General features: G+C 42.1%; 5 protein-coding genes across 5 annotated transcripts; 2 read left to right on the top strand and 3 right to left on the bottom strand.

Annotated features, from left to right (window-relative positions):
* The first annotated feature begins 607 nt into the window (after nt 1-607).
* Nucleotides 608-11584, top strand: LOC124253577 (putative amine oxidase [copper-containing]). Its single transcript, XM_046687382.1, has 4 exons — nt 608-828; nt 2135-4011; nt 6149-6356; nt 9643-11584. The coding sequence occupies exons 1-4, from the start codon at nt 724-726 to the stop codon at nt 9916-9918; spliced, it is 2466 nt and encodes an 821-aa protein (XP_046543338.1). The 5' UTR covers nt 608-723; the 3' UTR covers nt 9919-11584.
* Nucleotides 11585-14167: 2583 nt separating this feature from the next.
* Nucleotides 14168-85746, bottom strand: LOC124253639 (fibrocystin-L-like). The gene is given in 60 exon segments (XM_046687450.1): nt 14168-14394; nt 15086-15215; nt 16185-16369; nt 17917-18292; nt 18935-19312; nt 20352-21175; nt 22653-22898; nt 23544-23776; nt 24136-24301; nt 25690-26403; nt 27304-27489; nt 27492-27533; nt 29247-29417; nt 30502-30750; nt 31829-31912; nt 31915-32079; nt 33238-33468; nt 34894-35053; nt 35611-35759; nt 35762-37111; nt 37465-37833; nt 39178-39307; nt 39770-39849; nt 40790-40946; nt 41705-41858; nt 42876-43049; nt 44048-44189; nt 45013-46491; nt 47173-47343; nt 48044-48232; nt 48935-49152; nt 49973-50168; nt 51085-51223; nt 52243-52364; nt 53695-53961; nt 54924-55029; nt 55664-55786; nt 57291-57445; nt 58434-58590; nt 59960-60117; nt 61459-61622; nt 62215-62339; nt 62849-63079; nt 63574-63645; nt 64047-64210; nt 64606-64749; nt 65788-65902; nt 66385-66544; nt 66757-66845; nt 67931-68190; nt 69417-69527; nt 70718-70788; nt 71446-71488; nt 72328-72404; nt 73440-73493; nt 74554-74647; nt 75670-75727; nt 76591-76693; nt 81890-82031; nt 85662-85746. Coding segments are annotated over 60 exon segments (13314 nt in total).
* A 21599-nt stretch (nt 85747-107345) lies between these two features.
* Nucleotides 107346-111388, bottom strand: LOC124253648 (hepatocyte growth factor-like protein). The gene is made up of 4 exons (XM_046687461.1): nt 111292-111388; nt 110372-110428; nt 109654-109851; nt 107346-107770 (listed from the first exon to the last, which is right to left on the bottom strand). Exons 1-4 carry the CDS (start codon nt 111386-111388, stop codon nt 107502-107504), a joined length of 621 nt encoding a protein of 206 aa, XP_046543417.1. The 3' UTR covers nt 107346-107501.
* Nucleotides 111389-118982: 7594 nt separating this feature from the next.
* LOC124253655 lies at nt 118983-124333 on the bottom strand. The gene is made up of 5 exons (XM_046687472.1): nt 124238-124333; nt 123271-123348; nt 122151-122219; nt 120720-120935; nt 118983-119239 (listed from the first exon to the last, which is right to left on the bottom strand). Exons 1-5 carry the CDS (start codon nt 124331-124333, stop codon nt 119102-119104), a joined length of 597 nt encoding a protein of 198 aa, XP_046543428.1. The 3' UTR covers nt 118983-119101.
* A 6620-nt stretch (nt 124334-130953) lies between these two features.
* On the top strand, nt 130954-132448 carry LOC124253666. Its single transcript, XM_046687483.1, has 2 exons — nt 130954-131059; nt 131592-132448. Exons 1-2 carry the CDS (start codon nt 130954-130956, stop codon nt 132446-132448), a joined length of 963 nt encoding a protein of 320 aa, XP_046543439.1.
* Nucleotides 132449-135444: the final 2996 nt, after the last annotated feature.

Raw genomic sequence — 135444 nt, forward strand, 5'->3', positions numbered from 1 at the left:
CACATACACACACTCGCACATACATGCACACACTCTCGCACATATTAACACTATTACACAGATATACACACATGCACTTACACACAGATATGCACACACTCCCTCACACACATATGCACACTCTCACACACATACTAACACTCTTACACAGATATACACACACTCTTACATACACGTATACGCACCCTCTCACACACACATACTGATACACAAACTTGTTCCCTGGCTTCGAATCCCCAATTCCCCCGGTAATGTGTGTAGGTTGGTCTGCACTGTAGTGTCATCGTGGGTATAAAAAGGGCACGCATCGCCTCCTGTTTTCCTCTCAACCCGCTGGGGTACGATGACATTCTGGAACCCTCGTCACCGACCCAACACACCCAATCCACACTGTCTCCGAGTAACTGGACACCAGCGTCAACCCTGAATACCTCAGGGACTCTTTTGACGAAATTGCTGTTCACAACGCACATCCCTGGTTCATCAACTACCATCATGGCCCAACACTATGCTATAATCACTGCTCCTTCTCTCACACATATGTTATTCTGCTGCGGCGGCTGCTGCTATTTTTACCTACACACAGAACTAGGTTGGTGAACGATGGCGGACCCAGCTCATCTTAACACGTGCATCTGACATAGCGTTCACCTACCCACCGCTTCCGTGTGTACATTGGCGTACAGAGGGGTACAGTGGCGTTCAGTGGCGGGGTCATGGCTGATGGTCTGTGAATGTACGTGCGATGGGGTTGCCGAACGCAGGGATTGTATAATAACTGGATCGCTTGTAATTCCAACTGCAAGGACGAGTTTGGGACCTCAGAAGGTAGATATGACACCAGTTTACAAGATTGTTATGATAAATAACCTGACATTGTTCTATCAACCATGTGTCGTAAATGCGCGGAAGTTCCTCAATGGCAGTGTGAGACAATACCCCCACATCAGTGTTACATGTACTCCCTGCTGTTTTCGAATAGATTCTTTATGTATTTGTATATCGCGTTATAACGAAAAGCTTCCATTTCGAAGAAGCTGTGGAGACGGGGGTCGTCTCATTAACTCTGGAGAACAAATATCACCAAGTACAGCGTTGAACTGTGGTACCTCATGCTGATGATTGTATCCCCAAATGCCAGTGTATAAGCAGATTTCCATAATTACACAATATAGCTAATTACTACTTACTAATTACTGTCGTTTTTGAATAAGTGAGGTCGAAAAAGCATTATGTTTGTATATCGTTGCAACAAATATTTCAGCTGGACCAGTAGATATTTGAATCTTCATAACCTTACTTCCCTTTAATTGTTGTCAGGTTGTTGGAAAGTAAAACTGTTTACATCAATATCCAAACTGTTTATTGTATATTCTCTTTAAGTAATGACTTAAATGACACGCGTTTCAGTTCTAGCTGGGAATGACTGCAGTGGCAATATAATTGTTATGGTTTTGAAAAATATAGAATCATAATTAGGGCAAATCTTTGATTCAATCCCACAACTAGAGGATCCTGGCGATATAAGGGACGCAACTCTGATGCCTGGAGGTTCAAGGTCTATATTTCATCTTGAAGGGTTGATGCATGTCATCGTAACACAATTGGATGTATGGGGCCAAACTAGATTACATACAGACGGCAACTGACATATTGCTGAGTGAGGTGTTAAACAATAAACAAAACGTACAATAACTACTGTGGTTACTTTTATACATAAATTAAAACAACTTAAAGGAACACTTAAACATAAATTGATAGACTGAAACTACGGTTATAACGACTGACTGACTGACTGAGTTTGGTTTTACGCCGCTTTTAGCAATATTCCAGCAACATCACAGCGGGGGACACCAGAAATGGGCTTCACACAGTGTACCCATGTGGGGATTCGAACCCGGGTCTTCGGCGTGACGAGCCAACGCTTTGACCACTAGGCTACCCCACCGCCCCGGTTATAACGAACTCGTTGGAACAATGTAGTTTGGTTCGTTATAACTGTAGGTCGTAATACGCCAATTGACTAAACCATTCTGCGAGTGGTTGGGACAAACAGAACATTTAGTTGTATCAGTCAGTTCGTTATACTCTTTTTGTTATAACCATAGTTTACTGTGTGTGATCTTTCATCCAGGTGCTGACAATGGCAGTGAGGAAAAGCAACAGCTGGAGATTTATGGCTGGCGTGTTGATCCTGGTGTGCGTGGGGCTCATCGTCATCATTGTGTCCTTCGTCGTCAAAGTCGACCTCCTCCACGAGCGAGGAGAACATATCAAGTGTGGGTCGGGAAGCATTAACAAAATAGATCCATCGGAGGCAGAAACACCCAGTCTCCATGACGACTTGACTTTCAAGGAACTAAAGGCCATTCAGAAATATATATACAGCATTCCTGAACTGAATATTGTTGCGGCATCGCAAGCAACAGTCAACAGCAGCTACATCTACGCCTCCGACCTGCATCCACCGAAAAAGTCTGAGGTTCTCGAATATCTCTCTGGGACTGGAGCAGAGCCCGAACGAAATGCTTTACTTATGATCTTTCGAGGTGACGCAGACCCCCCAGTTGTGGAGGAATATGTTGTTGGTCCTTTACCGGAACCAAGTCGACATTCTCTCTATGTTAACCCAGTTCGCAAAAATCCAGTTCCTTTCGCCTTCAGACCAATAGGGTTTGTGGAATTCGGTTCTCTGTTTGTGTCTCTGTATCCAAAGATTGACCGAAAAATTGGGTTTATCTTGATGGAGAGTTATGGAGCCACGTTTACAAACTGCGGAAGCGAGTGTCTGAGTTTCTATCCCGACCCAGTGTCTAGTGGTCTCATGAAACAAAAGGTCAGGAAATTCTGGTTGATAACTCTTCACGAGCTTCCTTACAGAAGCCTGCACTGTCTCGACCTTTTGCTGCTCGCTAATCTCAACTCTACAGATCCAAGTGAATACTTTGTAGAGAAGTTGGTATATGCAGGGAAGGAATACTCCAGTTTGGATGACCTTGCTGAGCGATACAACATGTCCTCCACTCCTAAAACCAATGTACCATTCCCTAAATTGGACAAAGACTTGTTTTCAACCATGAACAGAAGAGGCACTCCTGTACCCACGGAACCTCTGCGTGCTCCAAGAATGTTTGAGCCCGACGGTAAAAGGTATACTGTCAAACATCGGAGTGTTGAGTACATGCAGTGGCAGTTTGATTTCAGAATGTCCACATTACACGGGCCGCAACTCCAGAACATCAGATTTAACAACGAAACCATCGCATACGAAATCGGACTTCAAGAAATTGGCGTGTTCTACTCCTCAAAGAACAGGGCAACTACCAGCGCTAACCTTCTTGACAGCATGGCTCTAATAGGTTCCACTTCACATGATCTCGTTCCAGCGGTTGACTGTCCCGAAACAAGCACTTTCTTCAACACGACTTATATAGGCGAGGGGACGAATGACGATCCTATAATTCTTAAAAATGCATTTTGCTTGTTCGAGCATAACAAACACACGCCGTTGAGAAGACATATGGAGTATTCTCTTTATGGCGTCTATTCGGGGATGCCTGACAGCGTTCTCACACTAAGGAGCATTTTAAAAGTGGGAAACTACGACTATGTGTTGGATTATATTTTCCATCAGAGCGGAGCGCTCGAGGTTAGTGTACTGTCGACAGGGTATATTTTATCAACCTTCCACACGCCAAGTGAAAAGCTTCATGGATTCAAACTCCAAGATTACATTACAGGTCCTCTTCATCATCACGTCGTTCTGTTCAAGGCGGACATTGACATCCATGGTACAGATAATAGATACGAGACTCTCGACATCTCAACGGAAGAGGTCCAAAATTACCTTAGCAGCGATCCGAGCGACACTTATTTCCAGATCCGGTTTGACCGGAAGTTAAAGCGAACTGAACTTGAAGCTGCGTACAAGTGTCAATTCGACAAACCTAAGTATCATGTCATACATAACAACGAATATCAAACAAGATACGACGAACTTAAAGCGTACAGGTAAGATCCTTATTTTGGAAGAGTTGTTGAAAACAAGATCGTAAGATCCGAGAGACCCAACCGTTAACCGTCCTGAGACATGGGCCAAGGGGTGTTGCATATGGCTTCAGTTAAGTTTTGGTACAAAGGACCCAAATAGGTCTACCCGATTACATTACTCATCAGAGGATCTACTATGTCAGGGGAAGGTTTATTCTGAACATATTAAGAATCCATTTTGTTTCCACATTATTGGAAGCATATTGTGAACAAATGGCAAGAACCTTGACTTGCTTGATGGCGATCAATAAGTATCTGTTATGGTTTTGTAGACTTGACAGCTGCCGATATTTACAGTTGCTGATAAAACCGTGAATGAGTGAGGTATATAAATTGAACAGTATATAAATCACGGCTTGTCAACTTCGAAGTCGAAGTGATGCAGTCCCAGACCTTATCTTTTTCATGAATATCTCTTCGGTACTATAGGGGCGGTGGGGTAGCCTAGTGGTTAAAGCGTTGGCTCGTCACGCCGAAGACCCGGGTTCGAATCCCCACATGGGCACAATGTGTGAAGCCCATTTGTGGTGTCCCCCGCCGTGATGTTGTTTGAATATTGCTAAAAGCGGCGTAAAACCAAACTCAGTCAGTCAGTCAGTCGTTATAACCGTAGTTTCAGTCTATCAATTTATGTTTAAGTGTTCCTTTAAGTTGTTTTAATTTATGTATAAAAGTAACCACAGTAGTTGTTGTACGTTTTGTTTATTGTTTAACACCTCACTCAACAATATGTCAGTTGCCGTCTGTCAGTCAATCAGTCTTCGGTACTATTTTGTTTGTGGTTCACACCGCACCCAGCAATATCCCAGCTATATGATGGCGATCCGTAAATAATGAGCTCTAGACTGACATCATGAATCGATCTACGCTTCGATCTGCACGCAATTAGAGAACCTCACCACCCAATGCGGTCGACATGTATCCATGGCCATAACTGAAGAGAACCTCACCACCCAATCCAGTCGGGCCAAGGGTAGCCTCTAGGGGTGGAGACAAGCACGTCCGATAGTGTTTTTTTTGTCTGAAGACCAATCACACTCACCGGTGTCATCATCACTAATGTTGTTTATTTTAAAAATCCAGCTCGGGTCCATAGTAGAAAACTTATCAGGGCAATGATTTTACTGTAAGTCCGCATAGCAATTTTAAAGTTATCCACCCCTGATCTACCTTCAGTCCCCAATATGGATCTATCTATGGCGTCTATGTTTTATATCGTATTTTTCTCTTTTAAAATATACTTTTTATGATAACGTGGTAGTTATACTTTAATATCTGTGATACACTGGTAGTTTTACTGTTCCTAGTCAACAGGCTTTTAATTTCTAATTTTATTGATCTATAATACAATAATCGTTCTCGTCACGAATATGGCTGAAATATTGCCGATGTGGCGATAAATATTCACTCTCACTCGCCCTCTCACTCACTCACTCACTCACTATTGGTTTGGTGGTGATACACCTAGCAGCGTAGTTGAGGCGGACCGGGATTCGAGCTCTGATTTCAGTCATACCCAAGGGAAGCAAAACAACGGCAAAGCAATCGTGAATCGATAGAAAACATTACCTTATGAGGACCATAACGTAGGAACATTTTCACTAGATTATACAAAGTGAGGGGGGGCGGCTCATCGTTTATGTTTATAAATCAGTTTAACAATCATTATCTTTTCTAAATGTTTTTTCTCCTTCAAATAAATGTCTGCATATATTTGCTAGTGGCCAGACAATTCTGTACAACATCTATTACATCAGTGGCCGTGTCACAAAATACGTTGCGTCCATTGACCATGTTTGAAACCTTTAAATATATGGTTCACAAGGATTTCAGGCTTGCCAGCACTACTATGTGGCTTTCACCAGGTAGTAACCGTCAGGAGACTACACCATGCTGGGCTTTCCTCCTTTATTATCAAAAACACTCCTTGAAATAGCTGTTAGTACTGTAAGTACTGTTTAGTGTGGCTTGGCATGAAACTCCATCTCTCAAGTTACTACACACTTTTATTCATCTGTTTATCTCGATCCAACCTTATTCCGTAAAACAAATATTAAATTTAATACAAAAATGTTGTCGATTGCCACATTTCATTCAGACTCCAACTGGACGGGATGTCCAAGCAGCTGTTGCCGGAGAACACGGGGAACGAGCCGTCCATCCCCTGGGCCCGCCACCAGATGGCGGTTACCAAGTTCAAGGAGGAGGAGCGGTATGCCAGTTCCTGCTACGCCGTCTTCGACAGCTTCGACACCACTGTCAACTTCACGTCATTTCTTGCTGATGATGAAAATGTTGTAGACGAGGTGAGTCCATGCTGATGTTGGTGTTTTGGGTGTTTGAGAAAACACATCTCCACGTTATGGTTGATCATTTAAAACCTAAGTGGAAGGGTTGTTTCAACGCGGAAGGTTTGCTATTTTAAAACCAAACAGAGGTGGTTTCTGAGGCGTATTCACCGTAGAAACAACATTGATTATTTACTGAGGGAAACAAATAAGGGACGCATGAAAGCACAAGTGTTCCTTTATTGTTATCCAGGTTTCTTCACGAGCCTTGTATCGCACTGTAGGTGAAAATCTTAGAATATATAGAGGAACACTGCGATGAAATGGTGTTCCCTAATTTGTTTCCGTCAGTATATGTGTAATATTAATGACAGTGCGCTACCTCTTCCCAAATAAGCTCGAAGTATACACCTTACAAGGCAGTAAACATGGTATCTTCAAGTGAACCAGTCTTTTTCAAGGATAGCCAGATACCGTAGTGTCAAAGTGGAATTGAGCTTCTTAAATACTTCGAGTTATCTGAGGTCCGACACAGCCGTAAACTGATGACTAACCAAGGAATACGTGGAGGCCAAGGTTTTACTTCGAGACAACCGTTTCTTCGAGATATCAAAGGTCGACAGAACAGTATTTGGCTGGTCGATGGTCCAGTGTTTAGGTGTTCGACTACTCAGGAGGTTGTGGGTCCTAATCTGGTCCTATATAAGGAGGTTCCGCTGATCGTCAACAAATGGCCTTTGAAACATTTCCGGAACAGTTCAAACTCCATCTGTTTTAAACTCATCAGCATATCATAAACAACCCAAGATGTTATTATGAAGAAGCAGTTACCGCCAAAACAATGGACAATATCCGTTTTAGCTTTATAGATTATATATATACAGTAGCCGTTTCATCATTTCTCCCATCTTTTGAACTTTAGTGTTTCAACATTCTGTGGATGACAAGACGTCCTGAAATTTGTAAATATTAGGGAGAGGGCAATCTCAGAAATTTTCCCCAAATACCGTTCAGTTCTTGATAAAATATGTTTTGAAGAAAAGAACCTCACCATTTGCACACTAATCACTTACTGTCATAGACCTTTGCTCTAGTGACGTACAGTTTTCCCAGAAATTATTGAGAAAATCTTTGTTTCCTAATACTGTTAATTGAATTTCAAAATAGGCGTTACATTATGTAGTAAGGTGCTCAGTATGGGAGGCAACTCTTTTACGCTCAAGAATGAACCTTACTACATCAAGAGTTATCTCCCCTGGTGTAGCAGACGGCTTCCTTTGTTGACAGGGCAGATTTGACAGCAGAAGAGAAAAGAAAGCTGGTTCTAGATTGTAATTATGGGAAAATTGAAAAGCGTTGAGAATATAAGAAATGTGATTATTAATAGACGAAGTCCTCAGGTATGTAATGAAACCCTTAGACAAGAATTACAAAGACTTAACTGGGTAAAAAGGCGCGGAATTCCCTCACCATTGATGAAAGATGCACACAAAGGAAGACGTTTAAACTGGTGTAGGGCTTACGAAAATCAAGATAATGTTTTCTTTCTGATGAAAGTTCTGTCTGTCTTTTCTCAAACTGTGTGGAAATTTGGACAACAGATACCGTGAAAGCTACTAACGGCCAAAACATAGTCCGAAATTTCACATGGGGTGGTGTGACGCCGTTGTGTATTGTGTGAATGGAAATTGACAAAGAACGATATGTTGACATCCTAAATGATCACCTTCTTTCAACGGCCCGAACACTGTAGGAAGATAGTTGGATGTTCCAGCATGATAACGACCCAAAACACACGGGATACACAAAACAATGGTTGCCGGACGAAAATGTTTAAGGTTTAGACTGGCCTAGATACAGGACAGATCTTAACCCTATTGAGAACATATTTTAGTATGACAGTGTACGATACACTGACCTTCCGCTGCCCGGAGAGACACCCTATCCACTGGACCAATGATGCGTTTTATATCGCCCAAAGTGCCGTTGTACAAAGTCATCTTTGCGCTAAGGCGATCGTAACTCCCATACCTTAACACAGACTTACGACTGGCGTAGCGCTAAGATGATCTTAACTCCCATACCTTAACACAGACTTACGACTGGCGTAGCGTGATGGTGATCGTAACTCCCATACCTTAACACAGACTTACGACTGGCGTAGCGCTAAGGTGATCGTAACTCCCATACCTTAACACAGACTTACGACTGGCGTAGCGCTCAGGTGATCGTAACTCCCATACCTTAACACAGACTTACGACTGGCGTAGCGCTAAGGTGATCGTAACTCCCATACCTTAACACAGACTTACGATTGGCGTAGAGCTGAGGTGATCGTAACTCCCATACCTTAACACAGACTTACGACTGGCGTAGCGCTCAGGTGATCGTAACTCCCATACCTTAACAGACTTACGACGTAGCGCTAGCGTAGCTGGTGATCGTAACTCCCATACCTTAACACAGACTTACGACTGGCGTAGCGCTAAGATGATCGTAACTCCACTTACACAGACTTACGACTTAGCGCTGAGGTGATCGTAACATACCTTAACACTTACGACTGGCGTAGCGCGATCGTAACTCCCATATAGACTTACGACTGGCGTAGCGCTAAGGTGATCCCATACCTTACCTTAACACAGACTTACGACTGGCGTAGCGCTAAGATGATCGTAACTCCCATACCTTAACACAGACTTACGACTGGCGTAGCGCTGGAGGGATCGATCTTACACAGACTTACGACTGGCGTAACGCCGATAACTCCTATAACACAGACTTACGACTGGCGTAGCGCTAACAGGTGATCGTAACTCCCATACCTTAACACAGACTTACGACTGGCGTAGCGCTAAGATGATCGTAACTCCCATACCTTAACACAGACTTACGACTGGCGTAGCGCTAAGGTGATCGTAACTCCCATACCTTAACACAGACTTACGACTGGCGTAGCGCTAAGGCGATCGTAACTCCCATACCTTAACACAGACTAACGACTGGCGTAGCGCTAAGGTGATCGTAACTCCCATACCTTAACACAGACTTACGACTGGCGTAGCGCTATGGTGATCGTAACTCCCATACCTTAACACAGACTTACGACAGGCGTAGCGCTGAGGCTACTTTGTGCCACGGCACCCTGGTTCTCGGTTTTCTTATACTGGTTCTATTTACTATTCGTCCTGATATGTTTACCAAGTGAGACTTAAACCATCATTCCGTCACTCGTCGGATAACTTTCAGTAATCATGGGATTCACCTCATTGTATAACGTTCAATATTTATTTCCTCTATACAGGACCTGGTGTTCTGGATCCCCATGGGAACACACCACATCCCCCACACTGAGGACCTGCCTGTTGTTGCTACTTCCGGTACGGTGATGTCTTTCTCGTTGTATCCGTACAACTACTTCCCAGAGTGTCCATCATCCCAGTCACGTGACTCAATCAGAGTCGAGCTCAAAGACAAAAGCCACCCTAAAGATGGTTTCACGGTGGAAAGATATGGCAATCAACCGAATATTACGTGTCTCGCGCATGCGCCAAATCTCGAACAGCACGAGCCAAACTGAAACGAGTCACCGAGGTTCTGTGTTCAATACTTGTGCTACAGGGATCAGTCTAAAGCCCCGTATTTCGATGTGAAGAGTTGCGTCCCTTGGCCCGCCGAGGATAAACTGGTTGTGGGCACGAAGAAAAGACTGTGAAATCAATGACACAAAGATTCACTTGCTGAGAGGATACCTTAAATCCTAGGATGTTTCCTGGAGAACAAGGTTTGGATAATACCAATAAGGGTAGAATGATCACGTGCAATGACGTTACGATATTTTCAAATTTGCATTTTAGCGATTCTCAGCGCTGTTTGGTCAGTTGAAGCCTTTTACGTAACAATGGTTGAGAGTAAGCTGGGCCCCGTCTCTCATAACGCGATATACGGCGTACGTTGACGTGGCGCAAAGGGAGCTTGAAACCAGTTTGGACTGGGATACATGCAATAGATACAACTATTGTTTATGACGTCACAAATTGATCTGAACAAGAGGGTGTTAATGAGGGTGAAATTTCACGCGGAGTTTTCTTCATGACCATTAAAATGACAATAATATAAGCGTATTAACACAATCAAATTACTCGGGATGGAGAGTACGCCTTTTAGTAATCCTCAAGAATTCTCGTCAATAATTGAATTGTTATGGGATCTTTTACGAGAGAACCCTTTTTTCTCCATGTCGCTCTAAGTGGTTGTTGTTCAAGCTTGACCATCCGATACACATTGTCGCCTCTTACGATTTTTAAGTCATTTCTTAAGCAATGTTATCACATTTCTATGTGGTTGGCAAAGTGCGCTGGTGTCCTTGCACCAATGGTATTACCGGATAAAGAGATTTTCATGAGATTAGGTGTCATCGTATCCAGACGAGGTAGGATTTGCTCATGCTAACAATCACTGGATCATCTGCTCCATATCGGGTTATTTACTGACCACCATTATATAGCTGAATAGTTTGCTGACAGGGACAAACACAATCCTGGCTAGCTTTAAGAGGTATTTGGAGGGAATTTGTACCGCGTTTTTGAATTTGGAAAAGTCAATGTTTCATGGTGAAATAGTTTGATTTCAGGATTATTTCATTCATATAACAGCTCGTTTGTGTAGTCAGTAAAAATTAAACTTTGGGTGGCTGGTTGGTTCAACGAAGGGGACGGATTGTGTTTACACCGGGAGACAATTTAAGCATCAGTATATTCTCATGATCCGGGTAGTGTAAAGTTCCCTAGTTACGAGGAACAAAATTGAATGTCTTATGGACAGACAGCTTATTTAACACAATAGAAGCGACGTTACTGTGCAGATGGTAACACCGGTATCAAGGAAGCGAAAGATCCTGTGCTGATATAAAGGAGTTTTGGCAAGAAGAAATATCTGAGCTGATATTATATATATCTAGATATATCTATCGGTGTTAGTATCTATTTCGAGACGTAGCATCTATTGCGATATAAAAAGAAGTATCGCTATCAATATCCTCCTCCCCCCCTCTCTCTCTCTCTCTCTCTTCATCATACCGGTTTCTAAACGCCACTCAAAGAAGTTCCCCAGTTAATATCATCATTTGATAAGTGTTTTAAATACCAGCAATGCCTGATGAAAAGATGAGAGGATATGAGTAATCTCCCCTTAGTTTTAGGGCAGTGTCCCTATCATTGAGTACAAACAAATCATATGATAATCTATGTGCGAGTTTGTTTTTATTTCAATCAAACAATCAAGTGGAAATCGTTGGAGTATCACAATCACATTTTTGTAAATACTTTCTTGAACAATGAAGCCCCGTTAAAACGAACTATCCGAACTAACAGGCCGACAAAAAGGATCATTAGTCAAATTGAGCTATTCAAATCGGGCGCATCAGCGAATTATGTTTGGAGAGGGTTGGAGAAGCACGAGTAATATTGTTCAAGTTGTCCTTAATATAGGGAAGCATATTTTGTATACTTAACATAAAATGCTTGATGGCTGACGGGTATCAGAGAAGCATCTTCAGTGTGAGGCAAGGGGGTGTCATTCTTAGTGGAAGCACACGAGAAAATGTTGCTCTCATTGTCAATAAAAATAATATTTATGAGAAAACACACGGAGTTTTGTCCCGCGTATGATAGCAAAGCCACCATGACCCTTAGTTTGAACACAGATGTTCCCAAAGTAAATCTCAGCACGGTCCAAACTGGCCCTGGCTACGGGGTTTCATTGTACAGGAGCGTAAACGATAGAATCATGCATCACAGGCTCTCTTCGGGTATATATAGTAATAAACAGGATAAAAACGTGATAATATAAAATATTTAATATAACAAAGCAAAACCTCAGTGTCATTATTATTAGAAAAATAATTCATATTTACATAATTCTTTTTCTTAAGATCAGTTGCAACCACATGGACACATTGAATTACAACATTCAAGGCAAGCCTACAACATATATAGCTGGTCACCTATGTTGAGTGGGTATGGAAGGGCATATGTATCAGGTAAATCGGGCAGGGTTGATATTAGTAGTAGTGGCTACTGCAAATAATTGCCACACGACCATAAATACTTTACTCGACACTGTAAGTGGTCACGTGAGAATTGATTAAAATACGCGTTATATAATAACGGGAAGAGATTTATGACGACGTACATTTCTAGTATTCATTAGGTTTAATACGAACATAATATCGATAAGTTATAACGATGAAATACCTTATTCTAATACGCTAGTACTTAAGGCTTATAAACATATGGTAATATCTTTAACAGAGGCTAAATTACAATATGTACATGCCTCAAGGGGCTATCTACATTTTTACATCCTAGTAGACAGTAGATATTGTATATACACATCTTTTAGTGAAAATATGGAAGATATAATTATAGCACTGAACGCGACATTGTTTTACGGCTAAAACAGTAATAACCGTGAGGTGATTGTTATTTAGAACGGGTTGTCAAAGTAATACACATTTTACGTATATCAGGCCTAACAGAAAAGCAGCCGAATCAAGAAAACAAGTGGTTGATGTTATGAACACAGTCTTGAGCCTTCCGCCTGTGGATTTGCAACGAATCAGGGCCCTTATTCTCGAAACGTTCATAGCTCTAAGAATTCTTGACTTTGATCGTAGCCAATGTGTTAAGAATGGGCTTAAGAAGTTCGTCGGGCTACGAACGTTTCGAGAATAGCTAGCCAGACCAGTAATCTGGTGAGGTTATCATATTACTGACAACAACATAACCTGTGACAGGCATGTGTCGATAACAACTCATATAAGTCGATATACATTACATATATATGGTGCAAGTTCGGTTAATAGGCCGATTCATGGACATTATTTGAGCGCGTATACATTTTACAAAGGTGAGATGACACACTGTGTATTAATATACGGAGACACTTTTCACTGCGGAAACAATATGTACATAGCGTAATGGGTATTATCTTACCTCACACATAAATGTCGCTTTCTGATTGGCTGAGCGCTCTTCTATTATTTTCAATGTAACCCGCTTACAAGCGAGTAACATTTCAATGTATCCCGCTGTCAATGGCAACTCATCTGGTACTTCGTGGTAGTAATTCTTTATCTCGAATAACATTGAATCACGTATGATGTACGGAAATTTCCGATGATTTGCGAATGCAAATCGATGGAAGGGAGATAACTCCAAATCTGTTTTTCTTGTCAGCAAAATCTAGCGATGGCTAAAAAAGGATTTGTACCCGTGCTTCAAACAATTCAAAATTAACATTAATGTGTTCGTTAAGATAAATACGTTGTTCACTGGTCCCTCGGGGCCGATGGGTTGATGTACCCTCGATGTTTGTTTATGTTCGGGCTCAGGGAACATAAACAAACATCGAGGGTACATCAACCCATGCCCCCCTCGTGACCAGTGAACAACTTATAATATATGCTTGTATCTTGAGTGAGTGAGTTTAGTTTTACGCCGCTTTTAGCAATATTCAAGCAATATCACGGCGGGGAACACCAGAAATGGGCTTCACATATACTACCCATGTGGGGAATCGGAACCAGGTCTTCGGCGTAAAGAGCGAACGCTTTAACCACTAGGCTACCCTACCGCCCCCTTGTTCATTAGGGAATCAATTTTTCCACATCAGAAGAATACGTTTCCATTTTTTTGTACATTGAAACGGGTTGTTGAGGTCCGTCTGGCCATATTTGAAGATAATTCCAGATGATCCTGTTGGTTGGAATGTCGTAAAATGTGTCAAAGACCACGTTCCCATTTCGGTATGTACAGCACGGGGAGGGTTTATTCTGCTGGGAGGGGCATAGAGATCCGCGAGTGTGACACTGGGCTGTCTGTGTACATGTCGAACTTGTTGGCGGGGCTGAGGGCGCTGGTGGAGAGGGTGTCGGCGGGGGCGGTGGGGGTGGTCACCTCCCTCTTGAGGCCCAGGATGCTGGGGTCACGGAAGAGGAAATCTTCAGCCTGCCATGGTGTGTTCACGTGACCCAGGTATTTCATGTTATTGGTGTCTGGAAAACAATAAAGCAGAAACAGTGAATAATGTTGTACAGGCAACGAAACGGTGTGAATTCCACCAAGATCTTTGGCATAGCAAGGAGACTCTTAGGAGGGAATGAGTTTGCTCCAAAATGCCGCACTCAACTGACGGCGCTCTGAGTGAGTGAGTAAGTGAGTGTAGTTTTACGCCGCTTTTAGCAATATTCCAGCAACATTACGGCGGGGGATACCACAAATCGGCTTCACACATTGTACCCATGTGGGAATCAAACCCGGACCTTCGGCGTGACGAGCGAACGCTTTAACCACTAGGCTACCCTACCGCCCCAATCGAGTCTGAACCAGACAATGCAGTGACTGACATCATGAGTATCGATCTACGCGATTGAGAGTTAGTCAGTTTAATTTTACGCCGCTTTTTTGCAATATTCCAGCAATATTCCACGGCGGGGGGCACCAGAAATGGGCTTCACACATTGTAGCCATGTGGGGAATCTAACTCGGGTCTTCGGCTTGACGAGCGAACGCTTTAACCTCTAGGCTATCCCAGATCAAATTATTCTCGTCTATATTCTCGCAGTGTTAAAATATTCTACCTGTAATCCCCAACGTGTGGGGGAAAACACTGATGTCAAGGATGAAATATAATTTCAAGAAACTGACAACCTGCCAGGAATAGAAAACATGAATTATTCAACTTACGGAATGACGTCTTTGTTTTCGGTACGACCTTGACCTTCCACACCACGAATATCACGACGAGGATGACGATGGTGATGCTGAGGAGAATGATGGCGGCCAGAACACCCGGATGTAGACTGTTAGAGGTCTTCTGCGATATATAAAAGACGCTGAATTAATGTGATGCCTTCATGCATTCCTACCTGCCTCGGTGGACAGGCTGCCGGTTGGGAAACCACACAATATTGAGTTTGAATCCCGGTCGCCCTGAGACATGGACCACTTTGGGTGTTCTTCACACATCAAGCTGAACATCAGTGATGTAATACTGTTTAAAGCGGTTTTTGAATCGAAATCACGAAATGAAGAAGGACGAATGAGGAAAACATTCCTAAAGATAGTGAGTGAGTGTTTGGATCTACGCCTTAAACATCATTATTAAAGCAAAATAATAGAGTCTGGGTCAGAGTGAGTGAGTTTAGTTTTACGCCGCACTCAGCAATATTCCAGCTATATGGCGGCGGTCTGTACATAATAGTGCCAGACAATCCTGTGATCAACAGCATGAACATCGATCTACGCAACTGGGATACGATGCATGTGTCAAACAAGTTAGCGAGCCTGACCACCGATCCCGTTTGTCGCCGCTTACGACAAGCATGGGTTACTGAAGACCAATTCTAAACCGGAGCTTCACGGGTGAGTCTGGGTCAGAAGCATGCTGGGACCATGTTTTGCATGAGCAAACATCAGCCGTAGTTGCCAACCGATCCACATAAGCTTGATTTTGTGGTGGACGAGGGATATACTTATAATGACGATTTTTTAACGTGTTAAGACAACCTCTGGTGTCGCCCGCCATGATATTGCTGGAAGATTGCTAAAGGTGGTGTATAACCATGCTTACTCACTCACTTTACAGCTCAGATATAAGTGAGTGAGGAAATTTAAATTTAACAATATTCCAGCAATATCACAGCAGGGGACACCAGAAATGGGCTTCACACATTGTACCCATGTAAGGAATCGAAACCGGGTCTTCGGCGTGACAAGCGAACGCCTTCACCACACCATGCAGCCTTCAATAATAAATATATGGTGGTTCCGGTCATGTATTCACCTTAGCGCCACACCCGTTTCCATAGTACGACTGCCCGTCAACCATCATGTACGGCGACATGGCGATACTCTGACCTCCGAAGCTGTATTTGGTGGACCTCGACTCGACCTCCGCACACAGGTCGGAGATCATGCCCGTCACGTTGACGGTCTTACCCCCAAAGGTCAAGGTCACTATGACGCTACCTGCAAGGTCAACATGATGTGTTAAACTATACTAGAAGTATTCAATATGTTGTGCAAGATTATTTATGGACTAAGATCTAGTCTCTGAAGTGAGCAGAAAAAAACTCCAAACTTATAATCATGAAATAAAATGAAAAGGAGACCAGAGACTTTCTTCATTTTCAGAAACTGAAACTGTGGTAATCTGGACTTGCCACATATTCTAGACTTGCGCGGACTTTCTTGGGTATATTTGTTTCAGGGTCTGAATGACAGACTGGCCTATATAATACTCTGTCTAAAACCTTACAAAACCAAAAGATCGGTGGTTGGAATGAAAAGGTAAATAATATACGATTATATAGCTTTGTTGTGGGGTTGTTTTTGGGGCGGTGGGGTAGCCGAGTGGTTAAAGCGTTTGCTCATCACGCCAAAGGTCCGGGTTCGATTCCCAAAATGGGTATGTGAAGCCCATTTCTTGTGTTCCCCGCCGTGATATTGCTGGAATATTGCTAAAAGCGGCGTAAAACCCAACTCACTCACTCACTCATGATCACTTGTGGGTTTGTGAGTGAGTGAGTTTAGTTTTACGCCGCACTCAGCAATATTCCAGCTATATGGCGGCGGTCTGTAAATAATCGAGTCTGGACCAGACAATCCAGTGATCAACATGATCAGCATCGATCTACACAATTGGGAACCGATGACATGTGTAAACCAAGTCAGCCAGCCTGACCACCCGATCCCGTTAGTCGCCCCTTACGACAAGCATGGGTTACTGAAGATCAATATTCTAACCCGGACCTTCACGGGTTTGTGGGTTTGTGGGTTTGTGAGTAGGGTAGGGCTGGGTGGTATTGAAACAGGTGTTCATAAACACATGTTACATTCGGATCTGTTCTTGGAAGGGTTTGTTATCATTCCAAAACTGCTTTACGGAACTGGCGAAAAACGAAACTGCTTTTTCTAACATCTAAATTATTTTCTGTCGACAAAAACAAAATGGATCTGAAATACTACGCACTAAAGCTGTAGTGGAGAAATGAAACTCAATAGCGGTAAAATGTCAGCCATCTAATTAAGTTGATCATCGTGCCTGCCCTAGCAAAGTGACGTATACTATAAATTAATTACCTGTTTTGACTTAACCTATCGATGACCGAATTGTCAGTGGGTTTTTACCAGTAATCCGGTTGGTACAAAGCGATGATGCATGAGCATCGATCTACGCAATTGGGATACGATGACATGTGTCAATAAGTCGGCGAGCCTGTCCATCCGATCCCATTAGTAGCCTCTTACGAGGAAAGGGTTATTGAAGTCAATTTTACCGGACCTTCAACGGTTACACCAAGAAGCGTAATGTTTCAAACAAAGTCACTGTGTTTAAAAAGAAACTAAACACCTGTACACACTTTTTTAGTTATGTTCCAGCGAGCGCCAAAATACTTTTAAACTGTTTTGCTTGTATTAACCTCCGACAAATTCATATCCGGTTTATATATTTGATTTTGCGTATATTCCAAACAAGGCGTTTATATGGAGGTTGAGTATATGTGCTGACGTACCAGGGGAAGCGCTGACGCCGGTCACCCTGATTGCGTTGTTCTTGTTCCTGATAGCCCACGTGTTTGCAAACACCGCCGCATCCTTCGGGGACTGAACAGTGTCATAAGTGACGTCAAACTTGAACTGACAAGCGCTGGACTTCTCGATGACAAGATTCCGAAGTGACGCCGTTGTTACGTCCACGTACGTTTCGACGGTGAAGTTGTACTCTGACGGTGTTGACCACACGTTGAAGGACAGGTAGTAGATTCCGATTTCTGGGATAGAGAGGTCAGTGAAGTCCACTCTACCGGTCGAGGGGTTGAAGACGCCGTCCAGCGTGCCGTTCAGGATGGAGCCGCTTGCCAAAGAGGCCGTCACATTCCACGTGTGGCCCTAAAATTACATATAAAAATGAATTTTAAATAATAAAATGTTTCAGACCTTTTTGTGTTTCAGTTTCTTTATATGTGAGTAAAAGTATTTTGACGTCAATATTAACATAATTCAAACATTATCACATCAATACACAACTACTTTGCTTCAGGAATTAATCTTTCGACTTCTCGTGCGGAACCGATCGATTAGTATGTTCACATTTTTCTTAAAACCTGAGTAACAATAACAATGTCCAGTATTATACCGAGCGCAGTATGTTCCTGGACCCAAAATGAAATAATAATAATAATAATAATGCTAATTTTTGCGCCTAGAATCCAACGCGATGCTGTTCTCTGGCGTTACATTATTACCCTGACGGAATTGTACTTTCAAAGCTGCTATAAAGCGCTAAGCGCGACCGTATAGGTCCGTACATCCGCTTTTCAGGTACCCATTTTAAACAGCTGGGTGGACTGAGTGCAATGTGGACGAAGTGCCTTGCCCAGGGACACAACACAGTATGAGACCCAGGTCACAAATTTTGGTGTTCCACCGGGATTCGAACCCGGGCCTTTGGCGTGAGAGGCCAGCATGCTAACCACTACACCACTGTGCTCCACAAATGGTCGGTCTGTAGAAACTAAAATGGTTGCTCACCCTCCATGCAATATCGGACAAGGCTGAACCAGTGTCCTGGTCTCGCAACTCCAACGTGAGCGAGATGAGTTCGCCCTCTAGCGGATCAGTCGTCGTGGACACCATTTCTGCAGTGATACGTCTCGCCGGGACTGTCAGTGAAGACACGGTTGTCGTAAAGTTACCGGCCTCAGCAGGGGAGGCAACTGTGAAGGTGATTGAGTAATCCGACCCAGGACGAGAAATGGCGAGATCTGTGAAATTCGCCCAGCCGTTACTGAAGGTCACTGTAGTCGTGCCTTGTAACACGGCAGAGGGATCACTGCCAGCTCCCAAAGTCAGATTCGCCGTCACCTGCCAGGGCTCGCTGTTTGAGCCTACCAGACTGAGCGGCTCGGCCTGGAAAAAAATGATAACATTACGAAAACAGAAACATCGATATTTCGTGAATATATCGTTAGCCAGGAGAGCGGAAGGCCGCGTCAGTCACAAAGGTACTTGTTGTTCCCACGCCTCGTCGGCTTAGAGTGAATGTGTCGTATCTATGGTGGTTTATTTCAGAAAAGTAATATAGGCCATAGGCCCAGGTTACACTTTGAGAATTACAGAGTGAGAAAATATGTTATAATGAGGACTGTCTCAGTAACATAGCTTGATATATATATGCCGATAAATGTTTTAAGATGCTTGCATTTGATGATTGCAGAAGCGTATCAAATTTTTGGATTGTTGGATATTCAGAAATGTGTAAAGGGGATATACAGTCGCCGCAATGCTTGATATTTATTACAAATAAGTAAGAAGTGATATTCATCTTCTATATATGGCAATTTACAGATATTACATAATCTGTCTAAATGAGATAGTTCTGTGACTGAGTTTAGGTTAACGCCGCTTTCAGCAATACTACGGCGACGGACACCAGAAATGGGCTTCATACATTGCGCCCATGTGTGGAATCGAACCCGGCCCTTCGTCGTGACGGGGAACGCTTTAACCACAAAGCTACTTAACGCTCCGGAAACATCTTAACGTGACACTGATCTCTGTTGAAAGAACATCATATTGTTGTTTTGTTTGTCCGCTCATGGTTTCGGGGCACACTATTTAGTCAAAATGTACCTGTATTGTTTTTGTACTTTCTACCGTTTATACCAACTTTACAAGAATTAAGAACATACAGTCAAAGACCTTAGAAGTGACAGCATGGCAGAGTGCTGAGTTTACAGGATTGTTAGGACCATGACAAGGCTCAGGTGTTTCTTAACGATAGACAACGCTGCGTTACACAGCAAATAAGAAAACAAACAAACAACAGTTAAGTCGAAGAACTATTTTCGCTTTCCCCACACAATTAGGAGACCCTGTATGTTGTTTAAGGAAATACTTTTCAAAGCGGAGGTAAAACAACGTGCGAACTAGCCCATACAACACGTACCGAATCATCATATACTCTGAGGCTGACGGGAGTTTCAAACACCTTCTCCTCCCTGCCAGGTACTGGTGTCTCGTGTACAGCCATTCTTCCAGCCTTGTTGAGGACATACGGCTGGTCGTCAACAGTGACGCCTTGCCATGCAGCGCTGTCGACGGGAGGGGTGGCAGTGATCAGACCAACGGATACAGCCACGGTGCCGTTTGGAAGCACGTTCATCGTCCCCAGCGCCACGCCATTGGATATTGAGGTCTCGAGTTGCTGGATGTCGGAATAGGCTAGTGGCGATGAATCACCAGGTTCGTCACCAATCTCCACGTTGACTGTCGGGCCTGTTGTGGACCTCTTCTTCCTGCCGACGGACTGTTCGTTGACCACGTTCACAATCCGGACCTTCCGGGGGTCGACGTTGAGGAAGGCGGCGATGTTGCTCACAAGGTTCTCTCCAAAGAAGTCGTCGACTGTCATGGCGGGAAGCGTGTAGGAAACGATGATCACTGAGGCAGTTCTGACCTCAACAAACGCGGCTCCCGTGACTACAAAGAACAACATCTTCTCTTCTCTGCTGATGTAGTTGGTGCCAATGACGTCAGTTGCCGGATCCGGCATATACTGGGTTGGCGTCATGTCGGTTCTCAAGTAGAAGCGACCGTTTCTCGTCTCGCCGTTCTTCGGCATGACATGGGCATTGTTGACGTAGACGTCAAGTCGGTTTGGTCTGCCGTACCAGACACCAAGTCTAACGCTCTGCGTGGAGTCCGCGTTGAGGAGATGATAACGACTTGTTTGTGGTGTGGTGCTTGTAAAGTAGATGTCGAAGGTCTTATCTGGGAATAGATAAGACATATATTAGTGTCGCTAATATATATTAAGACCATTGCACTTATACTCTTAAAAAAGTATGGGAACTTCATTTTACGATTGAAAAAATTGGGAGATATATCGGAGTCAATCAATGTTGATATGATAATAATGAATGTTTTGAGAGTGCATCACCACTTGCACTTCCTTATGACCATAGTTGTTCGTACAGTAATCGCTCATTGAAAGACGATTGAAGTATGACGTAAAATTTGCATGTGTACGATTATCTTTTTCAAATAAAGAAAATGGCTAGAAACAAGCACTAACAACTGTGTGATGCAAGAGGAGTGTCCAAATAAATGGTCTACAATGATTTATCGACCTCCTTGAAAACCGTCCAAATCAAGAATGACACCCCATGCACGTGTATTGGGCTACTGCGTAGTGCACGTGCATCCCATGCTTTGTGTTTAGTGGTGGTGATAAAGAGAAATGGTGGTGCGTTCATAAGATGTCTGTCTTTGAAAAGTTTGTGAACGCTTATACTTCCTATACAAATTGAAATTTCAGGTTCCCCAACTTTTTTAAGAGTATATATAATTGCTGAAATGAATATCGGCTACATACTGATATTATTGGTGTTTTTCCTATTTTTCGTAACAAAGCAGGGAAACGGAGATATTACAGAGCTCATAATAAGCTGTCCATTTGCGTTTAATATGCAAATGAAATCCCCATTGCCGAAATGATTTGAAGATCTAGATGCAATTGCTTTAAACTTAGTTACTAAAACAACTGAAATGACTTAAACAACCTACCTAAATGCACAATGTTTCACTTTTAACCTACGTACATGTTTTTCTAAACGGATCGCAATTTACTGATTAAATAACCATGACAGAAACAAACATTGAAAATTAACGTAGAAATGTGACTCGAAAAGTGTCACGGAGTCACACTGGAACAAACCCGTGACATTTTTCATTTTGAAAAAAATGACATTTATCAGTGATATCATTTGTATTAACTCTTTGAGGATGTTGCCCTCATGGGTCTCCTTTTAATAAAACTTAGAGACAGTCATTCGTCACCACTCGGTCTTTTCAGTAACAAATTCTGCAAGTCCGGGATTAACACGAGTTTTGTCGAATTGGAAACCGTTACTAAGGAAGAGGCTCGTGAAAAACCCTTACAAGCTCGACAGCATGGCGTATAGGGCCCGTAAGTAGGTCACGGCACCTCGCGAGACCTTTTTTCAGTACTTCCTGTGACAAACAACGCACACTTGTCAAGCAAAGTCATATTTGGCGGTCGCGCAATTTGGAACCAGAACTGGTTCTTGAATACACGATTGTCACAGGAAATTTGGTACCGGAAGTAAGCTGGGCCCCGTCTCACATATCGCAAGTCGGCGCGCGCAACCGGGAACCAGCTTAATTCCCGAAGTGACGTCTCGCGAGACTTACAGGCCCTATTCTGATAGATAAAACTACTTCTTACTGGTTGCGACAATGGCCTGGAAGGTGGACAGTCTCTTCCTGCACGTGTAGCCGCTGCACCAGCCGTGGTCCTGGGGGCCGTTCATGAGGTCAAGGTAACCCTCGCCCAAAATGGCGACCGGAGACAGTCTTCGGGTTTCAGTGTCTGGGTCCATGCTTTCAATGACCAGCATCTCATAGTCCAGGTCGTGACACTCGTAGGCTCGCCAGTCGTCGTGGTAGACGCAGTTGGTGTTCCTGTACACGCCTGGAACAATGGACAGTGTAGGGATGTTGGGAATTAGATACAGAAGGCAGGACGTATCTGGCTTTGTGGGTTGATTGAGAATGGTTTTGACATTTAGACAACTAGTCTCTGAAATGAACATATTTTATCGAAAAAAAGTTCATAATAAAAAAAATATATATAATGAAGAAGAGCCCTTTGACTTTCTTCACATTCAGACCTGAAACTGGAAATCTTCATATTCTAGACTTGCATGGGCTTTCTCTGATATGTTTGTTTCAGGGTCTGTGTGACAGACGAGCAATAATGCAGCATTTCACGGTGGGGGACAAGAGAAATGGCCTTCACATGTTGTACCAGCGGGGGAGGCGAACGCTGTAACCTCTAGACTATTCTATTGCCCCATTGCGGTAAACCAGTGGTTGACAGCGTGAGCGCCATGAATGATTATATAATTCTGAACGATCATCGCTTCATTCGCCTTTCACATTTGTCAAAACGACACACACCAGAAATGGGCTTCACGCATTGTACCCACGTGGGGAATCGAACATGGGTCTTCGGCGTAACGAGCGAACGCTTTAACCACTAGGCTACCCCACCGTCCCTTCAGGCATTCGGAACAATTTCCTTCTAGAACGATATACAGGCAGTGTATGATGTTACCTTTATTCGGAGCCAAAGAGTCCAGAGGTATCCTGGTTCCATCCAAGGCCGTCTGCATGACTTTGGGCACCCGGTAGTCTCCCAGCCCTCTCCTAGAGTCGCCATTCCACTCGAACTCCGACAGCGGTATTGCTGCCCCCGGCGTCCCGAGGAGGGATCCGTCCATATCCTTAATGAAGGCCTTCTTAAGGCCATCACAGTCCATATCAACGCAGTCAGCAGAGTTGATTTTACTGTAAAGGAACATATGTAAGTATCAATGAGAAGTACGTAGAAAAACAGTACTCTTTGGGTGAGTGAGTGAGTTTAGTTTTACGCCGCACTCAGCAATATTCCAACTTTATGGCGGCGGTCTGTTAATAATCGAGTCTGGACCAGACAATCCAGTGATCAACAGCATGAGCATCGATCTACACATTTAGGATTTGATGACGTGTCAACCAAGTCAGCGAGCCTGACCACCCGATCCCGTTAGTCGCCTCTTACGACAAGCATGGGTTACTGAAGATCAATTCTAACCCGGATCTTCACGGCTACAGTGCATGTGCAGGGTATGTAGCTAGTGCAGAAGAGCATAAGGTAACTAACTCACCCGACTTTAGGTATGTGGATAAAGAGCTCCCTGCCAGACTGTACGTTGAGGAAGCTTAGAGACTGGGACTCGATGGGGTGAATGCAGTCATCGTTTTTGGGGTTGGTGGTGATAGCGTAGTCGTTGCTGGACGTGCATGACGTGCCGAAATTGGCGAACGTCACATCTGTTATGTACAGACAATACGTTAAGAACACACAGAACGCGAAAAACAGATTAATCTCACGTAACGGAATCATTTCATCTGAACAGAGCACAATAGGCGTCACGAACCTTCGAGGTCTGATGGTGATACGTATTGAGGACACGTTTCAACATTACGTGAACGTATGGACAGGTACGTTAGGGGCAGATGACCGATTCGTTCTGAATCTATTCGAATTCAATTTTTTGGTAGTTCATACAATGCCTGTTCATTTTGACATAATACTCGTGACGCCCCTTTTAAACATTCACGAATACGGGACAAAGAGTGAGTGAGTTTGGTTTTGCGCCGCTTTTAGCAATATTCCAGCAATATCACGGCGGGGGACACCAGAAATGGGCTTCACACATTGTACCCATGTAGGGAAACGAACCCGGGATCTCAGGCGTGACGAGCGAATGCTTTAACCATCAGGCGACCCCACCGCCCGTGTCAGCTTGTAATAAAGTCAAAAGTGATAGATATATTTCTTATGACTTTACCACTCTGTTGAAAGCCATGAACACTGCTGATACACCTGGGCCCTAAGAATTCGTAATTTTGATCGTAGCCAATGTGTTAAGAATGGGCTTAAGAAGTTCGGAGGGCTACGAACGTTTCGGGAATAGCTAGCCAGGATCCCACCCAACTATCACATGTTTCTGACACATGAAGACAACCCGAGAGGAATAGTATAGATGAACCAACATATACGCTTCTTTTTATATCTACACGCTTTAAACTCATTATCTCACTGCAATTTAAGAATTCAAACATTCCGGCATTTTGTTTTAAATTTCTCAATAATTCTAACAATCTTCAATTGGTAAGTAACTGTACTAACCAGATAAATGCAAACCATGTGCAAATACAAACCGTAACTAAAAAATATATTTTCCTGACAGTTCAGCTTAAAGTATTCATATTTTACATTCTGATTCTTCTGTATCACTTCTTTAAGTGCCATATAGAATCTGGTATGATGAAGAAGAGGAACCAATTTTTATGGATAGACAACTTCTTTACTGCAATAGATGCGGCGTTTCGGTGTAGATGCAAACACAGCCGTCAAGCAAGTGATACAGATCTGTCTATCCATAAACATCGTTCCTCTTCGACATCTGCATCGACTATAACTTCTGGCCTCCTGGCTAGTTATTCTCGAAACGTTCGTAGCCCTACGAACTTAATAAGACCATTCTTAACACATTGGCTGCGATCAAAGTTAAGAATTCTTAGGGCTACGAACATTTCGAAAATAAAGGCCCTGATTGGTCAATCATTGACTTAACTGATCGATAGCGATTGGTCAGTCTTTGGTTTAGTTGACCGGTAGGTTAGTTATAGTGGTGAGAAAAAAGTCCACTTACTGTTGAGATGCATGATTCCACTGATCGCCTGATAAGCCATAATCCCAGCAAACGGCTTCTCAGGGGCGTTGTTCGGACCCTCACTGAAATTTGGCCACGAGACGCCGACCTTGCCATGTGTGCCATTGCCCCAGCTTCTGCCGCTACCGCTCAGTTGGATGTTGACGTCAGTACTGTCCATGACGTCATTGGTGCAGTCGAATGCTGACGTCTTGCCAACAAAAAAGGACTCTTTAACAGTGACGTATTTATCAGAAGTCTGATGACCGACGGCGCTCGGTCCGATAACAAAGGGGAACACACCAACTCCATTTTCCACCGACACGAGCCCCTCGCCGATGAAGCTCCCTGCGTTTTGGTAATAAAAACCAAAGTCTACGTTCTTCCACGCCAGGAAGTTGGCATATCGGACGCATGTTTCACTAACGCCTTTATCTGCCGGGAACATCCCAACACCCATGAGGTTTGAGTGAGCCTCGTTTCCACTCCATAGAGAACTTCCGGTGCATCCTTCGCCAGGTGTGTGGAATCCCATTCTCTCACTTCCGGAGACTACGTTGTTTCTCAGGACGAGATTAGTTGCGGTGATAGCCTCGATGCCACCTTCATATTCTATGTTGAAAGGTTCCTGCCTGTCCTGGTAGGCACCGGGCCAAATGGACAGAACCACAAGGTTTCTGATCAGTGTACTGTTTTCAGAATTCGTGACAATGCCTGAAAGAACACATCAATAGATATTTAAAGCAAACATTAATGCCTAAAATGACTTTTCACAACGATGAGTTTAATGATTGGACATTAAAAGTTAAAATGGCAATATTTCATCGGGATGGCGAGTAGAACAAATTATGGTTATTTTAGCATGGCTAAAAATGAAATAATCAAGATACGAGAGAGAGAGAGGGGTGTGTGTGTGTGAGTGTGAGAAGAGTGGCAGAGAGAGAGAGAGTGAGAGAGAGAGACAGGAGAGGAGAGAGAAGAAGAGGAGCGAGAGAGAGAGGAAGAGGGAGGGAGAATGAGGGAGGGAGAGAGTGTGTGTGTGTGTGTGTGTGCAAGTGAGGAGAATATCTCTAGGTAGACAAGTCTGAACACAGGTGTTGTGATGTGCACCCTCAACACTCAACACCTCTAGGTATTGACAAGTGAGGTGTCTGAACACAAGTGTCTGACCGCAGGTGGTGGGATGTGCTCTTTAACACCTCTAGGTATAATCCACCATGGATGAAGAGCTAACATACATTAAGGGAAAGGTATCAAATTAATCTCATCACACACCTACAACCCTGCCCTTCTTTCAACCTCCCCTCCCTATTCTCTCATCACACACCTACAACCCTGCCCTTCTTTCAACCTCCCCAATCCAGCCACACACCTACAACCCTGCCCTTCTTTCGCCCATCTTTGCACCTTTCCCGACAGCCATTACATTCCTAGCCCACACCTTTCCCGACAACATCACATTGTTCTGTGGGTCAGAGAGAGGGTCTTGGTATTAGCTAATAATAAGCTCGATTCGGAATGTCCAGCGGAACCTGACATTACAAAGGGAGACAACTTTGGCTACGCACTATTTTGAAAGCTTGGCAACTATTGTTACAATATACATATACATACCTGGTCCCACGGTGTGATGCACGATGTTGTCCTCTATCACAAGGTTGCTGATGCCAAATGCGCCGATAGCTCGGGAGAAGCCGTTGTGGAAGGCGTTGCGACGGACGTAGGAGGAGCGGTCACCGGCGTTACTGACGTCCACGAATGCGACGGAGAAGCGAGGGTCGTATGACGTCGTGTACCCTCTTGACCCGTGTGGAAAAACTCCACGTTCTGAATCTTTGCAAATCCTGGGCAAGGGAAGAAGTAGGGATCATGGATCATGATGAGGATCATGATTATACGTTTAGGATACTTTTAGATTGTTTGTTTGTGTGTCGCTTAACGCAATAACAGCAATTTCAGCAATATTCCAGATATATGACGGCGGTTTTGAAATAATCAAGTCTGGAACAGACAATCAACCAAAGCAGCGAGCCTGACCAGCCAGAATGAGTGAGTGAGTGAGTGAGTGAGGCTTATTCGGGAGAAATTAAAAATTAAGAGAATCGAACCCGGGACTTGGGCGTGACTAACAAACGCTTTCACCACAACACTACACCACTCACTCACTCACTAGAGGCTTCAGTACGATATTGCTTAAAATATCCCTATCATTGATATGGGACCATGTCGTAGCCTCGTGCTTAAAGCGTTCACTCCTCGCGCCAAAGGCCCGGGTTCGATTCCCCACATGGGTGCAATGTGTGAAGCCCATTTCTGTTTTCTCCCGCCGTGATATTGCTGGAATGTTGCTAAAAACGACGAAAATCATGCTTAATCACTTTAAACCTCTTCACAATCTACCCGAATCGGTAATTCGCTTTTTACGACCAGATCAGTTTGCTTGGGACGGCTTCTTACCTGAATCACCAGTTGTAATGATTAATATCAACGCATATTTTGTAGGGTAAACAGTGTTTACATTTGATTATATTTCTATTTGCGTAATATGAACGCGAGTCGTTGCACTAAAATGTTAGGACCGCCTCCGTGGTGTAGTGGTTAGAGTGTCCGCCCGGAGAGCGGCAGGTCGCGGGCTCGATCCCCGGCCACGACATACCAAAGGACGTTAAAATATGGTACTTGTTGGTCCCTGCCTGGCGTTCGGCATTAATGGGTACAACAAGGACTGGTCGGCTCGGAGTCAGTATAATGTGTCTGAGTGGGGTATTCATGCTTCATTGCGGCATGGTATCTCAGTGGGCTAGCACTATAAAACCAGCTTCAGTCTGGGCTAGTACAAGCAGCCACACATACACATACACACGCACGTCGTCATATGAGTGAAATATTTGTAAATGCGTCGTTAAACCTCATTTTACCTCACCTCACCTCTAGCTAAACCTGCAATAACTAAATAACTAAGCAACATTTTAGGTGGTGGTGAGGTGAAATTGGGTTTTACGTCGTGCTTGAGAATATTTCGCTCATATGACGACGTGCATGCGTGTGTATGTGTATGTGCGGCTGCTTGTACTAGCCCAGACTTAAGCTGGGTTTTATAGTGCTAGCCCACTGAGATACCATGCCGCAGTGAAGCATGAATACCCCACTCAGACAGATTATACTGACGCTCTAACCACTACACCACGGAGGCGGCCGTTTAGCTCGATATTCAGTTGATACTTAATACATACACTCTGGGCTGACTGCGCGTGTTTAAGAATTACACAATGGCACCATGCAGTTAACAAAACACGAAGTATCATCACAGAAACATTCATATTTGACATAAACAATGCTTGTCGTAAAATGGGAAAGAATTAAGTATTTTTTTTAAACACTTCTTTTACAGTTTGACATTGAAGTCTTTGAATCGTGATTCCTTCAGTTCTAATGGCCAGAGAATGCAAATGTCGTAAACGCGCGACGAAGGACGACAGTTCGAGTTGCGCAGTCAGTGCAAACTGAACTGTTGCTTACGATCTAGAAGACCTGTTGTCATGGTAATCAGTACTTACCGCTGTATGACATCGTGGAATCTGCCGTCCGAGCGACCAATAACCGGGTACCGAACGACTGACTGAACAGCTGCGAGTAATCCTCGCCTATGATCCTGATATTGCGGGTCAGCAGGCCGACCTTGGCAGCAAGATTGTAACTGTGACCGTTGGAAACTGTCTCACTGACGGCTGGAAGTGAAACACGTGTTGGAAATTAGCAGTGTCGTAACAGTTTCAAGAGGTCAACGAATGCACAAGACACAAATCCTACTGAAATTATCAGCATCGGTCCACGTTTGTGCGAGAACCAGCAAGCAAACTCACGGAACCTGATCACTCCTATATATTCGTCTTTTACGACAACCGTTGGTTGATAGTGATCACTGGATTGTCTGGTCCAAACTCGATTGGTAGGTGTAGTGTGAGCTACTTACACTTACGTTCGTGCAAGTTGTATGAATGGAAGCTACCGATAGAGCAGGTCGTGCTTATCTTATAGCGAGCACCTGGTGTCATCACGGATTTACAGTGATCCGTTTTTTTATCACTTTTGGTTTTCTTTTACGCCAATTGGAACTTGTTTCAGCAGCCACTCGAGACTGACTCTGACAGACTGAGTTTCCGGGGACCTGTTCCTCGCCGGTTTCCCCATAGGAGCGAGTAGTGTTTGATCGCATGAACAGCTGTCCAGGGAGCCAGGATCCGGTGTGATTACCAGCTAACACGTATTGCAACAGAATGGTCGTCCTTAATAGGTTCTTGAGAACTAAGTAACAGCGGAAGTTAACGGTAATATGCACCTCAAACTCTATAAAACCGTTACGCTGTTGAAGGCAGTGTCCATCTTAGATCAAAAACACACGATACTCGTAACAAATCTAGCGCCATCTTGTAGTCATTTCATTTGACCCACCATTGAATGTAAATGTATATTTATTTAGCACGGGAACTCCAACTTATACGTTGGACAAAACAAATGAACGTGATGTAACAACCTCTATGGAGTTAAAACATCTGTTTTGTTTGTTGTTTAACACTCAAAAATATTTCAGTAATGTGGCGGCGGTCCGTAAATGATCGAGTCTGGGCCAGACAATCCGGTGATCAACAGCATGAGCATCGATCTACGCAACTGGGAAACGATGACATGTGTCAAACAAGTCAGCGAGCCTGACCACCCGATACCGTTACTCGCCTCTTACGACATGCATGGGTTACTGAAGATCAATTCTAACCCGGGTCATGACGGGAACGCAACATTTGAAGTTTGTACCTATATGTGAGTGAGCCAAGCTTCCGTTCAGCGTGAGGGTGAGGTTGTTTGCTGACACGGCGGTAATCTTGAAGGTCTCTGTCTCCCATGCACTGTAGGAAGTCGGTGTGATGACTATCTCAGAATCCACCGCCCACGAGACCGGTTCGGAAAGCGTGATAGAGTTACTTCCCGCTGCGGCCGTGACTCCAAGACTTGTCCACGTGACGCCGGGGTCAAGGCCATGCATATCCAGCCCGCCATACACAGCTATTGGAATAGTGAAAGGGATATACATGTATAAAGGATGCGTCTGGTGATAAAAACAACACAACAGATTTAAAACAGACGAGTGAGTGAGTTTAGTTTCACGCCGCTTTAATAAGCAAATTCACGGCGGCGAATACAAGAAATGGGCTTTACACATTGGACCCCTGTGGGGAATCGAGCCGGAGTGACGAACAAAAGCTATAGCCACTAGGCTACCCCATAGCCCCCAAAAGGAAGCATAATATAACAATAATAATATCGAAATATTTTTCTGAGTAGATGCATAATCGCGATTACCTGTATTACTACTCATCCTCAAACCTATCGTCCCCGTCGCGATATTGCTGGGATATTGCTGGGATATTGCTGAGAGCGGCGTAAAACTAAACTCACTCACTCAACCTTTCGAAAGGACAGCGACATGGAGATACATCGTTCATTATACCGGAACGAAGTACTATGACGTCTTTGTAATGTGACGTCACGTTGTAAACAGCGATTAATATTAAAACAATGTTTCAAATTATAGAACACGAGTTGTGTATTTATGAAATGTACGTGTTGTAATGAAATAGACAAATATTACTACGGTACCAATATAAATGGTGTATAACCTGTACGGACAGCGCCTTGACGTATGCTCATACTACTACTGCACAGCCACGGTGAAAGTAACAGCAGCAGCAGCAGCAGGAGTAGTAGTAGTAGTAGTAGTAGTAGTAGTAGCAGTAGTAGTAGTAGTAGCAGTAACAGGTAATTCCTTATCAAGTAGTCGTGTTCACTTGCAAGCAGTTGCATCAGCCGGTATATCTCTTGCACCCTATAGCTATCTTCATCGCTTCCCGGTTCTCAGTTACGTCCCTTGGGCGGGACAGGAAACTATAATCGTGATCGCGCTAAGATCGTCAGTATCATGTTCGTTGGCGTCAACAAAGCGGTAGAAATCTCAGCCCTGTTTCAAGTCGGTCGTTCACTTCACATTACACTGCCACAAAATACCTAAAATACTGTTCACATCGGAGTCAAACCACTCACTCACTAACCTTATGAATACGGCGTGGTATAACGAGGCACTCACCTATGACCTTTGACCCGAGCGTGGGGCCGTCATTAACAGGGAAGACAGGGCTTGAGTGTGACCCAGACAGAATTATGTTGGCAACCCCGGGAAGGGATCATGTGCCCACCCTATAACCAACCGGCCATAAATGATGATATACTTGGCCCGGAGATTGAATATCTGCGAGGCATTGTTCTCAAACTCCAGACCTCCGTGAATGATCAGCGTGTCAATCAGAGGAAACTCTTCGTCGGCCAGGATCCAGTAATCTAATTGAAAAAAAACCCACATTGACATTATAGAACCAGGAGCTAAGCTGAAGCACAAAACAAATTACACACCAGATTTTTCGCACAAATGTTTGTGATTTGTAATCACAACCAAAACACTTTTTAAAATATTTTTACATTTTTTTAGAAAACAAAAATCCTAAAACACCTGTGTCAACTTTCTTTTGGACATAAGTTTAGTTGCATTACTGATTTTGCGATGTTAAATGTGAGGTGTCTGATTTTATTACGCATGAAAAATCTAATCTAATCGCATATATTTCAGGTGACAAACAGCGCCGTGGCTCCACAGAAACTGTTCCGAAACAGATGACGTCTCACGCTGTTGTGCTGATTCAGCTAGTTTCATTATGGGGTGTCCAGTAAGGAATGTACCGATTCCACAAAGGTTACTTCAGAGACAATTTACTATCTTACATGAACCATGTGTTTTCAATCTAGATCTAGATGACGTACACGGCAGGAGATTCTGAGACCATCAAGCATGTCAAGTGAAAAAAATTTGTGAAGAGGTTACAAGCTTTACAAAGCACCTTTTCCCGGTTGGTTGATACTTATATCTTTATGTCTTCTCTGTTTAACGCTGCACTAAGCAGTTTTCTAGCTATATGACTACGATTTGTAAGTATTGATTCTGGATCAGACAATCCAGTAATTCATCTTCTTCGCTTGTTTTGAACTTTAAGATGAAAGTAAGTACAGGGGAATCACCCTAAACAGCTGCTTTTCAAAACTCTTTACCTCGGTATCTTGAAGATATTGAAGTAGCACTACAGGAAAATATTGACGGGGGATTGCTTCTTGACTATATTAACCTTTTTATACTACTGTTTGCGGACGACATGGTGCTCATATCCGAATCACCTGGAGGTTTACAGCTATCACTTAATCGACATCGTGAATAGTGATCTACGCAATTGGGTTACGATGGCAGCAAGCCTGACCACCCGAGCCTGCTAGTTGCCTCTTACAAGAACGGCTTGCTTAAAACCAATTCTAACCCAGATTTTCACTGGTTTCTTCAGCGTATGCTGGACAAAGAGGCGACTAGCGGGTGTACAGATCGCTGGCGTGGTTAATTCGTCCATATTGCTGTGGGCGACGTTATTCGACAAAACAAGCAACCAACTAACACACCTCTGTGTATTGTGACGTTGTCGTTGTCGACGGGTTTGCCGCCGGTTCGGAACTCCCAGGAAGAATTGAGGGACCACGGCGTGATATGACCGGGGCGCGACAGCACGGTTTCTGGCGCTGGGGGAGGCTCGCAGTTTCTATAGTAACAGCGGAACGATTGCATTTCGAAGGTCCTGTCAGAGGAATATGAGATGGCGCCACGCTTCTTCCTTGACCCGCTGTTGCCGGAAACTGAAAAAAAAATCCACACAATTGTTACGTCCTGGGTGGATATTGTTTTTTGCCGCAGACTGCAATACCGTGACTACATCACTGCATTCTGTTATCAAACGTCTGAGAATCAATGCCTCCTTGGAATGATCTGCAATCACTGTTTCATTCGATCCAGTTTGACCTCATGAGTCTCTCGGAACCCATTATGGCCGTCATACAGACGTGAAGAATCTGGTGTTAAATAAGTGTCTGTAGGTAATTACGAGGCCCAGCAGATACTCGTTCTACTTCTTTAAATTATTACGCTTTTTACAGAGTATGGCAGATCATGTATTATATCTCACATCTGTTACAAACATCTTCATCTCTTTAGTGAGTGAATATTGCTTAAGACCGCATCAGCAACACTGCAGCTATTCGCGGCGATCCACCTCTCTAGTAAATCACATAGTACACAATGTCTTTCTAATGATATAATTAAGGCTACATAATATTCAACTGAGGGGTTTTGTTTTATACGCTACGATATGCCACTGTAACATCTCTGGGAGTGAGTGAGTGAGTGAGTTTAGTTTTACGCCGCACTCAGCAATATTCCAGCTATATGGCGGCAGTCTGTAAATAATCGAGTCTGGACCAGACAATCCACTATATACAGCATGAGCATCGATCTACGCAATTGGGAGCCTGACCACCCGATCCCGTTAGTCTGTAACACCCCTGGACCTAGTATGGTGATCTACCTTCCACTGCTGGCGATCTTTAGTCTGTTTTCATATTGTATCTTCTGTGTAATGGTATCCTTTTGGGTCAAAATCTGTCATACTCTAGTTGTTCACTCCCCATTGTCGACAGATTTTATAGCCTAAATGTATTCCTGTATATACTAGTGGTGGTCCGATTAATTGAAATAATCGAAGATTGGTCGCAGTGACTAAACGACCAAGCAATCGATCATGTTTTCTCATAATCGAACACAAACAATTCTAGAACACTTGTTTTCATTTACAGTATTTTTCACTAGGTTGGTTTTGTCTGTTACATTTCATAAGCACTACAAGCTCGTTCCAAGTCATGATTGAATTTATCTTAAAGACTCTAAGAAATTTTGTTCTTCCATACTAGTCATCCTTTAAAAATGTGAAATTTTGCCAAAAAAAGCCGAAAAAACTACAAAAAATTCCTTATTTTTTTTGTGCATTAACACATTTCATAAATGACGTTAACCGATTATTTTCGATGATTGATCGGTTGTAATTAACCAATCATCAATTATATGGCTAAACTATTGCCTGTTTGAACTAAAGAATTAACTCATACACAATGCCACAATGACGATAGCTGTCGAAAACAAGGAGTATAACGTTATCAAACCACAATGCCATGACGTATTCAGTGTCGACTACAAGCTTAGAGGTAATTCAGTTGGCCAGTTTCACTCACCGAGGTACTGGATCCTTCCGTTTCCTTCATCATATGCCCAGCTTCCGGTGACGTCAGAAGCTGTGTTGAATCCCCCAACAGTCTCGTTGATGGTGACCCCGTCGACCTTGAAGCGGTCGGGCTTTTCAGCCTGTTGGGACATGGTGATGTACTGCCCGGACTGAAGAGAAGGAGAGGTTGCATTAAGACATGTTCAACATCAGAAGAGCTGTTTACCGTCGTGCGTCAAAAATATGGACTTTTTATATTATCTATTTTTTGTTGTTTAAACGCAACACTATTCCAGGTGAAGGCGCTATCGACGGTTGAGTAGTCCGTGCATGCTGGTGTCTAGACCACTAAATCCAGTGATTGACATCATGAGCATCGATCTACGCAACTGGTATACGAAAACAAGCGTCAGCCACGACAGCGAGCCTGACCACTCGATCCGGTTAGTTAGCCTATTTTCTCGGATCTTACCCAGGTAATGATGGGGAAAGGAAGGGGACCACGTTTATCAACGATGTATGTTTCAAGCACGTTTTTCATAAACCCCAGGAGACAAAGATATATATTGTTGCCGTACATGCTTGTTTGCTGATCACGGGATTGTCTGGTCCAAACTCGATTATTTACAGACAGGCACCATGTAGCTGGAATATTGCTGAACACGGTGTTAAACACCAAGCAACCCAATCCTATCCTCATCCCCCCAAAAGCCTGTGATATACTTACCGAGAAAGAGTAGAACTGCCCGTTGAAGCTGATGTTAGTCAAATGTTCAGCATTAACAAACGTCAGAGTATAATCCTCGCCTTCAGGCAGCACCACCGACCAGCCAGGTTTGTGTGAGATCCGTTTAATTCTGAACTCCCTATACTTGAACCGTGGGTGTTAGTCAAGGAGATGTTCTTGCCCTTCAGTGAGGCAGGATCAATGTCGTTGAAGGCGAATCTGTGGAACCGTACAGTTTCGTCACAGACACTGCCAGGAATGCCCACACTGAAGGCTACTGTTTGAGTACACTTGGACGGCGGGAGGATGCCAGTTGTGGCAACTATAGACCCCCCTACTGTGCCTGTCAATGTTCCATCTTGGTCTTCAATGACGCCCTCATGTTCCCATCCATACGACGCTTTGTTTGGCGAGCTTGCGAACTGGAGTTGGGAAGATTTATACAGGAAGCCCCCGCATTGATCCGAGCAGGTTCCGGTGATTCGTGTCCAGGAAAACGCGGAACAGACGCTTTGGTCAAAGTTTACAAAAGTAACATTTTTTATTAGGAATCCATTATTGTAAGGGAGGACAATTCCACCTCTTGTACAGCCGTGTTCAGTTGCTAGATCAGGATGGTGACCAACAATAAGTCCGCCTTTGACCATCGGTCCGTTGTCCTCGTCGAATTGAGGAACACGACCTAGCAGCTTGCCTTCGTAGCCAGCAAGCTTGTTGTTGACGAGGATGAAGTCTATGAACTGGAGTGAACCGCCCTGAACCGCTTCAGCGCCCTTTTCGCAGTTCCAGGCAGTGAAGGTCTCAAACTTTGCTGCCAAGTCCGCTGCCGATGATGAACAGCTGCCATCTACTTTGGGGAAATAAAATTCAAAGATCCAAAGACCGAACCAACCAAATGAATGAGCTGTGTTGTTTCTGAACTCTCCCAGGGGGACATGCTGGCAACAGACGCTGGTTGTAAAGGACGGGCCTTCTGGGTGCTTGTGCATTCGGTACCAGAATCCAAAATGGCTTCCGCCGGCTGCTGCATTGTGGGCCACGGTGTTGTTGGGGTTGGTGAGCCAGAACGTTGCAGGGGTGATGTCGTCGTTGAGAAGACTCGTACTCGCTCGAACAAACACGCCTAAGTTGTACCGGAAGTAGTTTCCAGTCTCGATGCCATCTTCCAGGAAGAAGGCGCCCCCTCTGACGTCATATAAGACGTTGTGTTCCACGAATGTGTTGTGGGTGCCGTGCACGTTGACGGCTCTGTTGAAGGTGTGGTGGATGGAGCAGCCACGGACATACGACGACGACATGTCACCGTTGAGATGGAAGTGGATCGGGTATCGACCGAGTCTAAACGCCTGGCCAGCATGGGTCACCTCGATGTGGCTGATTCGCGCTATAGCGAGGTTCTCGTCTGCACGTGGAGCGTGGATCATGATGCTGGACCCAAATTCATCGCTTCCCATCTCGGCACCGAATCGTCCAAGGAAACATGTTTGAGTAGCGAACTCACCTGAAATAAAAACACCGTACAAATAGTAAAAATATACAGAAACATTACATTTAACTGACCAAAATAGTGTATGGTTTTACGACTGGGAGGCTTTTGGCGAAATTCCAGCAGTACCACTGGGGCAAACAGTGAGTGAGTGAGTTGAGTTTTACGCCGCTTTTAGCAATATTTCAGCAATATCACGGCGGGGGACACCAGAAATGGGCTTTACCCATTGTACCCATGTGGGGAATCGAACCCGGTCTTCAGCGTGACGAGCTAACGCTTTAACCACCAGGCTACCACACCGTACAACAAGGGACCCATCACTGATAGTTGTCATTGGCGAAATGTAGACTGATGAAGACAATTACCTGTGTTGAATCCTGCGGGACACGCCTCTATCTTCTCGTCCCACTGAACATCACGTGACCCCTTGACGACCACGTTGTGTGTTAACAAACCAACCTCCGCCCGGAAGTCGACATCAAAACCACTGAACGTTCTGCTGATTCCAATATGTGTGTAGTTCAAGGCTGAATCTAAGGTCAAGGTCACGTTGTCAGAAGCAATGGCGGCGATGGATCGTATTTCACTCTCCTTTTGACTGTGGTGACCTCCAGTTGTTGCTATGACGATCTCGTCGCCGACCTCCCAGTTTACAGGATGCTGCAGGACGATGGTGGTGGCTCCAGCTGTTGCTGTTGACGCGAGACGTGTCCAGGTTACGGGAGTGATTTTGCCTGGAATCAGAAGCGTTATCAGACATTAAGACAATCAAACTGTTTCGCTAAATATACTGCGTCACCAAGAATCACCTCAGCAAGGAGTCCATGGGTTGGGTTTAACGCCGATTTGTGTGTGAGTGAGTATAGTTTTACGTCGCTTTTAGCAATATTCCGCAACATATGTTATATTTGGGATAACATTTTGTTTGGTTGAGTCCCATGCGGGATTCGAACCCACACCCTCAGAGTCAGGCACTTTAATCGCCAGCACACAAAGTCAGCCTTCTAACACACCTGCATCTGCAGGCGATTAGGTGCCTGACTCTGAGGGTGTGGGTTCGAATCCCGCAAAGGACTCAACCCAACAAAAGGACTAGAATCTGTACTTTACTAAGAAAGTGTTATCCCAAACATAACATGCTACACTTGACCACTTTCTAGATAGCATTATCTAACAATGTTTCGCAACTATCAAAGCGGGGGACAACAGAAATGTGACTCACGCAGTGCACTCCTTTGGAATCGAACCCGGTTAAATCCGGTGTTAGTTTGATATTTATTGGAAACCAAGAGTGGCACAAGACTCTGATAATCAGGCGTAACCAAGGGTTAAGGGTTTGGTTTTGTCAAATCAGGATACATATTCACTGTTGATCTCGGAATCGAACCTACGATCAAAGCATTCTTGCACAAAAGTCGCAACTCTGCATAGCAAATTGCAATGTCCTTGACATTTTGTATATCCGTGTCTCCATTCGATATAAAAATTGCCAACAAAAACATTTTTCTTTTAACGGTTACCCGTACAATCTGAGGTCGTCACGTGCAACGAACGCAAGACGAAACGAAACATAAAGAATATTGTTATAAAACAAACACAATGGAAGTATATTATAAGCAAAAACAGTTATGTGCTCTTGTTATCACATATTTTCGAAAAAAAGATATCGCATTATCCAATCTGTAGTTAGTACTATTTTTAATTACAGAGTGATCGAGAACATCTTAATAGTTGCAAAATGACAGGGACACTAGAAATGGTCTTCACACGTTTAACAATAATTGGTGAATCGAACCAGTCCGGTTGACTTTACAAGCGAACGATTTAACCACCGGCTGCCCCACCTCCACTTGATTTGTCCCGTATAACGTTCAGATGTATTAAATTTACAAGTGATTTGTATGTATCATCATATTGTTAAAAGTTGGATAGAAAACAAAAACAAAACAGGTCTTACAGAGCAGCTTAAGCTGATATTCAATAATTTTGAATAACTTTGAATAATTCGTTACATCGAGTGAGAAACCAAAATCAAAGTACAGTCGGTCAGTGAAATTATAAATGAAAACAGTAAATACCGTGAAGGTCAAGAATTCCTTCCCTGACCGCCAGTGTCTTGGCGCCAAATATGGGCAGTTCCGGTGACCGGAAGTTACCATGCATGGTGATAACTGCTTTGTGCTGGAAGGGTTCCGCCTCTGTGCCGACCTTTAAACATTTCAAGTTTCAATTGTTATGTGTCACTGCAATTGTTTTGCGAATGTCCTCACTGTTGATGTCAACAATATATAATCAAAAAAATATTTAAGCATATATGGATCATAATATGAACAAAATAATACTGAAAATTGGGGTGGTCCTTAACTTTTTTTGGTGAGCATACATACTACATAGCGAACTCGAATCTCAATGCCTTGACATTGTATTCTTTAAAAATATTTTCAAGTGGACACTGTAAGGAGTGAGTTAGGTTAGATTAGCGCCGCCTTTAGCAATATCCCAGCAATAACACGGGGGACACCAGAAATGGGCTTCACATATTGCACCCATGTGGAGAATCGAACCCGGTTCTTCAGCGTGACGAGCGAACGCTTTACCAACTAGGCTAGCCCACCAGCCCCTAGTGACGACGTTATTACTATGGTAACAGTTGTGTGTACATATTCTCACCTGCAGCTTTCCTCCGTCTGTGATGAGGATATTCTCAGCATGTAGGTTTAAGTCTTTCTCGTCAAATATCAGTTCGCCTCCTGTAATTCATGGTATTGAAGTCATGTGGTGAGGTGAGGTGATGTGAAATTGGGTTTTACGTCATGCTTGAGAATATTTCGCTCATATGACGACGTGCATGCGGGTGTATGTGTATGTGCGGCTGCTTGTACTAGCCCAGACTGAAGCTGGTTTTATAGTGCTAGCCCACTGAGATACCATGCCGCAGTGAAGCATGAATACCCCACTCAGACACATTATACTGACTCCGAGCCGACCAGTCCTTGTTGTACCCATTAATGCCGATCGCCAGGAAGGGATTATTTTAACGTCTTTTGGTATGACGCGGCCGGGGACCGAACCTGAATTGATGTCCATCTCATTAACGGGTCTCAAGAATAACACGTAAACATTTGAATTTCTAAATGCTTCTGCTGAGACAACAGCAAAACACAAAAGTAACGCTATGCACAGCCTATTAGAGATCCTCTGGAGTACATTGCTGCGAACACATCACCCGTAACATTGTCAAAACCAACTTCAATCCCAAACACTGTACTTGAAACTACCGAAAGGGTCAAATATGAAATAGAAAAACAAGAAAAAAAATCACATATTTCCAAGAAAGATCAGTTGAGATTTAACGTTTCGTTCGTTTATGCAGTGCCTTGTTTGCTTGAGTGTGTGGCTGTGACTGCCTACACCGTTTTACAGTGTTTTACGCCGTTTTACAGTTTGTTTGCTGCTGAACGCCGCCCTCAGCAATAATCCGACGGCGGTCTGTAAATAATCGAGTCTGAACCAGACAATCCAGTGATCAACATTATGAGCATTGATCTACGCAACTGGGCTACGATGATATGAAGGTTCATTTATTGACATCATCGGGGCTGACTCGGTTGATGCATGTTATCATATACCAATGACGTAGAGCGATGCTTGTGATGTCAATCGCTGGACTTACAGAACACCAAGTCTTACCTTGAATGAGGAGCATCTTCAGAATGGGCGTGTCGGTGTCCAGAAGAAGGATTTGACCTTTCGGGACCACGACAAGGTCACCTTTGGCTGGAGGGTCAAATCCACCCCACGTGTATTTGGAGGACCACACATCGATGTACTCAAAATCGGCGTTAGTCTGAAACAATTAGTCAATGAGTATAGTTTTACGCCGCTTTTAACCTCTAGGCTACCCAACCGCCCCTTTGAGACAGTGAACTCAATGATGAGGCATCATCGTGAATAACAAAATTTGCGAAGGAATGTAAGTCTCCTTCTGATTGACAAAGAATGTGTTTCCTTTAGCACGGTTTAGTTGGTCTGTAAATAACAGAGTCTGCATCAGACAATCCAGTGATCAACAGCATGAACATCGATCCAATTGGGATACCATGACACGTGTCAACCAAGTCAGGGATCCTGACCGCCTGATCCCGTTAGTCGCGTCTTGCGACAAGCATGGGTTGCTGAAGATCAATTCTAACCCGGATCTGCACGGGTTCGTTCAGCACGACTTTGTGCAGCATTTCAGCTATATCAAAGTATGTCAGCCTAATATGGAATGAAATCCGGAGTAAAGAATGTAGTAGATTCTCAAGCACTTCGCAAAAACCATTATCGGTATCCTTCGCAAGAACATGCAGTCACGAAAGGTGCGAATCAGGCTTTCGCGTCTTTCTTGTCACCTGTTTTGATTCGAATGATATATTAGCTCCTTATAACTAATGTGAAATATGATAATATGGCACAAAATATGTTTAACTACTTAAGCATGGTAAAGGGAGATAACTCCATTTTCTTTAGCGGTATACTCATTTGGAAGACATTGAAGGTTTTAAGTGTTTTCAGGAACAAAAGCGCAACTGCACACTAAGGAAACGCAATCAGAAACTGTACCTGTTTCGCCATTCCGTTTCCGTTGATTTCCACAATGACTTTAGTCTTCTGGGACGATGTTGCACCTGAGATGCAGGTGATTTCCGTCGTGGTTACCGTGGAGACGGAGCAGTCAGCGCCACCTATCGTCACTTTAACTGCACCTGTGCTGCTTCTGTAACGGCCAATGGAACCAGTCAGCAAGCTCGTTCATACTTCACTATTTATGTCTCAGAAGCTCAATATGCCTTCACAAGTTTTTTCCCACTCGTATCCTTCTTGTGTTTATAGAAGTTCATGCTATTAATCACTGAATTATATGGTCCCAATTCGCTTATTCAAACGCGGTTTGAAAAATTGGGGACGTTAACCAACAAACAAGACAATCACCTTTGTCGCTCATTCGGGTTTCTTCACGTAGCTTATTACATTGGATTGCGCGCAATTCGAGGAATACATCACACATTACATTATTCTTTAAACATACCCATATTCATATTATCTTTAAGGTGAATCAGAACTATTGTCGGTATTGGATAGTTAAAGAGGCATAACTCAAATATTATCCGTGAAAGAGAACTCAAATCTTCACACCCTCAGATCTGGCTTCGTGAGAAACCTTTCTGGGATGAAAAATACAATATAGTGCAAAAAAAACCCAACCCCATAACATACACAGTATGACAATTGTGTCAACAGTAAACGAAACATCCCTGTGAATATTGATAATCGATTTCTTAACAATTTTGTACTCAGTTCCTATAGACACATCTTGAACACAGCGTACAGTAACTTTACTTAAAATATATTAGTGAGTGAGTATGGTTTTACGCCGCTTTTAGCAATATTCCAGCAATATTAGAGCGGGGGACAGCAGAAATGGTCGTCACACATTGTACCCATGTGAGGAATCGAACCCGGGTTTTCGGCGTGACGAGCTAACGCTTTAACCACAAGGCTACCCCACCACCCCTTCAAAGATGTTAACTCTACTGTGAATTATTTCCGAAAACAATCATGCGATTTATCAAGTGGTATATGTCTCCATTATTTTTTCTTATTTATAGTTTTTCTATCTATTTTCTGCAAAAAATCATATTGTTCAGCAATTGTTGTTCTAAAATACCCATTTTCACTGTTTACGTTTATTAACTTCCTGAATGTCAGTGGTGGGTCCCGTGGGGGTACTCACCCGAACCCCGTCCCAGTGATGGTGATGTTTGTGCCGCCGCCAGTACCACCTCGCAGCGGGGACACGCCGGTCACCTCGGACGTCAAGCTGGCGTCGTACGTGTAGGCGGAGGTCAACGTGTCGATGATGCCGTTGACGGTGACGACGACGTCACAGCTCTCTGTGACCGTCACACTCACTGAAGTAGAGACATTTATTATCAAACTACACACATTTTAGGTATTTCTAGTTTCGAAGACCAATATATACGTGTGCCATTTAGACATTACTGAATCATGTAAGCATGTCCGGGTGGGCAATTGGGACACGTAAATGACTGGTTGTTTAACGCCGCACTCAGTAATATTCCATCAATAGGGCGGCGGTCTGTAAAAAAAAATCGAGTCTGGACCAGACAATCCAATGATCAAAACCGTTACTATCGATCTAGGCAATTGGGATACGATGACATGTGTCAACCAAGTTATCGAGCCTGACCACTCGATCCCGTGAGTCGCCTCTTACAATCTTGATGGGTTGACACGTTAATGAAGAAATATTATTACTAACAATTCGTGAATGTTGTCTTCAGCGCGTCTGACAGCTTTAAAGCAAGCTAAAACGGACTCCATATGATTTGTTTGTTTGTTTGTTTGTGAACGTCGCACGTAGCAATGTATCGACTATATGATGGTGGTCTGTAAATAAGCGAGACTGAACCAGACAACCCAGTGATTGACATCATGAGCATCGATCTAGTTTAGGGTTATTGGCACTCTGCTTACGAGGACACCATGACAACGAGCTTGATCCACCCGATCCCGTTAGTCGCCTCTTGCGACAAGCATGGGTTGCTGAAGATCAATTCTAGCCCGGACCTTCACGGGTCCGTTCAACACGGCTTTGTGCAGCACTTCAGTCATATCAGAGTATGTCAGTATGACTCGATACTAAAAATACCCAAATTGCCGGTGTCCCTCAAAACTAGGTAAGCTGATATAGATCTTGGATTTAACACGGAATTAATTTGTCAATACGAAAACCTCAACTGGAGTAAATTGTGCTTTGGTAACACGTTTCAAACATCTTTGTTCCTGGAACATCGAATGGTTACCCCATGTCATATTTTCAAAAACGCGTCCACGTTTATGCATCACAAATATCATATTGACCACTCCGACTTACGTCTGGACGGCGTCAGACACACAAACTGGACGGACGTCTGAGAGGCGTTGGGTGCTGGAAGACAGTCCACCCCGCACACGGTGACGTTGGTGCCGCCCACCAGGAACCCCGTCCCAGTCACCGTCACGGTCTGACCTCCGGCAATTCCACCTGGAAAAAGAGGACATGATTTCAAAACACGTTAGAACGGTAACGATATCAGCGTTAGCGGTAAATATCCCGTTATACGCCTTGGTTGTTTCATACATTATAACAGTGCCTAATTACTCACATAAGAGGGCGGTGGGTAGCCTAGGATTCGCTCGTCAACTGAAACCCGGGTTCGATTCCCCACATGGGTACAATGTGGGGTACCCATTGACCCCGCCGTGATATTGCTGGAGCTAAAACGTAAAACTAAACTGAACTGAAAGGGGTAAAATGTGGATCTATCGCACAAAGCTACGTTCCGAATTTCACCTCTACCGCATAAAATGTCTGCTTACTCTCCGAGAAAGATAGAAACGTGTCTTTTAGTGATTGATTGAGTGAGTGAGTTTAGTTTTACGCCGCTTTCAGCAATATTCCAGCAACATCACGACGGGGAACACAAGAAATAGGCTTCACACATTTGTGCCCATGCGGAGAATCGAAACCTGGTCTTAAGCGCGACGAGCGACCGCTTTAACCACTAGGCTACCCCACCGCCCCCTATTTCAGTGCAACCCACATGCACGGGGAAAGTGCACTTTAGAAATACGCATTTTTCTAATCATTGTTCCATGAACAATTCATGTGATTTCTTTTACAATGTGTAAAGCCCATTTCTTGTGTTTCACTATTGTTTTATGCCGCTTGGGATATTCCAGCAATATCATAGGAGGCTTCATGCTTTCTTACGTAATTTGGCTACCCTAAGAAAGAAGAGTAACTAACAGAATTTTGGGGTGTGAATATGTAAGGTTCATGTTTGAGTCCAATTATGTCTATGTACCTGTTGAAGGGGAAATCCCAGAGGCGTCCATTTCATACGTCACTTCCACTGTCTGCGCAGAAGCCCCACTTCCGGACACGACCACTTTGATTGGATAGGTCCCCGTCTGCTGGTCGCCTAGCGTGCACGTGATGGACGTCGAAGACGAGGCTGTGACTGAGCACGTGACCCCTCCAACTGTGACAGTGTTGTCGGAGTCGCTGGAGCTGAAACCGGTCCCGGCGATCGTGACTGTGTTGCCGCCGATTCCGTTTGTTGGAGACACCGATGACACCGTCGGCGTCGCTGCTGTGGAGTACGTGAACGTCTCGGATGGATACGTTGTTCCCGCTGACGTAACTACTACGTCGACAGATCCCGCAGCATGGGATGGAGTGATGCAGCTGATGTTGGTTTCGTGGACGGAGACGATGGTGCAGTTGCCGCCATCAACTGATACTGTGGTCGAGTCTGTGACGAAACCATTCCCCGTTATCGTTAAAACGACTTCGCCGTTGACGCTGCCAGATGATGGTGACAGCGATGAAATGGTTGCCAGGCTCTGAACCGTGGATGTAGTAACAGCCCTCCCTTTGCCCTGTAACCGGACATCAATTGTGTGGGTGCCGACAGGCACGTCACCAACGTCACACACAATTGTCGTATCCGACACTGATCCATTAAGAACGCAAGGCACTCCCCCTACGGTTACAGTGACGTCAGCGGCAGATGTCCCAAACATGGTCCCAGTGATTGTCAAGGATGTTGATGACGTGTTCACCGTTGCCGGAGTCACGGAACTGACAGTTGGAGACAGATCTGTGGAGTAGTTGTAGTTGCAGCTGGTGTTACACGACACAGGTAGCGCGTTGCCGCCTACTTGGACCGTCACCGACACCGTCACCTCTCCAACAGGACCAGATGGGGTGGAGCATATAATATCGGTATAGTTAAGACTCTCCAGAACACACTCATATCCCTGTAGACTCACGGACACATCGGACTTTGTTCCCTGGAACCCTGACCCCGAGAGAGTGACAAGAGTTCCTCCTCCTGTCGACCCTGAGGACGGCGACATTGACTCGATCACGGGTAGAAGGACGAATCTCCGGGACAGGTCTCCAGGGAGTGCTATCGCCGCGTTCCCTCGGTTCCCAATACTCATGGACAGTTCCCCGGGAACGCCAACGTTTGGAGAGTTTGTGGAGTCAATCCTAAATGTCACGGACTCGTTCGTGCTGGACTGAACGACACCCACAGCATTCCCAATCCTGATTTCATTCTGGCAGTTTGTTAAGCTGAACCCTGACCCCCGAACCACAAGCTCGTCCACAGACGACCCCTGTCTCAGGTTCAGGTCAGTGACGACAGGGGAACTGCAGCGCCAGAATTTAAAATTGAACTTGGACGCGTCGAGATCAGCTGGCTCGGAATCTGTGCAGCCGTCAGCACCGTCGGTCGTTCCGGGACAAGGGCCGTTCGGAGCAGGATCCGCGCCTCCTGTGGGAAACAAAGAGTGACGGTCAGTTTTTATTACTTACATCAGGTGGGGTCATCTTACATTCAATTTCGACATTGCATTGTATGTAATAGTGTAGGAATTAAAACCTTTTAGTTTATTCTTCATTTATCAAGGTTTTGCTGATTATTACTATACAGCCATGAAGAGGGTAAGTACATTTGAAATATATATACATATATAAAACTTGGAAATATATAAAATATATAAAATTATTCATGAAAATTCCACTTCGGGAATTTGAAATGACATTTGCCGCAGAATTAAGGACATACATTGGCTTTTAATCAGTCAATTAAGTGATCTTGGTCGTCTTAGGACAATTAAGCCAATTAAGTGATGTAGGACGGTTTTACTGACACCTATCAGTACAGGTATGGTGGAAGGAACATATTCCTCGCGAACTGGGATTCAAAAGAAATTAAGAAGTGTCATTAGGACGAATGAACTCTGTTTTAACCAATTAATCAATTGTCGATTGAGTACATCGCCCATTTTGAAATTGGATCGCGGTGATAGTGGCCGGGTATTGTGACGAATCACATTGTTTTTCATGACCAAAGAACGTTTGGCCTGTTTCAAACAACTGGTTGGTAGATGGTCCACATAGGTCCAAGTAACGGACATATCTGTTTGAAGTGTGACGAAAGGGCCATAGATACCTGTCTGATACACAGCCTCGTGGCCGAACACGGTCAGTCGGAGAACCTTGGTGTGTGACGGTGCTTGTACCACCGTGACCTTGCCCTTCAAGGAGATGGTGTCGAACTCATCAGCGTAGCCGCTCCAGTAATGGAAGTTCCCTGCCGCCCCGAACTTGTATTGGTACTGACCTGTGGGATATATATCATCAAGTGTATATCATGTACATCTGTAGCTGTATTCAGCATTCTCTGTATCCTTGTTTTGCTTAATTTTTAATATTTCAGTTTCTAAACGCATGTGCTGATTTTGTACAATGAGGGACTGGAGATATTCCAGATACTTGAATTGATGTTGTTTATGTCTCATGGGGTGATTGATTGGTTGGTTTGTTGTTTTCCGCCGTACTCAGCAATACTACAGCCATACAATCCAGTGATCAACAGCATGAGCATCGATCTACGCATTTGGGATGCGATGACACCTGTCAAGCAAGTCAGCGAGCCTGACCAACCGATCCCGTTACTCGCCTCTTACGACAAGGTATGTCTTACTGAAGACCAATTCTAAGCCGGATCTTCACGGGTCGTCTCAAGGGATGACAGTTGAACCAAAACCGTATTTTCAAAATAAACAACTTTGCTTTATGATTTCACTAAATCTTCTAATATGTTTTAAGATTAATTAGTATTGCATGCATCGATTCTTTCAGCATGAAGCAGCGAGGCCCTAGTGTCACTTGAGTATTGTTCATAGTGACTTTAATCCCTCTCACTAATAATTGATACAATTCATAACCAGAAACATGAATCAATATCAATATTGATAAGCCCTGTATATGAAAAATTGGTAATACATATTTACTGACATCTAACGGTAATTTGTACCCACCATTTGCAACCTTGGTACTGCCGGAACTGACGCCATTGGTCTTCTCCACCGTTGTACTGGCGTTCACCAGCTCTACTATCCGGTACCCGATGCCAGTCACCCATTTGGGTGTGGTCCAAGACCACTTGACGGAGTCCCCGACCTTCACTTCAAGACTGCTGGGATTCCAGGCATATCCGTATCCGAAGTCTAAACACATAAACAACATAGATCCAGAGTCCAGTAAACCTCCCGATACAAAGGCTTCTAGCACCCTTAATTCGGGTACCGTTATGTTGCATCCTTATTAGAAAGAGCTCTATGTGATAAGGACCATCGTGTAATAAGACTGTGATATAAGAAATAATTATGGCCTATGATATATAAGTGGTGCTTTATTTAACAATTTCGGGGCGCCGGGGTAGCCTAGTGGTTAAAAGGTTGGCTCGTCAAGACCTGGGTTCGAATCCCCACATGGGTACAATGTGTGAAGCCCATTTCTGGTGTCCCCCGCCGTGATATTGCTGGAATATTGCTAAAAGCGGCGTAAAACCAAACTCAGTAAGTCAGTATTTAACAATTTCAACATGAAAGTCCACGGAAAGTTATTATGGGTCTTCCTTTCAACGCGCATCCGGGATCGGGGTCGGGCTCGTTGACTTAGTTGATACATGTCATCGTAGCCCATTTGATAGATGCTCATGATGTTGATCACCGGGGGTTATCTTCGGTCAATAACCATCCGATGTCATGAACGAAAGTTAACATTTTATCTGGTATTCAGGGTAACCAATACTTGCCAGATCATACAATCACACAGTTTGTGTAAAACTGAAAAGGACTGCCAAACACCCCAGTTAAGACCCTCCTTAACCGTAGATACGTACATGTATGTGTGCCCGTGTTTTTGACCTCGTGGTACCACCCCTGTATCCTGGATGGTGCAGACGACCTGAGTGTTGTTGATGACGTTGGGGACGCAGACGTGAGGTCCGAAACTGACCAGCGTGTTGTTGTCCAGGAACCCCTCGCCAGTGATGGTCAGTCGAGTACCGCCGTACAGAGAGCCCCGCGACGGGTAGATGTTGGTCACCTTCAGGACGTAGTCGATATTGGGGACAGTGTTGGTTCTAAAACATACATTGAATAGAAGCGTGAGTATGGATGACCGTAGGGGACATCTCTACTATGACAAGAATATTATTATACGCTAGCAGTATCGGTCCCATTTTTCCAACAAACATCACTTGACGTGGTATCAAAGCTTGAAATATCTGATATTGCCTGCATCGGCATAATTTCCATCGGATTACACAATCGGTGTCCAGTGGGGCATGGTTGGGAAGCTTATTAGCTGAGCTCAAGCTTGTAACGCCGAAAGCCCAGGTTCGATTCCAAAATGGGTACAAAACGTTAAAGTCACTCTTGCAAGCAGGTAAAAGTAACTAAGTTCGATTTTTGGTTGCTGTCAGACGATTATGCGATACATCTAACTTCGGCATTGAATGAACGTTTTGCCGCTCTGACCCCAAATTAAGTTAAAAACGATATTGTTCCTGTGACTTACAAATTACAATTTTGATCCTGATAAGATAGCAGACAGGCATTAGGGCCCGTTAGTAGGTCACGGCACTTCGCGAGACCTTAGTACTTCCAGTGACAAACAACGTTTCATACCTTTCCGAATGGTTGTACACTTCCGGTTTAGTAAAGTCATATTTGGCGGTCGGGCATTTTGGAACCAGCACTGGTTCTTGAATATACGCTTGTCACCGGAAATCTGGTAACGGAGGTAAGCCGGGCCCCGTCTCGCATATCGCAAGTTGGCGCGCGCAAAGGGATCCGGAAACCAGCTTAGTACCGGAAGTAGCGTCTCGCGAGACTTACAGGCCCTATGAAAACGAAATTAAGAAATTCGACCATAAGATGTGTCCAGATCCGATGGCGTACCTGAGATCAGCTAATCCTTGACCGCCAGTCTGCAGCAGCACTGGATAGGATCCTGGAGCGTTGGAGGGGAGAGTCGCCACTATCTGTGTGTCGGCGTAGCTGGTGATATTGGCCGCCTTGCCCCCGACTGTCAGGGGTTCGGCTGGGTCGGCAGATGAACCAAAACTTGTACCGGTGATGGTGATGGTTGCGCCACCTGCAGGTAGGTTAGAGACATGGTGATTCATAAATTGATTGACTGAACATCGGACTAAAGAAAAGAATAAATTCATTATTTTAAGAAAATATCCCAATGAGTAATACGTCATATGGAATAGGTGACTGATGCAAGCGCGTATGTGAATTGTGTTGGGCAAGGGTGAAATACTGTTCTCAGGATTATCATTGGCATGTGTTTGCAATACCTCAGACGGTACGAGTGGTGCTCTTTTTATAAACCTGTCCGCAAGTTTCGTGTTTCTCCTGCCTTCCTGAATTTTCATGCATTGAGGTACTACAAAAGGTTCATTGTACTCGTTACCCCTTCGTTGTTAAAATGTATGATCTGGTGCGAGATAAAAATATTTGAAAAATATTCTTACCCCTTATCCCATTATATCGAGTGCCAGATTGAGAGATAGATAGAAATAGATAGATAGATAGATAGATAGATAGATAGATAGATAGGTAGGTAGGTAGAAATAGATAGATAGATAGATAGAAATAGATAGATAGATAAACATAGATAGATAGAAATAGATAGATAGAAATAGATAGATAGATAGATAGAAATAGATAGATAGATAGATAGAAATAGATAGATAGAAATAGATAGATAGATAGACATAGATAGATAGACATAGATAGATAGATAGATAGATAGGTAGATAGAAATAAATAGATAGATAGATAGATAGACAGAGATAGAGATAGAAAGAAAGATAGAAATAGATAGATAGATGGAAATAGATAGATAGATAGATAGGAAACCGCATTCGGTGTCCTTACAGACACACTTATGCATGACTTACGAATTGTGTGACGATGTTCCAAGAGTATCATGATAATTAGTAGTTGTGAAACATTTATGAGTTAAAAAGGCATACACGCCGGTGTTTACTTGAACACATTACCTTCAACTGTTGATGTCGTGACTGAGATGGACGAGATGATGGAGGATGACGATACGTCGTATGTAAACTGAGTCGGTGACGTCAGATTAGCGCTGTTCTGACTGACTGTGACGTCCACTGCCGCTCCTGACGTAGAGGCCTGTACATTCGGGATAACATGTTTGAACATTAACCAACACCTCGCACAGCAGCTCATGACGTAGAGGCCTGATATAGTCGGAATAGCATGGATGAACATTAACCAACACCTCGCACAGCAGCTCATGACGTAGAGGCCTGATATAGTCGGAATAGCATGGATGAACATTAACCAACACCTCGCACAGCAGCTCATGACGTAGAGGCCTGAATATTCGGGATAACATGCTTGAACATTAACCAACACCTCGCACAGCAGCTCATGACGTAGAGGCCTGAATAGTCGGAATGGATGAACATTAACCAACACCTCGCACAGCAGCTCATGACGTAGAGGCCTGAATATTCGGGATAACATGGATGAACATTAACCAACACCTCGCACAGCAGCTCATGACGCAGAGGCCTAATTTGATTCATTTCTTTAATCATTTTGCATGAATGGTTTATCAATAGGGGATGTGCCTGGCATACACCTCAACCAGGCACCAGACACTTCCATATGACAAAACTCATTTGAATGATTTGGCTTTGAAGGATCAAGGTGAGGTGAGGTGAAATTGGGTTTAACGTCGTGCTTGAGAATATTTCGCTCATATGATGACGTGCCTGCGTGTGTATGTGTATGTGCGGCTGCTTGTACTAGCCCAGACTTAAGCTGGTTTTATAGTGCTAGCCCACTGAGATACCATGCCGCAGTGAAGCATGAATACCCCACTCAGACACATTATACTGACTCCGAGCTGACCAGTCCTTGTTGTACCCATTAATGCCGAGCGCCAGGCAGGGACCAACAAGTACCATATTTTAATGTCTTTTGGAATGACGCAATCGGGGATCGAACCCGCGACCTTCCGCTCTCCGGGCGGACGCTCTAACTACTACACCACGGAGGCGGTCTTTGAAGGATCAAGGTAAATATATATATTCCTAGTGTCTGTTAAGTTTGTACTGGTACTATTTGTCTGATATTGCCACTATCCAGGTGTGGTTAATGTATTTGAGTCAGTTACCTACCGCAGCTGGGGTGAGGCATATAATCTGTGCTGGAGTAACGCTGGTTGAGGGACAGAGGACGCCGTCGACGTAGGTCAATCCGTCGTTGGTAAAGCCGTAGCCTGATATCGTCAATGCCGAGCCACCTGAGAGCATAGAGAGTAGTCGTGATCATAGAAGATATTCAAATGCAACGCACATTCACATAATGTAAAATACATTGTGCAGTAACCGGGTCAAGCGTGAGGTGAAGCTCAATATAGCGCTCTTGTTGGGCATAACAAGGTTTCATTTTTGGTGGTTTGGTGTGGGTTTTTGTTTGCTCTCAGCTACATTTCAGCGGTGTGTAATATTCGAGTCTGGGCCAGTGTGTTTAGTTTTACGCCGCTTTTAGCAATATTCCAGCAATGTCAGCGGGGGACACCAGAAATGGGCTTCACACATTGTACCCATTGGGCTTCACACATTGTGGGGAATCAAACCCGGGTCTTTGGCGTGCTGAGCGAACGCTTTTACCATCAGACTACACCACCGACAAGAATCTGGTCCAGATAATCAAGGATGGCCACAGAACATCGAGTGAATGAGTGAGTATGGTTTTACGCCGCTTTTAGCAATATTCCAGCAATATCAAGGCGGGAGACGCCAGAAATGGGCTTCACACATTGTATCCATGTGGGGAATCGAACCCGGGTCTTCAGCGTGGCGAGCGAACACTTCAACCACTAGGCTACCCCACGGACCATCGAACATCGAATTAGGATACGATGACATGTATCAAGACAGTCAGCGAACTTGACCACCAGAACCCGTTGGTAACCTCTGTCAAACGTTGATTGCCGAACACAAATACCTAAATACTCTGTTTTGTGTGGTCCATATCAGGTGTTTATTGACAGTGGAAGCTGTGAATCATGAAAATGAAGAAGTGGCGACCTGGAATAAAATACTCGTACGTCATGCCATTCTTGCCAATAGCACTCTCTTGGATTTCGAATTCCATGATTTAGCGAGACATAGGTTTGTTAGTTTGGATTGTTGCGTCAAAACGAAATCACCTCAAATGCATTATGATACAACGAGTGAGTGTAGTTTTACGCCGCTTTCAGCAATATTCCATCTATATCACGGCGGGGTACACAAGAAGACAAGAAATCGGCTTCACACATTGTTCCCACATTATTATACGACTGTCGATGAGCTACAATTACGATATTGTTTTCAAATTTCAAAGTGCCATCTCTCTAATCAGGAGTTACACTCACGTTAACGTAATCACAACGATCTATTGATGAGTGAGTGAGTGAGTTTGGTTTTACGCCGCTTTTAGCAATATTCCAGCAACAAGGGCCAGAAATGGGCTCTCAATACCCAGGAGATTCGAACGGGTCTTTGGCGTGACGAGCCAACGCTTTAACTACTAGGTAATCCCACCGATCCGATGATGACGCGCTCATGATGATCACGTTGTCTTACCTGCGATGCTGCCGGTGCTGGGCGATATGCCGGTGATCGCGGATACGTATGAAAACTGGACAGACCCGCTTGCCTCCCCTTTACCGTCCACAACGACCTTGACATTGTGACTACCAGTTGGCCCATTACCAACGCTGCACGTGATTGATGTCGTTGTTGCAGCAGTGACGTTGCACGTGACCCCAGCAATGGTTACTAAGTTGTTGTTTACATTTGTGTCAAAACCAGAGCCGGCGATGGTGGCACTTGTACTCTGAGCTTCGGTTCCTGGTAACAAAAGGAATGACATAATGGACGTCACTGTAAGAAATGCCAAATATGTATAGAACTCACATCGTTACATAACCTGCTAAGATCTCTCAAATATTTGTAAATTATGATTACACAAGGCCATTTTATGTCGCTATTATTGGTTTGTATTACAAAGGGGTAAGCGCAGTAGTTGGAACAGAGAAACAAATGCACGTGAGATACGTTATGTGCGTTAACCCTACTTGTTCTCGGTGTTTCATTTAATGTGCATACCCCCTTGTAATACACAGCAGCAATAGCGATTTGAAACTATGATCGTTTGCAAAACAACTTTTATCCTTAGTTGAATAAAATTCTGAGATTTAAATGTTCAATTGGCAAGGTAACATTATGAGGATTTGCAATCTTAATTTCACTTTATTCGATTTACTTTCCTGTTTAATGCGAAATGCATCGGTACGTTTTCACTGCAAACAGACTATAGTATTGTCCCAGCTCTATCCTGTCAACCTGTGCTACCAAAGTGGGGACTGTGTATTTAAAACAGCGCTTGAGCAATCTGTCAATCCTAAACATAATGCGAGCTTCATATTGATGCGAAACAAATTTTGAATCTGGATATGGAGAATGCTTATCTTGCAACTGGTATATATACTGGTCAAAAATAGTTAGGGATATATGCAAATTTTGATATTATGACTAATGATCTATTTATTCATTGCCACACTGATAAAATATTAATCATAAAAATACCAATATCCCTAACTTATTTTGTCAAGTATATTATCATGTCATGTCAATTACAAGCTGCCGTTAAATTTGTCAAGACCGTAAATGGTTAGTCAATCATGTCTGAAGTTTTATCATGAAAGTCTTTGTCTGCAGATTTAATATTGCTATTTACAAGGCTGATTTTTCTCTCATTGACTTCATGACAGTGACCGACATTCAATGATTTGCGGTATCTATTGAATCACCTGACGTGGGCGTGATGGACGTGATAGTGGGCGTGGCGACCGATGTCCACTCATAGCTGCAGTCTGTCGTACAGTGGCTGGGGATGTCGTTGATGAACAGCTGCACCTATACATAAAATATTTAAAATACAAATTAAATGTAAAGCATCTGCTTGCTGTAATTCCACAAAGGCACATCCTTAGGGGTGTCCCGTGGCACAGAGGTCAATCACTGGTAACCGGTAACAAACAAACATTTACTTTTTGTGTAGATTGTATGATTGACGGCTGTTGCGAGTGAGGCAACACACCGCTACCCTTTTCCAAAACACCTGGTGTCATCACAAATTTTCTGACCCGTGAAGATCCGGGTTGGAACTGATCTTCAGCAATCATTGCTTGTCGTAAGAGGCGACTAACGGGATCGGGTGGTCAGGCTCGCTGACTTGGTTGACACATGTGATCAGTTCCCTATTGCGTAGATCGATGCTCATGCTGTTGATGACTGGATTGTCTGGTCCAGACTCGATTATTTACAGACCGCCGTCATATAGCTGGAATACTGCTGAGTGCGGCGTTAAATAACAACCAACCGACTGATTTTCTATTTTGACCCTATGGAATATATTGTGATTTGGTGTTATTTGAAAAGTATTTTCTGCTTAAAAATGTCATTTTAAATATTTCATTCTTATAGTTTCGTAGAGTTTCGTCAATATGTTTTATCGTTCCAGGACATGATTTATCTCGTGTCGTTTTACCTGAGCCTTGCTGTGGCCGGTCCTCAACATGTCGCCGACGATGGGGTCGTACCACAAACTGCCGTCGGTGACAGTAGTTACAGACGCCGCCACGTTACTTCCAGTCAGCAGGCTGGTGTCCATCTGATAAAGAATAATGCAAAGACTTTTGAGACGTTCAACTGATTTAGTTATGTTACAATGTGGACATTTATGGAATTTCTGCTGTGTAAATGCAGAAACCATGACGTAAAGTGACGTATCCGTAGATGACCGTAAGTCCGTTAAAAGTGACGTAACCGTAGATGACCGTAAGCCCGTTAAAAGTGACGTGCCCGTAAGTGTGTTAAAAGTGACGTAATCGTAAGTGACCGTAAGTTAGTTAAAAGTGACGTGACCGTAAGTCCGTTAAAAGTGACGTAACCGTAGATGACCGTAAGTCCGTTAAAAGTGACGTGACCGTAGATGACCGTAAGTCCGTTAAAAGTGACGTAACTGTAGATGACTGTAAGTCCATTTAAAGTGATGTAACCGTAGATGACCGTAAGTCCCTTAAAAGTGACCATAACGTTAAAAGTAGACGTGACTGCAAAGTCGTAAGTCCGTTAAAAGTGACGTAACCGTAGATGACCGTAAGTCCGTTAAAAGTGACGTAACGAAAGATGACCGTAAGTCCGTTAAAAGTGACGTAGCTGTACGACCGTAACGTTAAAAGTGACGTAACTGTAGATGACCGTAAGTCCGTTAAAAGTGACGTAACTGCAGATGACCGTAAGTCCGTTAAAAGTGACGTAACTGTAGATGACCGTAAGTCCGTTAAAAGTGACGTAACTGTAGATGACCGTAAGTCCATTAAAAGTGACGTAACTGTAGATGACCGTAAGTCCATTAATAGTGACGTAACTGTAGATGATCGTAAGTCCGTTAAAAGTGATGTAACCGTAGATGACCGTAAGTCCATTAAAAGTGACGTAACTGTAGATGATCGTAAGTCCGTTAAAAGTGACGTAACTGTAGATGACCGTCAGTCCGTTAAAAGTGACGTAACCGTAGATGACCGTACGTCCGTTAAAAGTGACGTAACCGTAGATGACCGTATGTCCGTTAAAAGTGGTAACCAGATGATAAGGCCGTTAAAAGTGATGTAACCGTAGATGACCGTACGTCCGTTAAAAGTGACGTCAGTGGATTGCAGGTCGAATATAAAATGATGTTGAGGATTGAGTGAAGGGTTTTGTGGCTACCAAGAAAAATCCATTCTTGTTCATGAAAACTAGGTTTTAACAACCACTCTTTCTTTAAAAACTGAGCACAATGTCACGGGCTATGGCTGTCACAATACATCAGAACGGGTGAGATGCATGACGATCGGGAAGAGTTACATGAGTGACGCCGCATTTAGCAATATTCCAACGATATATGGGGGACACCAGAACTGGGTTTCACACATTGTACCGATGTTGGGAATAGAACACGTATCTTCGTGGTTACGAGCGAACGTTTCGCTACCCCATCGCCCCAAAACAGTGATACGAGAATCAGCAGTTACAGCACATACTGTCCTCGAGATGTCTGGGAATGAATTTGTTTTCTATTTCATTAATATGAAAACATGAACAATGTTTCAAAAGAAGCCTTGTCTCCTTACCGTCATTTCTTCCAAGTTGCCGCCCTGGTCCAACCATGTCACGACGTACTCAAAATTGGAGCAACTTCCGGTTTTCTCAATCTTCATATTACCTAGGGTGCTCAGCGCCTGAAGTTGGTCCGTCACTTCCTCCGCAAGTGACGTTGGTGGCATTCCTGGAACAGTGAATTGTGAATATGAAAAAGTGTAAAAATAAAATCAATGAAAAAAAAGTAAGGAACCGGAACGAAATCATTGTGCCGGAATAAGAAATAAAAATGTTCATTTTCTGAGCAGCGGTGTCAACGCCTATTCGGTGACAAGACTTCTGTAAATGAGTTCATATGAGGATGCAGGTTTTTAAGAGTGAGTGAGTGAGTTTAGTTTTTACGCCTCTTTTAGCAATATTCCAGCAATATCACGGCGGGGGACACCAGAAATGGGCTTCACCCATTGTGCCCATGTGGGGAATCGAACCCGGGCGAGCGAACGCCTTAACCACTAGGCTACCACACCGCCCCATGTTTTTAAGAAGATGAGAGGTGACGGGAGAGGTGGGAAGAGCGACCACTACTAACTTCAGAACCAGCATAGAAGTAATACTGGGAAATATAACACGTTTGTGTTTGTTTGTTTGTTGTTTAACGCCGCACTCGGTAATATTCAAGCTAAATGTCGGCTGTCTATAAATAATCGAATCTGGACAAGACAATCCAGTGATCAACATCATGAGCATCGATCTACCCAATTGGGATATGATGACATGTGTCAACCAAGTCAGCGATCCTGACCACCCGATCCCCTCTTACGACAAGCATGGGTCGCTGAAAACTAATTCTAACCCGGATCTTCACGGATGTTCATCGCACTGAGGGATACAGCATGGACTGGCTTCACTCATTGAGTGAGTTTGGTTTACGCCACACTCAGCAATATGGAGAGTGAGTTTATTTCAGTCAATATCACGGACCTGGGGTGATCAACAGCATGAGCATCGATCTGCGCAATTGGGAACCGATGACATGTGTCAACCCAGTCAGCGAGCCTGACCACCCGATCCCGTTTGTCGCCTCCTACGGATACAGAATGGAAGATACTCACCCTTTAATAGATAATCATGAGTATGGAGGTAGTATTCGATGTTGAAGTGAACACACTACGTACCTTCGGTTGTCTGCCCTTTGTACGACACGGTGAAAGTTCCCCCGACAGGTGGCGATGCTGCATTGACCCTGGTGATGTCTACCCCGAGTTTCGAGCCGCCGTTGGAGACGGAGAAGGAAGCGGTGCTGCTGGTGTTGGAGATGTCCCCACTTGTCAGCTGAAGAAAAAAGTAGTTTGTTTATTGTTTGTGTGTTGATCGCCGCAATATTCCAGATTTAAGACGTAGATTTGTAAAAAATTCTACCAGACAACCAAGTGATTGATATCATGATCAATATACGCAATTGGGACACGATAACATGTATCAACGAATCAGCGAGTCCTGTTTACCGCTTTTGGTTGTTGTAAGAGGCGAATAACGGATGGTCAGGCTCGCTGACTTGGTTGACACATGTCATCGGTTCACAATTGCGCAGATCGATGTTCATGCTGTTGATCACTGATTTGTGAGGTCCAGACTCGATTATTTACAGACCGCCGCCATATAGCTGGAATATTGCTGAGTGCGGCGTAAAACTAAACTCACTCACTCACTCAATACTGAGGACACGGGTTGCTGGGGATAATGTTTTATCTCGATATTGAAGCTCAGAAGATTATATTTCCACCCAGACACATTTATTGCTCATCTCTGCAGCAGTAACGGCATATATCCATCTCTTCATCCACTTTTCGTTCAGCAGCAGCAACGTGTCACTATTAGCGGCAATGGATTGGCCCATTAGAAAAGCATACATTCAAACAGATACAACCATTTATCTTACCGCACACATAAATGTCATTTTCTGATTGGCTGAGCGCTCTTTTATTGTTTTCAATGTACCCCGCTTACAAGCGAGTAACATTTCAATGTACCCCGCTGTCAATGGCAACTCATTTGGTACTTCGTGGTAGTAATTCTTTATCTCGAATTACATAATTGAATCACGTAATATGATGGACGGAAATTACCGATGTTTATCGAATGCAAATCGATGGAAGGGAGATAACTCTAAATCTGTACCCGTGCTTCAAACAATTCAAAATAAACACTAAGGTGCTCGGTAAGATAAATACGTTGTTCACTGGTCCCTCGGGGCCCATGGGTTGATGGGTTGATCAACCCATGCCCCCCTCGTGACCAGTGAACAAATTATAATGTACATCGTTAGTGAAAAAAGTCTTCAATAAAAAAGGTGCGAATAACCAAGGAACTAGGAGGAATAACGGAATGCGATTATTTGTTCTACAGTGAGTTACAACCTTTCCCTAGTAAAAATAAAATGAAAGAGAAAAGGAATGACATCAATCTATTGATTTGATGACATCACGGTATTAGTCTGTGATGTAATTTCATGTAAATACACTATTTATACACCGGAAAAAATTCTGTTCATGTTGGTTTGTCCAAGCAAAAGGACTGACTGACTGAGTTTGGTTTTACGCCGCTTTTAGCAATATTCCAGCAACATCACGGCGGGGGACACCAGGAATGCCAAGCAAAAGGAAAATGATTAGGATGACCTTTGACACACATCTTGTCTCACCTTGCCGTATGCTACCCCCAAGAGGGGGAACTCATTGCCACATGCATGGGGGTCCAGCTTGACCGTGTACTGACCAGCCTCGGAGCTGGTCACTTCAACGTCGTTGATGTACACCCCGTTAGGACGTGCCTGGCGCAGTCTTTGGAGGTTAACGCCATCTGAAAACGACCAAAATCACTCCCATTTTACAAATACAATGAAAGGATAAATTAAGTCACATTGCATTTATGCTTTGGTCTCCTTTTCTAACCTTAATGAGAAAAATATGTTAATTTTGTCGAAAATATCTTCAGACGGTAATCTCTGCTTACTTCAAAGAGACAGTTCATGTTATTCCACATGCAGAAGACAGATTCTGATAGTTTCCACTGAGTCCGTGAACACCTCATGCATCGTTTTTATATTATAGTTACAAAAAGGTGTTAACAACCATGTAATATCAGATTCTGCCCTCGAAATATTATTCACTGGTTTGAAATTTAATTTAAACTACTGTAAAGGGTCTCAATTGACAATATTGTCAATGAAGATCCGGTTTTCCCACACATCTGTGTGAGGACCATTCTCTTCCCACAGAGGTTACTAGTCATATCTTCCGACGAACCTCTGTTCTAATACGGCCCTTCCATGGTGCGAGTGTTCAGGATTCGTGATTGGTTGCAATCAGATTTAGTTGTGCAATCAGCGATGTTGTTTCAAAAGTGATCATTGGCAAACGTTCCTTCTAGACAGAACTCAGTCATATAATGGCCTATCAATGGCGTCTCCATCACCCTCGTTGACAACGGACAAGCTAGCCATTAAATGTCTTGTGAGTCACATCATCACAAGTCCCTGGCAGAGGAGTGATATTTGTGGCCCCACATTTGATTGTATTAGTCAAGTTGGATCTAAGTCGATATAACACGTGTTCTGATTGGATAGAAAGAAGGGCGATTATTCGTGTTGCGATCTTTTGGCGCTAGGGGATTTTACGAGAACCGGGAAATATGGCCGTATTAGAACAGACGTTCGAAGGAAGATATGACAAGTAACCTCTGTGGGAAGAGAATGTGTGAGGACACACATAAAGTGGCGGTGGTGTGTGGCCCTGTGGATAGAGCTCAGGTCATAAACCAGTTGAAGTTAAGCAACGTTCGCGGAGAGCCATTAGATGGGTGACCGTGTTTGTCAGCTTGACTAGAGAGAGTTTCTAGGACTTCAGTCCCTGCCCGCAGCGAAGCACATGCGATACATATGGTCTCACCTTAGGCAAGTAAGATTGTTTAAAATTGCCCCTGTTCACCCAGCAGAAAATGGGTACCCGGTGGGACGAGTCATGTGACTATAACCTCACAGGCAGCTTGGATTATCCAGGGTAATAGTGAACTGTGACGTGTATGCGCTTAGAGCATGTCAGCGAAGTGGATGATGCGATATAAGAGTACTCTTCTTACTAAAGTGTTTGCAACCTTTAATAACGCTAATCAGCTGATTCAGCTTCCATTATGTAGTCGTACCTGTATCAGTTGTTGTCGGCTCTCTGACGATGGCCACGACGTCCACGTAGAGGTCAAGAGACGACGACCTCCGTGTGATGGTGACGCGGTCGACCCTGTGGTCGGAGCCGGAGGAGCGGTGGGCTCGAGCGGCATCGTAGATGTTCTCACAGTGGTAGTTCCATCTGAGTGAGTGAAAGGATGAGGGAGTGAGGCCACATTTATGTAATATTTGCAATAAATTAAGAAGAAGAAAATAGCATACCCTTTCCGAACAGCACAGCAAATCAGAAAAGTAGGGTTGAGTAGATATGAACAAACTCACGTCCATTAAAGTGAAAAAGATAAAAACATGAAAAAAGAGAAAATACTAACTCTACTGTCGTTTCTGAGCGCCATGGCTCATCCATCTGCACTCACGAGAATGTTAAGTCGAGGTTTGATTTGCTTTCTGTGAGGGCTTTCTGTCTCTGAGATCAAAATATCTGACAAGGTCCGACTTACAATTTACAGCCTTTACTATGTTTGTATGTGGTTTATGTGTCCGAAATACATTACAAATAACATCTGAATTAAAAATGTGGTATATCTGTACATATACGATAAGGTATCCGAAAAAAACCCAAAAGAAAACAAAGACATGCAAAGAAGGACACGCGTACAAGCTACGAAACCATGATTTACAGATTATGATGTCTTTATTAAAACGGCATATGTTCGTTTAATCGCTGTTACTACAATCCTCGTTTATTTATCATTGCTCATGCTGTCACTCACTGGCTGACGTCATCTGGTGCTGTGATGGAGAAACTTGTCCAGGTGGAGTGTTTCTCTCTGTCCGTGTCCTCGTACGTGAACTTCACACCCACCGACTTCACGTCTCCGCGGTAGGCGAAGCAGAACTGGACATATAACGTTGTGGTGTAACAAGGCCACAAAAACATTTATTGTAACTGTTATTGTTTGTTTCTGAACAGAGTTTAAGTTAAATGTAAGCCGCATTTTTCAGTAAATAAGTGTTTTTGTCGAGCGAGTTGGTTTAACATCATTAATGTATATCGCAGCGTGTCAGCATACTTTAGACAAATGATACAAAACACCCAGTCAAACCACCCACCTACATCCACAAACTCACCAACCCAACAAACCAAACCTACTTACACCCCCCGAACCACCCAGCCACACCCGCTAACTCACCCACCCAGCCACACCCACTCACTCACCCACCCAGCCACACCCACTAACTCACCCACACCCACTTCCTCACTCAAGTTAGCCTACTTTAGGGAAATCATGTGCATATACCTCACACGTTCAGTCACAACCCCATACATCAACTCATTCTCCCATCAAACTACCCAAATACCTCACTCACTCACTCATTCACTCAGTTACCCACTCACTCACTCACCGTGTTGTACTGTGACAGGGAGATGCCAAGGACGTCACTTCCGCCCTTATCGTACAGATAATTGGGATTCTTGGCGGAAAACCGACCACAAAACGGTTCCACGTCGGACTTTCGCTCGCCAAACTTGGACGACACTCCGCTCTCGTAGTCCTGGAAGTACTTGTTGTCCGAGGGCTGACCAAAGTCACTTGGACATCCAGAACTGAACAAACTCAGTAACGCTGACCGCACCTTGAACATTATAATTTGTGTGAAAATATGTAAGCAAGAACATTTAATGACGTACACCAGTTCCTATTATACGTGGGCGCTTTTAATTTGAAACGTTTTTGTTTTTTTTTAAAATTATGAATGTAATTAATATTTTCAGGAAGGGAGAGAGAACGGAGGTAAAGAATTGGATATTGGGTGCTCCCGTGCCGTATTGAAAATATACTTTTACCTGATTTTGACATATTCTAACAGTTAATCACTAACGAAAAACAAATACAATCCATAGTAAAACAAGTCTTGAGCTTGTGAATGGAGAACATCAAAGCATACGTTGTACCTTTTTGTCAGAAATTAATACAGGGTGTCAAATGGCTAAAATTTATGTCTCATTGTCCATCGAGGTGGAGGACCGAGTGACCAATATCAGGCCACTCACTCTTCATTTGTTATACGATTTGATATAACACATATGGAATACTGATTCGATTCATTAAATGTGGGGTTATCGTTACACGGTTGTCGAGGACGTGCAGGGTGCGTCCATTGGCATTGTCAGATATCTGGCTGCCATAGCAACGCTGCCCCTGGTTCCAGAGCGCACACTAAGTACTAAACTCCAATAACTGACTGACTGAGTTTGGCTTTACCCCGCTTTTAGCAATATTCCAGCAACATCACGGCGGGGGACACCAGAAATGGGCTTCACACGTTGTACCCATGTGGGGATTCGAACCCGGGTCTTCGGCGTGACTAGCCAACGCTTTAACCACTAGACTACCCCACCGCCCCCTAAACTCCTATAACATGGGCTTACGACAATCGGAGCGATAACATCTGTTTGTGGAACGGTCCCTTGTCACCACAGAAAACGTATTAATTACACGACAGGTGCGTTAGCCAAAGGATATATAGACACAATTACTCAATGCTAAACCACGCACATCGACCCTATACACTGCTCAGACATTCTCCACAACCTTCTCACCTCACTGGCCGTTGCTGTGGTTGTCAGTGCTGGTGACGGAATGCCGTCGATGTCGAAGCTGAAGGAGCCGAGGGTCGGCGCGCCTTTGGTAGCCTCTGTCACTGTGATGGTCAGGTCGGTGACGTTGGCGTTAGTCAGCTGGTAGGTGATGTCGGGGATGTCGCCTGTGGAGAAAGGGAGCATCTCAATAATTGGTGTCTTAAGCGTGATGCTTTGGTCAACTTAATGACCAATTGCTTGCCATCGTATCCTCACTACGGAAATCTATGCTCATAACGTCAATCACTGGATTTTCAGGTTCAAGATCGATTTTTCAGAGACCGCAATCAATGATTGCAGAACATTTCTGAGCGCGGCAAACCGCAAACAAACCACTATTTATTGAATATGCGGATAGCGTGTTAAAACACCATTACAGGTTTATTTGTGTGCCACAACTGGTTCAATATCACATGATAACTTAGGTTTGGAAGCCCAGCGGTGTCCCTTTATGACTACCTTTACATTCAACATCTAGTCATTACATCCACACACTCCAGGTACCGAGTGCTACACCCACCTCTGTCGGTGTTGAAGGTGATGCTGTAACTGTTACCAGAGCCCTCTGGTGTTGCCGTTACCGTGACTGTGTCAGGGGCGATAACTGGGAGTTTGTTGAGAGCTGTCGTCATCTCGGCAGCAGTTGTGGAAACCAGCAGTGGTCCTGTTAAACAGTTAGGTGTTAACAACCAGTGAGAGTTTCAACTATATACTGTTGTGTGCGTCTGATGTTAGCTGAACGTTGTGGTCTCAATATTGTGGCGGAAAGTTGAGGTTTGACTTCGCGTTCCTGCATATGGTGATTATACTCCTAAAGCGCGTGTTTGTTATGCATGTGTGTATTGGTGTGCGTAATTTGTGTGCGTTTGGAGCGCGATTTGAGTGTATTCCGTTTAAAGCGATTTTGAGTGTATTTGGTGTGCGTGTTTATTGTGTTTGCGATTTTGAGTGTATGCATGTGTGTATTGTTATTGTGCGTTTGCGTATTTGTGTGGTGTGCGTGTTTGTGTGCGTTTGGAGCGCGATTTTGTGTGTATTTGCGATTTGTGCGTTATTGTGAGCGCGTTTGGGACGCGTGATTGTGTGCGTTTGGTGCGCGTTTTTGTGTGTATTTGCTGTGGGTGTATGTGCGCGTTTGGGCGCGCGTATTTTGTGTGTGCGTTTGGGCGGTGCGTGTTTGCTGTGCGTGTATGTGAGTATTTGATTGTTTGTGTGTTTGGTGCGTTTGGCGTGCGTGATTGTGAGTGTGTATTTGGTGTGTGTGCGTGATTGTGTGCGTTTGGTGCGCGTGATTGTGTGCGTTTGGTGCGCGTGTTTGTGTGTATTTGCTGTGGGTGTATGTGTGTATTTGGTGTTCGTGATTGTGAGTGTTTCGTGCGCGTGTTTGTGTATAATTGGTGTGCGTGGTTGTGTGTGTTTGGTGTTTGTGTGTATTTTGTGTGTGTGTTTTGGTGCGCGTGTTTGTGTGTTTTTGGTCTTTGTGTTTGTATGTTTAGTGCGCATGATTTTGTGTGTTTGGTGCGCATGTTGTGTACATGTATGTCTGGCAGTATGTATCCGTTTTCACTTACCCCGACGTAAAACACTCACTCACCAGCAGGGTCGCTGGTCACTTAATTGGACATCGGGCCCACATTTCAGTCAACTTACGTCATGTCATCATTCATGAGCTACAAATGATAATTCGTGACGCGAAACCCACCTGTGTAGACCCCCATCACTCCGAGTCTGAACGGGGCATTGGCGTTACCGGAAGCCAGCACAGTCTGAACTTCTTTGGTGGCCGACTTCGCGGACGGAGTGTTCAAAACGACGGTCTGAAACCATGGAATGTTGCTTAACAGCATGGGTAAGGTCTCAGAGTATTGAATTCTCACTTTAACATACTTAACATCATTAGATGACACCTATAATGTAATCAGTTACTTGGCTTTGGCAATATTAACACGGCTACCAATCACTTAAGGGTGTCCTAACCACTGTTTTCCTCGACATGCTTTACATTAAGAGAACACCACAGACTCTGCCCAAACCCTACATTTGTGTCTGATATAATAACACAAAAACATGACATTTATATTCAGCTGACCAGTGTTACTGTTAAAGGTCTTGTCGTCAACACCGAATCGGAATTGACTGTTACAGGAAGTTATCGAGCGATGTCATAATGTTACGAATCCCGCCCAAAACAAGTCAAAATTTAATGTTCTATGGCATGGCTGGCCGTGACTCTACATTTGCGGCCAAGAGGATGTTCTCTAAATGATGTAAATGTCAGCCATTCCGCTCCCTATCTCACCAGCTCTTCCTTGACAACTGTGGAGGTAAACACCAGCTTCTGCTTCTCCTGCCACGCTTGGCCGGTCATGGTGTTGGTGACGTCAGTAGAGTATGCGCGCGCAGCGACCTTGACATACGACGCCGAAGAGCCCTCCCTGTGCAACACCTCCATGTAATAGCTGAAGAAAAGAAAAAATGAAGAGTTTCAAGTTAAATGAAGAAGGAATAATAACGTATTGCAGAATGACTGAAGAAGGAATGTTGAAGAGTCTCGGTTAGATGAAGAAGAAACGACGAAGAGTTTCGGTTAAATGAAGAAGGAATGATAACGTATTGCAGAATGGCTGAAAAAGGAATGCCTTCTTTATTTTGTACGTCAGTGTTACTGTACCTTTGTCCTTCAGTGAGGTTGACCTTCGATGACCGCTGACTCGATGACTTAAAGTAAGTACTGTGAACACTAGCCTCGCACATCTTCACCTATAATGAAACGTAGCAACAACAGTTATTGAAATTGTAGGTGGAAGGTGTGCGAATTGTTAAACTGATATGTGCATCTGGCAGCTTTGTTTTGTCTTTGAGGTTTTTAGTGACCTGGGACCACACGAAAATGTGTTTATGAGCTATTCCGTAAACAGTTCATAGTTCCTTAAAAATAGTATGATTATGAAGTTTTCATCCGTCACAGATGAAAGGGCTGTGGCAAATTAATAGCTTTTAGAATAATAATACTGTGTGGACACCAGAAATATTTAGTTTGTACCCATGTGGGGATTCTAACCCGGGTCTGGTGGTTTTAGTTTCTATACCAATAAGTGAACCGTAACTGTGTTCGTTGAGTCTGTTCAAGAATTATTGAAGCTGTATGAATAACTTTACATAATAGCTTTGGTGAAATCTATCATTGCATGCCTGTTTCGTTGGGATTAGGAATACTATTTTAAAATTTGGAAATCTAACATTACATGCCTTTTTGGTTCCTAGGAGAAACACTATTTATTGTTCTGAGTAAGTAAGGAAGCTGAATTTAACGCCATGTATATTCTTCTGTGAGTGAGTGAGTATGGTTCTAGGCTCACTAGGTTCCTATTAGAAATATTCTAGCAATATCACACCAGAAATGGGCTTCACACTCAGTACTCATGTGGGGACCTGAACTCTGGTTTTCGGTTTGACGAGCGATCGACCACTGTGGTAACCCATCGCTTCTGTCATGGGTCAACATCGGCCACCCAACCCCACTCAGTGTTGACAGCAATGTGCGAAAGATGTTCCAAATTTTGCTAGCCAATCGGGCTATCTATGCCAGAAAGTTACTAGCCCACAAGGTAATTCAGTAGTCGGGAAGTAGTAATTAAGCTGCTAATGTGGTTAACAGGCTATAATCTTGCATGATTTAAACGATTGTTATAATATAACAAGTCGGAGAGAGTGATATATTTACAAAATGACCCCATGACAATTCACCAGCCAGTGACTCTGGAGATTTACTGGCCCGACTGGATTTTTACTACCCACGGGCTAGCGGGTCAGTGGCTATTTCGCACACTGGTTGATAGTGTCACCTTGTTGGCGGGGACGTCGTCTGTGCTGAGGTACAGCTCCGCTTGGTCATCGCCGAGGATGTAGAACCTGTACTCCGACGTCGTGGGCGCCACGAAGAAGCCGCTCATCCGCGTCACGTAGTTGTTCATACCGGTCTCCGTGTAGTGGCTGATGTCCACGCGGTCATGGATGTAGTCGTTAGCACTGACACTCAAGCTACTGATACTGGCCAGGTCGGTGTAAGTATCGTTCCAAATCTCGAACGCGAGACCTCTGTTACCTGCAGGAATATAAAAATATTCGAAATAAGGTCACATTAATATAATTTCTTGTTTCATTACCGCCCGACCTTAAAATGTGGCCCGACGCTATTTTTTATATATTTTGGCACTGGTAAATTTGCGTGTATGAAGCCGGAAGACTTCCGAAATCCGCCTCAGCTTCCGGCATTCCAGGTTTGCTACCAACATTGTATGGAAAATCAGAAAAAATATTTAAAAAATAAATAAAATCCGCCCTACCTACCCATTTTTTAAAAAGTCATGACAAACAAGAAATTTATTTTATGTGGCCTTACCGTGATGTTTTTTTGGTTTCGTTTTGTTGTTGCTTTAACGGTTAACTATTTGAAATGTCCTTATTTGTCAGTAGATGAGTAGTATTGAAATAATAAGTGGATAATACAGGCGGACCGTTTGTTATACAGAGTTACGTCCCTTACGCTTTCCAGGAACCTGTGCTCATGGTCAAAATCACAGGTTCCATCCGACTGTGGTTTTAAGTTTGTCAGTAACCTCTGCACCCGACCGGTAAACGGAACCTGCTGCCTCTCCACAAAGCTATCTTACTGAAAATGTTTGAGAGCGAGTTTTACTCAGCTCTAGACCAATACAGCTGTCGCCCATACACACCTTGATGTAGGGGCTTTAGATCCTCCGGGATCCACGGCTGTTACGCAGACAATCTGTGTGTCGGTCACTGGCTCTACGACGTTGCAGTCCGTGTCTGTTGGACGAAGCACATACTGCTATTAACATCTTGTTCAACAAAGACCAACCCTTCGCTTTGCAAAAAGTACAGATGTCATACCTGAGATAGGTACGAATTGATTAGGGTCAACTCAATTATACCAGTTCGAAAATATCTTAATTTTAAAATCAATCACTAGGGTGGCTATTATTAATTCTCGCGAGGGTATACATTTTCCGATTGTTTACCTGTGAACTATCTATCATTGGTAATCAACCATGTGGTTAATATTATGAGCAAAGACACATCTCGTGAGGGTAAGATGACAATCAGCTAGTTCATAATGTGTTTATCATTAGTTAGTTTCATTGGTCCAATGAAATGCATAAATGTCTCCCTGACAGGCCTGTTCCGTTCAAGGTGGTAAAAAAGTAATTAATAGATATCGCGATCTTGTCTTAATTGTATTCTGATTGTGTCTTGATTGTGTCTTGGTTGTGTCTTGTTAATCATGATATAAGGAGACTGTTCACAAACCTCCAATCTTGACCTTGGACTTTGAGGTGGTTTCATCAAAATGTTTGCCGGTCAAGGTTAATCGTGTCCCTCCTCGCTGACTTCCGGTAGAGGGAGATATACTGTAGATGGCTAGAAACAATACCATTCCGTTTTATTCTAATCTCACCCACAAACGTAAAACACTAACTGATTTCAAATGTATCTGAAATGCCAACGCTGGTTCTATTTTGTCCCTTTCAGATGCCATAGTTTAACATGAACGTACAGTACTGATATCGACCATACCAGTCGTTGTTCCATCCCCATGACGCCGAGCTCCAGGCAGGGAAAATACAAGCGCTCTTTTAACATCGTACCTACGACCTTACATACATACATTTATATAGCGCCGATATCCAGCTCAGTTGCTCAAAGGCGCTTTGTTCTTTCCCTGGACCATTGGATGTCAGTCTCAACGGCACGTCGTATTATCAATCTCAACTCCCTGGGGATCATACAACTCTTGCAGCCACTAGGCGCACCGAGTTAGTGTGGTTTTCCCATCCTTACGAGGTACCCATTCACAGCAGGGTGGAGTAGGACACATAGTCACAGTACTTTGTCCAAGTTTACTGCACGTTGCTGTATCCTCAACTAGGTGTTTGCACGTATTCATGTGGCCACCATCTGGTCATATACTGACCGCCTCCGTGGTGTACTGGTTAGAGCGTCCGCCCGGAGAGCGGAAGGTCGCGGGTTCGATCCCCGACCGCGTCATACCAAAAGACGTTAAAATATGGTACTTGTTGGTCCCTGCCTGGCGCTCGGCATTAATGGGTACAACAAGGACTGGTCGGCTCGGAGTCAGTATAATGTGTCTGAGTGGGGTATTCATTCTTCACTGGGGCATGGTATCTCAGTGGGCTAGCACTTTAAAACCAGCTTAATGCTGGGCTAGTACAAGCAGCCGCACATACACATACACACGCATGCACGTCGTCATATGAGCGAAATATTCTCAAGTACGACGTTAAACCCAATTTCACCTCACCTCACCTCTGGTCATATACCAACGGATTCGTGGATTCTTTTAAGTGCACAGGGTTGTGTACTGTACTTTAGGTGTTGTGACAACACTGAGAGAGTCTGCACACAAAGTTGACTCCAAGATTTTAACCCGGTCACAGGTGGACTCGACCCCGTCACCCCAGGCTCGCTGGATCACTAGCCTGGTGCTTTAGCCAGTTCGCCCACCGCGACCTTCCGTTCTTGTGCCATACGGTCAGTGTTTTAATGTACAGAGGTAATGTAGAGAACAAAGCTAGGGTTGTGAAACTCACGGGCATATGTCTGAAACATGTAGATCTTCCCTGTACTGCTAACGTGGAGAATGTCCGTACTGGGTTGGGACCTTCAAGAAAACAACAGATGTTGAGGATCATCTGAACAACAGTCACAACACTCACAAGTTGAACACTCCGGGGTTTTAGAATACACGAAACGCCAAAAGAAACGTTACCCCCTACCTTTATGAATTACTTAAACAACTTTTAAAGTTCTGTTTCAAAGTATTAGTGTTCAAGAAAGCTTAACAACACAGCTTTATACAAATCACGAAAAAAACAATTCGCAAATGCATTCATATTTAGGCGAAATGCATCCTTTTCAGAAGAGTTAAATTGTCCTATTTTCGTCCATGCCGAAATAAACCATTAACAGTGATTTATAAGTCCAAAGGAAAGGTTGAAATATACTACTTATCAAACGTTTAGACTCACCTAAAGCACTAACTATATGTTATGCATATATATATATGTTTACATTGAAGATGAATTTCGCCACTAACTTGGGGGGGAACCAACTGCCAGCTTTATGCAGATGAATTGTACGAGGATGCTAAAAAGCATGTGTTTACATCGTTCATGTGACCAGCTGCGTTTTGGTGTCAAGTTTTGTTAAGAATTTGCCAATTTTCACTGATTTTCATCTTTTACTGAACTCATGACAATAATCTTTTCAACGTTAAGAATTTGTCTGACATGGAAAGTCTTTGTAATCATTTTCTTACCTTCCGTATCCGCCTTCAATGATGAAACTCGCATTCACAGAACCTGTAATGATAATATAGATGAGTATGGTCCTAAAGCGGCAGTATCAATCCATATTAATCACTGAAAGTCATCACTGGAATTTAAAATGGGCAAATGCTGCCTCTTAAAATGTAGTCAAAGAGTTCTGCCTAGTGCTGTTGGTCAATGCATCCAGTTAGATGAATTTGTTAATGTAACGATTGGAAATATGATACAGGTCAAGCTTGTATACAGGTCATTCATAATTACTAGTCGTGCGGAATAGCCCACTCGATGTAACCTTGACATTGGTAATACGAGTGGTGACCAGTAAACTGTCGTCCGAATTAGATGTGTCTTTGTTGTCTCTTCGTCATGGCAGTTAACGATCGTTTGAACAACTTCTGATTGTTAATTCACACATTAAAATCAATTAGCTGCACGAAAAGACAAATTCAGTTCCTGCCGGGTACCCCCACTACAGCTGAATGGCTAGAGATAGTCCATTAGGTCAGTTGTGAAGATTACAAAAATCAGTTCCTACCGGGTACCCACACTACAGCTGAATGGCTAGAGATAGTCTATCAGGTTAGTTGTGAAGATAACACAAAACAGTTCCTATCGGGTACCCACACTACAGCTGAATGGCCAGAGATAGTCTATCAGGTCAGTTGAGAAAATAACAAAAATCAGTTTCTGCCGGGTACCCACTCAACAGTATGAATGGCTAGACAGTCGATAGGGTCAGTTGTGAAGGTTAGTCCATGTCGGGTACCCACTCTATAGCATAAAGTGTGTAATTGCACGCATAGTGACCTATCACAAATACACATATATATGAGGTACGTCAGGAAATCGTTACGAAAGCCATGCAGACTTACTGACGAAGGTAGACTGGTGTTTGCAATGCAGATCTCCGAAGACACTGGTTCCATCATTGTCAAGATGTATGCCGAATCTGAGAAAGATAGAAGGTAACTCATGTCCATATTGTGGTCAATCCCTGGGCTATCTCACAGAGAGTGAGTGAGTGAGTGAGTGAGTGAGTCAGTGAGTTTAGTTTTACACCGCTTTTTGCAATATTCCAGCAATATCACGGCTGAATATTTCTTGAAGAATCTAGGAGGGGGAAACCAGAAATGAGCTTCACATTGTGCCCATGTGGAGAATCGAACCCGGGTCTTCGGCGTGACGAGCCAACGCCTTAACCACTAGGCTACTCCACCGACCCCTATCTCACACGAGCTTATTTTGACTTTGATTATTATGACTATGATTATTATTACTATCATTACTGTCAGCCTGTAATTCCTTCTCGAAACTCCGCCATATAGCTGGAATATTGCTGAGTGCGCCGTAAAGCTGAACTCACTCACTCACTCACCTTCTCGAAACTAGTAACGTAAAAATAGATATTCAGGTGGCTCGGGGTTGCGTCCCTTTCGTCCTGCACGGATCATATGATGGTAGGTTCGAATCCCGATTTCACCCAGATTATGAGAGCTGGTCTCGGTCAGTAACAAATTCACCCCTACTGGTTCACGGCTGACATTTTCACTACTTTCACTCTTTCGTTTCTCTTGAATCAAACCCGGGCATTCGGGCTCCCGAACGAACCACTGGGCTAAACCTTAGCCGAATCATGTGAGGTATAAATCAGAAAAATAGAGAAACCTAATCCCTCTGATGTGTCTTAACCATAACTACCAGATGAACTGGCGTATAAAAGAAAGTACACATTTGGTGTTTTGGAAGGTCCTATGGCACCAGGTGTGTAGTTTTTTGGTACGTCAGTATGTGTATATACACATATATTCAGTGAGTGAGTGAGTTTAGTTTTACGCCGCTTTAAGCAATATTCCAGCAATATCACGGCGGGAGACACCAGAACTGGGCTTCACACATTGAAAATACGTGGGAAATCGAACCTGGATCTGTGGTGTGGCGAGCGAACGCAATACCAACCAGGCTCCCCCCTCCCTCCTATACTTACAGAGAATCGTTGTCCAGATCCTTTAGCTCACAGTTCTCGCTTCCTAAGTACACCCTGGAATAGACAACATAAAATGCTAACTGGTCTAACTATTCAATGGTGATATGTTTAACCACGCTTATAACATACTGACAGATATGGAACAGTGTTTTTGGTCGCGACCACATGCCGTATATTATTTTCGACACATATCACGAACTACGGTTATATCGAAGTCAGACTATAAGACTACTGGCCCTTTTGAGTTCGTTATCACAGTACTTAGCTGTGGGTACCTCGTTTCTGTGTGCGTGTGTTTAGTTTTTCGCAGCACTCAGCAATATTCCAGCAATATTGCGGTGGTCTATAAATAATCAAGTCTGGACCAGACAATCCAGTGATCAACAGCATGAGCATCGATCTGCGCAACTGGGAAACGATGACATGTGTCAAACAAGTCAGCGAGCCTGACCACCCGATCCCGTTAGTCGCCTCTTACGACAAGCATGGGTTACTGAAGATCAAATCTAACCCGGATCTTCACGGGTTAGTTTCTGTAGTATAATAATAATCATTAAGCAATGTCATTATTTCGGAATTAAGTTTCTTTTAGGAAAGTGATATTTTGTCTGAATTTAGTTTTTATGACATTTTGAACTGCTCGTTAAGAAGCAGGATGCCTTATCAGTGCTGGAACATTATCAAAACATGTGATACAACTTTAATATAGGCGACAAAACCTTTATAAACCGAATGCGAATATATAAAAACAAGTGTGTTTAAACCACTATTAAATGGTGACGATCTAATGTCGCGAAAAAGTGATCGCGTCCTGATAAATGTGAAATGGCCAAAGAGTTATGGTGACTGACAGGTATAAACATAAAATTCCGTCGAACACCGTTGTGTCGAATTTGGGAGGACCTAACTAAAAACTTTGATTCATCCGAGGGTTGACACAAAAATGACGACTAAAGAGTAAATACGTAGGGAGTATTTACTTCCACACATCCGTATGTTCGACACATCAGAATTCGACACAACGGTGTTTATAGGACAGTAGAGGCAGTTGATCGGGAATAAGGTTTTCTAAGCACATCTTGTGGCCTTTCTTGCAGCTTAGTCATTGACGTACCTGAGCAGCTTCTCCGCCTTGCCGTTGCTGCTGGAGGCCATGTTGCTGCCGTATCTGTCGGTGATGAGCTTGCCCCGGAACTTCACCATATCCCCTGTTGACACAAAGCAATAACGACTAAATGATGATGCTTCGAAAATGGGGGTTGGGACGGTGTGGTAGCCTTGTGGTTAGAGTGTTCGCTCGTCACGATGAAGACAAGGGTTCGATTCCCAACATCGGTAAATCGTGTGAAGTCGATTTGTGGTGGTGTACCCGCTATGGTGCGGGTGTACTGGGGCCTGAACTCCTAGTGTACTGGGGCCTGAAATCTCTGTATAGAGTTGCGTCCCTTGGGCACATCAAAACCGGAGATTCGAAATCGATTATCGGTGATCGTGGGTTCACCAAATTGGTGTATGTGCAATGTTCAACGTTTGTGTTTGATTTTGCTGTTTGACGTCGCTCAGCAATATTCCAGCAATATGGCGGCGGCCTGCATAAAATCGAGTCTGCAGACAATCCAGTGATCAACAGCATGAGTATCGACCTACGATACCGTTATTCGGCACCTACGACAAGTATGAATTGCTGAAGTAACAATACTAAACCGGATCTCAACGGGTCTACTGTTGAGAGAGGCGTTAAAGCCACATCACTCACCCCCTCACTCCAAACTGTGAAATCAAACGCGGTAAGCACTCGTTTGATCAATTGGTCGTGCAGATATAATGATCTCAGAAGAAAGTTGAATGAGTATATAACTTCGCGATTAGGCGTAGATACAAACACCGTTATCAAGGCAGTGAGTGAGTTTAGTTTTACGCCGCCTCAACAATATTCCAGCTAAATGGCGGCGGTCTATCTGGACTAGAGAAACCAGTGATCAACACGATGAGCATCGATCTACGCAATTTGGAACCGATTACATGTGTCCGATCTCGTTAGTCGGCTCTTCAAGCATGGGGTATTGAAAATCAATTCTAACCCGGATCTTCACGGGTTTATCAAGCCACTGATGCGTCATGTTTCATAACGGTACACGTAGCTACAATAAAGACGTTGCATATCCTGCCAGTTATCTCCCCTGTTTGATAATGCCCACAAATGCTACAACGGAAGTCAAGTCACACTAACCTGGGAAGCCTGTTATTGGCGAGAGAGAGTCCAGGGTTGGGGTGTACGAACTTGATGTCTGAAACAAAATTTGTTTTATTGAACAAAAATGCTGAAACAATGAGCACTATATTCCTCTCGCACGTTCAGCAGCTTGGATTAACCTGTAGATGGAATTTCAGCCATATTTCTCGGAGGGCGGGAGGCAGTGGTTCGATCCACTAGCTGCGTCATACCTAAAAACGTTTACTTGTTGTTACTCTGTCTGGTGTTCGGCATTGAGGATAAAACTAGCACCACTCGTCTCCGAATCAGCGCAATGTGGCGAGATCTGTGAAACCAGCAACCATCTGTTCAAGTGCAAGGACAACGCAAGTCGCACATTCGTAACTACTCGTGTCTTTCCGGCAAGCCTCCTGGCGAGTCCTACCCCACTCGTGGCCATGTTGTCAACTGGGCCTTCTCTATGCGCAAACGGGCACGGAGATGGACATTGTGTAGGACTATTTCCAAGGAAAGTTAACTCTGAATTTCTTAACATGGCTACTCCTAGAAATTTATAATACAACACGAAAGTCACTTTGAGTAAGGTTTTTTTAGGTCGTTAACAAATATCAGTAACAAGATAATTTTATCATCACGGAAATAATGAAAATCGATAATCGCACAGAAACTATTTGACCTCATTTCACATTTAAGTACACGCAATTTTACTGGTTTGTCACAATTCTTGGCAATAATGGCGTACTATACAAGTACGAGTCGTCTTGTAGGTCACGGAAAGAGGCGAGTTACGAATGGCAAGTCGCTGTGTGAGTGAAATATTCAAAGACGTAACGTTAAACGTCACGTCTCCTTCATGCCATCAATTATAGGTTTGCTACGATTATGCTCAGATCTATGGAGACACTGTAATGGGGAACAGTAGACAGACAGACTTACCTTGAACTCACACTTGGACTCGGCTCCTGCACAGTGGTCACTAGCGGGGATGTCCACTCCATCTACGGACACTCGGACCTTGTACTCTCCTGCGGGCATTTTCCTGTAAAAAAAACAGATGTATGATCAACGGATATGGTGTATGAAAGACAAACCATGGCGGGTTCCAGCAACAATTGGACAAGGAGAGGTTTGCTTCTGGAAGAACCGGGCAAGATGCTTAAGCCAGCTGGTCGGGACATATTGAGTAAACTCAGTGTTTAACCCACACATTCGGACTGGATGGTGGAAAATCAAAGACTCGGACATGATGGTGAAACCCACACGCTCGGACACGGAGGTGAATCCAGGAACATGCTTGTGAAACCAACACGATTAGACGTGGAAGTAAAATCCTCACATCGGATACTGAGTCGAAACCGACACGGAGGAACATGGAGGTGAAACCCATACACTTGGACATGGTTATTCACGTATTTCTAGGGTGCGTTCAGGTTTCCTTTAAAGCGGTGTTGTGGTGTTAATGACGCCGACACAACGGTTGCGCCATCTTGACTGGAAACATGCACGCTACATGCGCCAGACCGTGTCTGTTTCGTTATATGAAGACATGTTTTACGTAACAAAACATCCACAACACGTGTAGTATACGTAACATATAACATATATAGTGCTCGTCACTTGTACAACGTCAATAGCATGTATAGCGTACATAACACGCCCTGTACGTGACAGTGACGTGACGTTTACAGTGTACATGATATAAACAAGTTCGTATCATAACTCGCCTTTGTAACATTTACAGTTTACCTGGCATAAAATATATTGTACATGACATATGGTGTGTACGTGACACATTGAGTGAACTTCTGTAGCGTTTAGAATTACTTGAAGCAAACTAGTGCCTCCTTCCTCTCGGCTTTTGTTTCATGTTTTTAAACATCCATAACACGAGTGGTATACCATGTTCATAACATATGTAGTATTCGTTACATATACAAAGTCCATAGCATGTATAGCATACGTAACATATATAGTGTTTCGAATTACTGAAACCAAACTGGGGGGCGGTGGGGTAGCCTAGCGGTTAAAGCGTTCACTCGTCACGCCGAAGACCCGGGTTCGATTCCTACATTGGTACAAGGTGTGAAGCCAATTTCTGGTGTCCCATACCGTGATATTGCTGGAATATTGCTAAAAGTGGCGCAAAACTCACTCACTCACTCACTCGAACCAAACTTTTCTCTGCTTTTATTCCATGTTTTGTGAATGTTTGTTGCTTGTTTTACGCCGCAGCATATTCCAGCAAAACGACGGGTCGAATCACTAGGTGACATTCCAGTGATTGATATAATGAACAACCCTCTCGCTGAAAACACTCGGTTATGACAACATGCAATCAGCGGAGACTGACCAACCGATCAAAACAAAACCAGCTGCCCTTGACGACAAGCATTCGTTAATGGGATCATATTCTTACCCAAAGTCCAAGTGGGGCCTGATTTGATGGTTCCCCCCTGTAGATCGTATGAGTATTAATGAAGTCGCGTTCACGCATGTACAATGATCTCCGTTCTTCCTAAACAGACCGTCACGGTTCAAGACACAAAGGCAGGTACACATGTCAACAGCAAACATCATTAAAATAACATTACAACGCTTTGATGATGGTCGTGCCATTGACAACACGTCGAGCGTCAAGGTCAAGGACGGACGGACGGCGCGAACCTCGCGATGTGAAGGAATCGGTAAGTCTTCAGGTGACAATGATTGTATTGTTTCAAGGTTGATGCCTAGGGGTGAATAGGGTCAGATGTGGCTTGACCACGGGGGACTAATTAAAAGAGACCAATGTACAGATACTAACCGTCAAAACAACGTCATAAAATATGTACGGACCTAATCTAACAAATGGAGCCGTAGTTTCGTATATACACAACTTGTTGTGATTGCTTTGAGAGAAACGTGTTTAGATGTATAAATGTAAATATGGTCATCAGTTTGACCGTTTGAAATGGTGCTCCAGAGTTTAATGGACACTGACACACACCTAACAATCAAGACTCTTGTAAGCCCACTGAATAACGCCAAATCCTTGGGTATATGTCTTATCAAAAATGGCCTTTAGGTCAGTTATAATTCCATATAACTATTGCTGACATAAAACTAAATACAAAAGCAGAACAAAAAACAAACATAACCAATACCAATCAAACCATCCCATAGTCCATACACCCATTACAACTTCTGGCAAATTTCCAAATTCAAAGTTCATATAAATTTGGTTATGCAAGACAAACGCCCCCTTCAGGTTGTCATATCTTTCGGTTAAATCACCCTTTTTCAATCAAACACTAAATGGTCTGGTGGGCCCGTGTCGGAAATACGCATCATGTCGGAAAGCACATGTTAAATCTCCAAATAATCATCATCGCCATCAGTTTGACAGTATCAGTTGTATAACAGTATAACTGTATCAGTAGCATAACGGTACAATTTGACCTTGATTGTACGTTTAACGGACAACAGTATACGATGGGATATGGACTTATACGTCTTCAAACTAGGTACAAGCTCTCCACAATACTTAACCTGAGGTGAAAAGAACTATACTTCACAATTGATATCTAAAATATGATTGATTTTTAATTGAAATTTTAGTTAGCAATTTTATCTCCCCAAAACAAATTCAGTGTCAGCACTCAAAGAATAGGTTAACGAATTTGTTTGTAAAATAATTTGATCTGGAACTGTTAACGTTAAAACAACGCATAATACACAGATTCTGATTGCTACAAGTAACTTATCTTTGACGAGCAATAAATTTGCTTGTTTTGTAACAAATGTACAAAATCTAAACCACGGCATGGACCATATGGTTGCACTCTCATCTCTAACTCCAGTCTTCCTTGTACCAATGTATTTATATACAATATTACCCAGATTGCTCTATACAACTTGTTACAGGGATGAGTGATGGTTAAATGGACATGATTGGATTAACAAGAGTGCCATTCACCTCCAGTTTTATTAGGCGACAAAATGTGAGTAACACGTGGTATATTTGGGATTACATTTCTCAGTAAAGTACAGATTCTATTACTTTTGTTTGGTTGAGTCCCATCTGTGCTTCCAACCCACACTCTCGGGTCAGGAACCTCAAGGTGTGCTATCTAACCCACTCAGCCACAGACTGGACGCCGGACAACTGGTACACTGGATCACGTACTTTCGTACTTGGTGTACTCCTGTGACAAGTGTCTAATTTCTGTCGTTTTCTCAAAAAGGGTTCAAGGGTTCATTTCAAACTTGTTTAGAAATATATGTATGGATGGCTTTTTTTAAATAGGAAAGGGAAATTGTTCAACAAAGTCTGGAGACAGAAATGATTTGTCAAGAGGATTGAATAGACTGACTGACTGCGTATGGTTTTACGCCGTTTTCAGCAATATTCCAGCAGTATCACGGCGGGGGACACCAGAAATGGGCTTCACACATTGTACCCATGCGGGGAATCGAACCCGTGTCTTCGGCGTGACGAGCGAACGCTTTAACCACTGGGCTACCCCATCGCCCGGATTGAATGGATATAACACAGCTTGTTATAAGAAATATTGTGTATCACAAATAATTTGTTATTTACCTCCCTAGCTTTATACAGATGCGAAATACATAGCAAGGGATGTCAGCAAGCACCACTGAATTATTGGCGAGGCGAACACTTGCTGATTATAGTCTACTTTACGATTGATCTGTCTGAGCGTATCGGACAAGGCTTGTCTCGTTTGCATGTTAAGTACATTATGTTCAGAGACAGACAATCCCTGATAGACGGCAGAATCTGTTATACCCACAAGGCCATAACAGGTGACCAGCGACAGAATCCATTGGTTTCTCTTCAACAAACAACTTTGGTTTGTCGACATTCAGCATTGTAGCTGATGCAGGCAAGGGCAGAAATTTGTTACGACGAATTGTACCATGATCAACAAAAACAAGCGCAAAGGGTCCGTAAACACGATAGTTGATGAAACGTTGTACATTAGTAACAGAAATAAGTGGTGATAAGTTACTGTATAGCACATCGTCATTAGAATTTAATGTGAAGCACGTTATTAGGATATCCTGTTATATTTGGCAGCTCGTAATTAGGACAACATTGTATTCCGCATAGCTGGCAACTTATATTTTTGTGCAGGATCTCATGTTGTATGTGGTACGTCTTTACTATGATAACCTACTGTGCGTAGCATGTCGTCGTTATAATTACTATGTAGGCGTTACTGTCATTGTGATGGTTCAATGTGTGTAGAGGTGAGGTGAGGTGAAATGGGGTTTAACATCGTACATCGTACTTCAGAATATTTCGCTCATATGACGACGTTCATGCGTGTGTATGTGTGGCTGCTTGTACTAGCCCAGACTTAAGCTGGTTTTATAGTGCTAGCCCACTGAGATACCATGCCGCAGTGAAGCATGAATACCCCACTCAGACACATTATACTTACTCCGAGCCGACCAGTCCTTGTTGTACCCATTAATATCAAGCGCCAGGCAGGGACCAACAAGTACCAGATTTTAACGTCATTTGGTATGAAGCGACCGGGGATCGAACCCGCGACCTTCCGCTCTCCTGTCGGACGCTCTAACCACTACACCACGGAGGCGGTTTTACAGTGTATAGAACATCGTCAGAATAGTAACATATTTGTGTAGCATCACGATTATCATAAAGATTTGGGTGCAGCACGCTGTCATTACTAAAACCTATCGTGGGTATCGCATTGTCGTTACGATAACCTATTGTTCGTATCGCATTGTCGTTACGATAACCTGTTGTGCGTATCGCATGGTCGTTACAATAACCATTGTGCGGATCGCATTGTCGTTACAATAACTATTGTGCGTATCGCATTGTAGTTACGATAACCTATTGGGCGTTACACATTGTCGTTACATTAACGTATTCCTTAGAACTACGTTGGTATGATTACTTATTATTTATTTACGCAGATCTGCGTGAGGAACACTGGAATTAAAACGTATTGATAAATGATAAATATTTAACGTGGAGCACACGGCATCCATGATGAATATATCATGGTGGGTTTTGGTCCTGTGGAAATCAGCTGAATTTAAGCATCGATGGTCGCGGACAGTCCATGGATGGATGTTTGGCAGCTTGGTTTACAAAGAGCCATTATTATTATTATTATTATTATTATTATTATTATTCATATAATGGAACACAACACCATTCCACTAGCGTATCGTGCAGCACATCACCATGGTAACTTACTGTGTATAGCACATGATCTGTGTTTCGTGGGAACCGTCAGGGTGAAATGCACATTCGTATGCCGTCGTACCGGACACCATCTCCACCTTGTTGCCAACGTGGCCAAAGCCAGCACCAAAGCTGAACAGGTTTCTAGCGAAATCTGAAATATAAGGCAGGTATAGCTTTGGTGGAAACCGCAACTGAAACTCAAAACACCGATGCTACCAGTTTAATGGCACTGTTCCTGTTCCTTCTAATAATGACAGAACATGCCACTTTCAAATATTGGTGGATTCAGTGATACAAACGAAACAGACATCATCACGTTGTTGTTGAGGTGATGACTTTTAAACAGTCAACTTATTCTTTGTGAGAGATAGAAAGAGTGCATGCTAAAAACTCCATAATATATACTATTCACACTTTCCTAAGGACCGAATCATGGATTCAACAGAAAACTATTATGTGGGGTCAAATTTGGTTTAAATATCTAAGCTTATTGTTAGCATGGATCCTAGGTTTCAGGATCTCATTTCATCTTGTGGATCCCATATCTGCTATTGTTGTGTACTTGTCAGTGACTCGTTCAATAATTTGCAAAATGGCTGATTGGTGCCATGAAAACCATTTTTATGGTTCCTCATGTATCAGGTGCATAAGGTTAGATTAAAGTGACTGTTTGCGTAAAGAGAGGTTACCATATTAAACTATTATAATTTATCCAGTTTTAAATGAATACAATTTCAAGTTATGAATCTACGTTTAAGTAAAGTTGTGATTTTTGTGATCCTAAGCAAAGTGTGAGTAGTATATAATACGGTATGGCGACATGTCAGTTTAATGTGGGTGTAAAACGGTGAAATAGTTTTTTAGACGATAAGCACTTTGGTCAAACTTGCGAAACTGGGCATGGTTCAGTCAAACCATAATCGAATATTTTAAATACAAATACATTTGGCGTGATCTCCACGCTCGGACCTGCTGAAGGTCATTAGTTGACTTTTCAAATTTACCGCCTCCGTATTTAGTTTTGCCTCGTTTTAAAGTGTAAAGAAGCAAACATTTTTTTTTGAAGTGTTCCAGGGATATATGCGTATAGAATCACGCAGTTTTCTTTCAGTTTCGTTAGCTTGTATTTCCTCAGAAAAAGCAAACGTACTGATCATACAAATAAACTTTCCAAATATTTGACAGCACATGCAACAGGACTTGCCGGCATACCTAGAATTACATTATTCATGCATCAAACAAAATTTAATGGTGTATAACTTTAATTCAAAGATCGACATATCTTCGGAATCCACCTCACTAACACGATTCTACACTCACTCACTAACTCACTTGATTATAGCCGCCGTGGCATGCATGCACTTGTTGGATCATGGCCGGCTTATTCACTCATTCGATTATTTATTCACTCACTATAATTCACTCAAGCAATCGATTATTCACTCACCCACTCGATTACTCATTCACTTGATTACTCACTCATTCACTTGATTACTCACTCACTCGATTACTTACTCACTCACTTGATTACTCACTAACTCACTCGATTACTCACTCACTCGATTATTCACTCACTTACTCGATTACTCACTCGATTACTCACTCACTCACTTGATTACTCATTCACTTACTTGATTATTAACCCACTCACTCAATTACTCACTCACTCACTCGATTACTCACTCACTCACACGATTATTCACTCATGCGATTACTCACTCACTCGATTATTCACTCACTCACTTCATTACTCACTCTCTCGATTACTCATTCACTTACTTGATTATTCACTCACTCGAGAACTCACTCGATTATTCACTCACTTGATTACTCACTCACTCAACCCCCGGCCCCAGCCACACTCACTCACTCACTCACAGCCAAGCATGATGGCGTTGATAGGCCCCGCTCTGACATGCACACACCTGTACGGTCATGGCCGGCTTATTCGGAGCTGTTTACAACCTGCACTGACCGTATTAATCAAATACCGCATTAGAGGGTAGATGGCAGATTGCCTATTCATTATATATTACCCGCAGTGTAATAACCTCATTGTTGTTTGGTGTAGTCGCGGGCTAATCAGCTCAAGCTTTACCTCCAAGCAAGAAGGGTTCTACTTTGTCGTGAACACAGGTTTGTGTACGATGAGGGTTAACGATTTATGCCTCGCCATGATTCGTCGTGGTACACCTGTTTTGTAACCTGAAATTACGCTTGTTTCTATGTAGCGGGATTGGTGAGACTATTGTCCAGGCGCAGTTTTACTGAACATTAGATTGGTCGTAGTTAGTGAGCTTGTGATACATCAATGTTATACAAATATCACATGGAAATAAATTAATGACATAATTTCATTCTATGTATAATGTTTTGCTGGGTTGTATACATGACGTATTACCTGGTTGTATACATGACGTATTACCTGGTTGTCTACATGACGTATAAGGGGGTTTTGTATATGACGTAATACTGGGTTTGGTACATGATGCATAACTTGACTGTCTACATGACGTATTACTTGGTTTTGTATATGACGTAATATTGGGTTTGGTACATGATGCATAACTTGACTGTCTTCATGACGTATTACTTGGTTTTGTATATGACATATTACTGGGTTTTGTACATGATGCATTACTTGATTGTCTACATGACGTATTACGTGGTTTTGTACGTGACATATTACTGGGTTTTGTACATGACGCATTTCTTGAGGTATACATGACGTATTATTGGGTTGTCTATATGACGTATTACTTGGTTTTGTACATAACGTTTTACTTGATTGTCTACATAACGTATAACTTGGCTCTGTACATGACGTATTACTGGGTTGTCTACATGAAGCAATACTTGATTGTATACATGGCGTATTATACGGTTGTATGCATGGCGTTTTGCTGGGTTATATACATGACGTATTACTTGTTTGTATACATGTCGTATTATTGGGTTGTCTACATGACGTATTACTTGGTTTTGTATATGACGTATTACTTGGCTTTGTACATGATGTATTACTGGGTTGTCTACATGAAGCATTACTTGATTATCTACATGACGTATTACACGGTTTTATGGTTGACGTATTACTGGGTTGTGTACATGACGTATTATGGGGTTTTACACATGACGCATTGCTGTGGCAATACACGACAGAATGTCGAACGGCATACCGGACGCATGCGTGGAACATGCACTTTATTCTATATCAAATGTTAATGTCGGATGATACATAGCTTTTATGTATCACGTCTCGGTGAATTAATGCCTTTTACACTAGAATGAGTGGTAGAGTATTTTTGTAACCTAGATTTTAACAATTATACAGCAATGTGGTAATCAATGTGGGCTATTAATATGATGAACGAACACTTGACACAAAAAGGAATTTGGACTTTCTGAAATTAAACGAATCATCTGCCTCTACATTTTCCTAAACGCTATGTCCCTCTGGGGCGGAAATCTTAAACAGAAGTGAATGCATAGCTTAAAGTCTGATTCATGCAAATTCATGTTATGATAACAAGCTATTTCAGAAGGGCATTGGGTAGTCTGGACCAGACAATCCAGTGATCAACAGCATGAGCACCGTTCTATGCAATTGGGAACCGATGACATGCGTCAACCAAGACAGCGAGCCTGAACACCCGATCCAGTTAGTCGCCTATTACGACAAACATGGGTTACTGAAGACCAGTTCTTACTGAAGAACCCGGATCTTCATGGTTCCTACCCACCCAGCACCCATCTCCTCCAGGCTCTTGTCAATACTCACTCCGTCCTGTGATGGTGACGCGGGTCTCCCCGTTGGTACTGCCATGGCGGGGCTCGATGTACAACACTGAAGAATCTGGAAACATAACTCTTCGTATCAGAACAGGTTATATTCACGTTATATGCAGTTCTGGTGAATAACAAGGACAACGTATACTCCTTACTTCAACAAGAACCAAAGTTTGTAACATAGTTACTTTGATGACACCCAAATATTACACATGTGAAGTGAAGAAAGGAGGCGCGTTTGATACTATGTCCTGATGGCGTGTTTTGAGGGATTTCCGTTTTGACTAAAGGTCAAACCTTTCACAAAAGTCGAAATATGTTCTTCAATTTCTTTAGCAAAATGAGTAAAGTGGCCGGTAAAAAATGCACTATATATGGTATGGTCAAAACTGCTAATACTGTTACCTGTAACGGCAGTTCAAAACAGCAAATTAACATAAATCGGCTGATAATATGATTACATTGAACAGGACAATAACAACTACCACTGCAACTACCACTTCTACTACTACTTCAATTACCACTACCACCACTACTACTGCTACTCCTACTACTTCTTCTAAATCTACATGTACTACTACTACTACTAGTACGACTACTACTACTACGACTACTACTACTACTTCTGCTGCTGCTACTACTACTGCTACCACTACTACTACTTCTACTAAATCTGTATACTACTACTACTACTACTACTACTACTACTACTACTATTTGCACTACTACAACTACGACTACGTGTACTACTACAACTACGTGTACTACTAATACAACTACAATGTAATTGTATTATTATTACTACTACTAATTCTACTAGTGCTACTTTTTTCACTACTACAACTGCTTGTACTACTACTACTACTACTACTACTACTACTACTACTACTACTACTACTACTACTACTAGTACCAGTACTACTTTTAGTACTGCTACTTGTACTACTACTAAGCAATAATCACGATAGTGATGATTTATTATCCAAAACTGTCTTCCAAAAGAGATATCGCTTGCATGTCTTTCAGTGAGTGAATGAGTTTAATTTTACGCCACACTCAGCAATATTCCAGCCATATGGCGGCGTTGCATGTCTTTCAACATATAATGCACGAATGTTCGACGGTAAGAGTTAGCAACTACACAGCACGATTCGGATGTTTTAAACTTTTATCGACTCATGTTTGTACGTTTGAAAAGTATGAATGAGATAATCTGTTTAACAATTTCCATTCGGCATTAAGGGTAAAACAGCGAGAGTAAGTACTTGATAGGATCACTGAAAAGTTGGGATGGCACCAGGAGTTTCACAAAATGGTAAAAAATGTCCTGCAGTCCATAATGATAATAATAATATTGCACTTATACTGCTCCAAACTCCAGGCACAGAGTGCTTGCTCATGGCGCTGCAAACAAAATGAAATCACTGCAAAAAGTCACAGGCGTATTTTTTCATGGGTGCTCACAGGATTTGTTTAGGTCGCTCTTTAAAATGTTAATGAATTCTGCCTTCTTGATGTGAAGAGGTAACAGTTCATGAAGTGGCAGCCAAGTAGGCAAAAGATCTATAGCCAATCTGACTGACTGACTGAGTTTGGTTTTACGCGGCTTTTAGCAATATTCCAGCAACATCACGGCGGGGGACACCAGAAATGGGCTTCACACATTGTACCCATGTGGGGAATCGAACCCGGGTCTTCGGCGTGACGAGCCAACGCTTTAACCATTAGGCTACCCCACCGCCCCCTATAGCCAAACGTTTTCAGATTGTTCTTTGGTACGTCAAGTAGATGATGGTCGGCAGATCGAAGTGATCTCAATGGTACATATTTGTGAATGAGATCATTCAAATATGGAGGAGCTGACAGATGACAGCATTTGTAGACAAGTGTCAAAATGTATAATTGAACTCTTGCTTGTACAGGAAGCCAATGCAGTGATATAAGAACTGGTGTAATGTGTGAAGACATCTTGGTCCTCGTGACTATACGTGCAGCAGTATTTGGCACACGCTGAAATCTGGCAAAGTGTTCCTGGGAGACAGTTCCGAGGAAACTGTTGCAATATCCATCCGTCAGTAACGCGTTGTGTATAAATAAGTATAATCCGTTGCTCGACGCCACACAACAGTTCTCATGCAAACAAACCAGACAATCCAGTGATGGACCACAAATCCAGTCACATGATACTAAAAATCATTTTCAATTTCGAAGTACAGTTTCTCTTTTACATATAAGAAAAGACAATATACTTTACTTTCAAGTATTTGTCAAGCAAAATGTCAAGCTTTACCTGCAGCAAACGCCGACCGGCATTGCAAGACCGCGACTACAGCTAGTAATAATGTCTCCTTCCAACGTATTTTCATCATTAGTGTTTGTGGAGGTCTGTCGCCTCACCCTCATATATAGCCACAGGTCACGTGACCTCTGACGTCATCGCTGGGGTCATTGATTTCCGATAGGTGGTCCGGTGACGGATTGTCCGTCTAGATATGGAGATAGGCCTGTAATCGTCTTAATACAATCATTTAAGAATGTCCTAATTCTAAGTATGGTCAGGAAAACAAATTTGGATTATATACAGTCGTGAGTACATACAAACTGAAGCGGCAGTGCCGATGGACTTGGATTGTTCATGTATAACTTCATGAACATCGACAACAAAAAGCCGATAACTGACATAGGTATATTCTACGTCTAGTGTAGTAAACTTGTACTTGTTCATATATATTAATATTAATATAACTGAACACAGAGTAAATTCCATGCTCCTTATATCTTTGTGATATTTCGATACACATTTCGATATTTCGATCAAAGAAATTGTGCCCAATGTCAGATATGTTTCGCTGATACTGCAGCTTCTAAAATGTATATGATCTACACCACAGTTCCAGTGAACTAGTCAACGCGTTTCTATAACGGTAAGATGGATATGGCAAGGTCTTATGCATGATAGTGATCTATATATAATACAATGTCAGTGAACGTTGAAACTTGAACCTCTTTTAACAATGACCTTCCAGAGAAAGTTCACGTATTTCGACAACACATTTACAGTAGTTTGTTCGACAAATGAATGCTATCTTAAAAGCCTACTGGGTATGGGTGGGTGCTTGGCGATATGTTTTCGTGATTTATTGTTATACACGTTTGACTTCTATAGACTGACTGACTGAGTTTTACGCCGCTTTTAGCAATATTAATATTTAGAAACCTAAATAATCTCCAAACATATGTCGAATCTTCTAGTACAAGGTAGCCCTGTGGTTAAAGCGTTCGCTCGTCACGCCTCCGAAAACCCGGGTTCGATTCCCTACATGGGTACAATGCGTGAAGCTCATTCTGGTGTGATAGTGGTTCGGTGGATTGTTGTCTTTTAAACATGTAATGTACAGGCTTTCAGCAATTTATTTCAGCCAAGTCACCTTTTCATAAAGTTTTTAATTATTCGGTCAAATACAGTATTGTCAAATGCATGTTCTCTCACTGACTGTTTACAGTTCACAATAATGTGAGTGAGTTAATTAATGTTTTTCGTCACATGTAACAATAAATGTACACATAAATGCATATCATGATGACTATCATTATATTACAATAAACAATTTAGTAATTTTACGGAAAAGTCTGCAGAACTTTGCTCCAAGGCTGTGCTACATTCTGAACTGTAAAGGAAGAGTACTTGTGTCCTTATGATCGGTAATCTTGATAATCCGACAATAACGCCAGTCCCTTGTGGGGCCAACTTGTATCGTGTTATTTAATATATTTTCAAGGAATTATGATTAAAACTAATAACCATTTCTGTGCAGATGTCTAATAAACGAAATAGTTACTGACATAATCCTGGATTAATGGATAATCTCGGATAATCACAATACTGGTAATGAATACCGTTGTTCCTGTTGAGGACGCTGCTACACCAGGTACAATACCTTAAATTGGGAGTGGTCAACACAAAACGTTCTTATTGTACCAGAACCGCGTGTATTAATACAAATATGCGTCACGCATTCATGTGTGGATTAACCTGCATGCCTGTTGTTGTCTGAACCTGAGGTTGTTCACCACTGGCCCTGAAAATCTGGCCATATAGAGTTAGTGAGTGAGTTTGCATACTTTCGTTCATTTACAACCTCCAAAACATGAATTTCGAGCAAAGGTGAACATCTCATGGGCGAAATATTTTAATAACGTTCTAATTTAAATTAATTGAATTCAGTTAATTTGAGTTGAATTTTGTGTTATGATAGTTATAGATACTTTCATTCATTTTTAACCACGAAAACATGACATTTGAGCAAAAGTAACCATTATCGCGAATGGGCGAGATATTTTGTTAACGCTCTAAATTAACCGAATTAAGTTGAAATTAGTTGAATTTTGTGTCATGATACTTATAGAAATATTCTCATTCATAAACAACCCATAAAACATGTGTTTTGAGAAAACGTAAACATTCTCGACTTGGTAGCTTAAATTTGAGTTTTCGAAAAATATGCTTTTGATTTTTTCATCCTTTGCATATATATTCCTGATAACTGCACGTTGAATTTTGTCAAATCCTTTGTCAGAAAATGGTACACATTCATGTGTGGATTAACCTGCATGTCTGTTTTATGTGTAAAGCTGTGTGAAATAGAGGCTGTTGACCTATGAAAGTATGGCCATATATAGTTAGTGAGTGAGTGAGTTAGCATATCTGTTTTTATGTGTAAAGCTGTGTGAAATAGAGGTTGCTGACCAATGAAAGTATGGCCATACATAGTTAGTGAGTGAGTTAGCATTTAACCGGTTTGAAACCCGTGAAGATCCGGGTTAGATTTGATCTTCAGTAACCCATGCTTGTCGTAAGAGACGACTAGCGGGATCGAGTGGTCAGGCTCGCTGACTTGGTTGACACATGTCATCGTACCCCAATTGCGTAGATCGATGCTCATGCTGTTGATCACTGGATTGTCTGGTCCAGACTTGATTATTCACAGACTGCCGCCATGAAGCTGGACAATTGCTGAGTACGGCGTAAATCTAGATCCACTCACAATCGATTTGAACAGTTTTGAAGCTATATATAGGCGTGTCTGTTTAATGTGGGAGCGCGCACCTGGTGCAGTCTGAATAAACTTAGGCTCAGTATTATTCGTTACACTGCTTCTCCCGAGTCTAACAAAACCTAGTAGAAGGTCGCGTCAGTTAACATTTGAGCGACCTATGACCAATCAAACGCGAGACGGCCGAACGGATGTACCCAATCAGACAACGACTACTTGTTAGGGTTCGGCAGAACTTACAAAACGGTTTTTGGATTTTCTCGTCCCTGGTCGCTGACACTGATCTATCAACAAACGAAAATCCGCATAAAACACAGATATTTGACCTGCAGTATATACGCTTAGGGGTTTCTAATGACATGGTTACTATTTGCATATATTTTCGCAATATAACATCCTTGAATATTGACAAAAACGCTATTTTCAGCGACTGTTTACTCATTACGTGTATCACTCGGAAGCGATCGTGCGGCAAATAGCATTCGAAATCGTTCGAGTTTTTGAGGTAAAGGTTCAAACGGCATGTGCGAATGTTAACTTTTGCGATTTGGTAAGCTGTGTTCTGATGGGTCAGTCCAAAGGGTTAGCTGACGCGACCTTCTACTAGGTTTTGTTAGACTCAGTATAGCAGTGTAACGAATAGTACTGATCCTAAGTTTACTTAGACTGGCACCTGGTAATGCCGGTCTCAAACATCTACCGATTTGGTTAAACCCGCAAACATGGGTATGACGATGACAACCCCCAAAATATAAACTGAACAAAACCGGATTCGGAACAACGATCGTAGGTTATGGCGTTTTACAGGTTATAGTCCACCAATCAGATTCTGTAGTTTAACAAGCACTTCTAGCCTTCAGTGCAGCTGTGATTGGATGATTTTGTTTAAGATGTTTTTTTAAATGCACTTCCGTCCAGTAATTAAAACTGACCATTCCTTTTAATGCTTAGTTCTGCCGTTTTTAACACGATGACATATGATGAATGTGTACAGAGATATTTTAGGTGACAATTGGTGCGGAACGTGGGTTGGTGTGTTCAAACTTCCTGTACTCGGACTGAGTGAGTGAGTATGGTTTTATGTCGCTTTTAGCAATTTTCAAGCAATATCACGGCGGGGGACACCAGAAATGGCCTTCATACAATGTACCCATGTGGGGAATCGGATCTTCGGTGTGACGACAGAACGCTTTAACCACTAGGCTACCCCACCAACCCATGACAGTGGTTCAGAGAGCAATATATATGAGTTGTAACACGAGTTGGTGTAAGTTCGGGGTCTGACACATACAACCGATGCTTCTTCGGCGTGACGTCACCAGTACGCTACCCCGCCGTCCCGCTTCTAGGAAAAACCTGCAAAAGTATGTATGTGAGGTGAAATTGGGTTTAACGTCGTGCTGGAGAATATTTCGCTTATATGACAACGTGCATGCGTGTGTATGTGTATGTGCGGCTGCTTGTACTAGACCAGACTTAAGCTGGTTTTATAGTGCTAGCCCACTGAGATACCATGCGGCAGTGAAGCATGAATAACTGTGACACATTTTACTGACTCCGAGCCGACCGGTCCTTGTTGTACCCAAGGGACCAACAAGTAGCATATTTTAACGTCTTTTGGTATGACGCGGTAGGGGATCGAAACCGCGACCTTCCGCTCTCCCGGCGGACGCTCTAACCACTACACCACGGAGGCGGTCAAGCATGTATGTATGTATGTATGTATGTATGTATGTATGTATGTATGTATGTATGTATGTATGTATGTATGTATGTATGTATGTATGTATGTATGTATGTATGTATGTATGTATGTATGTATGTATGTATGTATGTATGTATGTATGTATGTATGTATGTATGTATGTATGTATGTATGTATGTATGTATGTATGTATGCATGCATGCATGCATGCATATATATGTGTGTGTATTATATTTATAATGTTTTCAGTTATAGATTGTAAGTAAAATGTATATACAAAAGTAGATATTGCATTCATTGATCCAATTCATCTAAAATGATATTTAATTTCATCACCTTCCAAAATGTATATGCAATTCTACAACCTTCTAACATCTTTATTATCAATATCTTTATATATTTGCAAAATTCACGTCCTATGTGGAACTGAGCAGCTTAGTTCACATGTACTTGAAATATGTAATATATATTCGATAGGGGTGGGTATTGCAGAGAATTTTCATATTGCGATATATTGCGATGCGAAAGCATGTATTGCGTATGTATTTTTAAACAAAAAAACTACTTATAATCGAGGTAATGCTTGATTTATAGAGCAAATACACAGCAAAATCACTATGCTTGATTAAGCTTTAATAACAACTTTTATTCATGATTAAAAATAAAAATGTGAATAATATTTGGCACAAATGAAAAAAGGAAATATCCGAAGATTTCCGAGTTTTACGAAGTTTTCCGAGTGCAAGTCAAAATACCGGTTTTCGATCAGCGTATCGCAATACGTATCGTTTTCATGTCTGAACCGGTAAATACCGGTAAACCGGTTATATTGCGCAACCCTAATCTTCGATCGCCGTTGAGATAGGCAGGTGTGGCAGTCCTCCCAGTAATGTCCAGAACTTGACCACCCGTGGTCTGGAGGGTATGACTATGGGAGGGACATATATTGTCAATGACAATTACGGTAAAGTGTGTACAATGCTCACAAAGACCTTGTACATTCAACGTCAATGCCAACCACTGTTAATGGCGCTGTTTACTCGAGTGCTTGCGGTTCTTAAATCCGAGATGTTTCTTAACGGTTTATCTTCGGCTACACAAACGCAGTTCGTTATGTACACCCGCTAGGTAAGTCAGAAACTTCACAACAAGTGGGTACTTATGTTTAAGGAAGACGAGGAGTTGTTAGTTTTTGACATTAGACCTCGGTTCAGCTCCACTGACATTTGGGATTGCGTTGACAGGTGGTGATAATGGATGTATTGCTCGGTAACAATCACCACTGAACTGTATTGGACGTTAACACCCCTAGAGGGCAAACGGCGACAAAATAATGTACGCATTTATACATTCGCAGTAACGGTATGTAACAGTACACTGACGCAAACAAAAACAAAAACAAACACACACAAACACACACACACACACACAGATTGAGAAAAATATAACCCCTATATAGCCATTAATGTCTGTAACGTAATTTTTGTTTGTATGTATGTTTATTGTGATTTCAGATCTACGTGGTCCGGCCAAAGGCGATCGTCACGTGTAATACGTGCACGTGCAAATATCAAGTTTCGAAACACTGTCCTTACAGCTCGATAACTTTGAAAATCAATATTTATTGATTTGGCAAATTTGGCGCTTCCTCAACTCACATCTGCTCAAAGATGGCAATTTATTGCTATTTGGAATGCAGGCATGTCATTGAGAGCAACTGCAAGAAGTGTTGGTTGTCATCCATCGATTATCAGCCGATTGGGCAGAACACATCAGCCAAATAATCAGGTTATTGATCTTAGGACTTCACGTCGACCACAAGTGACAATTCTCATGGATGGTACAGCCTGTCTCAGAATCACAGGACGTCATCCGTTCATGTCAAGTGACGTGATACAATCAGTACTAAAGTACTGTTGGAAATAGAAAAAAAACTGTTTTTAGGCTGTTTCTCTGTATCCCTAAAATTTACACAATTGCAAATAGCATATGTCGAAATAACCCACATCGGCCTAGCTGGGCGTTCAGTGGGATGCGTAATAGGATATCCAGAAAAGCATGTTTACTCGTAAAATCGGGCCAAACTTAGAAAACAGCTGCTGAAAACAATGCATCACACTATAGATCTATTGGCAATTAGGTCGCTGAGCCAGGTATGACGACGGACCGTCAACTCACTTGGCATGAAATGCACGTGCTGCCCACAGACACAAGGGGTCATCTCAAATATATTTTATGCTTTTCATGTGTATTGAATGTCTCTACTGCTTATCTAATCTTAGCTAATATCTCTATCCCCAAGCCCCACCCCAACTACCGTCAGCAACAACCGTCTTGGTTTTGCTTTTGAGACGACCCCTCCTACCCGTTTCTTTTTATAGTGATAGTAAGACTCAATGGTATCTATATCTTTAATAGTTTCAGTATTAAAGTTGTTATTATTTACGTCTGCTATCGTTTGTTATGAAGCTAAGTCTAATTTCAAAATGGACATTCAAAAAGTGTCATTTGTTACACAATATCATCGCACACTTATTTGCATAAAGCCATGGTCTGCTCCAAATAAGTCTCTTCGGACTTAGAAAAAACCCCGCATTGCTCATTTCTGCACTAATCTCTCCTCAGTAAAATCCTTTTTTAACGTTTCCTATGTTCCTACCACCGAGACTGTAGTTACGCCGAACTTAGTTCCATAGATATTTCACACTTTCACATATTAACTACCTAAATTGTAGATATAAATGTGAAAAAAAAGTGTTTTTCTATTTCCGACAGTACTTTAGTGCCTTCCACGTCGTCGTTTGTTCAAGACCCGTGAAGATCCATGTTAGTATTGATATTCAGTAACCTATGCTTGTCGTAAGAGGCGACTAACAGGATCGGGTGGTCAGGCTCGTTGAGACATGTCATCGTATCCAAATTGTGTAGATCGATGCTTATCCTGTTTATCACTGGATTGTCTGGTCCAGACTTGATTATTTACAGACCGCCGTCATATAGCTGGAATATTGCCCCGTGCGGCGTAAAACTAAACACACTCACTCGTTGGTTCAACAGAACAGTCCGAAAATCGGCTGGGTATAGAGCCAGACGACCTATCAGATGTTCGTTGTTATCTCCAGAAAACAAAGCAGCACGACTAGCTTGGTGGTAATTTCGACGTCAGTGGAATTTGAGGTCATGGGGAAAGTCGATTTCTGACAAAAGCTGACTGGTCAACGGTACATCACGGACATCCTAGACATGGTTGGTGTATCCATATGAGCACACGGCCAGCCTACGTGGACGACAATGTAAGGCCATATCGTGCATATGCCGTTGATGATTTCTTACGTCCGGAGGCGGTAGCAGCTCTACCTTGGTCCGCAAAGAGTCCACATGTCAATCCCATGGGGCATGTGTGGAACATACATCCTCCAGTACAAATCGTGATGTATTGGAACAAGCCCTACATATAAAATGGAGCGTAATAACGTCAACGTCAACGTCAAGTTCAGCGTCTGATACAGTGAGTGAGTGAGTGAGTTAATATTTAACGTCACATCGGCAATATTTCAGCCATATCGTGACGAGAACATTTGATATTGAAATGAAATAAATGTATATTATAAAAAACCTGCCGACGAAGGACAGTAAAACAACTAGACTATCACAGATATGTATGTAAAAATAGTAATTAAATCTAAAACGTTTAAACTATAGGGGAAAAACAATACAGTATAAAAATGGGCTATAAATCGCCAATAACTGAAGGTAGATCACCATACCAGGGACCATGGGGACTTACATTACTTTTGCTACCTGCATGGACCCTAGTTGGATTTACACCATCCCTTCAACCAATCTAGCCATAAATTAAAAGCACACATATTCTACGATTAAAAACGTGGCAAGCCTAAATTTACTTTGAAAGTTTTTGGGACTTACGTACCCTCTCAGGAAGACAATAATTTTACGCTACTTCAACCCCCTTTGAGGATACAGCCACTAACAATCTAAGTTGAAAATCTGAACTACCAATTATAAAACCATTATCTATTTACAAAACATATATCAAAATTCATTTAACAAGTCTATCTCTTTTAAAAAAATAATGATTAAATGATAATTAACATTAATAAAAAGGTCCTTCACTGTTTTGACATTAAAATATCTATCCCTTATGATGGCGAATTCAACACAGTCAAGCAGGACATGCTTGACCGTGGTTCTCCCATCACAAGGGATACAAAACGGAGGATCCTCACCTTTCAATAGGTACTCATGAGTATATCTTGTGTGACCAGTACGACATCGTCGTATGATGACCTCTTCAAACCTGGACGGACAACCCGATAGTTGGTTTTATGTCATGTAATTTATTGATACCTACTTGGGCATCCCAATTCTTTTGCATCAGATCACGGATGTAAGTTCTAATGCTAGCTTTGTAATCAGAGTATGGGATCAGAAGTGGCGTCACAGATTTGTTGAGTGCTGCCTTGGCAGCAAAATCGGCCATTGTATTCCCAGAAATGCCAACATGGCTGGGTAACCAACAGAGGACGATGTCGTATTGGCCAGTTGCAAGATCATTATATAATTCTATAATTTCTATTAAAAGTGGATGTTTACAAGAAATATTTTTAATCGCCTGAAGGCAAGAAAGAGAGTCTGAAAATATTATATATTGTTTATATTTAGGGTGTCTATTTATATATTTAAGAGCTGTTAGTATTGCGTTTGCTTCTGCTGTGAAAATTGAACTGTCATTGGGTAATCTGGAAGATATTGTTTTGGACCCAATGACAGTGGCACAAGCAACCGCGCCACCATCCTTGGACCCATCTGTAAATAAGGATTTATATGTATTATATTTACTTTTTAATTGAATATATTCTTGTTTATATAGTAAGTCATTAGTTTCTGATTTTTTAAACATAGTGAGTGTTAGGTCGACTTGTGGCCTAACCAATTGCCAAGGAGGAGAAGAAAGAAGACGGGAAGGAGATATATTTTCCAGCTCAATGCCGGCAGCAGTAATGAATGGCTTAATCCTGAGCCCAAGAGGCGGAACAAGAGAAGATTTCTTGTTGTACAAATCCTCATAAAGAGGATTAAAGATGCAGTGAAACGCAGGATTAGACTCGTTAGAATATAGTTTGGCAATATACTGTAATGATAATTTTATACGGCGTTGGGTAAGAGATGGTTCATCTGCCTCGACGTAGAGACTGTCAACAGGAGATGTTCTGAATGACCCAAGAAAAAGTCTTAGACCTTGGTGGTAGACTGAATCTAATAGTTTTAGGTTGCTTTTACAGGCTCCACCATATACGACGGAGCCATAATCAAGCTTCGTGCGGACTAGTGATCTATATAGGTCTGGGAGGGTAGTTTGGTCCCAAACCCAATTTGAATTAGAAACGACTTTCAATAAATCAAGTGCCTTCAGGCATTTATTTTTTAGGGATTTGATATGCGGAAGAAAGGTTAAATGGGAGTCGAAAATCAGACCCAAGAACTTGGCCTCTTTTACAACCTTGATGGGAGTTCCATTTAAAAACAGTTCTGGGTCTTTATGTGGTTTATATTTACGGCAGAAATGTATGCAATTAGTTTTTGATTTAGAAAATTTAAAGCCGTTTTCAAGACCCCATTTATTTATTTTATTTAAACACAACTGTAGTTGCCGTTCAATAGTATGCATATTCTTACCGCGAAAAGAAATGTTAAAATCATCCACAAAAAGTGATCCATCAATTGAATCATTTAAAACCTTGGATAAACTGTTGATCTTAATACTAAACAATGTTACAGACAAAATACTGCCTTGTGGGACACCCTGATCCTGATTATAATGGTCAGACAGGGTTGAACCCACTCTGACTTGAAATTGCCTGTCTTTTAAAAACTGTGATATAAAAGCGTCTGATACAGTCAGTGAGGAAGAGAGTCAGGGATGTTATTGCAGTTGGCGGAGGTTACACCAGATATTGACATTGTACTCGGTTATCGATACTTAGGTGATTTCTTGAGGATTGTATACCCGATTTTGAAAATGACAGCACTTGTTGACGTCATATGGTTATCAACACTACAAAATGAGTCATTTCTTCCCTGAATACGTTTTCGTTCTTTTTGCATTTATATCTTCAATTAATTATTAATGAGGGTCAGATACAGATGGTTTTTGATAACCCATTGATATCATGAAAAAATGGGCGTGTTGAGATATTCTTTCCACGTGCAACATGTCGGTTTATCAGCCTCGAACTTAGTTTTTAACTTTCAAAATAAATAAATACATAAATAATAAAAAAAATACAGAAGAAAAAGAAACAAAGAACCGCACACGCTTTTTCAGCAGTTTATTTCGATATACTTTGACAGCAATCGTCATTAAGACAATGCCCATGTTTGAATCCCGTTAATCGTGTCTAATCCCGTTGTGGTGTATTGCGGGCAAACGTATCCCAAAATGTGTTTGTAGACGCTTGTCATAAAAACTGAAAACGACACATGAAAGGTGCATACAGATTAAGTTTTCCACGTAATGCACGTGCAATGTGTCGGAAACATGAGAAGAGATGTCGACTCTAAAAGGCAAAACCAAATTCCTCATTTCATTACGACATTTACATACAACGAAGATACAAATTAAATAAAATTTAAATGCTCCTGACCGAAATATCGCCATTGGACGTTTGGAAGCAGGGGAGTACCAGTCTATCGTTGCAGGACACTTCAACGTCCACCACAGCACCATATCTCGCTTCTATTCGACCCAAGATCGTCCCAGAAGTGGAAGGCCAAGAGTGACCACTCCTGCTCAGGACCGATTCATCCGGGTGTTTCACCTACGTCACTGATTTGCTACATGAACGGACACTGCAGGACAGGTGCCTGGTCTTAAAAGAATTTCCGACTAAACTATCAGAAATCGTCTGAGACAAACGGGAATTCGAGCATATCGACAAAAAGTTTTACCTTTACTGACACGACTACTACCGCAACTACGAGTTCAATGGTGCAACAAAGAACAGGAATGGAACCTGGGGACCTGGAAACGCGTTTCCTCCTGGACTGACTGACTGACTGAGTTTGGTTTTACGCCGCTTTTAGCAATATTCCAGCAACATCACGGCGGGGGACACCAGAAATGGGCTTCACACATTGTGCCCATGTGGGGATTCGAACTCGGGTCTTCGGCGTGACCAGCCAACGCTTTAACCATTAGGCTACCCCACCGCCCCGTTTCCTCCTGGAACGACAGGATGGGAGACAACGTGTCTATCGGCGTCAACACGAAGGTTTTACTCCGAACTGCGTTCGACAGGGGGACAGATTTGGTGGCGAAAGCGTCATGGTGTGTGGGGCCATATCCAACACAGGTAGATCAGAGCTAGTAGTGGTGGTTCAAGGAAATCTTATAGCAAAGTGCTACATCGACCAAATCCTGCGACCTCACCTCCCCCAAGCTTTTAACCGCCAGAGGGAGCTGTTTCAACACGACAACGTGTAGCAGGAGCCTATCTTTGCCAATGGAAACGTCAATGTCCTTCCTTGGTCTTCCAAATCGCCAGGACCTGAACACACTACACATGGGATAAAAATGCACTTGGTGACAGAGTGTTTTTAAATTAGAATATAAATTAGAATGCTTGACCAGATACTTTTATCCCCAGCTTTTGGAAACCGTCGTATTCCGTCGTTCCCAGAATGCAGTGTAACTACTGTCCGAGATATTAGGTAGTCAGCGTGAGAAGTCGGGTGCCCGACAGCATTGTCCCACAAAACATGGCGTGCACATTGCAGCCCAAGTCTGTTTTCATTAGCTATTATACACATAATTATGTAGTTACACTATTGCACCCCATCCATCTACTCAATTCATAGACGTTGCGTTACTCACAGTAAATCTATTAAAAACTTTCTTCCTCATGTGTATCTCTTCTGACATTCTCTTCCCACAGAGGTTACTTGTCATATCTTCCTTCGAACCTCCGTTCTAATACGGCCCTTTCATGGTGCGAGTGTTCAGGATTCGTGATTGGCTGCAATCATAATTAATTGTGCAATCAGCGACGTTGTTTCAACAGTGATCATTCGCAAGGGCTCGGTAATTTCCGTAGGCTTCGGGAAAACTAGAAATTTTCTACTAGACAGAATTCAGTCATGCAATGGCCGATCAGTAGCGTCTCCGTCGCCCGGGAGAGGAGGGATATTTGTGGCCCCACACTTGCTTGTATTAGTCAAGTTGGATTTAAGTCGATGTAACACGTGTTCTGATTGGATAGAAAGAAGGGAGATAATCCATGTTGCGATTTTTTGCCGCTAGGGGATTTTGCGAGATCCGGGAAATTAGAACAGAGGTTCGTAAGAAGATATGCCAAGTAACCTCTGTGGGAAGAGAATGCTCTTCTGAATGCCATTCAAAAACCTGATTGTTTGGCAGAGGCAGGGAAGAGATTTTATGACGCTTGAAGTTCTATGATCAGATAAAAGTGTGCAAATAAACTTTAAGAGGCTCTCTGAAGCGAGAACATAACATTACTTGAGAATGCTATAGATTCGTTTCATTATTATACTATCACATTACAGACTTTGTCTATTGTTGGTGGACTAGATAGGAGTGGAACCTACTGTTTAGAAATCGAGGTCCCCTCACTGTAGATTACATAGATATTGAAGAATGCTTGATTGTGATTGGTTGAACATATTTACATTTACAACCTTTACAGAAAACACGTACGTATAAATAAACACCCTTTTATCTATCTACAGACTATAATGCATATTAAAGAAAAATAAAGAATAGCACCGTGCATTCAGAATGGCTGTGTACATTGAATTTCAAAACATATTTTCATATTTTTTTTTTTTAAAGTGGATGCACTATTGACCTGCTTCAGTAATTGGTAAAATTCTATTACAAATGAAAACAATAACATTTCTAACAGGGTGGTTATTCATGGAGATCCCGATAAGAGTATTCTTATCAATCATTTCTTTTGGATAATAAAAGAATATATTTATATAAGTAATAATTTTTTTTAAAATAGACAAAATTATGTTTCAAGAAAGTGTCTTATATACATAGAAACGATCTGTAGTGCAATGTGATAAATAAGTATTAAATTTAACTGTTTTTTCCCCAGTGAGTGAGTGAGTGAGTGAGTTTGCTTTTACGCCGCTTTCAGCAATATTCCAGCAATATCACGGCGGGGGACACCAGAAAATGGGCTTCACACATTGTACCCATGTGGGGAATCGAACCCGGGTCTTCGGCGTGACGAGCGAACGCTTTAGCCACTAGGCTTCCCCACCGCCCCTTTTTCCCCAGTGACATGAATTTTCATTAACCAAGCCTTACCAGCCGTGTATCCTAATCACGGCATGTGTATATGTTTTTCCGCAAAAAACTTGAATCCCGAGACACGTGGATATGTAAAGGCCGGTATATTCTGTTCCGAAATTTAAAAAAAATATGGAATTTCCGACTTGATTATCAAGTACAGCGACTGACGTGAACACTGTCCTGTCTTCCGGGGCCACACAATGATCGGTCACAGGAATGAGCAGTTGACACAGTCGGTATTCAACGCTAATAACCTGGGTACTTGCCAATGGAACTACCATAAAGGATCATAATAATAAAAAGTAGGATTGCCTCCTGGGCAATACTGACGGTCTTCAGACCTCCCCATACACCCCTCCGTGGCTACCTTCACTTGTACCGTTTCTTTTGACGCCAGCTGGACCGTCCATTTTAACTCTCGGAGTTACAGGTGTTTGAAGTGTATTGAAGTGCTAGAAAGCGTCCAAAACACAGGCAGAACATGTTTTTGACACGAGAGCGGATCGGTGAAATGCAGCCGGGGTCATGTAGCTTTTAAGTAGTTCCCACAGAAGATACAGTTCTATCTTTAACTGGCCGTAGCTCCGCTGTCCTTGGGTGTACTGTTTAAACGATTAGTATTCTGGAATTGCCACCATCCTAGGTATCTGACGCATAGACGTATATGCATATACTGCACTTGTGAAACAACCATAGATTTATGTGTGTGTATAGAGTGCATTTGTTAAACACCCATTCAAAAATTTGAAATAAAACTCATTTCTGACTCTGTATTTGCAGTGTTTATTAATGCAAACTTGTTCTTGGCGCTGTATGGGTAGGATAATGCCGATGTAATGTAAAGGCCAATTCAAGGGCAACTATTTCTTTGGGCATTGAATAACGTTTCAGCAAAGATTTGATAGCTCCCTGTCATTGTCAATTACAGCTGTCGGTGAAATTCACATCGTCTCCCATATTTGCACGTGGACCACGCTTTGCAGTGGTAGTCACTTTATAGGACGCATATACTATAAGAGGGATTACTGGTAAATGTTGCAGACTTTGTTGTGGTCCAAAAGTCAAGTGTATTCTTCTCACTGTGAGGCTGGTAAATAAAGTGCTGGAGCGATCTCATCCTGGCAATTCCAGAACACTAATTCTTTTGAATGTACACCTAAGAACAGCGGAGTTACGGCCTGTAAAAGAAGGAACCATTTCAGTGGGCACTGGAAAACCAGGACGTCGGCAGTGTTGCTAGATTTTACGACACTTCCTCCAGCTATATTACAACTCTCACAACTGAAAAAATGCGAAATCCTAATGTCCCGCCCTGTTTGTGGCGTAATTGTGGCGTAACTATTGACTTTTACATAATAATAATGTGAAGCAAAATTGTTCCACATTTCATTGTCTACAGTTTAGTACCTTCAAACATGAAATACATTGTGTTTTCGCAGAGCTGTGAACCCTATAAAAATGCGTTTTGCCAAAAATTGACCAACTTCCAAGGACAATAACTCCGACACTATTCAAGCTATCGACATGCATTGAACAACCTAAGTAGTCTGGAGTGTGGGCTTTAAAACGATATATAGAACACTATTGTACTATTTGCCGTTCAGGAGCAGATAATTGTTAAACACAGGCACCGTAAAAAAGGTGCGGAAATTTGCGAAATCGCGAAGTGTTTGTGTCGTAATGGTGACGTTATTATTGATTTTTACATAACCATGATGTGAAGCAGAAATGTTTCCCTTTCAATTACCTACAGGATGGTAATAACGAACATGGAATCCATTGATTTTTCGGAGAGTTGTGACCTTTTGTTAACCCTATGAAAATGCGTCTGAAAAAATTCACCGACTTCCAAGGGCGATAACTCTTAAACTATTCAAGATATCCATATGCCTTGAAGGGTTTAAGAAGTCCGGAGTGTGGGTTTTACAATGATATATCGAACGCGATTGTACTATATGCCGTTCTGGAGAAGAAGATTTTTAAAGACAGGCACCGTCAACTCGAGGAAATCGGCAAAAAATTCAGTTTTTTCAAAATTGCGGAAAATTTATTCTGCCGCGAAACTTCCGGTATGGGTTGAATCGATGGGGCATGATGTTGTCTACATTGAGTGAAAATTTGGTCAATTTAGCTCTTTTAGTTTTTGAGTTATTCAGGTGTAAAGATTTCGACATTTTGGGTTGTCTGCCCTTACCGGAAGCCGGAAGTCTATGTATCAATTTCAGCACACGGGCTATCATCCCTGAAAGTTTCACGAACATCGACCAAGCGGTTAGGTCAGGAGAGCTGTCACAAAATCTGTACAAATAATAATAATAAGAAGAAGAATAATATTCGGATAATAACAGTAGGTCTTCCAGACTTTCGTCTGAAGACCTAATAAGGGCATTTGTAATGCGCTGAATCCCGCACCACGGAGGAGCAAGCTCAAAGCGCTACAAGTTGTTTATTATTACCCGGATAACCCAAACTGCATGTGAGGCACTAGAAGGTTAAAGTCACATATCACACCGGGTACCGATTTTCTGCTGGGTGAACAGAGGCATGTTTGAACAAACTCACATGCTTAAGGTGAGACCACGTCATGTGTGCTTCGTGGGGCAGGACTAAAGTCCCAGAAACTCTCAGGAGTCAAGCTGCCAAACACGGTCTCCACGCCCAACGTTGCTTACCCTAACGTCACATCATTTGTGACCTGAGCTCTACGCACAGGACGGAATCCAACAAGCTTAAGTTCTTGCTGCAGACGATTTTATGTGAAAAAAGCGAGCCTTCATTTTTGTGACCTTCACCTTCATTATGTGACTGCATTGGACGCCGACTGTAACGGAAGTGACTGATGTGTTCTTGAAATACATTCGTCACCACTCGCTCCTTCCCGTAACCCCCAGGAAGAGTCTGAACAAACTCACTAGCTTGAGGTGAGACAGCATGCATCACATGTGCTTCGTTGTTCTGCATGACTGTGGTCCTAGAAACTTTCAGGAGTCAAGCTGCCAAACACGGTCTCCGCGCCCAACGTTGCTTAACTTCACCTGATATGTGACAAGGGTGCCGTTCCACTAACCGATCTTATCTAAGATCAATCGATCTTAGCACGTTACGCCTATTTTACAATCGTCTTAGCTAAAAGTTACACCCGTTCTACTAACCGATCTTAGTCCGATCGTAGCCGGTCCCGATCTTACGATCCGATCTAAGCTTAGATCGAGAACTCTTCCGTGCGAGAGATAGAGAAATGCAAGGCATGAGTTATCTCCCTTTGCATAGTCTATTTGACGATGGAAGTAGCTTTGGAACCAAGTGTAAACGTGGAGAAAATATCTCGAGCAAAATATTAGGGTAGTGCAAGTGCGTGTGAACGCTGGGTATCAGGCATAAGATGTGGCTGAATCTTGTGGATCAGAATAAACAAGGCGCGACCTGCCTTTAGACTCCCCCACCAAATAAACGCACGTGAAATCAAACATAGTCGTATTTTTTGGTTTCAGAACATTGCTCACTTCACGACCCGTCCCTGTTGTTAACCATGACGTTGCAATATTGTTGTACACATGTATTACACCGACTCCCTCGGCTGTGTTCCTATAACGTCAGTAGTCAGACTGGCCTCACATTTGTAATATAAGGCTTCAGTGCAGTGCTTGTTTTCATCGTAGAAATAAACAAATTCATTTCACGGGGAGTTTTAGGGGACTCTCACGGTGAAATGCTCGCTCTTCTTCTTTTACCACCATTTTAGTTTCTCTTCGATTGATTTTAGAGATCCTAAGTTGGTCATGGGCAACTTAGACTTTGGATCTTAACTTTACGATTGACTTAGGTAAGATTGGTTAGTGGAACGGTATGCCGATCGTAACGTCACGGCAAGATTGGGATTTTAGGGGTTTACGATTGGCGTGGGACTAAGATCGCTCAGTGGAACGGCAACCTGCTCACAGGGCGGAATCCCACCATTGTAAGGTCTTGCTGCAGACGATTTTATGTGAAAAAGCGAGCCTTCATTTTTTGTGACCTTCACCTTCATGATGTGACTGTTTTCGACGCCAACTGGAACGGAAGTGACTGATATAGATCCGTCACCACTCGCTCCTTGTAACCGTAACCTCTGTTTGGCTTGTCCCAAACCACACGAGTGGGTCACAATTGCCTGAGTGATTGGTTTGTGTATGTTTTGCTAAGATGTGCCAGTAAGCGTTATAACTTCGTTCATTTTTATTTTGTTAAGCTGTAGGGCTAAGGGGAGATAATTTGGGATGTCGTAAAAGAATACTAGTAGCCGGAAAGTGGCGTATGTATACATGAGGCACTCGAAACTGTGCATCGACTGAGAAGGAATAATTTGATGTACGCGTGTGATTCTGTCTCAAGAGTTTTAAATAATTATCCCAAATCATTCCACATATATTCCGTAACATTGTTTTCTCTAATGAAAGTGTTCATTACTTTATAATTATTACTGTTAGGCTAAATGTTCAGGCATAGGCGGATACAGAGGGGCTGTGCAGACGTGCGCACCCCCACTTGTCCTAAAAGTTCCATAATTGAAATCGGGTGGAAATGAAGTGTGCAGTCCCCGCCCGCTTTTTCAAGAGTATGGACCCCCCTGTTCAGCGCTCTGCAGTAAGGTGCTTGAGTGATCTCGTTCATTAATATTACTTATAACAGTTGGTAAACTCAGTAAATTTAATTTATTGTTCTGGTAATTGCATGTGCAGGGGTAAGACTTCCGCCCGTATCCCCCCTAAATTTGAACGATGAGGAAAAAGATATCCATATATTCAGGTATAATGATTTGACTAGAAGCCATAAAATAAGGGTTAGGGTTTAAGGGTTAGGCTAGGACCTGGTAAAATGAAATTCAAAGAAGGGATACGGGCAGAAGTCTTTCCCAGGATAGGACGTTTGGTTTATAACAAGAATAATTATTTTCTTCGAACCTGTGTCACAGTGTGTGCTTGCTCACAGCCAACTTGGATGGTCTGTCAAGAATAGCGGTAAGAGTGAGTGAGTGAGTGAGTTTAGTTTTACGCCGCACTTATCAATATTCCAGCTATATGGCGGCGGTCCGTAAATAATCGAGTCTGCACCAGACAATCCAGTGATCAACAGCATGAGCCTCGATCTGCGCAAATGGGAACCGATGACATGTGTCAACCAAGTCAGCGAGCCTGACCACCCGATCCCGTTAGTCGCCTCTTACGAAATAGTGGTAAGATATCGTTGTTCCAAGCCCCCTCTTGCCAAATGCCGACGTTGCTGGTTCAACAATATTATGACGTGAATGATTGTTTTATACTTTTCATATATCTTATTTTACTTTTGAGATAGATTAACGGTGGGGTAGGCTAGTTGTTAAAGCTTTCGCTCATCACATCGAATGTCCGGGTTCGATTCAACACATGGGTACAATGTGTGAAGCCCATTTCTGGTGTCCCCCGCCGTCATATTGCTGGAATATTGCTAAAAGCGGCGTAAAACCATACTCACCTACTCTTTTTTCACTCACTTTGAATCAATACAATCGTAAGCATGACAAAATATAATGATGCACGTACTGACACTGACGTAGTTTAATGTCGAAAATCAAGAAATGAAAAATGCTTTTATTTCAACTCCAAATCTATCTGACATCTTGCCATAGAAATGTATATTAGAAACTAGTAGAGACAATTCTACTCCCAATTGTCAGAGAGCAAATAGGTGAGCTCCAGTAGCGTAATGGTAACCATGTCAACACCGAGGGATGTTACATTTTTCCCAACGTGTGTTTTGATCCGTCGTGTAACACCACAAATACCCACTGCCTGATGGGTCCCGACAGTAGTTGGCGCTATCGTCCAGTGTCTCACCGCCGAATGGGTTGACTGAGATGTGGTCCTTGAACGAGTGTCTGTGTGGTGCCTGGGCCTTCCATCTCTGACACGTCTTGCCTGTCACCGTCGTAGCAACGTTGCCGGTGTACACCATCCTACCAAACCATCTTGCAACAACGACGGATACTGCAACATGGACAATAGGTTTGTTGCAGTATACAAATGTTAAATTTGGACATTGCAAGGAGCCAGCTGGAAACACCAGAAACGGACGTTCCATTTACTGGACATGGAAGTCTCTTGAGTGTCCACCGGTGCCCCACCGCCCCTAAAAATAAATTACTGTTAGTTCCGACGCCGCTGTGAAGAAATACTTGAAATCTTGCCAAGATCAATGTGAAAGGTCGTCCGTATTTGCCACGAAACCCAGAAAAGGTGTCTACTGCCAGATCAAATATTTATGACATATTTATTCCTTAAATCCACTAAACGATTTAATAAATTCGTGCTTCACGAGTAGTTACCTTTTTTTGTAGGTTCTGTGGTATCATTAGCATGTCATTAAAAACAATTATACCCACACGTGTCAGAAAACTTATGACACACACACACACATAAACCCGTAAAAAAATCCTCTAATCAATGATCGTTGAATAAGATTGAGATAGCAACCTTCCAGGAGCTGCAGGTGTAGTTTTGATAATTAACATGTCCTAACGAACATTATGAAACAAATGAAAATATTGCAGCGTACTATATGACGTTTTCACACCGGCAGTGTCTACAAGAATGGATTCGCAGTTCCCCCTTTAATTTCCACATTGTGCTAGTACCTGTTATATATCTGTTAATGACACAATCCTTGTAAAATGTACTTCCAAACAAGAAGTAATATATATTCATGGATCAGTTTTATTTCACACACAAAAGATACACTTATAGGTTATAATACAACCGATCAGAACCCATAGTTTGACAAGCAGTTTTCGTATACTTGATTGAATTATCTAACATCTGTGATTGGATGAGTTTGTGAAAGATTATTGTGATTATTTAAAATCTGCATCAATCCGGCTATTAATTCAATCTGGCCATATTTTCAATATTCGGTGCTGCCTTTTTAACTTTCTGTACACTATTATGTGTAAATGATGTTCAGCGCCGAAACTTTCATTACACCACTAGGTGTAAATAACATTGAGCCTTTTCTTACACCAATAAGTGTAAGTCTTGTGTAAATGATGTCCAACATTGAGACTTTCTTTACACCGCTATTTAATAATGTTCAACTCTGTGACTTTCTCCACACCATTACGTGTAAACATGTCCAACATTAAGACTTTCTTTACATCGTTAGGTGTATATAATGTCCAACATTAAGACTCTCTTTACATCGTTAGGTGTAAATAGTGTCCAACATTAAGACTCTTTACATCGTTAGGTGTAAATAGTGTCCAACATTAAGACTCTTTACATCGTTAGGTGTATATTATGTCCAACATTAAGACTCTCTTTACATCGTTAGGTGTAAATAGTGTCCAACATTAAGACTCTCTTTACATCGTTAGGTGTATATAATGTCCAACATTAAGACTCTCTTTACATCGTTAGGTGTATATAATGTCCAACATTAAGACTCTCTTTACATCGTTAGGTGTAAATAGTGTCCAACATTCTGGCATGTTTTAGACACTACTGTGTCTGTCGTTCCAACAATCTAAGGGTATATATGCCATATCGACAGCCCATAACGGTGACCAATCCTTATGAAGCCGTAGTGACAGGTTTCCCCCTTTCAATGCGAAAACTGCATAAGGCGTTTATCAGTTGCGATATATTGGCGCTCCATGAACCTGTGTACGTGAATTTCAATTTGGATATCCCCTGATAATGATCGTTCACTTGACAGAGACCATTCCAAAGTCCAAAGCCTTCAAAGCATCAATCCGGTTTACTTCGCATTGTAGAGTTCCGTCATCTATAATTCTTGCGTCACTTCGGACTTTTCTGCCACTTTAAGCTACCAAGTCATGACAAATTAGAGTGCAATTCCACGACGATTTACTTACCATTACAACATGTTTTGTCTGTCGGGGACCAAACGCCTTTGTCGGTACACAGTGAAATATCTGAACCTTGTCCTACGTAACCGTCTCTGCAACTGTACTTGGCCACGCCATTGAGGTGAATCGATGTATATACAACCTCTGATCCATATATAGATGGAGGCAGGCCGCACTTAACGTTAGCACCAGTTTTCAACGTCTCTGGAAGAATTATTATTATTATTGTTATTATATGGCTATTTTCATATAGCGCTATAGTCCATTCCATCTACATGCATGCTTTAAGCGCTTTGTTTTTTCCCTCGATCACTGGATGTCAATCTCAACTGCACATAATATTTTCAATCTCAACTCCCTGGGGATCATGCTGTACAGAGATCGCCCTTTCCAGAGATAACAAGAGCGTTCTTAACACATGCTTAGTCCATTCCCTTTGATAAAGAATATGTTGGCATCTGTGCATTTTTATACAAAACGTATGCGTTTCCAAAGGTATTATTTTCGAATATATAATTAAGTGTGAATTGAAAGGTACCGAAACAAATTTATGAATAACCGTCATTGCTTTCATATGCACTTTAGAGTGAGAAACAGTCGCATGATTATTTATTGTACGGTTTGAATTACGAAACTCAGCTCAGAACATTATGCGCTTGTGTGCATTCTGTTATGTTTTACTTGAGACCTATCGATCGTTGTCATGGTGAGAAAATGGCCATACCAAAGTTTTCCTCCAGCACGGCAACTCTGTACTCAACAAAATCAAGGTGTTCCTCTCCTACAAGAATAAATGAAACGGTGATACAGATAAGGTAAAATAATATAAGTGAAGATTAATGAGATTTATTAACTAAAAAGGTTGACTGTATCTCAATCCTTTTCTTTGCACGACAAAGTGTTTTGTGTTATAAATGACTAGGTAGACTTCTTCATCTTAAATAGCAGTACACAGAGCATTGCCATTATAGCAACATGAAGTTAGAAACGGATTGGGGATTGGGGATTCGAATCCCGAATCTGAATGTTTTGTTCACATTCGGAATTCGAATCCCGAATCTTCTTTTGTTTGTTTGGAAACGTTATCGTATTGGGGACTGGGAAATCAAATCCCGAGTCTGAATTTTTTGTTCACATACGGAAATCGAATCTGTTTTTGGGGCTTTGAAACGTATTCGTATTGGGGATTGGGGATTTAAATCCCGAATCTGAATTTTGTTCACATTCGGAATTCGAATCCCGAATATGTTTTTTGTTTGGTTTAGAAACGTATTCGTATAGGGTATTGGGGATTCAAATCCCAAATCAGAGTTTGTTGTTCTCATTCGGGATTTGAATCCCGAATCTGATTATTTTTTTCATATTTGGGATTCGAATCCCCAATTCCCAATACAAATCCCGAATGTGAACAACAAAATCAGATTCGGGATTCGAATCCCTAATCCCCAATCCCCAAATCCGAATCCGTTTCTAACTCCATGCTGCCTGTCATTAGAAGGTCTTGTACTACTACTAGTAGTGAAAGACTAGCCAGCCATGTTTGTGTCACTGAAGATCCTTGTCCAGGCGACTTCATATTCAAATTATGATCTTTATAGCGTAACTTTAATGGTCGATAAACATTATAATAATACTATCACTGACCTGATACCTCATGCATGGAGTGTTTTGCATGTGCGAAGTCACAACGTATTGACATCAGCAGCAGCGGGAAGACGAGAAGAACACATCCAGCGGCCATGTTGTCGTGTTCACACGTCAGACTGGTCTGTAGCCATTCTGCAGCCCCCACATAAGACCAAGCAAGACAATGCTTCCAGTATTACGTAATGAATTAGTTTATTTCAACACACTGCGCCAACCATTGCGCATTCCTATTGCATTGTTATAGCGTTTCGTTCCCAGGAATTTGATTACTGCTTTCAAGTACTTTCAGTTGTGTCGATGACATTGATAAAATTCAAGTTGGGTCACCATGCTCTGTTATTTGTAAATCTTCGCTACGAAAAGAATAGTTCGCATATTCCCAAACTAAAGCCACTGACATTTTCAATTCTACTGGTTTTTGTTCTTTTTTTGTGTGTATTAATTGTTTTTGGTTTTTGGTTTGAATTGTGCTGTAAACGAATGTCCCTTTGCAAGGGTGTTTGGCATCGAAACGTCAGTGAATTGCAAACCAGAGGCATCCATGTGTACCGCCGCCGGTTTGAAAACAGTTCTTAAAATTGACAATAATTGAAAATGACAAAGTTATCAGTTAACTAACATTGAAGTCTAGATGAAGTAGACAAATTGACAAATCATATAGTAAGCTCTATATATGAATGGGATATTGTGATATTCTCGCACACATGAAATCAAAAACGTTCTCAATACAACAGCAAGAAATCATTTTGATGTTGTTTCTTTCCAAGTGTTAATTATCGGCGTAACTTGAATTGTGACAACTAAAACATACAAATCGATCTTGTCAAAGTGATTCAGGCCCAGTGAGACGAGAACGGGTATCTCCACTAAACACGGGATGTCCTTATAGTAGGGCAGATAATGGAAAAATCGTTCACTTTGTGATACAAGCAACAAAATTTGCATACATGTTCATTTTAGTACACTTACTGAAAAAATAACGTTGGCCACTCAAAATTCCAAGATGACCGTCATTTATATTACACTATCTTTGTTTCAGCTCCTAAAAACAGAATTTCTCTGAGATTGTCAACGTATTTGTGTCTCAGTGTGTTAATTAAGACATTGTTTATGCTATGTAGCAAAATATGATTGCTTCCAAAATCCAAGATGGCCATCAATTTTCCAAAAACAGCAAAGTTTTAAAAATATTTCTTGCATTTTGAACTCAAAACAAGACAGAATCAAAAGTAATCTTCATATTTGCCTTTCATCATAACATCTCTAGATTGGATGATGTAATAGGCCAGAAAACATATTCATTTTGCTGAAGGAAATCCAAGATGGCCGCCATATTATATTATAAGCAAATGTCAAATGAGGCAAAATACGAAAATTTTAACCAGGTTTCGACTTTTTTGTCTCAGATATGGTTGGTGGTACTCATGTTGATCAAACAATAAGGTTGGCTCCGCCAAGAGACGAGAGATAGTATTTCAAAGGCAAAATTATCAGATCATGATCACTTAATACAAGAACATGATTTAGAAGACAATGAATGTTCAATGATAGTTTTTATAGCTTTCCAAAGAACAAAATTATTGTAAGGAAGTATGGACATCAGAATCATCTATATTGTAACTGTTTACCAGGCTCATCTGTTTCATTTATAATTGCCTCTCTATATATAAATGATCTGATCAGCGTTAGGATCAAGAGTTCCATGTCTAGTGCCAGATTGAAATAGTGGAATTGAGGGCTCTGCGACTTACGCTTCTCACTTTTCAGAAAAGTTTAAGCGGGGTGACTTTGGAATAAGCTATACTTGATGCAGCTATGATGTACTTATATTTCTTAGAATTTGTATAACGCAATTTGCTTTTGTTTACTAAAATCTGATTTTAACATAGGTGAACAATTTTACTTACCAGGAGATAAGATATCAATGTTTCAATATATTTTCGGAAAACATATTGTTTATACCATTTATATATAGTTTGATAACTTTGAAAAAATATTTAAAAAAACAAAGATAAAATTTGTTTGGGTCCAGTGTTATCTAATTTTGAATCTATGCTACTCATAGCTGAAAATACTCATATATTTAAGCATGTAAGTTTAAGTGGTATAGGACAGTGATAGAGAAAACACTGTTGAACATGTACTGCCCAGTGGAAGTAGAGGTGGTACGTAACAAATGACATGTGCAGTAAGGTCGTAGTCACAGAGCAGTCAATATCTTATGTGAACGCCATTAGCAACAATGGTTGCCTGGCATTAGCGTCCAATAGATTGAATCAGATTCCGGATGAACTGTCCAGGAATGACCTGATATTATTCGTGCAAAATCAGAAACAAAGCTGCTAAGGTCTGCAGCTGAGGATCACACTGTCTCACACGTTGATTCAGTTCGTTCCACAAATGTTCACTTTGGTTCAGATCTGGTGATCGGAGGGTGATGAAAGAACCTGAACGTTATGCTGAATATTCCTGCATGCGGTCTATCATCGTCATGTTGGAAAATGACGTTCTGACAGTTCATGAATGGAATGACAGGAGGCCTGATGATTTTATGGAACAGTAACCTGGAGATTTAAGATTGCTCTGGACGTGAATAACATCGGGTCTTCCACTGCCTGCCCAAACCATAACACTCTCGCCACCGAATTTATCCACTTCCTGTACACAGTTGGGAGCATACCGTTCATGACGCCATCTGCACACACATGCTCTTCCGTCAGGCTGAGCATATACCAGCCCGGGACTCATCACTGAACACGACAGTTCTCCACTTTGTGATGGTCACTGGAGATGGTTTCGACACCACTGTCTAAGTTGCTGCCGATGATGTCGGGTAAGGACAGGTCCTCGCAAAGTTCTCCTAGGACGAATATCAGCCACACGAAGGCGGCTCCTGGCAGTTAGGTCCGAGATTGTTAGGAGTCCTGGCACTACAGATGTTGTAGATGCTGTCGTCAACCTGTTCCGTAAGTGTCGAAGACGAATAAACCTGTCTATCCTGGGCGGATGTTGTCACCCGGGATCATCCTGACCGAGGACGATCACGTGTCGTTCCATGCTGCTGGTGCTGATGCCAAAGCCTTCCTATGGTACACTTGGACACATAAAAGTGCTACGACTCACCAGCTTCCAAATGACCGACCGCATTATTGTGCTGAGCTTCGGTAAGTCTAGGTATGAATCCTGTTTTCTACATTATAAGTCTCTGAACATATATGTCATGATTCTGATTCTCAAAATTAGGTTGCATAGTCAGTAATTATATTTTCTTTTTTGTGCAATTTATAGCATTACAGTATGCCGTTTTGTCATTGAAGTAATGTCTGTGTAGATTTTAATTTCAATAAAGATAATCACTAAAACTTCATATATGTTCTTCACCCAATATTAGGATTCTCATGAAAAATATTGCAGTTGTTTGAAAAGCGTATTGCAATATACCGGTAATACCGCGCAGTCCTATTCATGGAAATACTGATTAGACACACATTTATGATTCATTTTTGAAACATAACCAGGAAAAATACTGGCTATGCGTTTTTCTTTCTGTTTTTTTAATAGTATATATTTGATTAAACGTTTTTAAAAATCTGTTAACTGCGTTATGTTTTGTGCCACAATATTTCTTGAAAACTAAATTTGTAAGAATTGTTAACAGTTATACAGACAAGAGATAAACAAACATGAAAATCTAATATATTATCTAAATGTGTATTATATTACTGCAATGTTTTCATGTTTGAATAATTATTTTATTACTGCAATATTTTTACCAATTTCCTTAAAATATGTCTCTTTAAAACCCATTTAGGTACAAATATCAGAGTGATGAAAGCCTGCAAAGGAAACCAAAACTTTTGTATGATCAGTGGCAGCCATCTTGAAAAACGGCGGCCATCTTAGATTGTTGAGTGGCTAATATGATTTATTATTTGTCTTTGTTTCATTAAAACATGGTTCTGCAAGCTAAAGTAAAGTGGAATTAGTCATCTGGAAGAAAAACATAGTCAAAAGAAAAAGATTCTATTTTTGTATAACCAGTGGCGGCCATCTTGGATTTTTGATTGGCCTACGTTTTTTTCTGAAAAGGGAGCCCATGGTGAGCGATCATGCCAATTTTGGTGCTTGTGTCACAAAGTGAACGATTCGGCCTATTTTGGTCTGTTATGCGCGATACTATTAGCTGTCTGTATTGTCACTTAAGATTGGGCTACCCGTGAAGATCTGGGTCAAGATGTATCTTCAGCAACCCATGCTTGTCGTAAGAGTCTGACCGACGAGATCGGGTGGTCAGACTCGCTGACTTGATTGACATTTGTCATCGTATCTCGATACATCGATGTCAATAATGTCTGCCACTGGGGTGCCTGGTCCAGACCGCTACAATACAGCTGTAATATAGAACAGTGCTGCGTTTTAAAGCAACAAAACAAACATACAATAATCCCATACCAGATTATTTCGTCCTTAACTTTGTTAAACCCGTGAAGATTTGATCTGCAATTATGCTTGTCGTAAGGGGCAACAAACGGGATCGGTTGGTCAGGCTCACCGACAAGGGACAAGGGACAATTGACACATGTCCGAGGGGTACCCAAAGTCCGTGGGCAAGACTACCATTGTCCGACTTCCGTTTTTGTGGAAGCCGCGATGGCTGAGTGGGTTAGACGGCTAACTTTGTGAACTGGCGATTAGGTTCGAATCCCGGGAGGAACTCAACCCAACAAAAGTACTAGAATCTCTACTTTACTTGGAAAGTGTAATCCCAAATATAACATGTGTTAACACCAATGGAGACATAGGCGGATCCAGAGGGTGGGGTGGGGTGGGGGGGGGTGTGTGCAGGGTGCAGGGGTGCGCACCCCTTTGTGCTGAGAGTTTGTTAAGTGACCATTGAAACTCGGGTGAAAATGAAATGTGCACCCCTCCTTTTCTCAATAGTGTCCCCCCCCCCCCCCCCCCCCTTTCTCAAAAGCTGTATCCGCCCTTGGGAGAACAGACACTGCAAGCATGCATCTCGAACCAGTATGGCTGATATAATTTGCTTGAAAATGTCTACAGGGTCAGTTTTCCAAGTTTCCTTGGGGTGGTGGAGTAGCCTCGTAGTTAAAGCATTGGCTCTTTGCGGCGAAGTCCTGGGTTCGATTCCCCACATGGGTATAATGTGTGAAGCCAATTTCTGGTGTCCCCCGCCGTGACATTGCTGGAATATTGCTACAATCATCATATAACTATACTCACTCACTCTTAAAACTGACCGCCTCCGTGGTGTAGTGGTTAGAGCGTCCGCCCGGAGAGCGGAAGGTCGCGGGTTCGATCCCCGATCCCCGATCCCCCATACCGCGTCATATTAAAATATGGTACTTGTTGGTCCCTGTCTGGCGTTCGGCATTAATGGGTACAACAAGGACTGGTCGGCTCGGGGTCAGTATAATGTGTCTGAGTGGGGTATTCATGCTTCACTGCGGCATGGTATCTCAGTGGGCTAGCACTATAAGACCAGCTTAAGTCTGGGCTAGTACAAGCAGCCGCACATACACATACATACGCATGCACGTCGTCATATGAGCGAAATATTCTCAAGCTCGACGATAAACCCAATTTCACCTCACCTCACTCTTAAAACTTAATAGGATCTGTCACTCCACTTGCGAATTAATATAGTTTTACATTGAGTTCAGGGCTTTTCAATTTAGCCTTTATGAAGTGCAACCATTGTTCCATTTCCAAGGTTCAGAGAAACAGGATCACTAATGACTCCTGAAGAAAGATCATTACAACATGCACGATGCATTGAATGAGACTAGCGCACGTAATCACGTTTCATAAATCTCTCGTGCCCGAAATTTGATGAGATGAGGTGGCTCAACAGCGTATTTTATACGTATTATACAAGGGCTTGACATAACCATTTAGAACCTGCACTTGTACAACTTGAAACTGAAAAACGCAACGTCACATTTACACCAACTTGTACTCCGTTCATGTTAATATTTTGCCGTTCAAAGAATACAAGGCAATGGCTTTCGTCTGTGTTTCCATACACCTATATAAAAACTACGTGCGAGACGTTTCCAGCATTCCTAGTGCCTAGCCTGTGATATGCATAGCATCCAGTACAAACACGATCGATGAGTGAAAACTTCAATTGATTTTTTACTTATTATCTACGTCACAGACATATTCATTGAATTTATACACAGACGGGAGGAAAGTATTTTTCACAGGAAAACGTGTTTGCCTGTCTACAGTGTCTGTCGTCTGCAACAAGTAACATCTGCAGCCATTTTCGTACTGGAAATGTTGGAACTGTTTCTACATGAATTTCCATGTCTTTAACGATGTTCTGAAAAATCGATTTTCTCGTCGAAGATTTGGACCTGGAGACACTGGCCCTCGGACAGAAACTTCCCTCTAGCTTTCCAGAGTCTTTGAACCACAAAAAACAAATGCTTGTGCAATTTTCTAAATTTCCCTGTGAGTGAGTTTAGTTTTACGCAGCTTTTAGCAATATTCCAGCAATATTACGGCGGGGGACATCAGAAACGGGCTTCACACATTGTAACCGGGAACCTGGGTCTTCCTCGTGCCGCGGAAACGCTTTAACCACTACGCTACCCCACCGCACCAACTTACCCTGTGACTAATATTAAGCGATAAGTCAGCCTGCAATTGCAAAATATGTTCATAAGTGTATATGACAGAGTATGCATGAACACGTAGTATATTATCTAGACTTTGTCTGCTATCCCTGGCTGTCATTCATCGAACATTAAACGAAACGGTCACTGGTCCAAGGGAGATAACTCTGTTATAGCCAAGTTCATTGTGCGAGGCTTCTGTAAACTGTGTAAAGTTTCCTTTACGGGCGAAATAACGCAAAACAGACATAGCTGTTTTGCGGGTAAATCCGTGAAGGGGCCTCCAGCAACCCATGCTTGTTGTAAGAGGCGACTAACGGGGTCGGGTGGTCAGGAACTGGACTGTCTGGTCCAGTCCCGATTATTTACAAACCGCTGCCATATAGCTGGAATACTGCCGAGTGCAGCGTTACACAACCAGCAGCCAACAATCAAAATTTTTGTGGAGATGCTGGTGAGGTGAAATTGGGTTTAACGTCGTGCTTTAGAATATTGCGCTCATATGACGACGTGAATGCATGTGTATGTGTATGTGCGGCTGCTCGTACTAGCCCAGACTGAAGCTGGTTTTACAATGCCGCAGTGAAGCATGAATACACCTAGAGAAGCACATTATACTGACTCCGAGCCGACCAGTCCTTGTTGTACCCATTAATGCCGAGCGCCAGGCAGGGACCAACAAGTACCATATTTTAACGTCTTTTGGTGTGACGCGATCGGTAATATCGACAGTCAGTAAGTTTGACTGTTACTGTATAATGATCGTTATCATGTTTGCTGCAAAGTATTCATAGAACGTTCCTTAATCGGATATCTTCATGTTCACCAACTACACAGGCGTGTATGTTCAGAAGATTATACCAGATGACTTGTGTGCACAAAATAAATATTAGGTAAAATGACACATTCTCTGGTATGTCATTTGACACCTAAAATGAGAGGATAAATCTGTGAGTATGTTGTTTTACTCTGCCAAAATACGTCTACTTACGTACGAATGTAAAATGACACATTCTGTAACTTATGTAAATAAAAAAATAGAAAATCAAATGTTGATTTGTTTATTACTCCAAATATTTGTGCATGACATCAATTATTACAAAATGTACTGGTTTCCGTTATCTCAGTATTTTCAAAATGGTCCGATGTTGCCGTTTAATTGTTTCTCAAACAACAAACTGTCCGAAGGTTGCCATAATCATCAAGGTCAAGACAGGAAGAGTAACCTGTCCCTGACCTGAGTGAAAAGGGAAAATGTCATCCAAGCCCCCAATGCTCTCGATACGATATTGTAGATACAAGCCCTGAAAAGGAAAGAACATGTTAGAGTACTTGAGAACCATAATCCCGCAGATAGAGCAAATACAATAAAAATGAAGTTGGATAAAGGACGCTACAATCATCAACCCCATGTTCAAGAAACATCGAGGTGAGGTGAGGTGAAATTGGGTTTAACGTCGTGCTTGAGAATATTTCACTCATATGACGACGTGCATGCGTGTGTATGTGTATGTGCGGCTGCTTGTAGTAGCCCAGACATAAACTGATTTTATAGTGCTAGCTCACTGAGATACCATGCCGCAGTGAAGCATGAATACCCCACTCAGACACAGTATACTGACTCCAATCCGACCAGTCCTTGTTGTACCCAATAATGCCGAGCGCCAGGCAGGGACCACCAAGTACCATATTTTAACGTCTTTTGGTATGACGCTGTCGGGACATTTGAGATAGACACTCTTTTCAGAAGCCCAGCCTGGCTGGAGATTAATTGTAAACAATATGCTGGGATTCCTATAATGATCGACCCCATATTTCACTGACATTAGTCGACAAGGTTTACACCATCTCAACTAGGACTGCGCAATATAACCGGTTTACCGATATTTACCGGTTCAGGCGTGAAAACGATACGTATTGCGATACGCTGATCGAAAACCGGTATTTTGACAATCATCATGCATTCGGAAAACTTCGTAACACTCGGAAATCTTCGGATATTTCCGTTTTTTAAATTGTTCCTTTCCTTGTTTCATTTGTGCCAAACATTATTTACATTTTTATTTTGTCATGATTAAACGTTTTTATTAACGCCTTATCAAGCATAGTGACTTTGTTGTGTTTTTGCTTTGTAAATCAAGCATTAAACTCGATTATAAGTAACTTCTTTGAGAGGCAATTTAGAAGTTGGATAGATGAAGGAAAACCAAGTTCTATGGATAGTCAACTTCTTTATTGCAATGGGGGCGACGTTTCGGTGTAGGTACTAACACCGTTATCAAGCAAGTGACTTATTTGACTTGCTTGATAACGGTGTTAGTACCTACACCGAAACGTCGCACCCATTGCAATAAAGAAGTTGTCTATCCATAGAACTTGGTTTTCCTTCGATTATAAGTATGTTTTTGCGAAAATAATTCCTGCAATATATTGCAATACATATCGCAATATATGCTTTCACATCGCAATATATCGCAATATGAAAATTCTCTGCAATACCCAACCCTAATCTCAACACAAAGTAAACTATAAATATATACCCAAAGGCGAGCGGAGTTACGATGTTGATGTCACACACAACACATGGATTAGACACAAAAACATATCTTTAAATTTGGGATTAGATACAGAAATGGTTATGTGTTTTTACAATAATCGACGCGTATTCGTGAATATGTTCTTCATCAGGTGGATAAGAGAGTATGTATATACTGTATTCCTCATAATATAGAAGCTGAAACCCGTAAAACTTTGTGTGAACAAAATTCATGCTACCCAACTTACAGTGAAGCCATTCTGATCCCCGCACCGGTTCGCTGTCACGAACCACCCAGAGCTGCTGTCGATGTCGATGTTGAACCTCCCGACACAGAAGACGTAGTCTCCCTTGAAGGCGTCGTAACGGTTGTAACATCCTGAGCTGGGTTTCGTGGTGTCCAGACTGAGAACCTGCCCGGAATAGGAGGGATACTGCAGCAGGGCGATCTTCTGTTGACAGGACTGGAACATGGAAGTTTGACAGGCTTACAAAGACATCTGTCCTTGGACAGGTTAGAATATAACCATACTGAGCTGGGTGTCCAACAATGTGTGATTGGTTCTCCTTCATCTCCGTGTAGCAGGGCGTGGAGTCATCCCACAGATGACATACTTACCTTGTCAGGGTTAACCTCTTTAGTCATGTGGACAAGGCGTCCGACTTCTGATCAGAAGGTCCGTGGTTCGAATCCCAGCAGGGGACTCGGAAATGTTATGGACGCTACATCCGTAACATATATTTAGCTTCACATGAATTTCCTTTAATGGTTGAATCTGTATGCTTTGAAACGATCCACATATGAATACACAATGGCATTTAGAAAGTGGTCAAATGTAACACAAGTTATATTTGGGATTACACTTTCTTAGTAAAGTACACATTCTATTACTTTTATGGTTGTGTCCCATCCGGGATTCGAACCCACACCCTCAGAGTCAGGCACCTAATCGCCAGCATACAAAGTCCAGAGTCTAGACTACCACTTGACGACTTCTTTTTTTGTGGAAGCCGCGGTGACTGAGCGGATTAGGCGTCTGACTTTGCGTCCTGGCGACAAGGTGCCTGACTCTGAGGGTGTTGGTTAGAATCCCGGATGGGACTCAGCCCAAAAAAGTACAAGAATCTGTACTTTACTAAGAAAGTGTAATCCCAAATATAACATCTGTTAGATCCACATTATTCATTTTGGATAGGTAGTTTGGTAGTACATCATTTGCTATTCCGGTACAAGATGACAACTGATCTTATGGGTGCTAAACACCAACAATGTATGGCTCCTACTTCATAGAGAAATGTACATTTGTACTGGAATATTCTGTTGCATGTGGGTCGTATATTTGTTTCTTGTCTGCTTTTCCACAACATGGTGGAATTTGAATTTTCCAGTGGTCAGCAACCGTTATAATCAAAACACTTAAAATCAACTTCGACACTTGCAAATGAAGACTTACTGATTTAAAGTGCCACCCACCTACATGTAAGTATCATCTAATCAGATGAAAGTATCATACTCTGTTTACAAGTACTGAATGTCTAACATTTTCTGGACATGTATCAGAACTTATAGATAGCTTTCGACAGCTCTAGCTGTGTTTTGCATGCATTGATTCTGTTACTCCAATGTACTTAAAACAAAACAACTGTTTATTATAATTGGCTCATCTACAACGACTTACTTTGAAGGGGTCGTTGGCCTGCGCAAACTGATCGCCACCATAGAACAGAAGTTGCAAAGGAGCGTATTGCTGCAATACAAGAACATTCGAGAAAGCCACATGGTCAGTGAATCTTTAAGAAATCCAATTACACATATATATTTGAATATATTTGCAGCTGAACCGAAACTAGGTATGCTGTTCAGCGGAGCTGTGAGGAGTCAGTCACATATAGGCTTTTCTGAAGAAATATGTATCACAAATAGTATTACGATTGGCTAAAATGTGTCTGAAAGTATGTTTTTCAGGACGGGATGCTTTATTGGAAGTTAATTTAGACTTAACTGAAATACTAGTAGATACAGATGAAGCTTATGTAAACTTGAGTTGAACACATGCGGAATTTACCTTGAACAAATGTTTCTTCAATGTAACCATCCTTGTTTGACGTATAATGGTTTGGTTTGGTTGTTGTTTTAACACCGCACTCAGCAATATTCCAGCTATATGGCGGCGGTCTGTAAATAATCGAGTCTGGACCACACAATCCAGTGATAAACTGCATGGCCATCGATCTACGCAAATGAGATACGATAACAAGTGTCAACCAAGTCAGGGAGCCTGACCACCCGATCCCGTTAGTCGCCTTTTACGACAAGCATGGGTTGCTGAAGATCCCATTTTTAGTCGCTGGTAATTTTACGACAAGCATGGGTAGCTAAAGATCAATTTTAACCCGGATCTTCACGGGTCTATCGTATAAGCTTGGTTTACAGTTGCTAGGCAAAATCTCTTTATCCTCCCTGAAGATAAGGCTGAAACCGTCTCATGTGATATATTTGTCGATGTCTTTACATATGAACGAGCACTGCACGAGGATATCTTCGCTTCTTTATATTTTCAAATTTAGAAAGAATTTTACCAATGCATAGTTTCTTTTTGTGCTAGTATTTTTCAGTACTTCTCACCGCGAGTTTAACCTTGCATTTGGTGACCTGGTAGCGTTGACGTGAATGGATAGTGGATGAACTTATCATTTTGTAGCTATATCTCAAAGAGGTTTCGAACCCGAGTTATTTACGTGTCCTTTCATGGGAGATTTTGTACCTGAATAACTGCACATATAGGCTGAGTGACTTACCCTTGGATATGAGATGTTGTATTTGAATGAAGCACCGTCGCCGGCGGGGAAGAGAAAGCTGTCGAGGAAGACCCAACCCTGCAGTGGACAATCATGTAACAGCAAGGCATTCATTACACCCCCTGAACCCCACTTGAAGGCCATTTTGGAGAACAGCTGATACACCAGTCATATTGCTATAGTGGCTTCATTGGACTCACTCGATTCCCCACATGGGTACAAATGTGTGAAGCTCATTTCTGGTGTCCCCCGCCGTGATGTTGCTGGAATATTGCTAAAAGTGGCGTAAAACCAAACTCAGTCAGTCAGTCATTGAACTCACGGGATAATAAAGGCAACCTGACGAGAGAGTAAGTGAATATTGCTTAACGCCGGATCAACAATGTTGCAGCCATTCACGACGAGAGATGTCATAAAATACAAAAACTGACTTTGACATCAAATCGGTATTTTATCAAACAGTTTGATCTCTTTTAAATATGCGACGAGGTTCACATATAGTACGTTTAGTTCATAGAGATGTTGCGCAACCTATTACCATGACATTTACAGTTATAAGCATTGGATTTAGCCTAACGTTTTAGAATTAACTCTGATTCCGAAAAATGATTCTACAAGAACCATGATTCAGTTATCGTGTTTGGTTTTCAAATGTTTCATTATGATCAGCTTAAAACAATGTCTCAGTTTATAGACAGAATATGAGGAAAGTCTTAAACGATGTAAATTTCACTTCACTAAAACGAGGATTCAACATTAGAGCATTTATACGATGAATACAACTGAGCATATGCACTAGGTGCTCCTCAAACTCAACCGTCTGTGAGTTAACGCTGAAATAGGAACCAGTTATATTTTTGTAATCTCTGTGAACAGCGTGTACATCCAAAGGGCAGACTTCTGCTAAAATATTATTTGTCTTTCATGTTGAAACAAATACCAATATTTCGCCTTGGATGGCACTCACCTTTAAAGAGACAATAGATCCTTCTGCGTATTTCCCTGAAATATGCGAAACACTGGTTAGTAAACAGCAGACAGCCAGCAGCCACACACCCGCCATCTTTATTTCCCAATGCCAAGGTCACGACGGTGTCTCTCCAATTTCATATCGGCTCGGCTCATGTCTCCACCCTTGCAATTACTGCCGTGCTGTTACAGGCTTGTTGTGACGATTATCTCGGTCAGGTGACTGAGCATCGAATCATACTTTTTGAAATTCTCTTTCACAATTTGCCCAATTATTTTACGTTGTGTGGTTTTGGTGACGCGCTGTTATATGTACAGAACACGACTACTTCTTGACGGTTCGAGGAAAAACTCTCAGAGGGGTCCAACCTCCGACACATATTAGGGTGCAGTGTGTACAAGTGTGTGTACCTGTGTACCAGTCCCGTCTGAGGATAGGTCCATCGTTTTGTGATGCAGATACTGCTATTAGGATAATTAATGTATGATACCACCAGGTCTTGTAACTATGGTCAGACAGCAAAGGATGTACACTGCCTAGATCCTATACATGGCAGCATCCTGTTAATATTTCATATTTTGATATGAGTTTTGACAAATGTCCATACGCGATCATTATACCTCATTTAGTTTGACTGTATGTGTGCAAAACCGAATAAGCATTTTCCTCGTCAAGTCTCAGTGACGTGTATATCACAGATTCTAGACCAGACAGAGCAATGATTTAAAGTATAAATGGTTTATGTTAGGAAAGGTATTTTAACCTTAGCGCCGAGTAACAGAGCGTGTTTTAGCTCACACTTGAGCAGGACAGTGGCCCAGATCGTTGTTTAACCCACATATAAGTAGCACAGAACAGTGGACCAGATGTTTGTTTAACCCACATTTAAGCAGCAAAATGGACCAGAGCGTTGTTTAACCCACATTTAGGCAGCAAAATGGACCAGAGCGTTGTTTAACCCACATTTAAACAGCAAAATGGACCAGAGCGTTGTTTAACCCACATTTAGGCAGCAAAATGGACCAGAGCACATTTAAACAGCAAAATGGACCAGAGCGTTGTTTAACCCACATTTAAGCAGCAAAATGGACCAGAGCGTTGTTTAACCCACATTTAAGCAGCAAAATGGACCAGAGCGTTGTTTAACCCACATTTAAGCAGCCAAATAGACCAGCGTGTTGTTTAACTGTTGTCATACTCGTGGTGTTTAAATTGCTGCCAACGTCATGTCCATCGCTGTAGCAGCTAAAACCAAGTCCCACCATCGCAAAATGGGTGCTCAGTACATGTATTTGGTTATATTCATATGCAAACATGAAACACAAGTGTTTAGGGTTAATTAGGACACGTGTTAAAACTGTTATGTTAGCATATTCAGTTGATATGCCAGAGGTTCAAGCTAAAGAAGAGCTGCGATATGTGTGTTCCCGTACGAACCTTTGTCAAACCTGGTCTGGTGCGTCAGTATGTCAAATACGGTTCGTCGAGCATTCCCGTTAGTTAGATGTGGCACCTTCCTTCTGACACAAGGTGCTGATTGTTATAACGAGCCTACATACACTATGTTCCCACAATATTAAAACTAAAAGTCTGTGTCGAAAATAAGCGTTATAAAATAATTTAGGATAAATCACAAGCAACATATTTCGAAAATCGAAAACAATGATGATTAGGAGAATCTACAAGGTTTTGTAAAACTGTTTGTTTTCTACATAAATACATCCCCAAAAAATAATTCAAAAGCAAAATCACAATGCTTTAATGAAATGTGTAGTGGTAAAGATAGTCTAGCGTGTGACTGGGTTAAACGCAAAAAAACGTCACAGCTCAAGTCTTTTCAAAACAATATTTGAAACGATAATTTATGGCTAGAATATATTATCAGTTTTGAAAGTTAACAATGATGTATTTAACTGAAAGACTTTAAATCGAGATTAGCCATGACAGACAACACTGCATGTATCTTATAGTCAGTATCCTCGTAAAGAAATCAAATTTCAAGAAACAGCACCAACACATGCATGTTCACATATCCAGGCTTTTTAACAGATTATAAAGGTTTATAATTCCCTGGAAATACGAAGATGGGTTGAACTGGTCGTAGGTACTTTTAATGTGATGAGGGCTCATAATCAGATGAACCAGCTCTAACAATGTGAGTACTAATTAAATACACGCTATGTATGTCATGTCGGCTTCAGGTCAACTCTCGGAATAAATTATGTGTTTTATGTCATCACTGGTTGCCGTATGCCTACTCAAAACCAACATGCATACACGTGACTGTGGACTTGTACAGACTATGTGTCTGTAAAACATGCTCTGCGTTAGAGTAATGTAAGCAAAATTAATGTTCAGTGTGGTATTTCTATATGATTCGTACTGCGTAGTTCAAATTGTCAGTTTTGCAGACATTGAAAAAGGTATTTTCTTAAAATTCCTGAGCTTCCCTCCTTCCTGTAACGGGCGAGTTTGGTTACGGTCGCACCCGTGACTAGGAGTAGAGTACAGATTAAGGTATTATGACACCTGTACTGGTATATATGATAGCGCAATAGACTGTGACCAGTCTCTCTTCATAGACAGTAGCGGACAGAAGGTAATGTGTCCATCAGTAGAACAATATGATACACAAGAAGATAATATATAAACATACTCAACGGGTATCAAAGTGCAGTCTGGTTCCATTCTCGGTCCATTGAGAGATTGCAATCAGAGATGCTCAGTTGCTATTTTCACATTTATTGTACATCTTATCCTGCCGTGCATCTAGTCACAAGATAATGCGTAACTGGTACTCTTAGCGGGGCACTAAGATGACGTTATTGGCAAGGTAAGATGCTATGACTGTTTTCACAACATATCTAGACTACGAAAACGTATAGTCACTGAGAGAATGTATATACAGTAAAAGTAAACAGCATCAACAGTTTTTGGATACAATATTATGGAGCCTCTTAATATGTGTAGAATATTACAAAATCTGAATACAAATTTATAACATTTGTGTACAATATTATAAAATATGTGTGTATAATGTTATGAAATCTGTGTAAAATGTTTTGAAATATGTGTAAAATATGTATGTCTGTGTCAAAGGTTGGTAATATATACTCTTCAAAAAAGAAACTTTACATGCCGTTTTGGAGTTTACTTACTGAGTGCATATAATTGATTCAAACATGACATCATTGCTCAGTTACAGTAAAATCATCACTTTACAAATTTCCAAAATGTGATTATCGAGAAATTATCTTGTAAAACCACAGAGGGCTATTAAAGCCAAGTGGTCAGAGTGAAATGTCAGTATCTGGTGTGACCACCATGAGCATCGATAACAGATTGGCAGCGGTGACCCATAGACGAAAGGAGATGCCGAATGCTGTCTTGAAGAATGTTTTGATGCACTTGCTGAAGTGCTGTGTGCAGTTCTTGTAGTGTCTGAGGTGGCGGATTACGCTGCACACAGTTGGTATCCCATAGATGTTCAGTGGGGGGACAAATCGGTTGATCGAGAAGGCCAAGGTAGCACCTGAACATTGTTTTGATGGAGGAAGACCTGTCAAACACGTGCAACGTGAAGTCGAGCATGGTCATGCTCCAAAGATCACGTTGATGTAGGGAACGACGTGACGTTGAACTGGTCTTCTGGCAAAAAGTCTGACTTTCCATAGCCAATTGCGCACTGTCTGGTCGGAGATTCGGAGCAGTCCAGGGATTTGGGTTGTTGTGGATGATGTGGCCGTGGTGTTTAAACGAAAATGTCTCAACCGGATGTAGCAATCCTGGGTCTGTAGCATGTAATGTAGCATGGGTCTGTCATTAACACTCCCAGTATTTTTGTATCGGGTCCATAGGTTTGAGATGGTCCGTCTGGGCACGCTGAAGTGCCTTGCGACATCTTGCTGCGACGTCCGTCCTTGTAAACGGCCGATGGCGTTGTATCGTTGAGCTTCTATCAGTTTTTTCATTCTCTTGTCGTCTATAGTGGCTTAAAGCAATGCATGTGTAGTACCATTGATGTGGGTTTTTAAAGCCTACAGTCATAGGCTTCAGCTCAGGGTGATATACAATTTCATGATGCTCGTGCTTCATGTAAGGTGCGTTTTAGCGATTCGTTACAGACGTGACTGTAACATTACGTTTTTGTTAAACGTTTCTTTTTGCAAACGTTTTGTTGTCGGCAACCCTTCCCCGACATGCTGGGATTCAGCACGGATTGGTTTGTGTCAAATATTTTCCTAAATTCATATTTTCCCTATGTCAAGTTTCTTTTTTTGAAGAGCATATATAACATATGTGTAAAATATGGATTTAGCATGTTTAAAATGCGTTTAAAATGTGTATAAAATATATGACATAAACATGAATAAAAAATAAAATAATTGACCGTTCCTAGTGTGTAATAATTATGAATGCTTGAGCCAAACACCTTGTCCGTCATATATATTTGTAATGATTATGAAAAATTATTAAGAAGTGTTGGTGTTATAATTCTATTCTTATTTATTTAATTTCAAATATTATGCCTAAAATCTAAGATATACCTTCAGGTATTTATAATACCCGAGAGCGTCAGGTATTATGCTATACCTAACAGAAGCAGGAGGAACATATAGCTCCTGAAATGGTCGGGTATTATACACAATAATTGATAAAATGTTTTAACTGTTACATATATGGAACGCTTCCGACCAGTGAACATCCGGGTTAGAATTGGGCTTCAGCAACCCATGCTTGTCGTAAAAGGCGACTAATGGGATTCGAAATTCGCCATCGCTGACTTGGTTGACACATGTCATCGTATCCCAATTGCGTAGATCGATGCTTTTGATTTTGATCAATGCATTGTCTGGTCCAGACTCGATTATTTACAGATCGCTGCCATATAGCTGGACTATTGCTGAGTGCAGCGTTACACAGCAAACCAACCAACCAATGGATCGTTACCAGACGCAAGGTTTTTGTGCCAGTAGAGCCCTGACTGACGAGTTTCATGATCAGTCGTACATGTTCAGATTAAAATATATGTATTTACACAGCATACACGCCTGGGATTAACTTGCGATAAATGTGCTATGATTTTAACAGTGTTATATATATTAGTGCTTGGTGTGACATTGTTTATTTTCATTTCTCGCCTTTGGAATACAAATCGGCAATGATGTAGTTTAACATTGCTGTATGTTCGTACTCCTGGATCAGTGTGCATCTGAAGTCGGGACCACAGGCAGCTGCAGGAGAAGTAAGTGTACTGTGAGTATAGAATTTACTCTGCACCAAAACGTTGGTTATACTACATTAAAATCTGTTTATGAACTTCGCATTGGGAGATGGGTTTGTTGGTATGTCGTTGGATCTTCACGCCGACGGGGACGGTTGACATATTGTGAAACCGGCTTAAATATTGCCCAATGTTGCCTGAAAAGTGGGTGTGGGTGTGGGTGTTTTGAACCTCACTCGTTAAACTTCAAGCGCGCAGCTTCTAGTCAGTATCCAACAGACTGTCTATGTGGGATGGTATGTCTGAATATCTTTGTTTAAACTTATTACAGTCCATTTTAATTTTCCTTTGAACTTTTCAGATTTTGAGGTTTTATTTTATTTTCCGGGGAAGCTGTCAAATTACTTCTATTGTTGAGTTAGTATCCATATTCACGGTTTCGATGATGACCGAACGAATTAAAATGCATTGAAATGTGTAAGGAGTTTGATTTGAACGTTCAGAATGTGTCAGGTGTCTGTAGAGTTTAAGATATGCTCATAGACTAATAAGGGAACACATGGAGGTACACGTGTTCCTTTATTTGTTTCGAGAATTTCACTCACAGTGCAATACATACCTTGTAAAGAAACCTGGAAAAGAATAAAGGAACACTTGTATTTGTATTTATATTTATGTTGGATGGTAATGTTCAGGGTGTATCAAGAGTGATGAAAATGTTGATTATATGTATACGATATATGCAGGGGTATGTAGAGCTTAAGACTTTATGATGGATGAAGACGTTCAGCAGATGTCGTTTTAAACAGTGCTTGAGATTTTAAACTCTGATTTTATGTTCAGGATGTGTCAGGTGTAAGAATTGATTGACATTTAAATCTCTGATGATTATGCTCAGGATGTGTCATGTTTAAGAATTGCTTGATATGATTGATGATTACGTTCAGGATGTGTCATGTTTAAGAATTGCTTGACATGTCAATCTCTGATGATTATGTTCAGGATGTGTCGGGTTTAAGGATTGCTAGACATTTCAATCTCTGATGATTATGTTCAGGATGTGTCAGGTTTAAGAATTGCTTGACATTTAAATCTCTGATGATTATGTTCAGGATGTGTCAGGTTTAAGGATTGCTTGACATGTAAATCTCTGATGATTATGTTCAGGATGTGTCAGGTTTAAGAATTGCTTGACATTTCAATCTCTGATGATTATGTTCAGGATGTGTCAGGTTTAAGGATTGCTAGACATTTCAATCTCTGATGATTATGTTCAGGATGTGTCAGGTTTAAGAATTGCTTGACATTTTAATCTCTGATGATTATTATTATGTTCAGGATGTTTCGGATTTACGGATTGCTTGACATTTTCATTCACATCACCAGACAGTCATATGTTTTCGTTATTGTTTCAGCAGTCTTTTACGGATAATCGCTGAAGCGGCAATACACTCATGCCATCTGTTGCTCTTGAGACCCTGAATCCAAAATGAACAAGCTGTACGTTCAACTGCTGGCGCTCAACTCCGCCATCGTCGTCCTCTTTATTGCTGCCATCACCGTCTTCATCGCCGGCGTATACAGCCATGATCGAGGTACAGAGAGCGAGGGATCATAGACGAGTTTCAGTATATAGTCGCATACCGATATGCCGAACAAACTTTGATGTGTCGAACATATGGTTCTCTCGAATTAAAAGCTTCGTATCTGCGTACTTCGACAGTGTTATTTTGAATGTGTGGCGAACCTCGGACAAGTCGAAGTGTTCACGGAGGTTCCTTCAGCTTCGACACAACAGTGTTTGACTATAGTTACACCTTCGGGTTTGATACTGTCTTTACTAGCCAACGTATTGGATAGCCGAGGCAAAAACAGTACGGCTGTCTCTCTTTACCATGACAAGAAACTAACAAAAAGACTCATCTTTAATAATGGCTGCCATAACTCTTTATATTGCAAGAAGTTATATTGCATTAACAATTGTGCCTTCATGGCGTCAAATAGATCTGTGTTCCTTGTCAATAGTGTGCGTGTATTGTTATGGTTTTAAAGCCTCACATATTCTGTGATTATATTATAAAATAATAATAAATAATTTCCGACTTAACGACGTATATATTTTCATAGTTCCAGCACTGCAAGACCATGTCCCCGTGTTAGACGTCTACCCAGCCCGCTGGACACTGGTCATTGCCTGGTTCGTCTATTCCTGGCAGGTCAGCTGGATCATCTACTCCCTGATCCTTGTGTGTAGGTCCAGCCCCCATCCAGTCCTGCTGACTCCCCTCTTCCTGGGCATCTACATCGTGGCGCTTGTACTCCAGATCATCATCAACTCAGTAGCCTTCACGGACATCGTAACCGTGTCATTCATTGCTCTGCTTCTCATATCCGTAGCTCTGTTCGGATGTCTGGCCCTGTCCTACATAGCTCTGTACCAGCACGGAACCGTTCTAGTCCAACAACATCGCAGGGTGGACGACGCTCTCATCAGAGGGCTGGTACAGAATGGAATAGCCTTGTACGCTACATGGACCTCAATGGCTGCCTTCATCACGATGGCCGTCTTGATGGTTTACCGATCTGATCCAACCATCAACCAGGCAACTGCTTCCTCTGTGGTCCTCGCCTTCATCGCAGCCTTCCTAGTAGTCTACAGCATCACCGATCTGATTGTCCTGGACAAGTACTCCCGCTACACCTTCACCCCCTACGCTGTCATCTTATGGGTCTTGATCGGTATCCTTGTCAGTCTGCCTGCAACGAATGCTACAAACTTCATCTTCGCGGCTGTGCTGTTGGGGGTAGCTATTGTTGCTCTGAGTGCGAAGATAACCCTGGTTGTTGTCAGAAGGAAGGCCGACCCTGTCTTGGCTCGCTTGTCTGCGGGTGAGAGCGCGCATGGGATCGAAACGGGAAATGCAACCAAACCGGAAGTTTCAAAACCGGAAATACCAAACCGGAAATACCCAAACCGGAAGTAGTTAAATAGGAGGCCGGCTATTAGGTAATGATTGAAAAGAGCTGAAACCGGATGATATCAAGGCATGAGTGCATTTTGCATATAGAACAGCTCCTATATAGATACATGTATAACATTTTGCATACTATATTGAATTAAAATGCTAAAAATCCCTTTATAATATTAGGAAAGAGTCATAGGAAGGAAAAAATGTCTCAACAGGCGAACAAAATATCTCAACAGGTAACATTTTTAAATTCTTCTGACGTCGAAGTAATCGGATGCATATTACAATGATTAATACTAATACTATGATAATAATAATAATTGTGTATATACAAGGCACATTATAACAAAACGCAATTTTCCATGTTAATAGTCAAGACTTACACTTGCTCTGGGTGACCAAGGCAAGTTTGAACAAACACAAGGTGACACAACTGGATTATTACTCCAGATAGGTTCGAAAGCGGCCTGTAAAATGGATGCTAGAAGGTTAAATAGTGGCACAAATGTGACAAACCCGAACTAGTTTTTAGAGCACTGCACAACACGGCTCACCAATTTATTGCACGAATGCAATTCTTGAATATAGAAATTGGTCTCACATTTCTGGATCATGTGTCACAGTTTTGTTTAGATTGTTATTTAAATACCAGTTTCAATGTTCAATGCAGCTTTATACAGTTGGTTAAGACCCATCACTCTATCAAGTAACGCATTTGTTGCTGGTCACAAAACAATTATGAACACACCCATTCATGGTACCAAATTTAGTGCTACCAGATTGCTGTTTCTACAGATACCAGACTAATTTCATAGTTTCTTGCATTAAATTTGTCTTAGTAGTTTCGATTAATGAACTTTGTTATAATCAAAACACACTTACAACTGACACTTCTCTGCACATTTTGAACTGCCCTCCACATGTCTCCCATAACGCTTTGAAAGATTAACTAAGTCCTTAAATGTTGTAATCTTGATCAAACAACATTCTTAGCAAGAACCATATGACGTTCTTTGATCTTTAGCAGAAACAACATGTTCTTTTGTTCCCCAGAAGGTCTGGTGAAATGTTGTTGGGCATAGAGGCAGAACTGACTATTGTGTGGTTGATCTGTGAGAAGAGGTATTGAATATGCTTTATGTGAATGATTATGTGTACGCATGTCATGTTCGCCACTGTTGTGTGATCACATGTGATTGTAGTCATGCACGATCATTTATGTATAATAGTATAACATTATACTGTATAGAAATGATGTTTATTTATTTTTTTGGTGCCTGTTAATGAATAAACAGCTTTATTTGCATTTCTTTTTATGATTGAGTGTATACAGACAGATCACTTTAACTCACGTTGGCTATGGTGAAACAATACCTCCATCGAGGCTCACAAAGGCATTTACACACCCAATCGATCGCCTCTTGAAAAGACCCCTTGATCCGAAGGACAAAACATCAAGATGACCTACAGTTCCTGATGATTGCATTAAGGAGAGAGAATACTGAGTTTGACACTTAAAAGCATTTTGTTTTGTCACAGCATAACAGCTAAATGATGAAAATACGAGGGGGTTGGGACTACAAGTCATCAGATCCTGCTATGGTGGTGGAATTGTGTATCAGTATAACATGCCACTACTGGGAACATGGGTTTATTGGACTAATTGTTTAGTCATTCAGTCTTTATAGCAGTGGTCGTGGATATCAAAACATAAACGTTTTAGCGTTCGTCCAATGTTTTCGTAAATGTCAAAGGTATATGAGCTAATTTACCGAGGCTCATGAGTGAGTGAGTATGGTTTTACGCCGCTTTTAGCAATATCCTTGCAATATCGCGGCGGTGGACACCAGAAATGGGCTTCACACATTGTACTGATGTGTAGTGGTGGTCCGATTAATTGAAATAATCGAAGATTGGTCGCAGTGACTAAACGACCAAGCAATCGATCATGTTTTCTCATAATCGAACACAAACAATTCTGGAACACTTGTTTTTATCAACAATATGTTTCACAAGGTTGGTTTTGTCTGTTACATTTCATAAGCACTACAAGCTCGTTCCAAGTCATGATTGAATTTATCTTAAAGACACCAAGAAATTTATGTTCCTAGCATACTAGTCATCCTTTAAAGATGTGAATTTTGCCAAAAAAACCCAAATAACTACGTTTGTTTCCTTATTTCTTTGTGCTTTAACAAATTTCATAAATGACGCTAACCAATTATTTTCGATGATTGATCGGTGGTAATGAACCAATCATCAATTATGAGATTTTAACCAATTCCCAACACTACTGATGTGGGGAATGGAACCCGTGTCTTCTCATGAGTGGGTACTCTAACTAATTTATACATTATGTATCATTATGTATCATGAGACAACTTCCACAATACATGTGACTGTGGAGGTCCGATGTCCAGCAACCTATGCATGTATTAGGCGACTAACGGAATAGAAGAACAGACTCACTGATAGATGCATCGATGTTCATGATATCAATCACTGGATTGTCTGGGCCAGACTAAGGTTTTTACAGCTTTCCTCATTTAGATGAACTATTGCTGAGTGCAATATGCTCAATGACGTATGATGCCCGTTTGTTGCCAGACAACGATGACTAGATAGACAGGATTTAAAGTTGTAATTATTGAGAAAAAACGAAACAGTTCACTCCACCCCATGTAATGTAATAAAGTACAACGTTGTACTGTATTTTATAGTTGGAGCAAGAGGACGCTTGCAAATCCAGGTATACTACTAAAAACTCGAATGCCACGACATGACAATGGTTAGACTTCACTTCATCTTTTCCAAAGTAAACGTCTCGAATATTCACCTCGAATATTCGAGAATACTGTATCAAGCTTGTCTGAACGTATTTAGCTACAGTGAGTGAATGTGTTAATACCGCAGTTAATCAGCAGTATATGTCTATAAATGCACGGCGGCCTGTTTTGAATCCAATTGATGGTTCACAAGACACGCAGTCTTCAGTGTATGTACGGTTGTCC

The sequence above is a fragment of the Haliotis rubra genome, unplaced genomic scaffold (assembly GCF_003918875.1).
Source record: "Haliotis rubra isolate DU_JTF1 unplaced genomic scaffold, ASM391887v1 Scf1143, whole genome shotgun sequence".
Classification (NCBI taxonomy): Eukaryota; Metazoa; Mollusca; class Gastropoda; order Lepetellida; family Haliotidae; genus Haliotis; species Haliotis rubra.

Coding starts and splice junctions, on each gene's coding strand:
- LOC124253577 (XM_046687382.1), top strand. CDS start 724: ATGGTCTGTGAATGTACGTGCGATGGGGTTGCCGAACGCAGGGATTGT. Junction 829..2,134: donor CGAGTTTGGGACCTCAGAAG/GTAGATATGACA, acceptor TCTTTCATCCAG/GTGCTGACAATGGCAGTGAG. Junction 6,357..9,642: donor ATGAAAATGTTGTAGACGAG/GTGAGTCCATGC, acceptor TCCTCTATACAG/GACCTGGTGTTCTGGATCCC.
- LOC124253648 (XM_046687461.1), bottom strand. CDS start 111,388: ATGGCCGCTGGATGTGTTCTTCTCGTCTTCCCGCTGCTGCTGATGTCA. Junction 110,429..111,291: donor CTCCATGCATGAGGTATCAG/GTCAGTGATAGT, acceptor TTATTCTTGTAG/GAGAGGAACACCTTGATTTT. Junction 109,852..110,371: donor CGTGCTGGAGGAAAACTTTG/GTATGGCCATTT, acceptor TAATTCTTCCAG/AGACGTTGAAAACTGGTGCT.
- LOC124253655 (XM_046687472.1), bottom strand. CDS start 124,333: ATGGCGGGTGTGTGGCTGCTGGCTGTCTGCTGTTTACTAACCAGTGTT. Junction 123,349..124,237: donor GATCTATTGTCTCTTTAAAG/GTGAGTGCCATC, acceptor TGTCCACTGCAG/GGTTGGGTCTTCCTCGACAG. Junction 122,220..123,270: donor ACAACATCTCATATCCAAGG/GTAAGTCACTCA, acceptor CTTGTATTGCAG/CAATACGCTCCTTTGCAACT.
- LOC124253666 (XM_046687483.1), top strand. CDS start 130,954: ATGAACAAGCTGTACGTTCAACTGCTGGCGCTCAACTCCGCCATCGTC. Junction 131,060..131,591: donor CGTATACAGCCATGATCGAG/GTACAGAGAGCG, acceptor ATATTTTCATAG/TTCCAGCACTGCAAGACCAT.